Here is a 143194-nt window from a genome sequence, read left to right on the forward strand (position 1 = left end):
TAGCAAACTCAAACCCAACCCAAAAGATAGAACAGGTTGAATTTGAAAACCCGACCCAACCCCACAGTCCTTAAAATAAGTTAGAACGGATTGAATCGTGAATCAACCCGACCCATTTGTAGCCTTAATGGGAAGAGCTTAAAAATCATATAAATATAAGCAACAAAATATATGTGCATTCATAAGTCAGGTAATTATGCGTGTTGGGTCGGGTCTATAAATCTCAAACCCAATCCAACTCACAAGTTTCAGCGAATTTTACTTTAGATCCATACCCAACCCAATTATCATGAATTACTTTAGATCCATACCCAACCCAACTCACTTGTTCCAATCTGGGTCTAGGTCAAGTATCAGGTTTCTGTGTTGGAATAAGACCCTCACTGCCCGAAACCAAATGGTCTTCCATAGCATGATTCCCAACTTAAGCAAGCCGAAAACTCGAGTAAGTCTAAGTGGAGACTTGCAAATAGAATTCAATAAAACTACAACATGAATTAACCAGCTTGGCCCAAATTATGCCTCTTTAATTGAATTGGAGAGGTCAAATCTCCTAATCACAACCATTCAAGTGTTTTACAAATTAAATCGATCCCACACAGTACCCAGTCATGGTTGTTTCCAACCCTAATCGAGATCCTGAATCTTTCTGAGTTAAACCCAAACTCCGGATCGGAACTCAATTATATTTATTCCAGGACATTGGATGACAAATTTCAGAAGCGGGTCGGATTTGCGTTATCGGGTTCATTTTGGGGTTCACGAGCTCATCCTCTCTAGATGGATCTTACTCAACGGCGACCCGGATCCGATAGTATAAAGAATATCGAGAATCAGACAAAACTCCAACCTTGCCTCCGTTCCACACCGAAGACTCTTTGCTGGATCGAAGCTCCGAGGAAGAGGCACGCGAGAGGGCCGATCGACTCCCAGAAAAATGGTTTGTTCCCTTAAATCGATCCCAAAGTCTTGTTTTAATCGAAGTATTTTCTTGTTTTCTTTGTGGATTTCTCGCTCGGATTTAGGATTCAGGGTTTGTGCATTTTTTTTGATGAATTGTACTTTGTATTGAGATCTTTGTAGATCTGAATGGGATGATTTGGTGTGGGAACGGTTTGATTTCTTGTAATCATGTGAACGTTTATGTCTCGTTGATTTACTTGTGTTATGGCTAATTCTTTTGTTTGCTTTCTATCAGTAGAGATGGAGTTATCTGCATCATGATGCGAGTCGTAGATTATTGATTTCATTTCAAAACCTTTTGGTATTTGTATTTTAAAATGACATTTTGGAGTTTTAAGTTTTTCTGACGGGCCTCCCTTTAGATCTCGGAATGCATTTCGATGATTGGCAGAAAGAATCTTGTTGAATAATTTGATTGGTCGTTCTTTAATCCGAGTGCTACGGAGCCTTTCATATATATTTAATTCGTGCGAGCGATTAATGCTCTTTCCCTCATTTGTAGTTCCCTTTATATATTTTTTCATGGTCGTAAATATAGAACCTTTGGAAAGGAATAAGGGAAGAAGAATTTGACCATTAGGGGTGTTGTGGTTCAAATCTGGCCCGAGGTTGACCACGCCGGAGGAGTCGGGGGAGCTGCCGGAGTGAAGAAGAAGACGGAGAGAGCCACCTCCTATGACCGGCGGTGTACCTGCACAAAGCCTCACCGGTATTTCCGGTGAGGACCCTTCGACGATCAAGTTAGAGTGGAGATTTATATATCCAGCTCCAAAGTCCCTTAAGCATTACATGTTGGGATCTTTTATAGCGCTGGTAGGAGCGCTTAGGTGGCGGAGGTATGGCCCGTCCTCATTATGAGAGAGAGTGGCGCGCAGCCTGAGCTAGCTTGTGGCGCGCGGTGGAGTCTGTTCTGGAAAATGGCGAGACGTTGACAGTCGTAGCAGGGCATAGCCTGTTATCATCATGAGTTGGAGTGGCGCGCTGCTTGGGCTTGCTTATGGCGCGCAGTGAAGTCCGTTCTTGGGAACGGTAAGATGTTGCCCCAGGCCGTCCCGGGCTGGTAATCGGAGCATGGTGTAGCGATGTCGCAATGCACAGCCACGTAGGAGGGCGAATGGATGCACATGGGTGCGGTAGTTGGCGAGGCCTAGCTTATCGAGACTGCATCTGGCATTTGGCGAGGTCGGCTGGACGGGCGCCGAGGTCAGCCTAGCGTCCCGAATTTGGAGGCGTGCTCAGTGGAGTGCCCCGAGCTCGAGGGTCGGGGTGTATTGCTGGAGAGGGCGCCCGAGCTTGGTCGGGCGCGTCAGCAAATAAGGCAGGCGCCCCGGACTCGGCCGGGGTGCGTCAGCGAATATAGGAGGGCGCCCCGAGCTTGGCCAGGGCGTGCTGACGAATAAGGAGGGCGCCCCGAGCTTGGCCGGGGCGCGTTGACGAATAAGGAGGGCGCCCTGAGCTTGGCCGGGGCGCGTCGGCGAATGCAGAAAGTTGGAGGTACTTTCGGTAGAGTCCGAGGTCGAGTTGATTCTGGGCCGGACTGAGGATACGTCTGATCGGCGTTGGTGTCTATTGGCCCGAAATTGGGCCCCCTTTTTGTTATGGGCTGGACGATCCATTTTGACCACCATCATTTGTCCTCCGACTTCCGAGGTCGAGTTGCTCTCCAGCTCAGGCGAAAGAAGTAGCTGGACTATTGATCGTCCTGCGCATTAGCCAAGCGCTTATGAAAATGCACGTACCGAGCTGGGGATACTTAGGGCATTTTATAGCCGAGAGCATTGAGTTAGACTTTCGGAGCTGGGCTTAGGTGGCTTGAGCTACCACGCCATCTTGAGCACAAATCGTCGGGGGGACTTTTTTGCGTTCCACGTGTGCATCCTTTTCAAAAAGAGGTTGTTGGATGGAATGAAAAAAAGGGGCGACTATTAATGCCTCGTCTCCCGAAGCGCCCCGCCTAATGGAACGCGAGAGGCCAGTTATTAATGCTCCATTCTCCGAAGCGTCTCGTCCAGTAGAATGCGAGAGGCCGGCTATTAAAGTTTAGATCTCTGGAGCACCCTTCATTATGATCGGCATTTAGTGCTGTGATTCGGAAAGATTTGTTGAGGCCGTTTCGGAGTTTGCCATGTGGCGGAATTTGGCTTGCCTGATCGCTTGGGCTATCCGATCGGAGCCGTTGTAGTGGACTATATAAGACCTGGAGAGGGCCGTAGGATCATTATTTGATCCTTTCCGCCTCTACTTTTTTTCTTCTCAGCCGTCATCACTGTGGTGTTCAAGCCTTTCCTTGGGCGTTTTGGGAGCTCCTCGTCGACCTTCGCATTGAACGCTATTCATAATCTCCGGCGATCGTCCCGCTTCTCCCCGATCATCTTCTTCGGCGAGTTCTTCGAGTTGGCATTTTATCCTTCTCTCGATCGCTCGGAGAGTCTCTTGTCTTTTCTCCTCTTTGTATTCCTGTGAACAAGGCAATGAGTTCGCCTACGAGGGTCTTGATGTTTGGCACAGGTTTGTTCCGAGCTCAGACTTCTTCCGGTGCATGGGAGACTGAGCTTGAGGCGGGCCTGGGTCCACACGGGACCGGCTCGCTTTTGAGTGATGAGGATTTGGGCATGGTTCGTTCCCAATTCTTTCTTCCTCCGGAGTTTGTTCTCAAGCTCCCGGACCTCGGAGGGCGAGTCACCAACCCTCCTAAAGGTTGGATTGGAGTGTACATAGAGATGCTCCGAGCAAGGCTGGGATTCTCTTTGCACGAGTTTGTGGGAGAGCTTCTGACGGTTTACCGTCTTGTGCCTGCACAGCTCGTCCCGAACTCGTGGAGGATGATATTTGGCTTCCTCGCCCTTTGCCTTGCACACGGTCTGCTCCCCTCAGTAAACGTCTTCAGGAGTTGCTTTATATTAAAGGACAACCCCGCAGACAAAGGATGGTGGTACTTCTCCTCCCGAGGAGGCCATAAGCTTTTCAGGGGTATTCCTACCTCCAACCACGGGTGGAAGAACAAGTTTTCCTTATTTCCTCCGAGCGGTCGTGGGGGTTTAATCTGACCTGGAGTTTTCTGCTGGCCTCAGCGAATAATAAGCTCCCACAGTTGTCGCAGTCCGAGCAGGGTATTTTAGATAGTTTGCTCGGGCTGGAGGAAACTCCACAGCTCTCCGACCTGCTCACCGAGGAGGCTTTGGTAAATCTTGGCCTGAGCCCGGCTCGCCCCGAAGGTAAGAGTAACTTAGTTGCTCCTTTTTTCTTTCCATGCTGGGTCTTAATAAGACCTTTGTCATCAGATATTGCAGGGATGATCTTCAACGCCAAGACGTTGATGGCCAAGTATAGAAAGAGGATGGCCACCTCGGAGGGGGCTCAACCCGAAAGAAGGCCAAAGAAGACCAGAGTTAGCTCCGACTCTGAGATTGAGCGGAGTGAGCTTGAAGCGTTTGAGGTTGCCGCCCTTGATGAAGTCGGATTTGATCAGGCTCTCGCGGCGGCGGACGAGGTGCCCTTATTAGCGGCAAGGGGGAGCCCTTCTGGTTCAGTGGCGGCCGTGTCCATCGGCCAAGTCCAAGAGGCCGGAGAAGCTATCCGACTATCTGAATCGGGTCCCGAGTTGGGGAGCGGGTCCGAGCTCCTGACTCCTTTTGTGGGCCCAACCCTTGCTAAGGTCGCGACTTTCCCTGAGGCTCCAACCTTCGCTGGGGTTTTGACTCCTCCTGGGGTTCCGACGTCAACCGGGGTCGACTCCATTCCTTCCAAGTTCGGGACAAGACCATCGCGGCATCAGTGCCGCATATCTAAGGGCGACTCGGCCCTAGCGAGCTCGTGCGCATCATCATGCTCCTGCGCGATCGAGCCTTAATGGAGGAGAACTTCGACGACTTTGTTCGTCGTATTTATTCAAACAGTGTCCGGGTGAGTAGTGCAACCCTTCTGCTTATTCATTTTCTTTGCAAGTGTCCGACCTGCACTGACTTCATCTTTTGTGCCAGTCCCTTCATGTGGTTGACATGCTGATGTCTAGCATGCTCACCTACCGGAAGGAGATAAGGGCGCTTAGGCCGAGGGTGGAGCGTGTTGAGCTCCAGGGACAGGAGGCCGAGGAGCGGGCGACACTGGTTGAGCAGCAGGTGAGGGCTGCGGTTGCTAAGCAACGGCTTCGGAGTGCCAGAAAGAAGGTACGACCCGTTGAGGCCCTACTTAAAGACAAGCTTGCTCAGATCTGGGAAATGGAGGCCGATCACTCCCGGGCTTGTTCATCCGCTGCAGGTCGGATCTCCGAGTTTGAAGCTGCTCTGATCCGCCTTCAGAGCGAGGTTGAGGAGCTGAGGCCAAAGGTCGGGCAACTTGAAGGCCTCTTGGAGGAATCTGCCTGTGAGGCCGTTAGGAAGTTCCGCCAGTCGGGAGAGTATCTTAACGAGCTGGCGGAAGGGGCTGCTACTGCGATGATTCAGGGCTTCGAGAATTGTCGCGATCAAGTCTAGCGACTTTTTTTGATCCAACCTTAGTACCCTTCAGCCAAATCTGGACGAAGCTGCCGAAATGGCCGGGGGTGCCGCAGAAGCCATCGCCGAAGTCAGACCAGAGGTCGTCCCTGAAGTCGCTACTGGAACGGAATCCGCTCCTAACGCCGATGTGGAGGTCATCCAGATTAACTAGTTTTCTGTTCTTATTTTTGTAAGGTCGGCCGCCTCGGGCCTTTTGTATTCTGCCCGACCTCTAGGTCGGGTTCCCTTGTATTGTGCCTTTGGCCCCTTTTTGACGTTAATGAAATATACAGTTTCTTTTAGTACTTCGTACCTTTTGTTGAGTGTTCGAGCTTCTTTTGCTTCGCCCTTATAATCTGGCTAGGCATTCGAGCTCGTCCTGCTTTGTGTCCGGTTGTCAAAAATCCGAACCACGCAGCTCAGGCTTGAGTCTATCTCTCATAGCAGGGGCTGCTTTGGGCATTCGCCAAAGTCCTCATGCTCGGCATTTGCTTTTGTCTTGCGAATAATCCTCTAGTAAATTGAGCTCGTGGCTCTTTGTTTAATATTACAGGCTAGCTTGAGCCTGGCCCAAAGAGGCGATGCTGGCGAAGGAAGAAAACTGACTTGAAAGTAGCTCGAGAAAAATCTGTTCAAGGTTGTCACAAGCTCGAGGCCTACTCGAGAGTATAAATCCGCTCGAGGGTTGATTCCAGCTCGAGAATAGAATTCCGCCCGGGGGTTGATTCCAGCTCGGGAATAGCTCGAGATCTGCTCGAGAATAGAAATCCGCTCGAGGGTTGATACCAGCTCGAGAATAGAATTCTGCCCGAGGGCTGATTCCAGCTCGGGAATAGCTCGAGATCTACTCGAGAATAGAAATCCGCTCGAGGGTTGATACCAGCTCGAGAATAGAATTCCGCTCGAGGATTGATTTCAGCTCGAGAATAGCTTAAGACTTGCTCGAGAATAGAAATCCGCTCGAGGGTTGATACCAGCTCGAGACTAGAATTCCGCCCAAGGGTTGATTCCAGCTCAAGAATAGCTCGAGACCTACTCGAGAATAGAAATCCGCTCGAGGGTTGATACCAGCTCGAGAATAGAATTCCGCCCGAGGGTTGATTCTAGCTCGGGACTAGCTCGAGACCTGCTCGAGAATAGAAATCCGCTCGAGGGTTGATACTAGCTCGAGAATAGAATTCCGCCTGAGGGTTGATTCCAGCTCAGAAATAGCTCGAGACCTGCTCGAGAATAGAAATCCGCTCGGGGGTTGATACCAGCTCGAGAATATTATACTGCGGACGGGGGTGCTCTTCAACGGCTCCTCGTTGACGCCGCAAAGCGCCCTCTACTCAGATCAGGGGCGCACTTTATAGAGTACTGCGGACGGGGGTGCTCTTCAACGGCTCCTCGTTGATGCTGCAGGGCGCCCCCAACTCAGATCGGGGGCGCACTTTATAGAGTACTTCGGACGGGGGTGCTCTTTAACGGCTCCCAGTTGACGCCGCAGGGCGTCCCTCCACTCAGATCAAGGGCGCCCTTTATAAACAGATCCTGCGGTCGCGAGGCCCTTTGGCTTTCAATCGATACTGCAGGGCGTCTCGAGCCGAGCTCGAGGGACGACTTTGTCGATAGATGCTGCAGTCGTGAGGTCCTTTGGCTCTCAATCGATACTACAGGGCGTCCCGAGCCGAGCTCGAGGGACGATTTTGTCGATAGATCTTGCAGTCGTGAGGCCCTTTGGCTCTCAATCGATGCTGCAGGACGTCCCGAGCCGAGCTCGAGGGACGACTTTGTCGATAGATCCTGCAGTCGTGAGGCCCTTTGGCTCTCAATCGATGCTGCAGGGCGTCCCGAGCCGAGCTCGAGGGACGATTTTGTTGATAGATCTTACAGTCGTAAGGCTCTTTGGCTCTTAATCGATGCTACAAGGCGTCCTGAGCCGAGCTCGAGGGATGACTTTGTTGATAGATCTTACAGTCGTGAGGCTCTTTGGCTCTCAATCGATGCTGCAGGGCGAGCCGAGCTCGAGGGACGACTTTGTCGATAGATCCTGCAGTCGTGAGGCCCTTTGACTCTCAATCGATGCTGTAGGGCGTCCCGAGCCGAGCTCGAAGGACGACTTTGTCGATAAATCAACATATGACTCGCGCTGTGGGGGCAGCTGGAGTGTGGCGAGCCCATTAGGGGTTTCGGAGACACTTTAGAGAAATCCCAGGGAGTGACTTTATTAATAGACACATTCTGATTTTTTTTTTTAAAAAAAGGAACCCTGACCTGGCGGGGCTAAAGTCCCATCCGGGAGCTATAGCTTACATCCCGGGTTGTGGGACCCAGACTAACGGGGGCACAGCCTCGCCCCTGCCCCCCGAAGTCGAAAAGGGCCACTAGCATATAGGATGGGGAGGGGCAGTATTGACGGTGCCTGCACTGGGGAAATTGTTGTCGGGCCCATTGAGCGGCTTCGGGCTTTGTCCGTCGAACTCCATTCTGTCGGCTTGGTCATGGAGCTGGTAGCAGTCCTCCGGGTCATAACTATGGTCTTTGTGGAAGCGACACTACCTGTCCTGGTGTTTCGCGATACTGATGGTCGCATTTTAGGTAGAGGTCGGAGGTAGCCGCGATCCTCGATCTCTATAAGGATCTCCGTCCGGGAGGACGTGAGGGGAGTATACTCCGCAAAGCTGAGGGGGGCGTACTTACTAGACCTTCGAGGGGATCTGCTCCTTGACTGACGACGCCCCTTGTAGCGCTCCACAACTTGTCTCCGGAGTATTTGGACTTGCCGCCCCACTTCCTCGATCTTTCTGTCGAGCTCGACGAAAGATGAGGCTCCTACCGGCTGAAGGCTTTGAATGGCGACAGTAAGAGCTTGGACTTGTTGAGCCAGTAGGTAAAACTGCTCTGGCTGGACCTGGAGGATCTGGTCTGCCGGCGAAGGTGCTGCAGGAGGCGGACTTTGAAGGGAGTGGCCAGGCATCGACGCTTGGTCACTCGACGCGTTCGGAGCTCCGTGACTCCTTAATCTCATGGTCACGACTCAGACCCTCCTTCTAGCGCCAGAAATGTTGTGGTTCAAATCTGGCCCGAGGGTGACTGCGCTGGAGGAGTCGAAGGAGCTGTCGGAGTGAAGAAGAAGACGGGGAGAGCGACCTCCTGTGACCGGCGGTGTACCTACACAAAGCCTTACCGGTGTTTTCGGTGAGGGCTCTCCGACGATCAAGTTAGAGTGGAGGTTTGTATATCCAGCCCCGAAGGTCTCTTAGGCGTTACCTGTTGGGATCTTTTATAGCCCTGGTAGGAGCGCTTAGGTGGCGGAGGTATGGCCCCTCCTCATTATGAGAGGGAGTGGCGTGCAGCCTGAGCTAGCTTGTGGCGCGTGGTGGAGTCTGTCCTGGGGAATGGCGAGACGTTGACAGCTGTAGCAGGGCATGGCCCGTTATCATCATGAGTGGGAGTGGCGCGCTGCTTGGGCTTGCTTATGGCGCGCAGTGGAGTCCGTTCTTGGGAACGGTAAGATGTTGCCCCTGGCCGTCCTGCATTGGTAATCGGAGCATGGTGTGGCGACGTCGCAATGCACGGCCACGTAGGAGGGCGAATGGATGCACATGGGTGCGGTGGTTGGCGAGGCGTAGCTTGCCGAGGCTGCATCTGGCATTTGGCGAGGTCAGCTAGATGGGTATTGAGGTCAGCCTAGCATCCCAAATTTGGAGGCGTGCTTGGTGGGGTGCCTCGAGCCTGAGGGTCGGGGTGCATTGCTGGAGAGGGTGCCCGAGCTTGGTCGGGCGCGTCAGCGAATAAGGCAAGCGCCCCAGACTCGGCCGGGGCGCGTCGGGGAATACAGGAGGGCGCCTCGAGCTTGGCCAGAGCGTGCTGGCAAATAAGGAGGGCGCCCCGAGCTTGGCCGGGGCGCGTCGGCGAATACAGGAAGTTGGAGGAACTTTCGGTAGAGTCCGAGGTCTGGTTGATTCTGGGTTGGACTGAGGATACGTCTGCTTGGGGCGCGTTGGCGAATACAGGAAGTTGGAGGAACTTTCGGTAGAGTCCGAGGTCGGGTTGATTCTGGGTTGGATTGAGGATACGTCTAATCGGCGTTGGTGTGTATCGGGCCGAAATTGGGCCTCCTTTTTGTTGTGGGCTGGACGATCCATTTTGACCCCCATCAAGGGGCACCAAAGAAGGTGCTGGGAATGTAAGGTTAGAGTAGTAGTGATGAGAATGCCCGGGCAGATGTGTGGGAAGTCTAAGTTTGTAGTGTTAGAAATGGGGGACGTCAAAGGGATTTTGCTGGTTGCATTTAAGTGGGAGTAGAAGATGAAGTGGTGGACAAATCAGGGTGGTATCATATTGCGGGTCAGTATAATTAGCATCATCCAAACTTTATCCGATCAGATATGCAGTTGGCTATAGAGAAAAACTCCATTCAAGAAGGCTCCATGTAACAGTCATTTGAATTTTATGATCACAAGGTCAACCTATTGTCTATCCTCTAGTTATTGGTTGATGATTGCATCTATGTGCACACGGGTCATGGAAGATGAATGAATGTATAAGAAAACAAGAGAGCCAACTGCATAGTAAATTTCAATAATAATGCCTTTATCCCAAACACTAATTCTGCTCCACTAATACTTGCATTTTTCTCCATTTTTGTTCACTGTGAGAGATGATCGAACTAAGTGAATAAGATATTTGATAATGAGTGTGTGTGTGTGAGAGAGAGAGAGAGAGAGAGAGAGAGAGAGAGAGAGAGAGAGAGAGAGAGATTTCACTTCTTGTTGTTAAACATGCTAGCTAAGAGTTTCTACTTGCTTGAAGGCCTTGGCATCTGTTCTTGTATTGCATGTCTAATAATTTATTTCATTTTCACCTTTTCCAGATCCATTTTGTAGTTTTAATTAGTCGACAAGGAAAGGTTAGATTGACAAAATGGTACTCCCCGTACTCACAAAAAGAAAGAACCAAGGTATGCTGTTCTGTAAAATTTTATAGTCCATCCTTTTTGATATGTTGCTACTTTCTATTGTCCCTGATATATTAACTTATTTTACTGTTTGATTTCTTGGTTTCAAAAGCTTGTCTTATGTAAAGTTTACCATTTAAGTTGTGTCTTCAGAAATGGAACTGTTTTCCTCCTGTAATATCTGTGGTAACCCGATTGTCTTGTGGCTTTCTGAACATTGGTATCCTCTCCTATGTTTCTGTATCTTTTATATCTAATCTAGTTTTACATTTGAATTAACGCTTCTGTTTGTTGCTCACCTGTTTCAAGAAATGCAATTTGTGGCTTGTTGAATATATATATTGAGATTTGTTTTCTGCTCATGTATTTGATACCCAGACATTTATGACTGATGGGAAGATGACGGAAAAGAAACTAGGCCAATTTTTCTTCATAGTGGGTTCATCACTTCTATCATGTTCCACTTTGTCTAGGAAATGCATACCTACCTAGCATGCTGGATCGATAATTTTTGTGTTTGGCTAATGGCTGGCTTTCATCCATTCAAGACCTCAGGTGTCAATGACTTATGTCATGGGGCTTCTTGCTTCTCTCTTGATACCAAGACATAAAATTGACCCTGAATTGATGGGCTAAAGCTTGTTTTATAATCTCAAGTAGATGTTACATTTCCATTTTATTTAAACAGGTAATTTTATGTTAAGCTTACCATTGCATTTGTAACTTCGAAGTTGACATTTGTGGCTGTTCTATTTGGCATGCTAGTTTGTCTGTTATAGAAAGAAGGTCTTACTACCATCCTGAAGAGTCAGTAGCATAAATGAAGTGATGTTTTCTTGATATCCTGTATCACCTCTCCTCCCTGATATGTTTGAATGGAAATAAGCAGAGAAAATTTGAACTTTCATTCAATTTTTGTGCTTCCTAAATTGGTTCCAGTTCCAAAACTGGAGCCATTACAAAGGTTCAATTTATGTGCTTCCTAAATGCTTCATTGTCTTACAAAGGTCATTCGAGAGCTTAGTGGAATGATTCTCGCACGAGGTCCAAAGCTCTGCAATTTTGTTGAGTGGAAAGGATACAAGGTTGTATATAGAAGGTAATGTCATGTTAAAATTAATATCAACATGTTGCTTTCAAGGTCTGCCAATTTTTATGCTGTTTTCTGGGGTTACCAAATAATGTTCTTGTTGCATCTACAGATATGCCAGCCTCTACTTCTGCATGTGCATTGATGCAGATGACAATGAACTGGAAATTCTTGAAATTATTCATCATTTCGTTGAGATATTGGATCGATACTTTGGCAGTGTGAGTTGACTGCTTGATAGTTATATATACTCTTGATACGTAAACAGCATTCCTATATAAAATTACCATTTCTGTACACTTTCTCAGGTCTGTGAGCTTGACTTGATCTTCAATTTTCACAAGGTATTGCCATATATTGCCATTTAATTGGGTCAATTTTCATATTTGTTTTCTGCTCTGACATCCCTGGCACTTGCCTTATGAGCAGGCATACTATATATTGGATGAGATTCTGATTGCCGGGGAACTTCAGGAGCCAAGCAAGAAAACTGTTGCACGGCTCATAGCTGCACAGGTAAATAATTACAACTGTTCTGCTCTGATATCACCTTTATACCAGTTGATGTTTCAACCTACAATCTAGGAACATTTCAACTGTAGTTCATATTGACTGTTTATGATAGATGACATTTCACTTTCATCAGATAGCAGTTCATATAATTGTCAGAGAATAAAAAATAGGTAGAAATAACAAATATTTTTTTTAGAAAACATGCGTGAGGATGATATTTCCTCGGTTGTTTAAGGGAAAAAAATTCTTGTTTTCATTTATCTGCTGCTCTATTATTGTCCTTTCGATCATCGAGCTCTCTCTTAATAACCATCAAGGAGAGGAATAACAAGACTGCTGTCCTTTCAGAGTTCCTTTATTAGAAAAATGTTGTTTTAACAATTTGAATTTGGTCTGCAGGATGCATTGGTGGAAACAGCCAAAGAGCAGGCTAGTTCAATTAGCAACATGATTGCGCAGGCTACCAAGTAGAAAATTCAGTGGTTTTGTATCAAATTAATGATGCGTTTGTTCTTAACTTCATTTTCATGGGGCACATTGGTATTATACTAATTGTATAATTCCTTTAGCTTGTGCTAAGACAATTTTATGGTTTATTTGAAGTGAGAACAATGTACTGTATATATCGTTTACTCTGGCTGGTATTTTAAATATAGGTACAGATGCCTGTATGCAAGGGCTCAACTTTTACAGAGTGAAGCTTTATGTTATCTTGTCAGCAACACTGCGCTGTCTTGTAATGGCTCCCATTTTGGTTTGGTCAGGCAACGCTGCGACTGAACTTCCTACCAAAAAACTCTTGTGATTGAACTCGGGGCCTCAGGATAGGGAAAGAATTATATTAAAAAATGGATGAAATTTTTTTGAGCAAGTCTGCGTCTGGTGATATGTTTTCTGGGGGAAGTTGCTCTGACAGTAGTTGTTCAGCAACCTGATTGATCTCCTCTTTATCGCTATTGTTAGAATTAAATTAGAAGCTCTTGCTGATTGGATGGCAGGATATTGTAAAGCATTAAGTGTTTTCGGGGTAAAGATCAAACTCAGTTGCAGGACACTAGTCTGAGTTCTTTTGCAAGTGCCTATGGCTTTCATTTTTATCAAGGTTCAATAAAGGAAATGCCGGCATAACAAAGTCCATGAGGTGGAGTACTAAAGACTGAGGCGGGGGATTAGCTTGCCAAATGTTCAGAGACAGTCATGGAATAGTCTTAGAATATGTCCAAGAAATAGATTTGTCTGGATATTTATATTCCCTCAGAACAACAAAATAGAATCATTCCATGGCATAGAGAGAACATATCCCACTTCAATTATAATTTTGCCTCTATCCACTCTTTAAACACTCCAAAAAGGAGGGCAATTTTATCCTTGTAATAAAATCGAAATAATTATGAAATGGATGCACTCATTTATTCCTCCGCTTATCTCTCCAACAAAATACTGAAAATAAACTTATTTCATGGAATTGTTTAGCCTATTAATAATAGACAGGATTACCCTCCAAAATTTATCCCCACTACCAAGCGCAGCCTTAAAGAATTGCACCCATTCTAGAAGAAAATTAAACAAATAAAAGCTTATGTTTAAATAAGTGGGGGGAACACATGTTCATTGTCTGTAGTTAATTATCCCAAAAAAACAAAATTAATATCCTAAAAACCATTGGACAAAAACTCACATATCAACCACATTACAGTTTATGTTGCTTTTGTTGATTGATGCCGAACAATGCCTAGGGCTTCTGGGCTTTGCTGCAGTCATCCATGTGTCTTCACTCTTTCGAAATGCTTGCTTTATAGAAAATACAGCACATAAAAGGTTTTCAAAATTCAAGACTACTCAGTTGCTTGCCCTAGAACCAAGATGCACAGTAAAGCTATTAAACTGTGATGTTGTGTCAGCTTTCTTGGGGTCTATACATCACTTTAGACCAATCATTATAAATCATCAATTGTTTTCTTTATTTCTTTTTCATATTAAAATGGTTTCACAACCATTGTCATCTTTTCCAAGTTTGTCAATCAGTAATTCCATCATTTGTTTATACATCGGCATATAGTGATCATTTATCATAGTCCGTGAGAGCCGAATCTTACCATACAAATATCTTGGAGTTTCATAAATACCAACATCTTTGTCACCTATAGCATCCTTGCCCAAGTTAGAATCCAATGCTTGCAACATAACCATATGCATGATTCTGCCAGGAGGATAGAACTGGTGCTTCTCCGATGGTGATGGCAGTTTATTTTCTGCAGCTTTTTTTAGCACCATGCTTTCCTCTTCTTCTATTTCCTTCACAGCAGCTGCTTCTTCTTCCCGAGCCTTATCATCTTCATCATTCCCGTGAAGATCCTTTTCCAATGCAGACCATAGTTCACCTTCAGTCATTTCTTCTACTAATGTGGCACCAGAGCTTTGATCAAGCTGCTTAAGTTTCTCTATCCCAGCTGGTTTCCCATTGAATGAGCCACTTGAGACAAACTCTGGTTCGTCCAGCACTGGCTCTGCGCTGACCTGTTCAATCATAAGAGAGCAGGAGTTACTTCCAGATGTGGGATGAGAGCCGGTTTCTATCATCTTAAGGGCTTGTAACTGTGCCAACAACATGTTCAGGAGCATCCTTTGATGACTGCGAAGACAGAGGAGTGGCTCCTAACTACAGCCTTTACATTAAGGATCGGCAAATGGAAAAAGAATGATCCATAGTTTCATACAGAAGATAACACTTAAGTGGGATAAGATAGGAGATTATCAATATAAGAATTATTCAACTACTCTCCACCCTGAAAACATATATTTAGCCTCTGACACTTGTATGGAATATGCATCCTTACAGATCAACAGGAACAAACAGCAGCATGTAAAGTATCTAAAATTTGATTGTTCATACATGCATATACATAAATCAGTACAAATCCACTGATCATATAATTCTAATAATGCGGAAAAAAATTAGAAAAAAAATCCCCATGGAGAATCATCACTGCCAGCCAATCCAGCTATTCAATTGAAAAGTTCAGATACTTCACCTCAGAACTGTCGGACACAGGCTGTAGACGTGTATCAGTGCCTGCAACCCTAGCTCTTGAATGGGATATCAATGGAAGATGAGAACCTAAAGTGGTCACAGAGCGATATACAACATTTAAAAATCTTGTTCGTTTAATGCGATCCCTCAGATCATTTAGCCATGATGATGCTGTGACCTGCATAAAGAAACAATTTGAGTATAAACAACTGGTAAGAGAAATGAAGATTAAAAAAGAAAAGCAAAATCAGTGCAGGTGCAATGCTTAATATACCTATAATAAGCAACAAGCCATGTAAAATTGAAGACATGCCAACTCGCAACAGATATATACTAAAAGAAGAATGTAGAAAGATTTTAAAGATTATGTATTGCGTAAACATTGAGTTACTACATGACAAGATTTTTGAAATATGTAATATATGCCTTGTTCACATTCAAAGAAAACCATGAGAGGACTTGGTAGGGAAGAGGGATGGCAGTCCACAAAGAAGGAGCACAGAAATGTGGTGGGGAAAATCTTAAGAGTCTTGATTTAACAATAGTATTAACTGTGAATTAAAAAGAGTGACAACAAAGAATCTTGAAACCAAAACCAAAGTAACGAGAGGTTGGGATTCAAGCATGTTGTGTGGATGCAGTTGTACGGATGATGTCATGTGGAGAAGCCCAATATACTTCTACTAGTAGTACAGGAGTGGAGGATAGGCAAACTTGGTGAGTTTAAGTGGCTATCTTGTTTATGGATATGTATTTATGCCATGTTTGTGTATTGATAGTACTCCCCTCTTCTCTGAAACTTGCACAAGCCATGAAAAAATAAATTACATATTGCTAACCAGCCAATAATTCAGCACAACACTTTCCCGAAGCTTTCAGGTTGGGCTCCATAACTGACCCCATTAAGGTGGAAAAACATTTAGTCTTTTATTGTTGTTTCGATGACAATTTTCTTCATAATTACCTTTATTTCTAGTTTCTTTGAAATACATAATTAAAATATTTCACATAGTTTAAAAGTTGGAATTTTAAAGTCTACACACAACATCAAAAACAAAAGGAACGTAACTTGATTGATTAAAAGGTAGATAACCCATGCAGGTTTACATAAGTAAATAAAGTGATATCTACACAAACATAAAGGACGATCCTTATCCCATCTCTATGGGTAGTCATCTTAAAAATATTATCTGCCAATTTCTGCTACAGTTTATTACCTGGATTTGTTTGACAAATTAATATAGTTGAATATAAAATTTCAGATGCTTCTGAAATTTACAAGTCCTAGATATCTGGAAATGTGAATAACTTCATCAAAACATTAGTTAGACTTTACATTATGAGCTTGTTGACTACAAACAGAAAACTAAAAGTAGGTCAAATATACTGAAGCCCCATTTGACAAAGCTTTTGGTAGGCTAGAAAACAATTTCTGGCCCTCCAAAAGCACTTTTGGATGGTATAGTGGTGTTTGGTAAAAAATCGAAAAATTGCTTTGGCTTTGCCATAAAGTTGAAAACGTCTATTTGGAAAAAAACTCTATTTTGGAGTTTCTCTCCAAAAGTGCTTTCTGGCCAATATTGGAAAGTTGTTTTGGTTTTAATAATTTTTTTTTGATGACCAAAATGCCCATCAACAAATCTCATGATTACATCTTATATTATATCATGCCATAATATATTATTATACTATAATATAATATAATATAATATAATAACAAATTAATAAAATGTTATGTTATATTATATTTTATTATTATATTATAATCGTATAATATATTATATTCTTGTAGTAATACATAATTATAATATAATATATTCTTATATTATATTATAAGCATAATATAGCATATTTTTGCAATCATAATATTATATAATAGTAATAATAATAGTTATATTATGATAATATAATATATTATTATTGTAATGATATAATAATATACTATTACTAATATAACAAGACAATATAATATAATACAATATAATATAATATAATAATATTATATCATTATAATATAAATATACCATATATTATTATTATATTACAATAATACAATCTAATATAATAATATTTAATAATAATCTAATATTATTATGTTATATTATATTACATTATTACATTGTAGTAATATTGTACTATTAATAATATATTATTATATCATATCGTATTATGTTATATTATTATGCTATAGTATTCAATATTATATTATACTATATTTTAATAATATTATACAAAATAATAATATTTTAATATGTAATAATATATAATATTATATTGTATACTCTACTATGCAATACTATGCAATATCCTTTATTGTAATTTTATCATACTAAAAGCACTTTTTCATTTTGATTACCAAACATATGTTAAAACTTCACAACACTTTAGAAATATAGTTACGAAATAGTAAATAGTTTTTTTAATAAAAACTCTACTTCCAAAAGCTCTACTTTTCAAAAGCTCTATTGGTAACAACAATCCCAAACAGGGCCTAAATATGGTTTGGCATCACTATTGTTTCTTATTTTTATTTTTAATATAACTACCAAAACTGAGACAAAAAACATGTTTGATGCTATTATTTTTATTTTTTATTTTTAAATATTATTTTTATTATTTTTTAAAAAATATAAGTAAGAATTTCTTAATTTCAATATTTTCAAAAATAAGAAACTCATATTTGTTACTACCACCTTCACGTCAACTCTACCATCATCGCCACTGCCGCCACTATTGCCGCTAATGCCACCACCACCCATGCTGTCTCCGCTACATTGCAACCACCCATGCCGTCTCTGCTACATAGCAACCGTTGACTGCTACATGGCAACCATTGATGCCACCATTGGCACCAACATTCATTGCTCCACCATATAGTTGGTACTCCCGCCACCACTATTATTATCACTACTCCATTGCTGCTTCCTCTGCCACACCAATGCAGTCATCATCTCTGCCTCCCCCGCTACCATCATCACTATCTCCACCACACCACTGCCACCCCCATCATCAACACTACTATTGCCTCCGCCAATACTGTTGGCACTACCACAGCCTCTACCACCATCACAAAGTTTATGTTTTTAAAAATAATTCACCATACTAAATATTTTATATTTTAAAAATTAGAAAAATAGAAATAATTTTTTTATTTTTTTATTTTTGAAAATAGAAAAAATAAAAGTGATACCAAAAGATGCCTAAACATTTTCCATCGAGTAAGAACAGGATATGACAAGGTGATAGGCAGATGGGAAACTAAGTACCTCACAATCGGACCTGTTCGCAAGCCAGGTCGACATAGGTTCAGGTTAAGCTTTGCCCAAATATTAAAACAATTATTTAGGCATGGGCCCCTGGCCTGACCTTGGGCATACTTTTCAGGCCCAAGCCTGGCCCTTACTCAGGCTTCAGGCTTCGGGCCAAGCTTCTAGCTACCTAAACATTTTTTTAATTTATAAAAAATAATAAAAATACTTAAAAATGCTTATATGAATAATTAAATATTTTTAAATAGCAATTTCAAACCTCTTAAATAGGTACTTTGAGATTCTAGATCTTCTCCTATTAAGTCTACATATCAACAAAATCTATGGTTTAATCATAAAAACCTAGTATTAAAAAAATTTCGGGCCAGGCCAGTCTTCGGCCAGGCAAAACCTAATATTTTTTTTAAAAAATCAATGGAGTGGGTGAACCCTTATCGATATTAGGTGTCCACATATATTGAGTTAAAAGATATAGAGTCTGAGGGAAAGAGGTTTTCTTTAGGGCTCAAGAGATTGAATAGACAGGGCTCTACAAGTTATTAATTCATCATTGGTGAATTCACACAAAAAGGAACGAGGAATTCTTAATAAAAAAGTGCTCTCTAAACTAAATGTGAAAGTTGTTTTCCATCAAACAGTTCTTCACATAAATCCACTCTAGGCTTGGGTCATATATCCAAAAGGGTCCACTCTCGGCCATTCCACATGCTGCCAAGCAAATACGTGGTTATCTGAAGTGGATTATCTCTTTTGTAGTAGATGCCGAACCTACTGGACCGGGCTAAGCTCGGGTCAGGTTTGTTTAATAAACGACCTTATTTCTCAAACCTGACTCGGGCCTAAAACCTTAGCCCAAGCCTGCCTTAAAGGCTTCGGGCTTGAGCATGTCGGGCGGTCTATCACAATAATCCACATATTATTCTCAATTTTCAACAAATCCACTAACATTATTATGATATGCAACACAAGGGACAGTACACAAGCTGACTTACAAGTACAAAAAGTATAATAAAGAACTTAGCTTGGGAGACCTGCAGTCTTCTTGTCTGGTAAATATAATGAGATATTTTTTCCCATAATGAAAAGCAATTGCGTAAAGGAAGATTGAAATCATAATGATATTTATATAGATCAAAATTATTATATATTATACCACTCATGCATAACACATCATAACATGTTAGACGCTAGCATTGTCCAGAATACTGACATTAAGCAATACCAAAATGTGCACCCACTTCCAAAAATTTATAGATCTCCTATCCGCTACGACAAATGCAAGGGAAAGAAGAACCTATTGCTTCTACCATAAAATGTTATCAACAATCCACCACAACAGCATAAGAATGCAGCAATACATTCAAGAAAGCCAAAAACAGCTATAAAGAAGAAAAGTAGATGGTCATGATAATGTTGGCATTGATTGTTCACATAAATTCATTTGCTACCATCATCTAAACATCAAAACCATGTCAACTAATAACAATATCTACTTTTCAGAAGGTACAAAGCTAATCCTTCATGTAAATAAATACGCTGACATTTTGTGTGGCTCTAGACCACTATAGTATAATAATCCAATGCTGGCAATTCATAGGTTACTAAAAAGGGCGTCTCTGTGGACGAGGCTCCTGCCATTACGGAGTCTGGGAAGGTTTAGCTGTGCGCAGCCTTGCCCCGGCATGTAGAAAGGTTGTTCTCGTGTTTCAAGCCCGTTGACAACTAGATCATAATGGAGAAAACTTACCATTGCGCCAAAGCCTGCCCTCTATATTTTTATAGGTTATTAATGTTACAAAAAAGGGAAGATGCTATGCATGAATATCAACATCACTTTTCTTCAACTATCTACACCCAACTTTCAACAAGCATGTTAAAAAAACAACATTAATAAATCAAAACATAAAAATCACATCAAAGTTATTATGGAGGTACCTCAAAACGAAGGTTGTCAATAGAAGCAGATGAAAATGCGGGCACCAGGTCAGATCCATTGATAATAGTTGTAATAAAATGTTTACCCGACTCCGCCAAGTCCCATGTCATGCAGGCAGCTAGAGAACATATAGTAACTTTGAAAGTTAAGAAAATCTATCTTAAAACTACATATATAATAAGTTGTTCGCATAATCATATGCAGAAGTTGTGGATTTAGCATACAATAACCCAATTAGTGTAGGTCATGTATATATACAATGTTCCATTATTACTAGAAAATTGCAGCTAAATAATCATTAACCATTCAAAATATCAATAGGGTATCGCATTGACACAAATTCATGTGAAAAATCACTTGCCAAGATACAGTACTCTTATTGAATGGTTCTATGTTTGTGAGAGGGAATGGTGATCAATTATATACAGTAACATTACTATATATATGAACGTCATATCCTCACAATGCCTCATAGATGTTGTCATCTTTTGATCCACCAATGTAGCATGTAATGCCAAACATCCATTGCAACTGCAAAAGATCAATAAGAGAGAGCGAGTGCATGATAAGGATTAAGGAGTATTGTCTAATTGGGGAGTAATAGTATTAGGGATAAGGAGAATTCTTGTGAACTTCTGACAGGGCACTAAAAGGGGTTAGATATACAAAGTGAAAAAGAACAAAATTTTAGATAACCATAACCATCAATCCTTGTCCCAATTCTACAATCCCTTACTTGCAAAGAAATCAAATTAAAATATTTTGATAAAGAGACTTTTATATTTATTCATCAGATCAAGACAAGATAGTAATTCAGTAGATACATGCCTGGAGCAAATGTAACACACGTGCTTGATGAGAATTCTTCATGTTCCCGAAGAATATATGTTAAAAGTGCAGCAGTGCCACCACCCAGTGAATGCCCAATGATCTAAAAATCAAAAGTAAATATTACCCCTAGGTTTAAATATATAAATTTATAATCATGGCATTTTAGATCGTGTATATTATGAAGCACTAGTGCAAAAAGAAATTACTATATGAAATGAAGAAACTAAGAAATAAAACTTGGTTTCTGTTTCACGATTCATACTAGCAAACCTTGAAAAGGATTTTCTTCACAACAATTCTTGCATCTATAATTGCTCTGTTTTGAAATTGTGTGGTACTCCAAGTAAACTCTTAACTCCAAGAGTCATGCTTGGGGAAAAGGTGCAGCAAATTAAATTTTTCATGCTGAGCTTACTTTGTATGTTTACAAAATTAGATAAATCTACCTTGATATTGTAATCTGGATATTGATTGACTGCTTTAAGGAGCGTGAAGGTGGTACATTTTGCAATCCAACGAGCTGCAGCAACCATCCCACAGTGTGCATAACCTAAGACTAAACTGCTGACACTGCCTTCACGTAAAACTAAATGGTGAAAAGGAACCACTGCACCCGTTGCTGCTGTCAGTGTATCCTTAATGCTATGCGTCCCTCGGATTAAGAGAAGAAGACATTTGGAATTTCTATCACGTAAAATTGCGAATGAGGGCTTCAGCAGCTGCATAGAGTTGAGAAGCAATTTAAGCAAACTTTAAGATTGTGGGGTTTAGCGTCATTATATCAAAAGAATTAAGAAACACCAGATACCATGATACTGAAAAAAGAAGAAAGCAAAAGAAAGTAAGCAGGAAAACAGGGGAAAAAACTAACTAATAGAGGGCTATTTGCCTATTCCAATACTTACACACCCCTGCCTTAGGCTCTTGAAGAAGGACATCTTCTTGGGAACACCCAGCATTCTCCAAGAATACTTGAAATGGATTCTTTGAGAACCACATGCAAAGGTTTAGAAACCTTAACAGATAAATCAACTCCACCATAACTTCACGGCCTTTCAATTCTGTGCAATTATTTCCAGCATACACACTATCAACTTGTAGATTACCCTGCAACAGCACATTAGATATTACATTCTGACATCATCAATTTCTCTTATCAAATGTCATGGTAGAATTGCTTTATGATATTTAGTACAGTTACATTATCTACTCAAACAAAGCTAAAACTTCTTGAGCATAGAATGATGCGATAGAGCTATAAGACCAGCACAACTACTATAGGAAATGAATCCTTTCCGTTGAGACCAAAATCTGGTTTGCTTACATTATTTCCTAGTTTCATAGGCCAAATGAACTTGGCACTTCCACAACAAAGACAGTGCACTTAGCAGATGTTCTATGCTTATCTTTTTCTTTGTTTTCTCCTTCCTATCTTCCCCATCCCTCCATCACATAATCTAAACCCTTGAAACAACTCTTAACAACCAAATTAAGGAAAAGCATGAAATGAAGGTCTCCCACATTTTAGACCTTGTATGAGATGCAACATCAAACCCTGAGCCATGAGACCAAAATCCAATGATGCTAATCAAGAAACTGACCCTAGAGCTACACTATAGTCAAAATTGAGTGAGTATGCGCATTACCACTGTCAACTTCCAAATGACTTCATACCAAATAAGACCCAAAAAAGAGAAGCGACTCCAAACTTGTATCCACCACATTATTAGCAATATTTTTTTTGATGTAGCTGATTTGCAATACCACTATTTCCTGTCTACAAGAATAACCAACTGCAAAGGATTATTACAGTATCACCCACATGAAGACACTTTGAGTCGACAACAATTATTCCTTCCTTTTCTCAGCTCTTCACCCTATATTAGTCTATAATGGGTGGAATTTAAGCAGAGGTCACTTCAGGATATCGAAAATCAAGCTCAAACTAAAAATTAACAAATAAAAAAATCCAATTTTTATAAGGTTTCGAGCAGACTTCTTACGTGTTCTGACAGAAGTCATCTAATATAATTGTCTTCCCTTGGACCCAAAGAAGCGCATAAAACAGAACTAAAAAGGGAGGGGAAACCAAAAAAAATCAAGATCTATTAAAAGTTCATAAAATATGTTGCCAAATTTTACCTGTGTTTGCACAAGATAACCAATGGCCAAATAATCTACACTTCCTACATGAAGACAGTATGAAGATCATTCTTGCCTTCTTTCCATAATGAGTAAAAGATAAGCAGAAAAACACTTCAATGCATCAAAAATAAAACCTAAAATGAAAAATATAAAAACGAAAAGATCCAAATTTTATGAGACTAAAGCTACTCTTCTTGAATATTCTGTTAGAAATCATCTAATTGGTTGCAATTTTCTCATTTATACTCAAAGAAAACCCCGAAGCTGTATAAAAATAAATAATCATAAAAAATGTCGCTGCTTGGATAATAATTCGAACAAATTGATCCAAATTGACCAAAACCCAACTGACCTGCTGCCTCATTAGATAGTTGATGCCGAACGCCAGGTCCCCGATGGGCCATTTCCCTAACGTCTCCGAGTATGTGAACCGCACCGTCTCCGCCAGCGTCGCCACTACATCCCGCCACGTCGCCGGGGCCTGTGTCGGCCGCCGGACGAACCTCCTCCTCTTCCCGCTCCCCTTCTCCCCCGCCTTCCCTGGCAGCCTCCGGCTCAGCACCCAGTACACCAGCAGCGCCACTACCGCGGCCGTCGTCGCCGCCGCGGCCCTGCCCATCGGAACCCTAGAACTCTTCGGATCGACTCCAGGGTTTTGGAGCCCCTGTGGTTTGGAATTGGAAACATTCCTTTCCCTTCCACGAGCCGTTGCGTGTCGTGGGAGCGTAAATTTCCTTTTTACTAAACGAACCTTAAGCATTTACAAATTGACGAAGGAACCCTCAAGTGGGCTATTGGTATTTATTTATGAGCGAGGGTTTCTTGGTAAATGAGATACTAGGAGGTGGTACATGGAATTTGAAAGGCAAAGCATCTTTCCTGGAGGGAGAATCTAAGGAGAGGATCCGCATAAAAGAGGTAGTGGTGATAGGCAGCCCCCAATTCAACCCCCAAAAGTTAAAAACCGGCAGAAGACCGGTTCACTAAGGGCCGCTTTTTTTTTTTTTTTTTTTTCGGTACAACGGTGACTCATATCGGTATGAATGCGGCCAACAAAATAAAAAAAAAAAAAATCATACAGTGGCTCTGACTCGGATCTGTGATTGGCCCAAACAAAATCGCTGTGTACTTTGGAGACAAATTTATCTACACTATAAGCGGAGACACGAGGGTGATAACCCAGTATAAGGGCAGCACATAGAGCAACAACAACCAAACCAGTTTTTATGCTACGTGATTGGTGAAGGGTACTATTACCCATTTCCCTTATGATTTCTCTTCCAGCATGCATGACCTTAATCTGAACCAGCAAGCTAACGCACAATAATCTCTATATTACTTTTCTCTAACATATGCAGCAAATTATTAATAGATCACACACACACACACACACAGAGGCATGCATATATATATATATATATATATATATATATAATATTTAAGTTCTCATGTATTTCATAGCCTTTCTATATTATTGTGTATGTTTTGCACCAGGAGAGCTGAGGGGAATCGAGAGGGTCCATTACATAATTTAGTACTAAGGAGAATTTTATCTTTATAATTGATGGGCCATAGTTGATTAGATAGAATTTGTTAGACATTCATAAGACAAAAAAACGTCTGCCAACTTTATGAAGCTTTGCATGTTCATCTCCCCACATGGAAATTGAATGGATCCACCACTTATTAACTTTTATAGGATAAAATTGTCTCGTATTCCTATTGATTCTTATTATTTTCGATAGTAACCTAAAATCATGATAATCTTCATGATTTCTCTCGACCATTTGAATCAGCTTTATGAACTCTCAATCACCAAGTATTGGTGAATTCCCTTCTATAGTAACCAAAAACTGAAAAAATTTAGGTATTTTGCATGACTTACTACCATTAGAGAAAGAAATGGTAAATACAATGATAAGAGGGTGGCCTAAAGTTCAGGTGTTATGTGTTTGGATTATGAGAAACTATGAATTGTATCTTTGTCATCATGAATGCATGAAAGAGGTGCAGAATATCAGTACATCATAGGTCTATAATGCATACCTAAAGGAACAAAATATTGACAAAATGGTGTGGCCTCATCATATCTAAGGAGGATTCAAGACAAATGGACCATCATCATTCTGTTCTGACATCTTTTTTCTTCCTTATCAACCTAGCCTCTTCTTTCTATGATGTAATATCTCAACAGTAAGAAAGAACAGAAGATAACTAAGCAGTAAGTGTTGCTGACTAATAAGAAACAGAGAGAGTTATAGAACAAGGTTCAGAATTTGTAAAAAATACTTTAACACCGCAGAATTTTTCCGCTATGAAGTTGTGTTAACCTTGGCCATCTTTTCCTTCTAATATGAATGTCATACTCTTGCTTTTTATTTTTCAGCGGATTTCTACTTACATTGTCAGAGTAGACTTTGTTAGGGCTTTGAATGTTGGCAATGAATGCAACGAGAAGATGAATCTAAAGTTGAAACTAAATAGGTTAGTTTTGTTTATATTTTTAAGTCTAATATTCTGTAGAAAACTAAAAAAAATGGTTGCAAAACAGGATATACTAAAATGTGTTCCTTACTCCCTAATATTTAACTCTGAGGCGTGATAAGGTATACACTATTATTAGTGATTCAATTCAGTATGCAAATTATTACATTACAGATTCTAAGATGCAGTAGATGCATACGAACTCTTTTTTCTCTTATGAAATAATTATTGAAGATACTTTCTCAAGTTATGAAAAGGACCTCTAATTCAGTCTAATTTAGTAGATGTTTTATAGTGGCATTTTTTATTGATGTTTCATAACAGCTTGTTCGACAAATTTTCTTAATAAATTTAGTCTTCATTAGCTTCCATTTATCTCATTCTCAGATGTTTCTCAGCTCTATACTCACTCAAGGAATTAGGAACCTCAAATGAGAATCTAGATATCCTTTTATAGATTGAGGTTCTAAATTTTGCCCTATTCTCGGTTCTAGCATATCTGTGGACATTTGGAAACATAGTATGAAAGATGAGCACATATATGTTGACAATCTGACAGTACATGTATGGTCTTTGCTCAAATTTCCTACACTTAGAACCTTCTACCAGGTAATTAATTTGACCTAGGGATGCCATTCAGTTGGATCAAGTCCAGGTTTCACTAAAGCTGGACCCACATGTTAAGATTTTGGGTCTAATTTTTCTTCCATTCCATATCCAGAAGGATTGGGTTAGGTATGGATTCGAGTAATAAAAATGACATCGAATTGGGGTCAGGTAGAGATCGAGTCCATGTACCTATCAAGTATCAAATGTTATAACTTGAAGGACCGGAGAAGATAAAACTGTCCAAGCCTTGAGAAGTTTATCAAAGAAACATCCATACATGCACAAGAATCAAATCATGAATAAGCAATTGATGATTAACTTGTAACGATGATTGACTAAAAATAAAAATACGCTTTACTTAAAGTCAAGTATCTATACTTATCAGATCTGGCTAGCTAAAAATATTTAGACTTTTGACGAGAGTTGTCCTTCTCCGGAAATTGTTGTGGAGCAGACCTAGGGTCAGGCGGTGGAGATTAGTCAGGCAGATCTGTTGGATGGACCTTTGATAGCTCGGGGCACCTGGGCCTCTACTTCTGCTCGTGTAGCGTCTCGAATGGTGCTCTTCACCAGGGAGCCCCCACCTCCGAGTTTTCTCAGAGTCAATTTCAATGGATGCATACTGGATAGCGGCAGGAGGAAGGGTGCAGATTTTGTTATCAGAGGCCCGAAGTCATTTCGATGGATGCATACTGGATAGCGGCAGGAGGAAGGGTGCGGATTTTGTTATCAGAGGCCCGAAGTCCAGAGTGATTGTGGCTGGTGGTTTTCAGATCTTCAACACTTCGGTTCCGGAGGCGGAGCTGAGGGCAGCATGGGCCGGTCTAGGTTATGCTCGACGTATGTTGCAGGTTAATGTGGTACTGTTCGAAGGGGATTCGGCTACGGTCATTGGCTGGGTCTAACAGATTGTCGGCGGTAAGGGCAAGTGTCACCCCCTGATTTGTGACATCCAAGCCATGATCTCTGGCAGGGTAACCCTCCAGGCTAAGCATGTCTTCAGAGAAGCCAACGGGGTTGCAGATTGGGTGGCCTCATATGTGGCTAAATATTTAGAGACATCTTTTGGGTTGAAGAGAGGAAGCTGCCTTGTGCATTCCGGAATATGTTATATTTTGACCTTCTTGGATGTATCTGTATTAGAATTGTTTGAATCATCCATTTCAGCAAAAAAAAAAAAAAAGTCCAGTATTTATACTCAAGCATATTCTAACACATTATTTTTTATACTTTTTGCCTTTATAAGTTTATAGAACAAACTTTATATGCCAAGAATTTATAAAGTAAAGCATATATAAATAAAATTTTTGGGTTTAATTTTTCTTCCATTCCATATCCAGAAGGATTGGGTTAGGTATGGATTCGAGTAATAAAAATGACATCGAATTGGGGTCAGGTGGAGGTCGAGTCCATGTACCTATCAAGTATCAAATGTTGTAACTTGAAGGATTGGAGAAGATAAAACAGTCCAAGCTTTGAGAAGTTTATCAAAGAAACATCTGCACAAGAATCAAATCATGAATAAGCAATTGATGATTAACTATATAATGATGATCGACTAAAAATAAAAAAACGCTTTACTTAAAGTCAAGTATTTATACTTATCAGATCTGGCTAGCCAGAAATGTTTGGATTTTTGGCGAGAGCTGTCCTTCTCTAGAGATTGTTGTGGAGTGGGCCCGGGGTCAGGCGGTGGAGATTAGTTAGGTAGATCTATTGAATGGACCTTTGATAGCTCGGGGCACCTGGGGCTCTACTTCTACTTGTGTAGCGTCTTGGATAGTGTTCTTCACCTGTAAATCCTCATCCCCGAGTTTTCTCAAGGTCAATTTTGATGGATGGGTGCTGGATGGTGGTAGGAGGGGATGTGTAGGCTTTGTTATTAGGGGCCCGGACTTCAGAGTGATTGTGGCTGGTGGTTGCCAGATCTTCAACACATCGGTTTCGGAGGCTAAGCTGAAGGCGTGTGTTGCAAGTTAGTGTGGTACTGTTTGAGGGGGACTCGGCTACAGTCATTGGCTTGGTCCAGCGGATTGTCGGCGGTAGGGGCGAGTGCCACCTTCTGATCCATGACGTCTAAGCTATGGTCACTGGCGGGGTGGCCTTTCAGGCTAAGCACGTCTACAGATAGACCAACGGGGCTACAACTAGATGGTCTCATACGTGGCCAATCACTTTGGAGACACTCTTTGGGTTGGGAAGAGGGTGCTGTCTTGTACGCTCTGGAATATGTTGTATTTTGACCTTCTTGGATGTATCCATACTAGAATTGTATAAATCATCCGTTTCTGCATAAAAAAAAAAAGTTAAGTATTTACACTCAAGCATATTCTAACACATTATTTTTTATACTTTTTGCCCTTATCAGTTCATAGAACAAACTTTTAATGCTAAGAATTTATAAAGTAAAGCATATATAAATAAAATTAATATATTATATTGTATTGTATTGTATTGTATTGTATATAAGTGTATATGTATACAAGTAATAAATCAGATAATTTACATGATTATAGGTTGAGTTCGGGTCAAGTCAAATCTAAAAACCTCAAAATCATACCTGACCCAAAAATGTTAATAGGCATGATTTTGGACCCAAATACAACTTATTTATTGCATCGGGTCTGGGTCTGCTTTTGGCCAAGTTGGGCACCAGATTAATGGGGTGGAGTGACAACCCTAATTTTGATCAAAGGGATTGCTTTATTACCACGATTTACATAAATTATGTAATAAAAATTATATATTTTTTAACCGGACAATCGAAATGAGGTAGTAGTTTTATTGAAAATCTTGGCTTGGTTTCAATAATGGAAAATATTACCAGCAGTATGGCTTCTCTAACATTACATAGATTGTCTCAGCCTTTTCCCCTCATTGTTACATGACAAAAAGAGACATAATCTTCAACTCTTTCATAGCTCCCACTGCTACTGCTAATGAAATTCAACTTTGTCCTCTTGGCATGGCATAGCATGAAACTTATCTTAAAGTAAGTTAGTTGTGGTTCCAAACCAAGCAAGAATCCTCATAATTAATCTTATAGCTTGCGACTTAGTTCATGCAACCAGAGCCATTTATCACCTCCACTAATCTAGTAGTTGCACCAACCGAATTCCATTTCATCATGAATGACTTTCCATAAAACCAAGGACAATTTTTCCACACCTCAATTAACATGTTTTAGTTGTCCTCACATCTAACCATGACCTCACCCACAAAGGACTTTGTGCGAAAAAATAATAACACTAACCCTACCAACATTTCTTAGCACTCATTATGGACTGTCCTGCATTTATACTGATGCCAATGACTTGGAAGCAAACACTTGACCAAGAAAAAATAAGAAGCTATTGCATGATTACAAGTAACCGCTTGAAAATTTAGTTCCTTTGCTTGACATGCAATCCAAAAGTACGCAAATTGGAATCTAATCCATGTCTGCAACAGCAACTTACGCTTCCCATAGCTTAGATGTCAAACAAGGATCATATTTCAAATTCCATGCTTTGAAATTGGAGGCTCACCGAGCTGGAGGCACCAAACCAAATGCCTACGAGGGGGACCCACGGTGGTCTCGGACAGCTAGCCGTTGAACAACTGCCCTCAGGTCCCAAGGCATCCCGGTGGTCTTATGGCTACTAGCCTACGGCATCTAGATGTGGGTCTCAAGGTTCAAGGCCCGGCCATTTTTAACAACAGTCTTGCAATTCAAATGAAAGTGGTGGGGACTTGTCCAAATTGCTACGTTGGGAAACGGAAATAGTAGCGGGAAATGCTGGTGGATTGAAGATGACAAATCCAAAAAACTTCTCCGAAATGTTGGACAGCAAAAGAGGCGACTCAATATGCTGTCTTATTCGTCTCTCGGTACATATGCACGATCTAGAAGGTACCACACTTCTTCACCAGCCAACTATTGTCATCTAGCAGCAAGTGTTCAACCTCCCTCGCCGTTGCACGGCCTGAAATCTTTTATCTTTGTTTTGCATCGGTTTCTCTAGATCTTTACTTAGTGGTTTGCTGAGATTGAAGGAAAGATGTTTGCTCCTAATAAAATGGATAAATTTTGCTTGAAATAAAATATGGAAAATGCTAATATAATTTTTTCTACTATAACATGTGTATATATATATATATATAGCAGAGATTTAAAGAGATATTATAATTTAATATCTTTTCTTCTATCATGGTAATTTAGCTATCGGCATAATATGACAATCTTTATATAATAGGAATAGCGGCAATCTTTTGCTTTATTCATAGTTCACTAATGAATTATTAAATCCATATTAAAATTAAATACACAAAGCTATTTTCTATCATATTGGTTAACAAAAAATTGATTTAATAATCTTTTGTTTCATTTTATTTTTGTAAAGAAGAGGCACTAGGTTCAATATGAACTGGGGAGCTCCTTCATATTTGTAACCCTCACAACCTCGATACAATTATCAAGAATTATACTAGTAGAGTAATGAAAGATCTGACCATGTAAACATTATATGCCATTTTTATTATAATAATAGATTACAATAACCTTGAGGCTAGCATCTCTTGTGATTCACAATGTTATTCATCGAAGAGATAGAAATAGATAGATATATAATTTATCATACAAATTTTATATTTAGCTTTACTTCCCCCTGATTGGCTTCCCAAGTTCATTTTGGCTGACCGTTTCCCACCGGTCATCACCGGCTGATGTAGTCAAGTGGGGCAGAGCCGTGCATCATCAGAGAAAACAAAAAAGCGAGAAAAAAAATGAAAAAGAAAGGAAAAAGAGCAAAGGAAGCACCGAAACCGGCTCACAACGTGCCACGTGGCAAGGCTAACGGTAACCTTTCCCGTCTTCCCACCCATCTCCTTCCACTTCCAAAATCTCTCCCGCAAACCCCGCTTTGAAAACTTAAAAACTCAACCGCTCCGTTCATCCACTCCTACCAGTACTGCATGGACTGCTATAAAAATTAGAAGAAACTTAAGCATAGGCTCAGCGAGTTAGAAGAAGAATAACCAACGAATCAATAAAGAATTCAAAGATGAGTTCCTTTCCTTCTTCCTCCTATTGGATCTTTTAATTGGAGTCGGTTTTGGGAGCATGGGAAGGCTAAGATGGCAGGGGAATTGGATTCCAAAGCGCTGCTTGTGAGAGATATTTGCGCCATATCATCTGTATTCACTTCTTGCACTCATCGTCGCCGATCACCCCGGAAGCCGGCCTTCATTGATTGGTACCTCATTCTTGGAGTTGAGTTCTATATTTCGATGCTGGTTTTATTATTTTACATCTATCAGCTGTGATTTGTTCCTAAGTTCAAACATGTTTTTGAGTGCCCATTGCCCAACCATAGGTTGATGAAGATTCAGAGGTGGATGCAATCCGGAGGCGATACCGCCAACTGGGTATGTGCTCAATAAATCTAGAGTTCCAGTTCTATTCCAGTTCTAGTTTTCTTTTCTTTGATTTCATTTCGTTTTGTAGCATTACAGCTTCATCCGGACAAGAACAAGCACCCCAAGGCTGAAATTGCATTCAAACTTGTCTCAGAGGTATTTTGTAGCATCTTCTTCTTCTTCTTCTTCTCTAGTTCCTCCTCTTTTCTTTGGATCGAAACTTGGATGAGGTCAGGATGGTGCTCAGCTAGGTGAATGGTGGTCATTTTTGTTCAAATGAATGTAGGTAGAAGCCTTGAGAATTGCAAAGATAATTCAAACACCAAGCTATGATTGGCTGTAGTTCCCATTTCTGCCATCTTCTACCTTGAATCAAAAAAAGGGGTATTTGATTGTCACAAAGACTTCATGGCAAATTAGCCAGAAATCTTCTACCTGCTCTACTTTATTTTGGGGGGTGGGTAGGTCCGGGCATAGCGACAGAAAACGCTTAGAGGGGTTTTCTCGTCCATCCTCGCCACTACGTCAATGCTCCTGTACTTCATACGTATTTAAAATAACATTTCCCCATGTAAACATATTCTACTTCTTGATTCCTACTAATTTGGAACAAGATCTACCAAACTGGTACCGAAACCCATACCGGTCGACGCTCAGTACGGTTCAGCACTGATGCCAACCAAACCGACCAGCACGCCTTTTTTTTAAGTTTGTAAAAAAATAAAATTAGTAATCACTTTTTTAAAACTTTTTCTATAAAATTAAATCTAATTTGATATTTTTTTAAATATTTTTTAATGTTTATATGATTTCGGTTTAACCTATATGATGCATCTTATTGCTTTAAAATGATAGCGGTTAGTACGGAGCGGAAACCCATATAGAACCAGTCGAAACCGGTCGGTTCGGTGCAAACTGGGTGTGATGGGTCGGAACTAAATGTAACAGACGAACCGACCTAGTTTTGCACCATGTTGGTTCGACACTGCTAGAACCGGACAGTTCAGCCTGGTTCGGTAGTCGAGCAATTGTTTTTGCTGAGCATAATTGTCATTTATGTAACAGCTAGAAAAGCACAACTAATCTCAACATCCAAGTTCTAGATGCATTCATCATACACAGTCTCTCTCTCCACTTCAGCTATCTATGCATTTGATCCAAATCATTGATCATGAGTTTACTTTCTCTTCTTCTTGATCACCTGATCAAAAGAAACATGCTGCAAATACATTTGTTTCTTAGCCACCCACGCCTCATTCTACTCCCAAGTTTAATCCGATATCAATGATGCGGAGCCCCATCCAAGGACTACTCCCAAGAGAAGACCAGAATAACAAACTACATGATGGTTTGAAATTAATCTCAAGTTTCAAGTTCATCTTATTCCATTTTTTTTCAGAAAGAAATCTTTTTTCTTTTTCCATTGTCATTTTCTGAGCACCTGGGTTAAGATGGCTTACATAGAGTTCTCTCAAAATAAGAAAATCCGATCATTTTCAGGCATATGCATGCCTCTCAGACAAAATTAGAAGAAGACACTTCAACTCTGATAGAAGGGACAGCTACTGCAAGGAATGCCACCAGAAGTCAGGCATTAATGGCACGGAGGAACGGAATGGTCACGACGATCGAAGAAGAATGAAGTCAAAGAGGATCCTGCAGGCCCTGAAGGAAGTCCAGAACAGATTCAAACAGGAATGCAGAGTGATTGAGAGCTGCTTACGAGCCAATGCAGCTTTCCAAAGAGATTTTCCCCTCTTCGATCCTTCTGACTACCTGCTATTCCCAGAATATCCACACCACAGGGATCAGGTAATCAAAAATCCACAGGATACTCGGTATAACCACGCCAGCGAAATTCAGAACAACAACAGAAGAGGAGGTAGATGCGAGTCACCTGTCTACCAGGCAAGACCAGAAAATAGACCAAACAGAACGAAGAATTCCAGTTTCAGATATTGAATTGTCACTGTATTTTATTTTTTTTCCATTGCTATTCAATGCAGCACTGCTCCATTTCAACAATGATAAATGACTCCTGTGGCTGTTTTCATACAAATCAAAATTTAGAGCATATTGCAATTATCCCAGACAGCTTTAGTTGAACATCACATATACCAAAAGAACATGGAACTTGTACCTCATTTGGCAGACATTCAGGATAAGTCTCCTATAAAGTTTCCACTTATCTGATATTTGATACACTTAGGAGCAATAAGGAGCAAAGAAATTATGGAGAAAACTTCAGTTATGTACGCTCAAAAACAACATTTTCTTGTACTTCGTTTGGCAGCAACTCAGGATAATTCTCCTGCAAAGTTTTCACTCATCTTACATTTGATATCCTAGTACACTTGCGAGCAAGATAGGAGCAAAGAAGATATGGAATTCTAAAAACTTAGTACACTTGTGTACCACTTGTATTGAGAATGTTGTAGAGCTAGCAACTGTATGCTAACTTTGGAAGACCACCCTCCACTAGTGGCACACATCTCCATATTGAAGGATCCTTCTTTCCTCCCACTGCTAACTGCCTGCTCTTCCCACAAATTTCACTATTATCATCATCAGATACTGATGCTTTCATCTCAACCCTCTGAGTGCGCCTAACAGCTTCTTCCCCTTCACTCTGAAATGAAAATGTAAGGATTAAGCTTATTTTTACATGATGCTAGATTGAATTCACTAAGATGAAAATAAGAATTATCTTTGTACATAGGGAAGGAATAGACAAATTTAGACAAGCCAGTCGTCCAAACTAAGATAGCATGAGCAAATTTAGACAAGAAGTATTAGAAAGGAAGCACGATTCTACATGTTGAACTTGAAAGTGAAAGATACAACAAGTGAACATCATGAACATTAACAAGAAAAACAGGAGATGTTGCAGGCAAGGATGGTAGCAATACATTAATGAAGTGCGCAATGTATAACCAGAAATGCCATGAGGAGAGGAGAACACTCTCATAAATAAATAAACATCTCACGCATGAGTGATAATGTGTCGTTTGCCTATGCTTAACCTTCAAAATTTATAACAAAAACAGCCAGTAGCTCCTTAAAATCTGGATGTAATTATTTAACAGGCTAAATAATTGTTCCATGTTGCACTTTCAACAAACTAACAAAACAATGGGCTCGTTTGGTTCGCGGGAAGCATTTTCCTTCCTAGGAATATGATTCCTGGGAAACAAATTCCTAGGAAGAGGATGCCTAGGAAAGTATTTTTGGCATGTTTGGTTGACCATGGGAAAGTGACAAATTTCTAAGGTGCTTATGTTTGGTTGGCCATCCACTTTCCTAGGAAAGTTATATATAATTCCTATTATGCCCTTAATAAAAATTAGATTTTTAATGCCTCTTTAATGCTTCTTTAATGCTGAAGGGACTTTTTGGGAAAAAGTAAAAATGGAGTGATTCCCGCCTCATGGGAAAGTAACTTTCCCATGTTTCTCATGGGAAAGACTTTCCCATGAAATGTGGGAATCACATTCCCATGGGAATATAACTTTCCCTTCTCTCTCCTTTGAAAACTCCAACCAAACAAGAGGCATCTCATTACTTTCCCGTTGACCACACTTTCCCCCCTTCTTTTCCCGCGAACCAAACGAGCCCAATATGTCAAAGAGGGGAGGAAAGAGCAGAGTACAGAAGCAAACCAATCAAACTTTGCATGACAATTTGGGATAAAGCGTGGAGAGTAACATGCACCTCTGACTGCAAGTAAACCAGAATACCAACATGGTTATATGGATTCCGAAATAAAATTGAGTGCAATCAATCGTACTTTCTCGAGACCGTAATTTGGCTTCCTCTTCTTCTTTCTTTCTTTCTTCTTCTTTTTTTGGTACATCGGCAGCTCACACTAGTCTCGTATAAGCATTGTCATCTGAGTCAAGAGACAAAATACTCCACAGATATGGAGGAACGGATACAAAACGATCCAGAGAATTTTTACAGAATGGTGAGAAGGAGGTCACCTAGTTAGTAGCTTTGTTTGCCTCTCGGAACACATGCACAATCTGAAAGACATCACACTCCCTCAGCAGCCTCTGGATGTCATATCCCTTTGGCACTGCCATTTACTATAACCGAAACATTAAAGCCCAATTAGCATCTAGTTCTCCTGACCACGAGATGTTCGAGTTCCCTTAGTTCGAGCACCGTGTTACCCTAAAAACAGCAAATACATCCAAGACAAAGGAAATGAAACACCCAAAGACCCAACAAATAAGCAAAGTCATATCCCACAGCTAAAATTCTTGCTCCCCATGAAACTTATGACTCCAACATTCCTCAGGAGCAAGGTAAATCTTCTACATTGCTTTTCGGGAAGGAAAAAAAAAAAGGAAAAACAGTTATCAAATAGGGTAAGAGGAAAGAATCAGAATTCCTTGATTAAATACGAAAAATAGTTGATTGATGTGACGAAAAACACCTTTTTTCGGCAATTAGCATCTTTTGATCAGAGATAATTAGGAAGCGAAGATATTCGATAAGAAACATCAATTCCCACGAAATCCACTTGAATCCAATAAAGAAACAAGCGAATATAGACACAGAGTGAGATCAAGGAAGAGACCTTAGCAGCCCAAGCGACGCTCTTTGGGAATCGTCTTGGGCTCCTTTTTCGGCTGAACAGGGGCCGATTTCTCCGGTCGGAAGCCTTAATGGACTTCGCTTCCAGATCCTCCGGAGGCTTTTTGGAGCCGGTTGCCTGGGGCTTCGCGGGCCTGGATGAAGCCTTCTTGGGGTGCTTCGGATCGGACTTCTCCCCTCCCTTCGCCAAAAGAGGAGTCGCACTTCCTCTTCTTCGATCCGCCGAGCTCCTCCATGGCCGCCATGGGAACAGGAGAGCTCCGAGTCTCCTCTCCGTCACGAGGCGAGCCTTATGGGGGAGGGAGCAAAAGGACTATCTCCGTCTCCTGGGTGCCTCCACCCTTTGGCGAACTTCGATGACAGCGTCGCAGAGGATGGACGTGGCGGTGGCGTGGGGTCCGTTTATCCGGGACCATGACACCAGATTGCTTGGGTAGGGAGTCAGCGGATCTTCGACTCAGCAGGCTTCGAGCGATCTAGAAAAGATGGTTTTTTTTGCGAGGCAGATACTGGGTGCGAATCATCTGCCGCTCAAGAAGCCTTGACCATAGTGAATCAAGGCCGAGGCAGCTTAGTTGAGGATCGGCTGTTACTCTGCGATATTCATAGGCTATTGAGGGAGTGCATCTTTTATCAAATTATGCATATCTATCGAAAGACGAATGATGCAACTAACTGGATGGCCTTTTATACAGCTCATCACTCGAGAAACTTTATTTGGGCAGACCACGGGCTGGTGCCAGAGTCTCTATATAGTATTTTGCTTTTTGATTTTGTTAGCCGCATTTATATTCATCATATGTGAGCTGCCGTCGTTAAGGGTACAATGGTTCGGATCGGGTCGAATCCTGAGTGACTCCGATCCGACTTGATTTTTTGTTTGGATCTTAATTTTGGATTCAGATCCGATCCAGTTGAAAATCGGTTCGGGTTAGATTGGATCCGAGTTGGATCTGAATTTGAGTCGAATCGGGTTCGGATCCCTATGGAATCCACTCTCTTTGTGCTTCTCAGGAAGAATTTGAGCAAATCTAATTTGGTCATATCATAATTATGAGGTGCTGGGTGACCCATGACTCGAAAGACTGGCAATTAACTTCCAGTCAGAACGGATGACCCATGACTTACTAAGTCGGTCTACAAGCCAAATTTCATATCACACTATTTTTTATCTACATGACTGATTGGACGGAATTTGGTGTCTCCCAGCTCCCCTCTCACGAGGACAAAAGAAAATGCCACACCTTCTTCCAAAATCCAACTCCATTGCAGAAAACGGGCACGAGCCAGATACACTTCAGTGTTCCCTCACTTTCTCCCTTCAGAAGTTAAAAGAAACAAAAACCAAAAAATAGAAGGAAAAAAAAAAAAGCCAGCTACCGAGACACCAGAGGTATCGACAGTGTAATAGATCGAGAGAGAATCCTGACGGGCCGAGTTTCCTTTGGATTATGCGAACCTATGCTTGCTCCTCGTTGGCTGGCATTTCTATCTCTTAGGGAGCAAGCTAACATGCTCCTAACAAACCATATCTTCTTCCTGTCTGCCATGATAATCCACCATAAATTCACTTAAAAACGACTGATGGTACCACAACCCCTCACGCATGGATCCAATCCAGAAAATAATTCGATTCCAATTTTAGGATCCGATCTGGACACGCGGGTCCTAACATTTGGATCAGATCACGGGCCGATCCGACCCATTTACAGCCTTAGCCAAAAAAAAAAAAAAAAATAATAATAATAATAATAATAATAATAATAATAATAATAATAAGAAGCCTCGCGGAGTACTTTTCACCGTTGCGTGAGGGTTTGAGCGAAGGTCACATCAGGGATCCAGGAGAGATTTGGGCGGTCCATACTTTGGCCCGATAAAATGACAGCGGATCCAGACGCGTGCCACCCCGAACGCTGGAAACATGGCAGTGTGTGGAATAAAGCGTTTATCCTGCCTTATTCCACATAAGATACCATGTTTTTGTTCCACCTACAAATGTGAAATAACTCAAAAGATCATTTATTAAGGGGAAAACAAAGTATAAAGAGGACATTTTTGTCTCTCTAGCCAAAGATGACCTATCTAGTATTGGACGTTCTGTGGAGGAGTGTTACCATGACACGCGGATAAATATGATTTGCCGAGACAAAAGAAAAGAAATAGGTAGTCCACTTTTGTCTTGCTTTATGTTAAGAATTGATATACTTATTGAGGTTAATAATGGCTAATCCTAGATTTCTTATCCCATTTCCGAGTTAGGTTGGATTTACATAGTGTGGTAATTTAAGATCCAATCTATCAATATGACCCACAAACAATCCATTTTAAATAAGTTTAAATTTGATATAAATAAATTTGGATCATAAATATATCAAGCCGTCTAGATCTATTTATTAAATAGATCATATCATATTTAGATCTGTGATCTATTTAATTTATTTTGATCTATTTAAAATAGATCGGATCATAACCCGATATTTTTAAACCATTTAAAATCTATTTAACTTATTTAAATTATTTCGACCTATTTAATCTATTTAACTTGATCTGCTTAACTTATTAATATATTTAAATACATTTAATACGTTAAAATTCTATGTATTCTGTTTAACCTGTTTAAATTTATTTCATTCATTAAAAAAATTACTAAACTTGTTTAACCCATTTAATCTGACTTGATATATTTGATAAATAGTTTATGCGAGTTGGATTGGGTCGAGTTACCTATTTAATAAATAGTTCAGATTCAGATATCAACTTTTTGACTTATTTAATAAATAGGTTGGGTTCAGGTTAATAAATTTTTTATTTGATTTATTTTCAGTTAAAGCAGTAAATCTGGTCAACGGGAAGGGGAGGGGGTTCGGGGGAGGGGAAACCTTCCCTTCTCCAGAAATCTTTAAAGTTTTCCGAACCTAAGTTTGCGAGTTCATCGAGTCTATATCCGACTCAATTGCCATCCCATTCATGACTAAAATTTTTGAATACGTGCTAGCTTAAACTTGGGATTAATGCCAAAGCCATGGTCTAAAGTTCATGAATTCAGCTTGTTCTCCAAATCATAAAATTACGTGTATAAGATTTCCATCAAGCTACTTCAAAATTGGCACACCTCTTGATTGCTAGAAGTTTGCCACTTAATGCAATGAGAAAAGTAGTAGGAAGTTGAGACAGTAGTTGTTGTTGAAATCACCACTTGTCCCAAAAGCTTAAGCTTATAGAATGAGGTAGATTTATTTATATATTTTATATTTTCTTACACTTCTTCTCACATGTGGGCCGCACTTTTCTTTTAATGGGCGAGCCCAACATGTGAAATTTTTTTTTAATATAATAAGGTCAAAGAATACAGAGATAGGGTTCGAACTCAGGGCCTCTGTTCTGATACCATGTTTAAATCACCACTTATTACAAAAGTTTAAGTAGATTTATTTATATATTTTATATTTTTTTAGCTGTACACTTATTCATGGATGAGAAATCAAAATCCCATATTCAATGCAAATAATGTTAAGATTACTATTTACTAATGTAAGCCACATGCAGTGCCCATGGATGCGAGCCCGTACGTTAAAGTGCACTGTTGCTTTCACTCTTCTCAAAAAGGGTACTTGGACGCAACACTTCACAGACAAATAAGACAAAGGGTGGAAAAAGGTAATCCTCGAGCACCTTGTACCGTAACAGTAACAGAGATGCCAAGCTCTTGAAGTAGGTTATGATTTATGAAGCTAGCTTTGAGAAGAGACAGGGAGAGGACCTTACACCTAAGAATAAATTGTATGAGTCTGGAGATGTGGATGAGTTGAAGACTCGCAACTAATTGTACCAAATTGCTTGCAAGCAATCCAACTTCAAAGGATTTCAAATAAGTCTGCAAAGATGTTGATGAACCATTTCTTGATATATGAGGATATATTTTACTCTTGGCTATCTTGAAAAATCTACATCTCTGCAATTCGAATCACAGATGAATCTCCCTCCGTCCTCTCTCCCTCTAATAGGGAGGTGGGAAAAGAAAAAAAAATAGAACAAAAAAAAAAGGATCGGTAAGCTAAGGGCATAGCCAAGATTTTAAAGCCTGTGAGATGAGGTTGTTTTAATTTTCTCGTAGAAGGGATGCGCCACCGTCCCACTCTATCTCAATACATAAGTCAAGAGATGTCTCAAGATGTACTGATCGGAATGCTGAAACAGTAGTAGAAAGGTTCTATTCCTATCCCAATAGTAAGGATGATACCTCAACGTGGTATACCGTAGAATGCTTCGCCACGACTTAAATCCTTAAGATGGTTATAGATGGTATCCCAGAGAATGCTGTGCATCATGGAAATCCATGGACCAATAAGCTCTTTTTTTCCTCATAGATGGACTAAAAATCTTCTATGAAGCAAGTGAATGAATGCTGGTAAGTGAATGATTCAATTATAAGCAAAGCAACAACCTAAGGTACTTATTGTATGGGCAAGATTGAGGGGTTGCAGGAATCAATGTAATTTTAGGATGATTCAACCATAAGGGAATGGGTGGAGGCACAACAATATAAGCAGCACATGTATTTATCATGAATTTTTTCAATGGCATGATGGGGACAATTAAGAATATCCTGGCTCTTGTGTTCATTGTTCATGCTTAACCTACCACTGGCCACAAAAATAACAAACGCATGCTTGTGGTCATTGAGGGACCAAGTAGCCCACACAGGAGAAGAGACAAGAACCTCTCAAGAGAGTTAGGTATGGGGAGGAAATCCCTTGTAGGCCTCCAAGTTCCATGAGGCATCAATGGAGTGGGCACTGTGCTATTGCATGTAGACAAAGGAGTAAATCATGTACCATGGAAGTGGACAGTGCCCCAAAAGTTTGGGCTCATAATTAGGAAAAGATGGCCAATAAATCATGAGAATCATATGCGCATGGGAGTTTAGATCCGAAAGAAACAAGTTTCCTTGATGAGTGAGATGTGCTTGACGTAAGACTTTTATGAAACAAAAGTCACATGTTGTGCAAACTTTAATAGGCTTTACCATGCCAAAAGGGAGGGGAAAGCATTTCGAGTAGTGCATGCAAGATCAAACTGCAGTGAGAAAAAAACAAGGGATGCACATGATTAGTTATGAACTTGTCGCAATAAAATTTAATCTTATTTATCAAGGTAGATGAAAGTGTGAGGATATTAAGCATGAGATTGAAAGCATGCACGATGTGACAATTAGACCAACAATTAGTGCAAGAATTATGAATTGGATGCAGATCACGGGCGAGCCTCGAGTCTAAACTATTCAATTTTAATTAGACATTGAGCCTGGCCTATTTAAAACTTTTACTTTTTTTTTATATCCAAGTTTAGCGAGCATGGCGAGAAAATCAGCCCTTAGCTACCGAAGGATTTTTCATTAATAGTTCACTACATGCAATGCATGAAGCAAATTAAAAGGAGGGAGGGGTGTAAAGAAAAGAAAATCTACAGAAAAAAGATAGACACATCCAAATTATGGAAGAATATCAAAAGGTTTCAAAACATTTACGTAGCATTTGGTAGGACAAGCTAGTTTGAGGAAAATCTAGAAGTTTCTACATTGTATTTGTGAATTTCTAGTATAATAATTGCTAAAATTAGGCATTAATGCTTAAATGACGTATTACTTATTCTCTAAACCATATTTTGAAGAGTTTTATCAAGACTGAAGCATAATATTTGAAATATGCAAATACAAAGAACCTCCTTGTGCAGATATCGGCTAGAAAGCTTTGTAATCATTTGTAAAACGAGAGAGAGTTCTCTCACCTCTCCTTTTTTTTTTCTTTTTCTCTCTGATTATTGGCACCTATTGTAGCATCCTAGGTCTTGATACAAACATGAGAAAATTATTGTAAGTATGTAAGGAAACTCATATAAGCAAAATTAATATTTTTTTAGCAAAATAGCGAAAATCTCTTAATGGCATTAGCCCTAATGGAGTCACCATATCGTCCTAAAGAGTATAAGAAATGGATGACAATGGTCTATAAGCTAAGTTTTATCTAAATATTCTTTGAATTAACTTGGGATCTTGATCAGTCTCTCATAATCTCTCTAGGAATCCAAGTCAAGTAGATGATATATGCAAAATTAATAATCTTATTAGCAATAGCTAAAATCTCTTAATGACATTAGTTCTAATAAAGTCATGGTATGGTCCTAAAGAGCATAAGACAAGGATGGCAATGGTCCATAAGCTAACTTTCAACTAAACGTTCCTTGAATTTACCATGGGATCTTGATCATTCCCTCCTAATCTAGCCTCGAATCAAAGTCAAGTAGATGTTGTGTGCCAAAGATAAATCCATTCCTTAACTTTCCCTCCCTATAGCTACTCTTTCTTTCCCTCTTTGTTTCTAGTTGAATGCAGTCTTCGCTTCGAATAACAATGAGACATCAAGCACCAAAAAGGATCCTTAGCAGCTAGCCAACCCATACCCCTCATGCTAGTTCATAACAAACCAAATCTACCCTCCCAATGAACTATAATTTATGATTAAATTACAAAAATCTTTCTAAAATTAGAAATAAATTACACTTACATTTAATAATTTGAAAAATCTACATTTACACCTTTGAAATTTATTTTTATCTAATACTTTAATCTATAATTAAATATAACATTAGTTCAACTATTAATTTTAAATAGAACACAAATGCTATAATCTTAAGTGATATAACAATTATCCAAAAATAATTTTAATTTTTTATATAAGATAACTAATTTAACTAGAATTAGGTGTAGATTTTATAAATATTGGAGGTAAGTACAATAAATATATAAATTTGGGGGAGATTTTGGTAATGTAATCTAAAACCCCGCGGTAAGGTCAACCTCGCGGCATCTCCGGTCAAAACTATTTGTCTTGTTCCATGTGAAGCCAATCCAAGAGTCAGCAGAGATCGAGGGGTACGTTGGTCCATTCCATGCAACGAAATCGAAAGATGCAGCGAAGAACGGGGACCCACCAGCACACCCATCAACGTCCCCCCCGAAACCAAGCTCTAAGAAAAAGCTCCCACGCTTCTGTGGGCCCCTTCGCCGGAGTCCGATGTGTCAGTTCCCAATTGGAAAGTTATGCTGTCCTGCGGGCCCAGCGAGCTCAAATGTTTCTTTTTGGGTTTTTGGGAGCGTAAGGGATAGAGAGCGTAAGGTAATGAAACAAAATGTTCTGTCAAAAGGCCAGTGAGCGATGCCAGGCTAGCATCGGCGGGTATGATTGACCGTGGGGCCCACTTCCTCCCTGGCAACCCACATGGGACACGCAGTCCTATGCTTCCCCTCCCACCCCACAACCTCTTCTACTCGCCTCTCTCTCTCTCTCTCTCTCTCAGCCAAAAAAAAAAAAAAAAAATCCATCAACCATATTTAATTTTTTTTCATTTATAACTTCCACAATATCTTTTTACCTTCCCATAGATTCACCAAAAATAAAAAAAAAATCTACCATCCATATTTCATTTTTTTTCCATTTATAACTTCCACTGTATCTTTAAACTTTCCAATATATTTTTTATAAAAATATTTATTTATTTATTTATTTTGGTACAATGACTACACATTATATTTTAATATAGGTTCAGCTAATAGAATTAAGAAAGGAAAACGACACAATCGTAAAGAAGAAATCTCTTGATGTGTCCAGAAGACTTCCTTCAAGTGCTGGGCGGTATAGATAGCAACTCAGTCTGTGGTTAATTAATACTTACTTTTATTCACAAAACAAACTATTTATATAGAGTTTTTCAATTATGATCTTGAAAATTTATGATTTATTTTTGGTAAAAGATATAGCAATGGGGAATTCAATGATTAACATAGTATAATTATTTTATATGGGTATTCACAAAAAGAATATTTTGGATGTGATTTATTTTTAATGTTGGCCATAAATGCAATATATAATGGATGAAGATTAGATATCTATAAGTCCTTCATGATATCAATGCATTTATGTGCATGTAATATGCTGCATTAAAACGATAGGCATGACCACAAAGAATTCTTATTGGCCAGCAAAGCTGCTTCCTTTAAAAAAATTTATGAAGTCGATTCCTTTGGTGCTAGCTTTAGATGCCAAGTCCTCCTGCTAAGGAAGGTTATTTCTTTATCTCTTAATTATATTCCTTTCTAAGACAATTAATCTCATACAACCTTATTATCTGGGGCCATGGCAAGGCCCCCTCCAATGTCCTTATTTTTTGTTCTTTCTTTATATATTCTCTCACTTATTTCTATTTTGTGTTTTTCCTAGTAATTCTTCAGGCATCCATGGAAAGAACACCAACGCGAGGGGACCCAAATAAGTACTCTCGCCACACCATGATTGCCTCTCCACCCAGCATGGCACAGCTAAAATCTTGAGTGTTGTGAATATTGGGTCCACTTTTAGGTGTACATAAGGCCAAACTTCCTTCCATTTTCTTACCATTTTTTGTTTCTCAAGTATAAACAGGACAGCTTCTCAGTTTTTGTGCTTCTCCTCCGTTTCTCATTCTTCCTTCCTCCATAATTCCACCCCTTCTCTCTCTAAATCTTCTTCGTATCTTCATTCATCCTTGCCGGCTCTTCTGGTTGGAGCTTCTTCCTTTGCGCCTTGTCCTGCCCCTGGGCTTAAAGGGGCTCATGAAGAGGCTAGTAAGTACGTTTCCTGTTTTTTTTTTGGGGGGGGTATTTTTTGCTTATTATTTGATAAAGGAATCGTCTTTCTCGCCAAACAAAGGATTTTTGAGAGTTTATTTGCCTTCGTTTTATATTACATACTTGAAAAATTTCGATCTTGTTTTCATTTTGCCGGTTTTGACTGTGTTTCTTCCGATGCTTTCTGTTGCCTTTTTCTTCTTGTGCGTTCTGGGATGCGTGGTTTTGCCCAATTCGGTGCTGCTTCCCCAAAAATTTCTCTTTTGGGTGTTCGAGAGCTTTGGCTAAGTTCAATCATCGATGCCTTTTAACTGTGGTTAGGTGATCAGTGATGCCTAGATTTGCCAATTCTTGAACCAAGTAGCCATTTTGATTATGTTGTCTTCCTGTTTCTACTATTTTTAGTTAGTTTTTTTGTTGGTGGGTGCGGCTCCATTAGACCAGTGTTTTTGTCTCAGGGAGTTTAGGTTGGATCCTGGTATTTCTTCGAGGGACATGAATTCTTATGTTATGAATCATGAGAGTTCCAACATGATGGGCATGATTGGCTTGGAAGCACAGGCATTGATTTTTTTTTCTTTTAGGACTTACCTTTGCTTTGGAGAAGAAGGATTATTTGTTTTATGTGCAAGAGTTAATTTAGTAGAATGGATCTTAGTAGCCAATCTGATCTTTGCTGTCTCAGTGCTCAGTTCCAACATAGCTTCTTCAATCACTTGTCACTCATTTCTCATTATATCAATATACTAGGTTTTCATCCCTGAACCCTTTTTTTTTGCTTCATTGGCGATGGAAGAATAGCTGAATGGCGCTTAACTCTTTGAATTGGTTATCCCTGTGATGTTGATTCATTTCATTGCCTTTTTGTAGATTCTTCTAATTGTTAAAAGCTTCATTCTGATTGGCCACTACTTGCAGTGTTAATTAATGTGATGTCTTGGTGCTTGTCTTCTTCAGGTGGTTGTGCTATTAGTTTTAGCAGTTGCTAATGCTGTAGGAGGCAATGGAGCAAGCGATGAGCACTGCAAATATGAGAGGAGTTTGAACCCGAGACCGCACAGTGTTTCCATAACGGATTTTGGCGCTGTCGGGGATGGGGTGACACTAAATACACTTGCCTTTCAGAATGCCATCTTCTATTTGAGGTCATTCGCCGATAAGGGTGGCGCTCAGCTCTATGTTCCTAAAGGGAGGTGGCTGACTGGAAGTTTCAACCTCACCAGCCACCTCACCCTCTTTTTGGACAAGGATGCTGTTATAATTGGCACTCAGGTTTCCTTCTATAATAATTGATAATTGACATTGAATTTTGTTAATCTTGTCATGTTTTTATTTTTTCGTATCATGGCCTATATGCCGGTCTGATTTCTTCATGTCTCACAATGTTGTGTTAATAATTACTTTGGGGCATTCAATTACCAAGGCACTACTGTAGAAGTAAGTACACTATGATCCTGATATCCAAGCATACCCTTATAATAAAATGTTGAAATTGCAGTACAAATCACCTGTAATTCTAAATTGTTAATATAATACTGAAAATTCATAAAATACAGTAGACATGCTTTGTATCTCACCAATATAGTATTTCTTTGTTCATTCTAGCTTCCTGTCCTTCAATGTTGCATGGACACTGACATGAGAATGAGCTCGAGCACAGTCTAAGTATCTGACTCGGTAACAAGAAAAAAAAAAGAGATACAAAAAAACATAGAACAAGTGATTTTGACAAATATCTTTCATAATGTATATAAGAAAAAATTAAAAAGTATTATTGTCAAAATTTTTCATTATGCATATTTTAGATATTTCTCATCCAAACTCCCTAATTTGCTTAAAAAGTTTTAGAAAAATGACAATTTGCAAAATTGTTTTAATATATACGTTATGAACTCATCTCTAAAAAGAAAGAAAAGGTTCACTTTTAACATCATTATGGTGGATTAATCTCATTGGAGTCCAACTCTGCACCTAAAAGAAAGAGGTGATAAGAATGCAATTGTCTGACACGTATCCGATACGGATACATGTCCGACATGAATTTTAGGAGCTAGAGGTGAACTGGAGTTTGGCACATGCTGTGGAGACGGGCAAAGACACAGGCAGAGCCTTATGTACCACATTGGAAATTCCATTGAAGGAGTAGAGTAGATGTAGCTTCATTCTGTTATAATATCAGGACTTCTTCCACACCCTTTGGAGTTTCATTTATTCCTTTCTTTTTTTTTGGCCCGGGGGGTTGGAGGTTAAATCAGGTATTCTTCTTTTTGTGGTTCAACATATCAGATTTTTGCTTTCTGTTACTATATCAACTAAAGCATTCTGAATTGTGTTAGCTAATACAATTTTGTTAGATAAAACAATCCTGTTAGTTGCTGAAAGACTTGAAGGGTGCTTGCCTAAGAATCCAAGTAAATTTAAAAGGGGAAACTGTGTAGCCTTGGAAATTTTCAGCATTCTTTTGCTAGTCTGGAAATTTTACCATGTTGTGAAAATCAGCATGCCGGAGTTTAAATTATAAAAAGGAAAAATATACTTTTATTTTTCACTAAAAATTTTAGACTCAAGCATGTTATATTGCAAAAAAATGATTTTTCCCCTATTGCTTGTAGGATTCATCTCAGTGGCCTATTATTGAGCCCTTACCTTCATATGGCCAAGGCCAAGATCTTCCAGGCGGGAGGCATCGTAGCTTGATAAATGGGCAAAACTTGACAGACGTAGTGATAACAGGCATGGTTTTTATTGCTTTTGTTTTTTACTACACATTTATAGCAGATTGGTGGACATTCCATCCTTTATAGTGAGATCAAATGCTGATGTCCTTACTAATTTGGATGCAACAGGTGATAATGGAACCATCGATGGTCAGGGTTCAGTTTGGTGGGGGTGGTTCCGTTCGCACACATTAAACTTCAGCCGTCCTCACCTTGTGGAACTTGTGAGTTCCAATGATGTTGTGATTTCAAATTTGATATTCTTGGATCCCCCTGCTTGGAGCATTCATCCAGTATACTGTGGGTATGTTTACATCTGACCTTATTTTATTTTCGGTGTTGCATTTTCCTAGCAAACTCAAAACAGGATTCTACTATTCATATTCGTTTATATGTGATGCAGAAATTTGGAGGTCCGAAATATAACGATTCACGCTTCATCCAATTCTTCGTTTACAAGTGGTATAGTTCCAGGTTAGCGTCAAACTTCCTTTCCAATATTCTGTTCGCATTTTTTGTGCTTTCTGTTATACAGCATCAGGGTATAAAAACCACTTGACTTCTCTGTTATCATCCTATTAATATCATTCTCGGTTAGTTCCCTTGAACGCTTACAAGCTGATTATTTTTTCTTATCAAAAACTGCCATACATAAATAGGAATTAGGGACTTAACAAAATAATAAGTTATAGATATTAGAAGCTTGAGGAATTTGCCAATAGATTGACTGAAGATAATTTGTTAGCATCATTACTTTAATGCCATTGTACAGTACACATTGCTCTGATACCTGGATTACAATACTATGCTGTTCCAAGGCATAAAATTACCATCTGACTGATGAAAGCGAGTGGTCTAGTATGATGCTTATGTTACATGTTCTAGATATGTGTGATGCACAGAGCTTGTCCTTGAAATCCTCTACAATGGCAACTTCATATTGTACAAGCTGTAGGATGTGACTCGTGTAAGCTTTAATCCGGTCTCAACATAAGTTGCTCCCCGATCACAATTCATCAAAAAAGAATGGTCATTATATATTGACTGCAAAGATAGGCAACATATTGAAAGCATGGTACAGATCACCATATTCAAGCAACTTTTGTTGATATTCACAGAGAATTGTCTCCGACTCCATTCTTTCTTATGAGAGGGGGATGGAATCTCGTGTCTGCATCATGATGCCTGGTGCGACTCCTCTAGTACCGGCAATAATTCATGCGAATGATAGATGCTATTCTCTAAAGTTAACTGAAAGCGAAATCTGATTTATTTAATGCAAGAATGTTATCGCCAGAAGTTCACAATTATGTTATGCTGCATCACAGCATAAGTATATTTGCTGCTTTAGCCATTGCTAAGGACTGTTCTTGCTTCAAATAATGCTCTCATTTAAATTTTCTTATTAATGCTAACTCTGCCCGCAAAATTTGATTGCACTAATGCGGTAAGGTTCCCTGTTAACATGTCCTCGACTCATGCATGAAAACCCAGAATAGGTGGTTGGTATAAGTCCTCTTAAAGAGTTTAAAAAGCCTGAAACCAGCATAAGCATAATTGGACCATTAGATAATTTTTGCAATATAGACTGACATTCTGAAAATATTATGTGGCTGAGCTTCGATTGGTCATGACAACATAGGCTTCTTGTTTATTACTGACCATTTTTTTGGATTGTTCGGTTGCTTAAACAGATTCAGCAAAGAAAACAATACTATCATATCTAACACATATTACTATCACTTCAGATTCATGCTCGAATGTAAGCATTGAGGATTGCAGCATTAGTGTCTCACATGATGCCATTGCTCTGAAAAGCGGTTGGGACAACTACGGAATCTCTTTTGGAAGACCTTCCACCAACATTCACATCAACAATGTCCATCTGCAGACTTCTCTTGGTTCTGCCCTTGCATTTGGCAGCGAGATGTCTGGTGGAATATCTGACATACATGTTCAGCACCTACATGTCCATGATTCTTTCACCGGTATAAAATTCAAGACTATCCGAGGCCGAGGTGGTTTCATGGAAAACATTGTCATATCAGATGCGGAGATGGAAAATGTTCGGGAGGCTTTTCAATTCACAGGACATTGTGGCAGCCACCCTGATGACCATTATGATCCTGATGCTCTTCCAATCATCGATCGGATTACCCTTAAGAATGTGGTTGGTACAAACATTTCCATTGCTGGAGTCCTCTCTGGAATTGAAGATGATCCCTTCACTGCTATCTGCCTTTCAAACATCAACCTGTCTGTCACCTCAGATCCTTCTGCTTCATGGGTTTGCTCAAATGTCTCTGGGTTCTCCGAATCAGTCTTCCCTCAACCATGCTCTGATCTCCAAATCCCATACTCAAACTCCTCTCTCGTGTGCTTCTCGCTTCCAAGCTACAGCGCTCTTGCAGCAGCCAAATGAGATCTTTTGCTGTGTCTTATCATTTGCTTCAGCCCCTCTGTACAATCGAGAGACTTGAGCTTCCATCTCCATCTTGTCAATTCTTTTGCCAATAAATCCCAACAAAGTCGACCATTCCCTTTCCATCACCATTCAATTCATGCTTCCTTGGACTCAAGCAATCAGTTTTTTTTTTGCACCTTCCAAACAAAAAAAAGCATCCGAGGTGACAATGTGCTTGCCTGTACAGCTACATTTCTTTCATTCAAACTGTAAGAAAAAGTTTTGGTAGTTGTTGGAATCCAGATATTTGATTGATACCGCTGCATTTGCCATTAAGCCACCAGATTATGGTTGATATTTGTTTGTATATTCTATCCTGTGTGGACGTCAAATGGAAATGGGACAGGAGTGGTTTGTGTTCATGTTATTAAAATAAATGGGTGGTTGGCTGTTAAAGTTATAAAATTAGCTTGATCTAATTGCTCCTGCTGTTGTCCTCTCTTTGGGCTTCTTGCTTATGATGTCAGTGCTATGGCCTACTCTGTGGTCGTGTCAAGCTTGTAATTGCAAAGGTCCCACCTCTCGCAGTTTCTTTGGCAATTGATGGACCACTGAAATCGATAGGTTGGCAATTTGCAGCACTTAACAATAGGCCTTTGTGGCGCTACAATTGACTGGTTGTGCTGCCATCAAATAAAGCAGTGTAATGAAGCTGGCATGAAGTTGTTAAAATATAAACTTCCAAATGATCAGTTGCAATTATTGCAAAAGACAAGACAATGAACATAAGCGAGAGAACAGAGTAATCATACTGTGACAGCTCTAAAATTTTGCACTAAGTAATTTGTGGTGCATTCTTACACATGGTGGAAGCCCCCACCTTGTAGCAGAATCATTTCTTATTGTCACTAGGAGCATAATAAGGAAACATTTGAGAGAAAGTTCGAAGAGAATTAATTACTCAAGAAGCATCTTTGGAGAAGCACCATGAGAGAGAGCTTTGGAGGAGGGGAGAATCTCTATGATGAAAGCATTACCTTCTCTTTTTGTAGCTTCCTCTTTTACCTTATTAATTCTTCGGCGATTTCTTTCCTCTTTTTTTTTTTTTTAGTCCAACGGCATCTCACTACATTCAGCCATGAGTATGCCCAGAATAGTCAAAGTATAGAATACGCTCTAGTATGCCAGCGGCACGTGCTCCAAGACCCTCCATGAGACGGCCCCACAGTGGTGTACTGCAAAGAAGGCGACTCAGTCCGTCGCACTGTTTGCCTTCCGAAGTACATGCAAAACACCGAAGAAATCAAATTCCTCCACAAGATGGCAAATATCACAGACTAGGGGGTGCAAATCTGTCATGGCATGCCCGCTTCGAATCCCATCGACTACTGTAATCGAATCACCCTCGTCTATGTCAGAGTGCACCAGGGTGCTCGGCGGGTATTTCTTGAGGGTGATTCGGTTACAGTGATCGACTGGATTCGGAGTGGGTATGCCAGCACAGATTTGCACCCCTTAGTTTGTGATATTTTTCATCTTCTGGAGGAGTTTGATTCCTTCCGAGTTTTGCATATGTTTTGGGAGGCGGACAGTGCGGCAAACTGGGTTGCTCCCTTTGCAATACATCACTCTGGGACTGTCTTATGGGGGTCTTGGAGCACATGCCGCTGGCACTAGAGCGTGTTCTGTATTGTACTATTCTGAGCGTACTCACGGCCAAATGTAGTAAGGCATCGTTGTACCAAAAAAATAGAAATAAAAAAACAAAAAAAGAAAAAAAAAGAGAAAGATATACCTCTCGGTTTAAAAGCCAACTTTTCAGAAGTTTTACTCCATGGACCAGACTGTCTAAAATCTCATAACATGTTGTCTACCAAGTACTTTTTCATGGAAACCACAGGGAAGGTTCAAATTTGCTTGGATTAAACCTGTTGGCCTGCTTTTTAAGTATGTTCATTCTCTTGAGCCAAAACGTTTATATTTTAAACATTTTCAGATGGGATTAAAATATTTTGTTATGTTAAAGATTATGTCATGATAAGATTAAGTGACTGAAGATTCATGATTACTTCGTAATCTAAATGATGTCATGCCATACTAAAGGAACAAAACTTGTTGAAATTTTATTTGGAAATTTTGCATGGAAAATTTACTTTGTTTCCATCTTTATAATAACAGGTCACATTTTTTTCCTTTTTTTTTTTTGCAGATTTAAACTGTTTTTAACTTAGCAGGACCATTTCAACCAAGTCAGAATCTCACCTTCTTGGTGCTACACCAAATTTGGGCAGATCTGGCCTTGCTAAATTGGACGAGGGCTACTCAGAGCTTACTCTATTAAAAGGTGATAATCATGAAAATTCAGAATTTAATGCTGTAAAAAAGAGAATATATCTTTTAATGCAAATTTAGATTATTGATAATTTTATATACTTTTCATGGAAATCATACTGATTTCTGCTGAATTAAGTATTACGTCGGATAACTTTCCAATGAATGTTTTCGCTGTTCTCTTTAATAAATTACCTAAAAGCATGGAAGGACCATGTTTGAAACCTTTACAAAGCATAATTGATGACAATACCTCCTCTGTATCTAGTACTGTAATTTCAACTAATAGTCATTATAATTTTGTTATGGCTGTTCTTGGCCTACATTTCATGTTATATATACATGTAACATGTAACGCCATATGTGGAGACCAAAACATATGGATTACAAACATAATGGCTAACCTTTCTCATTAGCTGCTAGTGTTGATTATTATTTCTAAGAAACAAATATGATAATGAAGTTTTGCAACAAATCACAATAAATGCTACTTGAGAATACTAATTTTTGAATCACAACCATGCATTAATCACACAGGGACTGGATTTTTCTTCTCGTAGAAAACCTCAAGAAGGGATTATTATCTATGATGTGGATCAAAACCACAACGTTTACGGTAGGACCATAGCCATCCAACTTGAAGCCTGAGAGAATATTGATTTAGTCCCACATCGGAAGATAAAACAAGAGATATGTAGCAGATCGGATATAAAAGAAGGCGGATGTCCGTCATTTTGGGTCTTACCTTTCTTGGTTTTTTGGTTGAGGTCAAGTGTGGTGTTGGTTGTTTTGAGTCTTAAATCTAAGAGTTTCATCGATCAGCCATAATGTTAAATTAATTTCTTACAGAGGAGGGGCTCGCCACGGTGGTCCTCGTGCAAATCTTAAAGAAAACTTTTTCTAGGGGAGACCGGGAAAGTTCTATTTTCTTTACTTGTTTTCCTTTTGCTGACATCTATAAATTGTTGTAAGAAAACAAATTGAGATTTTTTATAATTAATAATTATGCTTGATTCAACAATTCGTACATCTCTTTCAAAAAAAAAAACAACAATAATAGTAAATAAATAAACAAAGTATAATAATACATATATGATAATAAAAATTAGGGGTGTAGAGAATTTATTTTTCTTGTCCAAATTGCCAGAGCAGAACGGGACTTGAAACTACATGGGTGTACTGATTTCAGGTAGGAGACTGCGGGTATCTGAGTGCTCCGGGCTGGTTCAATGGATCTAGAGCAGGCTGGAGGGATGGCGGGCCACGTCTCTATCTATGATGGATAAATTGACGCTGATCTGGGCCAGACTGCGTCTGGATCTGGCGCTTGGGACTCCACCCGAGGGTAGCACTGTTCCTCTGGAAGGTGGTCTGGGACCGTCTTCCGACAAGAGCAGTACTTAGTGGACGAGGATTGAGGATTTTTTCGATATGTGGGGACTGTGGTGTGGACGAGATAGTGGACCATGCCTTGTTTCAGTGCACATGGGTTAGGGCGACTTGGCAACTGGCAGAGATCCCGCGGGAGGTTCGGGGTTGGAGAGACCAGTTCTTGCAGGCCATGCGCCGATGTTTGGAGTTCCATTGTTTCGCTAGGAGGCGACTCGAGCGATTTGCACGTCCTACCAGGTTTGGCTGGCTAGGAATGCGCGAACCTTTGGCGAGTGCATTGCGTCACCGAGATTTGTGGTGGAAAGTGTTCGTGTGCAAGCGGCGGAGCTCAGTCACATCATACCTGACGTAGGGACTTTGACAGCTTGGGACATGTGGGGTTTCCATTTTGCTTCAGTAGTAGCTCGTACGGTGTTTTTCACCTGGGAGCCCCCATCCCCGAGTTTCCTCAAGTTCAACTTCGATGGATCTTTATTGGACAGAGGTTCGAGGGGTGGCGCAGATTTTGTTATTCGGGACCCATCTACTAGGGTCGTGGCTGTAGGCAGCAATCAACTTTTCGATATATCGGTTCTGGGTACGGAGCTGAGGGTTGCATGGGCGGGCCTTCGTCACGCTCGGTGTGTGTTACGGGCCAATTCTATTGTTCTGGAAGGGGACTCGGCCACGGTCATCAGTTGGATCTAGAGGAGCCCTACGGGTAATGGTTGTGTCCACCTATTGCTCTGAGATATCTGGGCAATGGTGAGGGATGGAGGAGCCTTCCAGGCTAAGATGTTTTCTGTGAAGCTAACGGGGCTGCGGACTGGATGACTGTTTATGTAGCCAGTCACTCCAATAGTACCCTGTGGGCTGAAGATGGGAAGTTGCCCCTGGCACTCAGAAGTATTTTGTTTTTTGATTTTATTGGGTGCATCCATACTTGTCAGATATGATCCACCCACTTTAGCAAAAAAAAAAAAAAAAAGAAGGCCCAACTGGGTAAAGAATTGAAAAAAGAGATTTTTTACCTTCATGAGTGGTATCTCTATTTAAAACCAACACTGGTGGGTAGCTAGAGAATATTGAATAGATTTGGCATCGATCTTAAAACCTTGATGATCTTTATCTATATGTGTAACAATTTAGGCCTTATCGAGAAAGGTTTGGAAGGTATATTTTTTGAGTCCCTTAGTTCTTATATAAGTACTTAAAATTTTCTCGGCGAATAACCAAAAAGCTGGCTGAAAGATATTTTTTGCGGACATGTGGGACTAAACACATGTCCGCACGGATCCTCACAATACGAATGAGAAATCCGTTTGGAAATTGTCTGCCTTGCACCTATCCCTTACGTATTTGATTTAACATGAATCACCTAAGATAGATTGATAAATACTTCTGCTGAATGCCTTTACCGATGACCTAGCTGATAAAGTACATATTATTTCTGGATTGGTAGCTTATATATTAAAGTCTTGTCCTATTAATGCATAAGTAGATAAAGATCTGAAAAGAAAATAGAGGCCGATCGAACAAATTTCTTTTGATAACATAATATTGAATAAGATGTCTCATTCACATCAATTTGATATTTTTTATGCTTGCATTCTATTGTCTCCCAAGAAAAGCAGCGTTTAATCTGAAACTATTTATCTTATGTTCTACGTTTCAATTAGAAATTGAGGTCCTCCTCTTCTTGGTAAGTTAATTTGAGTTGAAAAGTCTTTAATTATTTGGATTTGCTTATTTACATGTTAGGATCGAATTTGGTCCCAATTGCAACTTCGGGTTGATTCATGTAATGGCCATTGATGTGTCTGCCGTTGCGTTGCCATGCGAGATTGAGCTACGTTTGTTATGGAATTTTTTTTCATGTTCCAAACTTTGTTACATATGATATGATCAAAACTTGTGGATGCTCCTTGCTCAAGCCACAAATTATTTTTTTCTTTGAAGAGTGCTTGCTTTGTAGCCAAAAACAATTACAACAAATGACAAGTTAAGCAATAAACTAGTAGCCTAGTCCTATCCACCAGGCAAAATTACGTTTTCCCCGACCAAGCTCAGTATCTAATTCTCTTCGCTTCATTCTCACAATCCTAGTTCTACTCTCTATCATCACTAGCTTTCCACTTCCTACTACTCTTCAAGGCTAAAGAAAGCATCCTATTGTGTACATTACCTCTATTTTCCTATACTATTGTACATGCAGTTGGATTCTCATCATCAAACATGGAGGTAATCTCGTTGGCATCAACTCCACCTCCTCGCCTGTGATAGTAGTCCCTGCCATAGGCTTCTTGCCCATAATAAGGCAACTGGTAGCTGTTATAGCCATGACCAATGAAGTAAGGGACTGCATGTTGATCACTTAAAGGGTATTGATTCCAGTGTGCTTTATAGACATAGCCATGCGGATAGAGATGGATCATGTGGATCTCCTCGGCATCCTTGGCTTTGGATGGGTCAACTTCCTTGGCTTCAGAGGATGGCTTCTCTTCAGGGCTTGGGCTTTCCTGGGGTGGTGTGTCTTTGGGAGGCTCTGATGGTGGTGGAGCTTCATTTGGAGGTTGGTTGGCGGCAGCTTCTGGTGCTGGTTGTTCTGTTGATGGTGGTGGTTCCGAACCATTTGGCTCACTTGGTTCCTTTTGGGAACATACGGTAGCTTTCCTCCTTGTCCTCCTAATGGCCTTGACTATTTTTTCGATATCAGCCCTTCCAATTACGGTCAATTTCTGCTGATCGAAGTCGACGTAGACATCATAGACACCTGAAGAAATCACGCCCGAACAATCGTCAGAAGTTGTATCCAAGGAACAAGCAACATCAAGAGAAGGGATGTATTTGAATTAGATATGTGATGGAGAGAAGCATACAATTTTTTTTTATAAAAAAAATCAGGTTTTCAACTTCAAATGGCCCCCATATTGACTATATGGTGCCAAAAAGATGACCTTCAAAGTGTGCAGGTTTACAGGATACAAAGCTTTTAGTAGAAACTTCAACTCGAAAAGACACTACTGTTGAAGTTTTAGTACATGATGAGATTTGTTGATTAACTCATAGTTTCATTCTCTACAACTTGGGTTGAAGTGAATTTCTCTTACCGTCGACGCCGCGCGTTGCCTTCCTGATTCTCTTCGCGCAGCCATGGCAGTCCATTCGGACCTGTAACTCAGTTACTCGAGCATTCTGCAGTCAAGAGGAATACAAACAAGAGTAAGGACACCAATATCTTAGTGCATAAGCTTATCCATTTCCCTTACCATTTAGTTGCATCAAAATGGTTTGGACTGGATGAAGCTTACCTCTAGCTCTGGAATCATGTGGTAAGCCAGAGAATGGCAGGAGTCACCAATGGACTACCGAACTGAAGAAGTTTAGTTGTTTATAACTTTGCGACTAGAGACTTAACTGGGAGTCTATATATAGTTGGAGGATTGGAATATTGGAGAGCCAAAGGTGGGAATCTCTTCACAGTGTATAGGATGACGTATATGATAAGAAGGCTCCCTTCTTTTTCGTAAGACACAAGAAGGTTATCTTTAAAGAGTTCTCTTCTTTGCTCTCCTGTCTCTGTCATATCCCCAAAGGGTCTAAATGAGAAGAAAGAGGTCGGTGCGTGCTTGGGATTATGTAAGGCGAAGGGAATTTGCTTTGGAGAGACAATTGATTCAAATACGTTGGCCGGCCAAGAAAAAGCAAGACAATGACTCCGCAAAGTATAAAAGTTTTTCTGATGGAATCTCTATTATTGAAGCATACGAAGAGGAGAAAGAAAGGATGCCTCTTGTTCTCTCTTCAAATGCCTTTAACGAGGACATGGAATACAAATGTTAGTTGGCTTGAACCAAGCCGAACTTTGACACAAATTGGATTGGTTGCTGCTGTTCCTTTCTCAGCATGAAACGTGTCGATGTTTGTGATGCATAACATTAGGTGGTGATGAAAAGTTTTTTCCCTTTCAATGGAAACGAGGAAGAAGACTCTGTTTAGTTTGAGTTGTGCTAAGCTAAGGAGCCATTTGTTTTCGGACTGTCATTTAGAGTGGACCTGTTGGAGACGAAATTCTTTCCAACAACGACATGCACATTGAAAGAATTGAATGCATGCAATGGATGCGTTGTCGGGAATTGGCAAGGTGGGTAGAGATGTTTTTCAGGACAAGACTCGAAAACTTTTAGGCTCGTTTGGTTCCAACAACGACATGCACATTGAAAGAATTGAATGCATGCAATGGATGCATTGTCGGGAATTGGCAAGGTGGGTAGAGATGTTTTTCAGGACAAGACTCAAAAACTTTTAGACTCGTTTGGTTCGCGGAAAAAGAAGAGGAAAAAGTATGGTCAACGGAAAAGTAATGAGATGCCTCTTATTTGGTTGGAGTTTTCAAAGAAGAGAGATGAAAAAGTTGTATTCCCATGGAAATATGATTCCCACATTTCATGGGAAGGTCTTTACCATAAGAAATATGGAAAAGTTACTTTCCCATGAGCCGGAAATCACTCCATTTTTATTTTTTTGCAAAAGGCCCTTCAGCATTAAAGAGGCACTAAAGATCTAATTTTTATTAAGGGTATAATAGGAATTACACATAACTTTTTCAGGAAAGCAGATGGTCAACCAAACATAAGCACTCTGAAAATCTGTCACTTTTCCATGGTCAACCAAACATGCCAAAAATACTTTTCTAGGCATCTTCTTCCTAGGAATCTGCTTCATAAGAATCATATTCCTAGGAGGAAAAATTCTTTCCACGAACCAAACGAGCCTTTAGGGTTGTCACTGTAAAGTTAAGATGCTAGGACTCTGCCCAACGCCTGGTGATAAATTTTAGCAGTATAACTAGCCTAATGCCTTGAGGGATTGAAATGTGCTTATCATTGTGCACAAGTTAATTGGTTTGAACAGAATCAAAATTTTAGCCCACGCTAGAAGAAGATAGTGATTCAGTGTGCTCTGAGACGACTGTATGCCGATTGATCAGTTATGAGAGATAAATGCTTTTATGGATAAGAACGATCAAGAGGGAGATCGATGATAACTTTGTTGCCATTTGTACCCCTTGGAACATCAGGATAAAGAAAATCTATTTGATCTTTAAAAACAGGGGGATCAAATCCAATGAAATGACACCAATAGATAGATTCAGAATACGGGATCTTGCCTATGAGGGAAGCATATGAAGAATAGAGAGTAGGGTTAACCTTCCTCCATCCAAGACTTCTTCATGGTAGTTTTGTTGGTGTGAGGATTCGTGTGTGCGTGTGTTTAGTCCAACATCTGTTATTCGTTAGATAGATTTTACGTACTATAGAGGATTAAGAAACCAAAATAATATCTTTCGGCTGGCCATTTTGGGTGAGGTCCTGGGTTGTAACAAATGGTATCAGAGTGGACCCGGCCTATAACCTATGTGAACTGCAGCACAGATCCATTGAGATTGACCACGGGCCGATCATAGTGCTTGTGATTAGATTTGAATGGATTATAACCCTTAGCTTGACGAGTATGTCAGAACTTAAATATGAGAAATATGTGAGAATCCATGCGGACGTATGTTTAGTCCCATATCGATTATTCACTAAGTAGATCTTGAGTACTTATATAGGATCAAGAAATCTAAATAATATCTTCTGACTAGCCATTTTGGGTGAGGTGTTGAGTTGTTGCTGTTGGTTTTGTTTTAGTTCCGACATGATTGCTTTGGATAAATTAGATCCTTTGCTCATTTATGATTTTCTTAAGAAAATGTTAAATAAAATAAAGTGGAATACTACTCTCTTTTTCTTTCTTTTTTTTTGATAGGTTAAGGAGGAAGTAAGGAACTTCCCAGCCTATTTATTCATTCTAATGAAGTATTTACAAGGAGAGAAAAGAGAAAGGAAATATACAACGTAGTCAACTAACCGGGCACAAAACACGATAGGGAGTTAGGGGCTATGATGAAGAGACAGAGAGACGAAAAATTCCAAAGCATTCGGTGCCCTTCCATGATCTTTTCAGAACCAACGTATTCCCTTACACCTCCAAGAAGTCCAAAGATAGCAGGTTGGTTGGCCATCCACATAAGTGCAAGTATGTCTCTAGAGTTTCCCAAATACTTCCAACGAAGGAGCATCAAAGAAAAAGATGTGATCAAACAGTTTCGATGTTATCTCCACAGAGTGGACAACCCACACTTATCGACCAACCTTTCTTTGCAAGCACCTCCCCTGTGTAAAGCTTGTTCTTTAAGGCAAGCCACATAAATACCTTCATCGTCTCCGGCACCACCGCTTTCCAAGTGACCTTGTAGTAAGGGAAGATCAAACCACCTTTGCTTATGAATTTGCAGTATGAATCTACTAAAAAGAAGCAACTCGGGTTGAGCCTCCCAACATGAGAATTAGCAAGTCTAGATGGTCGAACATAAGGGAGAAGATCCAACAAATTCTCTAATTGCATGGTTTGATGCTGATTGAGGGGGCCTTAGAGCTTAATTTTCCAGCTAAGGGACCTCGGTTCCATTGAGATGTCATGAAGGCATTGGCTTTCACAGCTCTGAAGAGGTCACTAAAAAGGTGAGCTAGTAGGGTGGGACCAATCCAGGTATCCTTCCAAAATCTGATGCTGCTACCATTGCCCAATCCGAGGCATTAGCCTTCATATTTTTCTCACTACTTGAACACACGATCCAAACTTGGTCTAGTCTTCGAGTTGATCAGCTGGGACATGAAGTCGAACCCTTAATTTGCTTGGGGCCTGAAACATGCTAATAATTTACTGGGTCACAACCATGGCAAGGCTTATATCTTGTTGGCCTACAATCCCATCCATCCACACATGGCGTCTGTTTTCCTTCATGATGTTAACATGCAAATGAATAATTACACTCACAACGGTTATCGAGTGGATTCAGGAGGGGTCGAGGGGTGAGAGCATGGACCATCCCTTGATCCGGAACATAGGGATGATGATGAGAGATGGAGGGGCCTTCCAGGCCAAGCATGTATTCAGATAAGCCAATGAAGCGGCCGACTGGGTGGCTGCCAATGCGGCCCACCACTCAGAGTACACCCTTTAATCAGGGGAGGGGGAGCTGCCACTGGCACTCCGCGAGATAGTGTATTTTGATTTTATTGGATGTATTCGTACACGCACTGTATGAAGAACCCGTTTAAGCAAAAAAAAAAAAAAAAAAAAAGAGATGGAGAACAGGGCAACTTAAGAATTTTTTCTTCGGTTGAAACTATGTATTCCTTATCCAAATGGGTTTGCATTTTCCAAGTGTCACAATAATTTGCGAAATTTTCTACGGCATGACAATGATAGACTTCTCATTTCACCTAATATGCCTTGGTAGACTTGTTCAAACCTACAAAAGAATATCAGAGTCATTTAGACTAGTTCACTTGTTCAAACATTAAGAAAGATTCCTTCAAAGTACAGGTTGGACTAATTAATGCAAAGAAGAAAAAAATTTGTGGAAGAAAATAGTTTCTCTGAATAGTAGATATATACGAATGAGAGGAAAAGATCTTGCATCACAGCATGTAGTTGGATATTAGATGCCCTCTTTCATGAATTCCCTAGTACTAGTGCATCTGTCTGTCCCCTACACTGCAGGAATACTGGTGGCTGTGATTCGATGATGAGCCGCTGTACATAAGTTATGAGGCTGATGACCTAAATTTGTACATAAATGGCTTTATCCCTTCATGTTCTTGCCAATCATATGTGCACTGCTCGATCCGATCCACCAACTAGCCAATAAATTATCTATTAGGAAAATGCCAATAAATTGCTGCTCATTAATTTTTTCCCTTTTATTAGCTTCCACTTCAGGCCTGCATTTCTTCTCAGTATATGGTTGAGCTCAAAAATAGTTGAAAAGTTTTGAGAATAATTTCAGCGATCTCTGAGGCACAAATAACAAACAAGCAAATGATCTATTTACCGAAAAGCAGGCCACAAATCTAAACTGAAATGCATTATCACAAGCCGGAATATATGTGTGAGGACCCACATTTTTGGGGGGAGGCCTGGGCCGGCCCGACATGTGAAACGGGAGGGAGACTCCCGAACAGAGTCTTTCCTCCCCTGTTTCAATTGCTTCCCAAATCCACCGGAAGAGAAAGAAGAAAAAAAAATAGAGGAAAAAGGGGGATTAAATTTTACCTAAATTGAACCAAACTCCATCTATAAAAGATCCCTTTCTCCTTATCCTAGGGCATTAACCGAGTGCCGTTCAAAAGAAAAAGGAAAGGAAAAAAAAAAAGGGATCCGTGAGATTGGGTTGTTCGCTGCCGATCTCACCGGAGGAACTCGTCGGAGTCAAGGTAAGCACCGTCTCCTCCTTCTCCTTTATCTTTGGGCCACCGTCGCCTTGGAATCCGGCCGGCAAGCCGTCGGACTGATGGAAAAAGCTGAGCCTCTGTTCGGCCTTCTCCTCTTCCATTCCGGCCGGCCGTCGCCGGGCGTGGCACCGCCACAGGCCGATGACCAGGGGGCGTCGCCGGCCATGGGCCACCTGCTGCCGAACTCCCTTCTCCCCTTTCCGTCGGGAAGAAGAAAGAAGAGAGAAAGAGAGAGGGTCTTTCCACTCCCTTTCTCTTATTATATTTTCCTCTTATTATATTATTTGTTGTTGGGTTCTCTCCTTACACTTGGATCCGGGGAGGTCATGGCTTTGAGGACTCTAGATAGTCTTGGGATGCTAGATTTTAGAGGACCCTTTAGAGGATTAAACAGGGGTCCTAGATCATCATATATCTTTGATAAATTTTAATGATTACTTGATTCTGTAGGGGAACAATCTATTGGACGAGAGGACGCTGAGCAGAGTTCTGCGCATTCTGGTTCATAGATCGCCGTGAGGGCGGGTGATTAGTTGTCTGAGTTTTCAACAAAGTGTAAGAATCCTTGTACGCCAATCCTACATGATATAAATATTTTTGCACTATATATGTTTGATATGCTATGATCCAGACAAAGCAAAATAGTTTTATATTAAATTATATTTTGATCGTGTTAGCTTGTAATTGGTATTATGATGGATGCATGTATGTGTATAACCTATATCTGCATAATTGGATTTATGGATGTGGTGGTATGGACTAATCATGTTATATTGATTGCCCTGTCATGGGCTGGAAACGTGACCATAGTTAGTCTCAGTCGGAAATAAAGTGGAAAAGGGAATGGATGTGTGTTTGTGAATTGATTAAATGAATAGGAACTTTGGGCTTATCTCGTTATTATTGATTGCCCCATCACAGGCTGGAAATGTGATATTATCGATTGCCCCGTCATAGGCTGGAAATGTGATACTATCGATTGCCCCGTCACAGGCTGAAAATGTGATACTATCGATTGCCCCGTCACGGGCCGAAAACGTGACCGGGATGTAGCCCAAAATCGAAAAGATAATTGATCCGGATCAAGTTAATATAGAATGGAAAGAAAAAGCATTGAAAATATTAATGAAGATTTATGAGCTATCGTATGCTATATCATTCTTGCGTGGTTGGACTTTCATTGATATTTGACGTACATACTTATATTGATTATTTGAGTCTTTTGATAGCCGGTTTATGATTTCATGAAATGTGCATCGATTTGTCGTGGCTTTCAAATTCATATTATTATTGTGTTGGTATGGATGTGTAGGGATTCTTACTGGGCTGTAAAGCTCACCCCCCCTTCTTTTTTCTTTTTTCAGAGTTGCAGGATTCATAGACATGGATGGGATGAGCGCAGAGTACGAGTATGAGAGTCATTAGTTACTTAGTCTATCTTGATATCAATGAATATTGAAAGCTTTTGTAAATGAACTAATTTGATTATCTGGTCATGTTGGATTTATCTATTTGATTTAAGTGATTAACTGTGGAATTATCGAATTTTTGTTCATCTTAGGCCTTGCATGATCTTTAGGGCACTGCTTTAGGGCTCATGCGGCCGGTCGCGTACCGAACCCAGGTGCTGGGTTCGGGGCGTGACAGAGTGGTAAATAGAAAGGATCAAGTTTTGAGATGCTGTGATTTTTGTATGTCAAAATCTTGTGAGTAGGTACTCGGAGAGGGAGACTATTTGAGATCTCGGGGATGATATAATGGATGCATATTTTTAAAGTTTGAGGCTTCAGGTAAGTTAATTTCGAGGATGAAACTTTTTTTTAAAGGGGAGAGTATGTAATACCCCGGAAAAAAAAAATCAGGTGCTTCGGTATTGAACCATTCCTTTTGCGAAGATACAATAGAACAATCATACGGAAAGAGAGGCTACTTGAGAGCTTGAAGAAGAAATGAAGGTCAAGTATCCGTAGTTATTCGAAACCTTAGTAAATTTCGAGGACGGAATTTTTTTAGAGGGGGAGAATGTGAGGACCCACATTTTTGGGGGGAGGCCTGGGCCGGCCCGACACATGAAATGGGAGGGAGACTCTCGAACAGAATCTTCCCTCCCCTGTTTCAATTGCTTCCCAAATCCACCGGAAGAGAAAGAAAAAAAAATAGAGGGAAAAGGGGGATTAAATCTTACCTAAATTTAACCAAACTCCATCTATAAAAGATCCTTTTCTCCTCATCCTAGGGCATCAACCGAGTGCCGTTCAAAAGAAAAAGGAAAGCAAAAAAAAAGAGGATCCGTGATTGGGTTGTTCGCTGCCGATCTCGCCGGAGGAACTCGCTGGAGTCAAGGTAAGCACCGTCTCCTCCTTCTCCTTTGTCTTTGGGCCACCGTCGCCTTGGAATCCGGCCGGCAAGCCGTCGGACTGATGGGAAAAGCCGAGCCTCTGTTCGGCCTTCTCCTCTTCCATTCCGGCCGGCCGTCGCCGGGCGTGGCACCGCCATAGGCCGACGACCAGGGGGCATCGCCGGCCGTGGGCCACCTGCTGCCGAACCCCCTTCTCCCCTTTTCGTCGGGAAGAAGGAAGAAGAGAGAAAGAGAGAGGGTCTTTCCACTCCCTTTCTCTTATTATATTTTCCTCTTATTATATTATTTGTTGTTGGGTTCTCTCCTTACACTTGGATCCGAGGAGGTCATGGCTTTGAGGACTCTAGATAGTCTTGGGATGCTAGATTTTAGAGGACCCTTTAGAGGATTAAACAGGGGTCCTAGATCATCATATATCTTTGATAAATTCTAATGATGACTTGGTTCTGTAGGGGAACAATCTATTGGACGAGAGGATGCTGAGCATAGTCCTGCGCATTCCGATTCATAGATCGCCGTGAGGGCGGGTGATTAGTTATCTGAGTTTTCAACAAAGTATAAGAATTCTTGTACGCCAATCCTACATGATATAAATATTTTTGCACTATATATGTTTGATATGCTATGATCCAGACAAAGCAAAATAGTTTTATATTAAATTATATTTTGATCGTGTTGGCTTGTAATTGGTATTATGATGGATGCATGTATGTGTATAACCTATACCTGCATAAGTGGATTTATGGATGTGGTGGTATGGACGAACCATGTTATATTGATTGCCCTGTCACGGGCTGGAAACGTGACCATGGTTAGTCTCGGTCGAAAAAAAAGTGAAAAAGGGAATGGATGTATGTTTGTGAATTGATTAAATGAATAGGGACTTTGGGCTTATCTCGTTATTATTGATTGCCCCATCACAGGCTGGAAATGTGATACTATCGATTGCCCTGTCACAGACTGGAAATGTGATACTATCGATTGCCCCATCACAGGCTGGAAATGTGATACTATCGATTGCCCTGTCACAGACTGAAAATGTGATACTATCGATTGCCCCATCACAGGCTGAAAATGTGATACTATCGATTGCCCCGTCACGGGCCGGAAACGTGACCGAGATGTAGCCCAAAGTCGGAAAGATAATTGATCCGGATCAAGTTAATATAGAATGGAAAGAAAAAGCATCGAAAACATTAATGAAGATTTATGAGCTATCGTATGCTATATCATTCTTGCGTGGTTGGACTTTCATTGATATTTGACGTACATACTTATATTGATTATTTGAGCCTTTTGATAGCCGGTTTATGATTTTATGAATTGTGCATCGATTTGTCGTGGCGTTTAAATTCATTTTATTATTGTGTTGGTATGGATGTGTAGGGATTCTTACTAGGCTGTAAAGCTCACCCCTCCTTCTTCTTTCTTTTTTCAGAGTTGCAGGATTCATAGACATGGATGGGATGAGCGCAGAGTGCGAGTATGAGAGTCATTAGTTACTTAGTCTATCTTGATATCAATGAATATTAAAAGCTTTTGTAAATGAACCAATTTGATTATCTGGTCATGTTGGATTTATCTATTTGATTTAAGTGATTAACTGTGGAATTATCGAATTTTTTGTTCATCTTAGGCCTTGCATGATCTTTAGGGCATTGCTTTAGGGCTCATGCGGCCGGTCGCGTACCGAACCCAGGTGCTAGATTCGGGGCGTGACAATATGAGCAGAAGATAGATTATTGGAGATCCGATCTTTTTCTTCTTTCTAACATGCACACCATTGTTGTGTTTGCCAAGGGTTTATTTTCTATGATGAAATATGGGATAAGGATCACTGAATAATGAGGAGAGTTGGTCGACAAGGACCCTATAAACTTTTTTCAAGCAAAATGGCAGTTACTTTGAATACTAACCTCCTCTGTGAGAGACCTCAAGGGTGGGGTGGCAACCAGCTGAGCCATGGAACCTAGAAGGTCAATGGTTAGAATGCCATGCATAGACAAGTCTAAGTAGCGATTTCTTTAGTCTATCCCATGCGATCACCGGTCAAGTCTTCAGCGCCCAATCTTCCAATCTTCTAGATGAGGTTAAACTCATACTGTCCCACTTTTTCTCCAATTTGCATTCAATGGTCAATTAATCTTGAAGCCCACAACGGACCGGCACTTCATCACTCCAATCACTCCACATCTATAAAAAGCCTTCCCCACTCTTTTAAGTCAGGCAAAGCAAAGCAGCTTGTAAACCCTCCTTCATATCAAACCTTCAACACTTCCTCCCTTCTCCTCTGCTACTCCTTGTATCAAGATGGTTGCTGGCTGTGTCACCCTTAAGCAGGAAGTCGCAGTCGGTATTGAGAGGCTATGGAAGGCGACTGCCTGTGACGACCACAACTTGCTACCCAAGGTCTTGCCTGACTTTTTTGTTAGTGCAGAGATTGTCGAGGGGAATGGCGGAGCCGGCACGATAAGGAAATTTAACTTCCGCCCAGGTTTAAAATCTATTTGAAAGCAATATATGTTAAATTTTCACACCTTTTGTCATAGGATTGTAAGTATTCTAGTTGCACCATTCATAATGACCCATCTTCAATATCAGTGCATGACATATGGCTCGAACACTGCTAGATTATACACTTGTAGTAAACCAATGACGAGTGAAATCTGCTAACAAAAGATCAAGAATTTGAAAGTGCCAAAATTGTATCTGGATTCATCAACCCTGCTAATTATATTCCTTTGAACAAAGCAGCTGTCAAGGTAGCCAGCTTCATCAAGGATCATCTGGAAGTGGTGGACCATGAGAGCCACCTGGTGAAGTATGCTGTCATCGAAGGAGGCCTCATCGGGCAGCGGCTCAAGTCGCAGATGTTTGAGGTCAGATACGAGGTGTCGGGCAATGGTGGTTGCGTGGTGAAGACCAAGGTAGAGTATGACACCCTCGACGACAAGCCTCTGAGTGAGCAGGAGCTGGAAGAGTTGAAGGGATGGCTGGTGCAGGTGCTGAAGGCTATGGAAGGCTACCTGCTTGCCAACCCCAGTGCATATGCCTGAAGTCTCTTGAGGCTCAAATGGCGGCAAATACTGTGATTGCTGCTATATGAAGCTGTACGCTCCTTGTATTTCTGAGTGCTTCCTTTAGGAGGTACCCTAGGTGGCTTGAATAATTTGATGATAAGGAGGTGAAGTAATGGTGTGCGTCACCTTCTGTTGCTTTCCCTTTTTTTCCCCTTTATTTTCAAGTAACATATCATGTAACGTGTTACTTACGTATAAATGGATGTTGTGAGCCTAGCGTTCTATGCATAAGTTTTCGTCGGTTCTTTTTTCTTTCTTCTCTTCTTGTTTTTCCAAGTAAACGGGACATCAGTTAAATAAACGTTCGAGTGACTACTCTGTGAACTTAAGCCTAGTTGCAATCTTTTTGTTTATTATTATTTGTATGTTTTCTTTTGGAGAACGGCGACTAAGTCAGGATCAAGAAATGAATTCCACAAAAGCAAGGGGAGTTGCACCTCAATAGAGTAGATCTTGGTGCTTTTTAGAATTGCACCAACTTTAAGCTGAAAAATGGTCATAGCATTCGCTTTTGGCATGGTTCATAGATTCACTCTATTCTATTAGCATCTCTCTTTGACAATTTGTATGTCAAAGTTATCAAAAGATGCGCTACTATATAGGAACCGGCGTACTTTAAAGCAGAACGTCAAACTACGAGGTCCTCTCTCTCTCTCTCTCTAAATGAATCAAACCAAACTAAAGCATCTTTTGGATCTCCTATCTCTAATTTGACCTTCAAGAGCAGTAGATGTGCCCACTACAAAAGAAGGAATAACTCCCGGCGCTTTGTTTGGTCTCTACCGACGCTTATAAGCGTCGGCGAATAGCCCACGCGACCCAAAGCGTGGGTCAGACGTCGGGCAGGTGGGCGTGGGTCCGGTTTTTGCCGACGCTAAGAGGAAGCATCGGCAAAAACAGGGATTTGCCGACGCTAATGAAAGCGTCGGCAAAACGGCTTTCCCGACGCTTTAAAGCGTCGATAAAGGCCAATCCATTTTTCGTTTTCGCCGACGCTTTAAAGCGTCGGCAAAAACAGCTTTCCCGACGCTTTAACGCGTCGATAAACCCCAATCCATTTTTCGTTTTCGCCGACGCTTTAAAGCGTCGGGGATTGCTATTTTTTTTAAAAAAAAATAAAAATATGAATGTAAATTATAAAGGTCAAAAAATATGTGCTGCCTAATCATAATAAAAATAATAATTATAATAAAACATAAGACATTCTATGGATACATAAAATTAAGAAAGGGAAGCTATAAGATGACTGCTTTCCAAATCACTGCCAACTAATTTCAGATACCAATTTATATGAACAAGTTATAAGCTTGCAAGAGTGCAAGCTAAAACTTACCATCTCTAATGGCTGTTGGACCATCCGCAAATAGCGCAACAACAGCAAGGGTCATGGCAACATCGGGCATTTTATTCATGTTTACATCAACGGCACGCAAGTTTTTTCCCTTGGAAGGATCTCGTGGTGGACCAGTAACAGTGACACTGTTCTCAGTCCATGTAACCTTGGCTCCCATTTTCTCAAGAACTTCTGCGAATTTCACATCACCCTACATCATAAGGGCAAAACAGAGACACAGCAGGAACACTCCTGCATGAGTCTAGGTGCCACACAACTAATTAAAAAAATGATACTTAAATCATTGCAGAAAACAGTAAGGGCATTGTTATATCTACCGAGCAAGTCCTCGTATGTATCCTGGAAGCATGATTCCAGTAGCAATGGAGGTGAGAACACTTGATCCAGAATATCATCAATGTCGGTAAATGTGCTCCATGCATTACCAAGGGCTGGCTGAAGTAGCTCTGCCTGTTTTTTATAATCGTCAAGTCCATTCAATTTATATGACTTAACTTGCACTGAATTTAACTGGCTCCTGGTGTTAGAAGGGAGATCTTTTGTATTCCTGGAGACATGGATTTCTGGTGGAGAGAAAACCAGTTGCTGTTTTCTTCGATTTGGAACGGCATCTACCTCTTTTCGGGAAAGACCTGTTGAGAGAGGCATGAAGAAGTGCTCAGGACCATCATCACTGCTCTTCTCTTGGGACCATTCTGTATTGTTTGATAGCCTTGGCAATGCAGCTTCACGAACAGAACACCTAAGTTTCTGAGCATGATAACCATCACTATCTGTGAAAACAGGAAAAGAAAGGAATTAACTGAGTAGAAAAACAATAATATACAGAAGATTGGTCATGCCCTTATCACCAGAAAACTAGAGAAGTACGAAAACAAGCAAAGAAGCTTAAAATTCAGCAGATATTTATGGGAAAATACTCAAGTAGGCAGACAACCAGAGGTGCCAACCTTGTGTTGCACTATCAGTTTGAGCTTTTGTAAAGGGTGGCAGACTTTGTTGGTTTGATTGGGTAGCTGACGCATGTCGCTTTGGTGTGTGCATGCCTTTCCCTAATGAATTTGGAGCTAAACTAAATAACTGGGGAAGTTTCAAAGCAGGACTAGTTGAAACCTTTTCAAGCTGGACAGAGGAGAGTTTAGCAGTCATCCCCGAAACTTCATCACTGGTATTTTCCTGTTTCAAATTGAAAAATGATCAGTTGGAGGATAAATAAACATATAAACGAACAAAATATAAGTCTTGCAAAACCTAAAACAACTCCATTGGACTACTATCATTCAAAGCCGGAGTGTTATGACACATCCAGTAAGAGAATTGATAAGTTCTTACGAGTTGGAAGTTGACATTTTTCCTTGATATCCTCTCATCTTCATATTCTGATGTTTCCCGCGGACGCCGCGCGGCGGGAGACGGCGAGCTCGGCGGCGCTGGGGGACTCGATCACGGGGAACATGAGTCCCTGGGGGCCGAGATCGAGGGCCTTCTTGGCGCAGGCGGCAGAGAGCTCCGGAAGGCGGAGGATGGCCGGGGTGCGGGCGGCGGCGAGGGCGTGGAGGCAAGGGAGGGCCTCGACGATGCTGCCAGAGCCATGCTCCATGTTGACGACCATGTAGTCGTAGTCGGCGAGGCCGGCGATCTCGGCGAGGGTCGGGGAGGAGCGCAGGAGGAAGAGGCCGTAGAGGGTCTCGCCGGCGACGAGGCGGGACTTGAGGATCCGCGGTTCGGGGGAGAGGGGGGCGGAGTCGGGATCCAGAATAGAGCTTCTTCTGGAGCTTGGGAGGGCGGTAGTCGGCCGAGGGCTTGAACACTAGGTTCCGGCGGATGAGCTGGGAGATGAATTCCTGCCGCTCCTTCGTCAGCCGCTCCCTTGCTCGATACCCCCGAGTATTGATCCTGATACCGATGGTGTCGTAGATTGGCTCCGGAGAGGGGGAGCGGGCGCCCTCTGGCCGGTCGTCGAGGGGCATGCCGGATTGAAGAAGCCGGTTGATTTCAAGAAGTTTTAAGTTGAGCGCCTGGACTTCGGGGTCGAGGTCGGCGACGAACTCCTTCATGAAGTCAGGGAGCTGGACGACCGGCTTGGGCTCCTCATCGGCCCATCGGGTCTTTCGCTTTCGGCCACCAGAAGACCCATCGCCAGCGCTGTCGCCGGACACCGGAGGGTCCCAGCGACTGCGGCGGCGGCGGCGGCGGCGGCTATTGATCTCCTCCTCCCCGCCGGACACATCCTTGTCGGTGCCACTGTGGGTCACGGCAACCAGGCCGTTCTCGGAGACCGGCGTCCTCTTGCCCGCAGCGGCGAGAGTCTGGCCGTCGGCTTGGTCGGGCGGGGGGTAAGGAGGTGGGTTTTCAGGGGTAGGGGGAGGGGGGAAGTGGTCGCAGTAGTCGAGGGTTTCGGAAGGAGGAGGAGGGTTTGAGGCGACGGATTGGAGGGTTAAATAGATGCTTGCATTCCGTTCTCTTCGATCTCTAGGTTGAGGGAGGAGGGATGAGAGAGAGAGCGCGGTGGCTTCTGACACAAGCTCGTTGGCTTCCGACGCCTTTGGAGTTTGGAGAGGTCGTGGGCTTCCGACGACGCTTTTTAGCGTCGTCTTAGGCCCGCAACTATCCCGACCCTTATAAGCGTCGTCTGTTGCCGACGCTTGTTAAAAGCGTCGGCAAATGTTGACGCTAGGCTAAAAATTGCCGACGCTTTAAAAAAGCGTCGTTAAAATCCACTTTTTCTGTAGTGGCCGCTGTGAAAGCTAACCAAGAACGGTATGTTCTTAGTTCAATCTTCTTACCATTCCTTTAATAATAGTGGTGTTCTCTCTCTCCTTTCTACAAATTAATTTGGAACATTGCAGTACCTGAAAAGTAAAAGTTCTTTTTTTTGGTTGGCTTTGAAGAACAGACCACGTACAGTCGAGGTCATATTGCTGGGCGGTGAGCTCGGGATGCCCTTTGTGGAGCTAATATAGAAATTGCATCTCATTTATTCATCAAGTGTCCCTTCACTATAAGAATCATGTTCACTCTAAAGTTGTGCCTAAAGTTACAAGGTTGGAAAGCTTTTTGGACAACCTCAAGATGCAAAAGGATACGCACACCGTTTGGAAGGACCAAGGATCAACTCATCACCACATTTTGCTGGCAAATTTGGCTCGAGAAAAATCCAAGACCAAGGAAAAAAAATCTCCAGTCAGAGCTATCCTGTGCAAGACTATTCAGACATCCAAGCTTGGAGCAATCTTTGTTCAAACAAAGACGTTGTTGACGGTCACAAAAAAATATGGATCCTCTTTGTCTCGTCATTGACGCACTCTAGCTAAATAAAAATATCTCATCCTTGCAAGCGTCTCGCTTGCAACAAGAAAAGGGCATCACCTAAAAAGTTTCAGATTGGTTACAACGGGCGTACACTTGTTCTATTTTTGGGCGGAGATGAGGGCTGCTTGGGCTAGACTCAGACATGCGCGTAACTTCTTGAGAGCTGATACCATTATATTGGAAGACAACTCAGCGACAGTAATCAGCTGGATCTAGAGGCAAACAGGAGATGTGGGCTCAAACTCCCTGATTCAAAATATTTGCCCAATGGATACAATCCGCTCATGGTAAGACTTTATATGGGTTCGATGTACTCTTATCTTCAACGAATGGTCCAGCATTCAATGATGGTCGTAGTTGTTCTGCCTTTGTGGTGAGGCATGTTTACAGGGGGCAATAGTGCAGTGGACTAGATGGCCTTTTTTGTGGCGGATCATTCGGAAGGACTCCCATGGACTCCGCAGGCTCATATATTCAGTATATTTAGAGATGGCCTCAATACTTTTCTAATTAAAGTTGAATCTCTGCCACAATCATCTCTAGCTGATTCTATAGATCCTCCAGCTGATTCTATAGATCCTCTAGCTAATTCAGCCAATACTTTCCTAATTGAAGCTGAATCTTTGCCACAATCATCTCCAACTGATTCTTTGGATCCTCCAGCTAATTTAGCCAATACTTTTCTAATTTAAGCTGAATCTCTGCCACAATCATCACCAGCTAATTCTCCAGATCCTCCAGCCAGTTCAACCAATACTTTCCTAATCGAAGCTGGATCTTTGCCAGAATCATCTCTAGCTGATTCTTCGAATCTTCCTGCTAAATCAGCCAATACTTTTCTAATTTAAGCTGAATCTCTGCCACAATCATCTCTAGCTGATTCTTCGGATCCTCCAGCTAATTCAGCCAATACATTTCTAATTTAAGCTGATCTCACACGATTACAAATAACAGTTTTGTACAGCCTAGGATACTTATTATTTTTCCTTGAAAGCTTGTTTTCTATACTTAACACATGTACAATACGTCTATATTAATGCAATACATCGAAGGTCTTGCCCAGGGTGACAACCCGAGAGGGGGGGGGAGGTGAATTGGATTTTCTAAAAATTATGTTTCCTAATTAACTTGGAATTGAATGCAGCGGAATGATAAGATGTTATCTTACTTAAGCTCTAGGCAATTATAAGTACAGCAGTGGAAAATTAAACTAGAGCAACTACACTATGGCTTTAAGGTGCAATTGATCTAAAATTAACTTATAGTTGTATGATCAATTTTAATCTATGTGAATGGTATGAATGGAGTGGAAGCTAAACAAGAGATAAGGCATCATAAACACAAAGATGTATAGTGGTTCGGTGCACCCCAGCACCTACACCCACTTTCCAAGACCTCTTGAAAATTTCACTATAATCCCTCAGATTACAGCTGGTTGTTTTACAAGCTCACAATCTAACTTATTGTTTACACGAGATTACAACGAACTCGGTCGGTTTACGCAGGCTCACTGATTAGAACCAATCCGACTGTTTTCACGGGCTCACAATCCAACCCAGTTAGTTTTCTCCGGATTACCAACTACAACCTACAACGTTTAGTTTTCACTGGCTCACCAACAACCCTTAACCCCTTGATTCAATCTCTTGATTGAATCAAGTTACAAGATGTCAAAATAGGAGTCTAAAACAAATACAAACTTTTCAAACAAGTAGATATAACAATATAAACAAATAGAGTAAAGAGAAGAAGCCCTCAAACAAGTTTTGCAGATGAAAGAACTCGGTTTCTTCTTTACTTGACCCTCTTCTGATTTCACACGAGGTAGAGGATCACCGAGGCAGCACACAGTTGGAGAGGAAGCTTTGGGATTCACTCAGATGATCTTCTTTTCTCTCTTTTGCTTTGAACGACCCTTTTGTGCTTTTGGGAGGTTTCTTTTAAAATCTCTTTGAAATCTCTTCCCTAAGTGTTCTCTCCCACTTTTCTTACTTCTTCCCTTGCTCTCCCCTTGATTTTATAGCTTTGGATGGAGTAGGAACAAATATCTAGCCATTAGAGACAAAAATAGAGCCGTTGGAGTCGAGAAAAAAACAAGCCGTTATGTCTCTTAGCGTGCTCGAGTCGACTCGCGCAGATCTTGAGTCGACTCGGCTGAAGCAGGAGTCGACTTGTGAATAGGAGTCTGCTCGACACTGTAGCTGGAGTCGGCTTGCACTGTAGCTGGATTTAGTTCGAGAACTGTACACTACACAAAAAAATAAAATTTCCGACTCAGCGTCGGCAAAAATTTTTTCCCGCCAACATTTGCCGACGCTTTTTAAAAGCGTCATCGAAGTTAATATGTAATTGACGACACTTTTAACGACACTTTTTAGCGTTGTTAAATAACGACGCTTAAAAGCATCGTTGAAAGCATCGTCGGAAGCTAAAAAACTACCTCATTTTGGTCCCACATCAGCGGATCTGAAAAAGAAAGAAGTGTTTATATAGCCAAACCCAACCTCTTAGCACGGATAGAATGAAGGTACCGATCGGGGAGGTTTTCTGTATTTCTCTTTGTGCTCCATCAGCACTATGGTTTCGATGGTTTGTACTCCATCAACATTAGTGATGGAGGAGAACATGCAGACCGCAAATGATAATTTTTTTTGGCTAAAAAAGTAGTAGTGACACGCTTTAAAGCGTCAGTAGATCCCCTCTTCCAGCGACGCTTTGGAAAAGCGTCGGCATATCCCCCTCTAGCGACGCTTTGGAAAAGCGTCGGCAAAATTTTTTCCCACTCTTGAATAGAAGACGCTTTTACGACGCTTTTAGAAGCGTCAGAAGATATTTGAGCAACGCTTTTTAGCGTTGGGATAGGCTCCAAAAAGCATCGAGAATACTATATTATTCTGTAGTGGTAGCGCTGAAAACTACTTTCTATCCTGACTGAGAGAGACGACTCGAATGAAGTAGGAGTCGACTCGGCATTGTAGCTGGAGTCGGCTCATGAATACTAGGAGTCGGCTCGAGCACTGTTCATTAAAAATCAGTTATCTATCTTTTCCTGCGGGAGTCGGCTCGTGAACAGTAGGAGTCGACTCGAGCACTGTTCCTTGAAACTCCAGAGTGCCAGAGTCGACTCTGATCTTTCAAGAGTCGACTCGAGGACTATTCTTTTGAATTTTTCTTGAAATTTGCTCCTCCAACTTGAATCCTTTGAACTTGAATCTTGGGCCAATGAAGTGTGGCTTTCTTCCAACTTTTCTTGAGAGCTTTTGAGGCCTTCTTGCATTCTTTCAACTTGCTATATTCCTTGTAAAATAATTTATCTTTCTTCTTGCAACACAACCATTAGTAATTATACCAAGATTTTGTAATCATCAAAATTAATTTTTGGGTCAGCAGAAGGCCTGATATGTTTATGTACCGCCTGTTATCTTTTATGGTATTAGAGCCTTGCGAACATTAAGTTTTGCTATTAACGTTCCTATGGCGCACTTTGATGCTACTTCCTCTCAACAACCTAATTTGCCTACTTTGAATGTGAAATTGTCTGGCCCTAATGACTACCTTGGTTGTGTGGCTTCGTTCCTACCACTACTTCGAAGCCATGATCTCATTGGCTTCGTTGATGGATCAAAACCAACACCTGTGCAATTTGTTAATGATGCTGCAAAGATTGCTGGTACTATCAATCTAGAAAATGCCAAATGGTATAAACTGGATCAAACTCTACTTACCTTCATACTGTCTACTCTACCACCATCACTACTCTCTTCTACGTATGGATTGAATACTGTTGGGAATTGTATCCTAAATGTCAATCATCAGCATATTGATGATTGAATTTTGTAAATAAATTGACAAATTAATAAAGTATTATTTGGCATTATTCATCATTTCATCTTCAAATGAACTCTTATATGATGAAGTCCTTAGGACTTATGTTATGATAAAGGAGGATTTATCTTTGAGTCCTTAAACTTGTTCGCGACCAAATAATATGTTGTTACTAGGACGACAACATTATCGAGATTAGGTCGTTGTGTGACATATACATTGGTTGTCCTCTTAACCAAGGAGTGTGGAGACACTGGTATGCCATACAGGTGAAGTGTAGGAGTACATTTCACTGAACGTGACCAATTCCAGAACGCTCTACTGTCGAGAGATGTTCCGAGTGGATATGGGTATAAGTTTGGCCCTCTGACCTGAGACCACAACCTGTGACTAGCAAGCAACTCACTGTACTTTGGTACCGGACTACCTGAATTTCTAATTCAGTGACGGAAGGTCACTGGGTGCAGTCAAGTACTTGCGTAGTCAGTTGTGAGTCAAGATGGAATTGACCCCTCCTGGAAACAGGAATAATGTCTTGTGATTAATTTAGCAAAACCTTGGCCAGGGTAATTCCAGTGAGGAGTCACGGGATATCTAAAGTTAATCACATAATGGATGTACTAATTATAGGGTTGACAGTGAGCTCTAAGTCATCCTGGCATTAAGAGTCAAAGGGATTGAATTATACAGTAACTATAGTTCAGGGTTCTAGAATATTTGCTTCGCATATATTCGGCCTATTCGGACGTCGGGTACCATTGCTAGATGGTCACATAGATTAGTGTAGGAAGTCGTTCCTATACTACCGGCTTAAGTTCGAACCTATGAGGTCACATGCATAGAAGATTCCTGATTGATCAAGAAGGCTGATGAATGATTAAGAATCATTCAGGGGTAATTTGGTCAATTCGATTGGCAAATTATCTTATAAAATAATTAAAGTAATTATCGGAGGATTAATTAGTAATTTGATTGCTAATGAACTCAATTGGATTGAGTAATTAGACTAAGGATGAGCCAAATTGAATTAGATTCAATTCTGGGCTCAATCAGGATTTTTGACCTGATTGGATTAGGTCTGAATCAAGAGGACTTAGGTTGACCAAATTAAATTAGATTAAATTTGTGCTTAATTAGGGATTGACCTAATTGGATTAGGTTCAACCCATGGTAATTGGATCATTCTAATTGTTAGGATTTAATTAAATTAAATGGGTTTGATCTGAAACTGTTCGGATCTTGAAATCCACTTGTCACATATCCATGCATGGCGCCATAAATTGATTTTTAATATAATTAAAAATTAATTTAATTTATTTAATGGTGCCATGGGACACTTGGCAACATCAGGGACCTCTTTCATCATTAGATGGGTCGAAATGGAGAGATAAATTCATGAAAAGAATTGGATAAGATCAAATTCTCTCTCTTCATGATATATGTCATCCTTATCTTTATCTCACTTCTAATTAAGGTTGAATTTCGAATTTAATCATCACAAAATCACCACGTGACCCTCTAATCTGTTTGGGAGCATGGGAATTTCGAAATTGAAAGAGGAAAGTGGCAACATGATGAATGGTTTAGATTAGATCAAGCTTCATCATGTAATGGCACATGAACTTGAATTTTGAATTCAAAATTCAAAACCCCATAAAATCCTCCACAAATATGGGATGGTTGGCATGAAGTTAGGTAGGAGAGCAACATTAAAAGGACCTCCATCATCTGGTGGTCGAATTCAAGGAAAAAAGAGAGAAAAAGAAGAAGAAAAAAGGGAAAAGAAAAGAGAGGAACCCTAGTTCATGCATGGAAAAATTCTGCATTCAATCTAGCTGACTTCTTCCTCCTCTAAGTCCATCGCGCCATTAGTGTTAGGGGTCCCTGATAAGAGTCTTTAGATCAGATCTAAGTCCTCTTCAATCCCTTTAAACCTTTTCTCCAAGTTCTTCCAAGAAGGCGGATCAAAAGTTGATAGCGTTTGGAAGATCAAATTTCAGCCTCAAGAAATTCTGCGCAAGCTAGCACTTCCGCAGGATTGGATCTCTTCAGGAACTTCGCGTGGACTTCTTGTAGAGGCCATTCGTGTGCGTGGCTGCGAAGTCGAGGATCAGATCCACAAGTTTCATCCATCATAAAAGGTATTAATCCTACATTAATCTTTTATTATGGTGTCAAGATCTAGGTCTGATTCTCCGAGGTTTTACCCTCTTTTGGGGCTCCTCACGGAGATATCTCCAGAATCCATTCAATGGATATTCAGAGATTAATCGGAATAGAGTTCTTAAGTTTCAGATCTGATAGTTAATCATGCATGAAAGTTTTAGCATAATTGTTTAAACGATTCCGGCATAATCCTATGTGTTCTTAAGGTGCTGATTTCTAGATTTGATCTTGTAAGCATGCATGAATTAAATTGTTTGATTCAATTTTTTCGCTGCGTTTTAAAACTTAAAAAGAACTACGTATGGCTTGATCCCCCTTATGAAGGGGTACGTAGGCAACCCGATCAGGTTCAGCCATGGTTTTTTTTTTTAAAAAAAAATCAGCATGCTTAACACCGAAGAATCTAGGATTCACTTTCAGTGGTATCAGAGCCAGGTTCATGTTTAAACTTTTATGTTTTAATTCTTGTAATTAAATCTAAAATCATTAACATATTTAGATTAGATCTAAAGTATTTTTTATGATTGATTTAATTGCTGATTATGCATGATTAAGTAGATCTGAAATTTTGGATGCATATGATGCATGTTTCTGTTAGGATTAGTAACATGAATAAATCTGAAATTATAATATTATTTAGATTAGATCTAAATAAAGTTTATGATTTATATGATCTCTGATTTTAATGAACAAATCAGATCTGAAAATAAAAGTGAAAAAATAAATACATAAGATGTATGTTGTTGTGTATATGTGATGCATGAACATAAAACATAATGACTTAAATATGAATTAAATCTGATTACATGTGATTAATTACAAAAACTCAGATATGAAAATATATTTTAAGAACTGAAAGATTGTAATTAATATGTAATTAAAAAAAAATATGCAATGATCAAAACTTTCATAAGTCTAAACTTAATTGAGAATTAAGTGTTATGAAATAGAATTGTAACTCAATTAATTGACATTGCATAATTATTTGGGCATATGGGTTAGCTTGAATCAAGTTTCTAGGATTGGGTTAGACCTAAGGTTAGAATCATATATGGACAAATAGAATTAATTGATCAAATCTAATTAAGTAGTAACTAGATTAGGTCAAGAAAATTCTAGGTCAATTTACAATAGTTGTAGATGGATCAAGTCCGTGTCTTTGATTAGACCAAGATGGAACTTGATTTAGGCTCAGAGGTGTAGCTCGAGTCATTTGAGTAATCAAATCGAAATTGATTAACCAGTCGGTGTCTAAGGTAAGTTTGACAGTCTTGACCGGTGGTTTTTAATTGGGAGCTACTCGCACTGATTCGTCTTTGCCGAGTTAATGGCATATCCCTTCCACCGATCTCACTTACCTGGCCGACATGGTCAATCACATTTTGATTGGATCACTTAATGATTCGAGTTAGCCCATGCCTATAAGAAAAATCAGTTTGACTGATTTAGGTGCCTCCTTAACCGGTTTGAGTCTAATCTGATTTGGTAAAGTCAGTGGAAGAAATTAGACTAACCAGATCTTCTTATCTATCCTAATTAAGAAATCCTCTAAAATTATTAGGTCCTCAAAATGAAATGGTTATGGGGATAACTAGGTCATAGCCTCCCATTAAGTTGGGTGATAATGGGTCCAATGCTTTGATAATTATTGGAGGCGCGACACGCCTGGTACTTATCAAGCATTGGAATTGTCATTCAATATATGATGAGTTAAGTGTACCTTCAATAGGCGGTCAGGTGAGCCGAGCCACACTCGGGCTTGGTCGTCTATTAGTTGATTAGACTTAACCCTATCATTTAATGGTTGGACCTGACTAGGGTATTCGGTGGAGGCGCCACACGCCTGTCGAAGAACCTAGGGCAAAATTATCACTAGAAGTTGCTTGGTGAAGCAACTGGTTTAGAACCTACCAATAGGTGCATATGGGTTAGCCGAGCCACACTCGGGCCTATATGCGATCTATTGGGTTCTAGTGCCCACTAAAGAATTAGGAGTAATTTTTCGAATTGGAGGTAAAGGCTACCAATTTGTATAAAATAGTGGGAGTACCTTTAGACTAAAGTCCAAGTCTAATGTGTTTAGTCAATTCATATACTAATAGCCAAATTTTTTTTAATGCAGAAATGGCCACTAATTTGTCACTTCGCTCATTGTTGGACAATGACAAGTTGACTGGTCCAAATTTTAATAATTGGCATAGGAAACTGAAAATAGTGCTAGAGCATGAAAGGATCCTTTATGTGATAACGGATCCAGCACCTGAGCAGCCCGCTGCTAATGCATCAAGATCGGCCAGAGACACTTATCAGAAGTGGCTTAGTGACCGGATCACTGTTCGATGCATCATGTTGGCAGCAATGAGTGATGAGTTTAGTAGGCGTTTTGAGAATACGCAGCCGGAAGATATTATTCAAGTGTTGAATGAATCATTCGGTGTTCCTGACGACGTTGAGAGGCACAAAACTAGTTGTGCCATCTTCAGCGCCCGAATGAAAGATGGAACCTCGGTAACTGATCTTGTATTGTACATGATTGAGTTGATCGAGCGTCTAAGCTCTCTTGGTTTTTCCCTTCATGATCAATTGGGGAAGGATGCCATACTAAACTCATTGCCTGGATCATACCGTCCTTTTCTCACTCATTTTCGTATGACGAAACCTGTAGTAAATTATCACCAATTGTTGGGGTTACTACAGACGTTTGAGAATGATCACCAACTTCTTAAGAAGACGGTGAACTTTGTGGGAGGTTCATCCAAGGGTCGCCCCTTTAAGAAAGGAAAAAAGAAAAATAAAATCCAAAAGAAACAAGTGCACCATGCTCAGCCTAGTCAGAAAAAGAATAAAAAGGCTGATCAGAGCAAGGCGGAGTGCTTCTTCTGCAAGAAGCAAGGACATTGGAAGAGGAACTGTCCTCTTTACATTGCATCTCTTGATCCGAACCGGCTTAAGAAAAGTGGGCAATCAGTTGCCAATCAAGGTACTTATATGATAACACCTTGTAATTTTTCTATTTGTGATAATTCGACCTGGGTATTGGATACCGGTAGTCCTTTTAATATTTGCAATTCGTTGCAGGGGCTACAAGTCAGTGAGAGGTTTGAAGAAGGAGAAAGGTTCCTGAATGTTGGAGATGGAAGATCAGTTCCAGTTCTAGCTTTAGAAATTCTTAAACTTGAATTTAGCTCTCATGTAAATGTCCTTAGTGATTGTCACTATTGTCCAAGTTTTTTATTGAATGTCATTTCTGTAGGCCTTTTGGCCAAAAATGGTTATGAAATATCAATAAAAAAGGATTATTGCAATATCATTTGGAATGGTGCTGCTGTAATGAATGGAACTCTGAGTAATGGCATTTACATTTTGTCACAGCCTGTTCATGTAATGTACAAGTCCAATAAGCGCCCTAAAATAGATAATGTCACGGATGTCTACCTTTGGCATCATAGGCTAGGACATATTAACAAGAACAGGATGAACAGGTTAAGTAAAGAGGGAATCCTCGATGTTAATGATAATGAATCATTGACAACCTGTGAATCATGCCTTCTTGGTAAAATGACCAAATCACCTTTTACCGGAAAAGGTAAACGAGCCAGTGACTTATTGACCCTTGTACATTCTGATGTATGTGGGCCAATGAGCACAAATGCTAGAGGTGGGTATTCATATTTCATTACGTTTACAGACGACCTTTCTAGGTATGGTTATGTCTATTTAATGAGACATAAATCTGAATCATTTGAAATGTTCAAATTATATCGTAATGAAGTAGAAAAACAAACTGGAAAGAGTATTAAAACTCTTCGATCAGATCGAGGAGGTGAATACCTCACCAGTGAGTTTTTGACATATCTAGGAGAAAATGGGATTCTCTCTCAATGGACTCCTCCTGGTACACCACAGTATAACGGTGTATCAGAAAGGAGAAATCGAACTCTGTTAGACATGGTTCGATCCATGATGGGGTTTGCTGATCTGCCCATATCCTTTTGGGGATATGCTCTTGAGTCAGCCTGCTACATTCTAAATAAGGTTCCAAGTAAGTCTGTAAATAAAATACCACATGAGATGTGGACTGGACGTAAGCCGATACTCTCTCACCTTAGGGTTTGGGGGTGTCCAGCGTACGTCAAACGTTTGAAGACAGACAAACTTGAACCCAAGTCTGACAAATGTTTCTTTGTTGGTTATCCTAAAGAAACTAAAGGATATTACTTCTACTTTGCTAAAGAACAAAAGTTATTCGTAAGCAATAGAGCTGTTTTCTTAGAGAAAGAATTCCTTAGTGAAGAAACTAAAAGCTCTAATATTGAGCTTAGGAAAGTTCAACATGTAGAAGATCTGACACCATCTACTGAATTAGTTGAGTCGGATTTGATTAGATCAGATCCAGAACCCATCTTAGATGCACCATTAAGGCGATCAGGTAGAGTACCACGTCAGCCGGATAGATACTACGGTTTTTTGGTCCAGGACGGGGATCCTGTCGAACTTGATGAAAACGATGAGGATCCGATCACCTATATGGATGCGATGCAGAGGCATGACTCTGATGCATGGCTTGGAGCCATGCAATCCGAAATGGAATCCATGAAGGTCAATGATGTATGGACATTAGTTGACCCACCCGAAGGGATTAAACCCATAGGGTGTAAGTGGATTTTCAAAAGAAAACGGGGCGCAGACGGAAAAGTAGAGACCTATAGAGCCCGTCTGGTTGCCAAGGGATATCGTCAACGTTATGGTATTGACTATGACGAGACGTTTTCTCCTGTGGCAATGCTCAAATCCATTCGGATTATGCTTGCGATAGCAGCACACTTAGATTATGAGATCTGGCAGATGGATGTTAAAACCGCTTTTCTAAATGGAGATTTAGAAGAGGAGGTGTATATGATGCAACCTGAAGGTTTTATATCTGCAGATGAGTCTAAGGTGTGCAAGCTTCAAAAATTCATTTATGGATTAAAGCAAGCTTCACGGAGTTGGAACATACGATTTGATAAGGTGATCAAATCATATGGCTTCATTAAGAATGAAGAGGAACCTTGCATTTATAAATGGGCAAATGGTTCAGTTATTATATTTCTTGTTTTGTATGTGGATGACATTCTTTTAATCGGAAATGACATTCCTGCATTACAAGGAATAAAGGTTTGGCTATCATCTCAATTTGCCATAAAGGATTTGGGAGAAGCATCTTACATCCTAGGGATGAAGATCTATAGAGATAGATTTAGAAGATTGCTTGGATGATCCCAATCCACATACATTGATACTATACTGAAAAGGTTCAGTATGATTAATTCCAAGAAAGGCTATCTTCCAATGGGCCATGGAATTAACCTCTCTAAAAGGGATTGTCCGACAACCTCTCAAGAAAGAGAGAGTATGGATAGAATTTCATATGCTTCGGCAGTGGGATCTATAATATATGCCATGACATGTACTAGACCAGACGTGGCATACTCACTAGGAGTAGTGAGTAGATACCAGTCTGATCCAGGTAGCAACTACTGGAAGGTTGTAAAAACCATCCTTAAGTATTTGAGAAATACTAAAGATCAGTGGCTTGTCTACGGTGATTTTGACTTAAAACTTGAGGGATATACCGATTCAAGTTTTCAGTCAGATCAAGATGATAGCAAGAGCATGTCGGGATATCTCTTCACTCTTAAGGGTGGGGCCATCTGCTGGAAGAGTTCCAAGCAGCATACAGTGGCAGATTCTACATGTGAAGCAGAATACATTGCAGCATCTGATGCAGCCAAGGAAGCCGTATGGTTGCGCAAGTTCATCACCGAGCTGGGAGTGGCACCTTCCATTGATGGTCCAGTTCCTATATTTTGTGATAACACTGGAGCCATAACTCAGGCAAAGGAACCTAAAGCACATCAGCAGACCAAGCATATTCTGCGACGCTATCACCTGGTTCGAGAGATTATAGAATGAGGTGATATTGATCTTCAGAAGATTGACACAAAAGAAAATCTGGCCGACCCATTTACCAAAGTCCTCGGCATCAAAGAGTTCAACGAACACAAGTCGAAGATGGGTATTAGATACTGTGCCGATTGGCTTTAGGCTAAGTGGGAATTGTTGAAAATTGTATCCTAAATGTCAATCGTCAGCATATTGATGATTGAATTTTGTAAATAAATTGACAAATTAATAAAGTATTATTTGGCATTATTCATCATTTCATCTTCAAATGAACTCTTATATGATGAAGTCCTTAGGACTTATGTTATGATAAAGGAGGATTTATCTTTGAGTCCTTAAACTTGTTCGCGACCAAATAATATGTTGTTACTAGGACGACAACATTATCGAGATTAGGTCATTGTGTGACATATACGTTGGTTGTCCTCTTAACCAAGGAGTGTGGAGACACTGGTATGCCATACAGGTGAAGTGTAGGAGTACATTTCACTGAACGTGACCAATTCCGGAACGCTCTACTGTCGAGAGATGTTCCGAGTGGATATGGGTATAAGTTTGGCCCTCTGACCTGAGACCGCAACCTGTGACTAGCAAGCAACTCACTGTACTTTGGTACCGGACTACCTGAATTTCTAATTCAGTGACGGAAGGTCACTGGGTGCAGTCAAGTACTTGCGTAGTCAGTTGTGAGTCAAGATGGAATTGACCCCTCCTGGAAACAGGAATAATGTCTTGTGATTAATTTGGCAAAACCTTGGCCAGGGTAATCCCAGTGAGGAGTCACGGGATATCTAAAGTTAATCACATAATGGATGTACTAATTATAGGGTTGACAGTGAGCTCTAAGTCATCCTGGCATTAAGAGTCAAAGGGATTGAATTATACAGTAACCATAGTTCAGGGTTCCAGAATATTTGCTTCGCATATATTCGGCCTATTCGGACGTCGGGTACCATTGCTAGATGGTCACATCGATTAGTGTAGGAAGTCGTTCCTATACTACCGGCTTAGGTTCGAACCTATGAGGTCACATGCATAGAAGATTCCTGATTGATCAAGAAGGCTGATGAATGATTAAGAATCATTCAGGGGTAATTTGGTCAATTCGATTGGCAAATTATCTTATAAAATAATTAAAGTAATTATCGGAGGATTAATTAGTAATTAGATTGCTAATGAACTCAATTGGATTGAGTAATTAGACTAAGGATGAGCCAAATTGAATTAGATTCAATTCTGGGCTCAATCAGGGTTTTTGACCTGATTGGATTAGGTCTGAATCAAGAGGACTTAGGTTGACCAAATTAAATTAGATTAAATTTGTGCTTAATTAGGGATTGACCTAATTGGATTAGGTTCAACCCATGGTAATTGGATCATTCTAATTGTTAGGATTTAATTAAATTAAATGGGTTTGATCTGAAACTGTTCGGATCTTGAAATCCACTTGTTACATATCCATGCATGGCGCCATAAATTGATTTTTAATATGATTAAAAATTAATTTAATTTATTTAATGGTGCCATGGGACACTTGGCAACATCAGGGACCTCTTTCATCATTAGATGGGTCGAAATGGAGAGATAAATTCATGAAAAGAATTGGATAAGATCAAATTCTCTCTCTTCATGACATATGTCATCCTTATCTTTATCTTACTTCTAATTAAGGTTGAATTTCGAATTTAATCATCACAAAATCACCACGTGACCCTCTAATCTGTTTGGGGGCATGGGAATTTCGAAATTGAAAGAGGAAAGTGGCAACATGATGAATGGTTTAGATTAGATCAAGCTTCATCATGTAATGACACATGAACTTGAATTTTGAATTCAAAATTCAAAACCCCACAAAATCCTCCACAAATATGGGATGGTTGGCATGAAGTTAGGTAGGAGAGCAACATTAAAAGGACCTCCATCATCTGGTGGTCGAATTCAAGGAAAAAAGAGAGAAAAAGAAGAAGAAAAAAGGGAAAAGAAAAGAGAGGAACCCTAGTTCATGCATGGAAAAATTCTGCATTCAATCTAGTTGACTTCTTCCTCCTCTAAGTCCATCGCGCCATTAGTGTTAGGGGTCCCTGATAAGAGTCTTTAGATCAGATCTAAGTCCTCTTCAATCCCTTTAAACCTTTCCTCCAAGTTCTTCCAAGAAGGCGGATCAAAAGTTGATAGCGTTTGGAAGATCAAATTTCAGCCTCAAGAAATTCTGCGCAAGCTAGCACTTCCGCAGGATTGGATCTCTTCAGGAACTTCGCGTGGACTTCTCGTAGAGGCCATTTGTGTGCGTGGCTGCGAAGTCGAGGATCAGATCCACAAGTTTCATCCATCATAAAAGGTATTAATCCTACATTAATCTTTTATTATGGTGTCAAGATCTAGGTCTGATTCCCCGAGGTTTTACCCTCTTTTGGGGCTCCTCACGGAGATATCTCCAGAATCCATTCAATGGATATTCAGAGATTAATCGGAATAGAGTTCTTAAGTTTCAGATCTGATAGTTAATCATGCATGAAAGTTTTAGCATAATTGTTTAAACGATTCCGGCATAATCCTATGTGTTCTTAAGGTGCTGATTTCTAGATTTGATCTTGTAAGCATGCATGAATTAAATTGTTTGATTCGATTTTTCCGCTGCGTTTTAAAACTTAAAAAGAACTACGTATGGCTTGATCCCCCTTATGAAGGGGTACGTAGGCAACCTGATCAGGTTCAGCCATGGTTTTTTTTTTTAAAAAAAAATCAGCATGCTTAACACTGAAAAACCTAGGATTCACTTTCAAATACTTCCCAAGTAGCCTGAGAATCAATCACTACAAGATTTGTTTCCCAATCTCGATCCAGAATCACTCACCTCAGGAAGCAATTGCAGACTCTACAACAAGGTAACCTCCGCTGTTGTTGTGAGTATCTAACTCAGGCTAAGCTCTTTGCAGATCAACTCTCGATTGTGGGATAGCCAATCTTAGATGGTGATATTATCTCCTATGTCACAAATGGCCTGAATCCACACTTTGTTGAATTTATTAGTCCTTTGACATTCTCTCTGCACACCAGGCTATGAGTTTCACTGATTTCCATTCAGAATTACTCAATGATGAGATGATGCTTGATTAGCTAAATAGACAGACAATTACTCCTAAAGTTGGATCGGGTAACATACCCCTCTCTGCACCAACAACTCCTTGCTGCCAGTGTAAACAGTGTGCTTGTCAACTCTGTGGAAAATTTGATCACAAGGCATTGGACTACTACAAGCGATTTGACTATGCCTTCCAAGAAAGACATCCACCATAGGAACTTGCCTCCCTTTCTACATAGAACAATGCTCCCAGAGCCCATTTTGCTCATCAAAATGATCAATGGTATATGGACACAGGTGCTAACACCCATGTTACATCCAATATTGCAAATCTTGAACATCTTTAGGCTCCAAAAGGTAACACATCAATCGATGGTGTAAGTAATACCTCCGTCTTACCTATTAAACACATTGGCTTAACATCCATTCACGCACCACATAAAACCTTCATCCTCAAAGACATTGCTCACTGTTCAGATGTCTCCACAAATTTGATTTCAATCTATAAATTCTGTGCTGATAATAATGTCTTGATTGAGTTTTCTAATTGTGGCGATAAAATTAAGGACAAACATACAGGGGTTGTGCTGCTGGTGGGACACAGTAAACTTGGACTCTACCCTCTTCATCAACAACAAATCTCTTAGAAGAAAGCTAAATGTCTCACTGCTCTTTTTGGAGTTAATACTTCACGAGCAACGTGGCACAAGCAACTTGGTCATCCCTCCTCTTCCAATCTCAATAGAATCTTTCAATTCCAACATCTTCCAGTTCAAAATGTCTCTGTCTTAAATCATATCTGCGATTCATGCTAATTGGTTAAACATCATCAACTCCTCTTTCCGGATTCAACAAGAAAGTCTACTGCTCCTTTGGAATTAATTCACTCTGATGTGTGGACATCTCCAACCTATCTCTTAGTGGATGCAAACACTATGTAATATTCATAGATGATTACAATAGATTTTGTTGGTTGTATCCTTTATTCAATAAAGCTAATGTATTTTTCTATTTTGTCAACTTCAAGATCCTTGTTGAAAATCAATTCTCGAGTACCATTAAACAATTCCAAAAAAGTGACAACGATGGTGAATACTTGTCCAATCAATTTAATGATTTTCTTGCAAAACATGGAATTCACCATCATCTAACTTGTCCCTATACGTCTCAGCAAAATGGCATAGTTGAGCATAAACATAGACATATCGTTGATACTGGCTTAACACTTCTTGTTAGATCAGGTTTATCAAAATCTTTTTGCATTGATTCATTCCTTACTGCAGTCTATCTTATAAGTAGACTTCCTTCTGTCACTTTTAATCATGAAACACCTTATTTCAAACTGTTCAAATGTCATTTAGATTATCGTCCTCAAAGAGTATTTGGACGTAAGTGTTTCCCTCTTCTCAGACCATGCATGCCAAATAAACTTTCTTACCGTAGAACCCCCTGTATCTTTGTTAGTTACTGCTCTTGACAAAAGGAATACAGGTGCTATGATCTTCAATCTCGCAAAGTGTACATCTCTTGCAGTGTCATATTTGATGACAATTGCTTCCCTGCTCACGAGTCCAACACACGTGTGTCTCCTGCATCAACCCAACCTCCTGAAGATACTCATGCCATACAGTTAACTCATTCAGGTACATTTCCTATACCTCCTCTACCAGATATTGTACCACCTCTACCTGCCAACACCAATCCACCAACTGAGCCTACAACCTGCACCAATCAACCCAACTCACCAACTTCCTCACAAATTGAGCTTATACCTGAACTTGATAACACTAATTCTCCATCACATGCACCAACCTCACCCATTATCGATTTACCTAGGCCTATTACACTCACAGAACCACAAAATCCTCCCCCACATCAAATTGTCACTCGATCTCAAACTGGCAATTTCAAACCAAAATCCTTCACTAATTATCATACCTACTACTCCACATGATACCCTCTGAGAGCCCTACTCGCCGTCCAGCTTTCACTTGAACCTCAAACCTATAACCAAGCTGCTACCAACCCTGATTGGTGTTGGGCCATGGAGTCTGAATATAATGCTTTGGTTGAAAATGGTACATGGTCCCTGTGTCCTCGTCCCACTAGTCACAATGTTGTTCGAAATAAACTCAAGATCAAACAGAAGCCTGATGGAAGCATAGAAAGATTTAAGGCCAGATTAGTTGCAAAAGGCTTTGATCAACAAGATGGCATAGATTATGATGAGACCTTTAGTCCCGTGGTCAAGCCTGCTACAATTTGTACTGTTCTAGCTCTTGCTATTTCTCAACACTAGCATGTATGGCAATTGTACTAGTTCACTTGTTCAAACCCAAGGAAGGATTCCTTCAAACAGGTTGGACTAAATGCAAAGAAGAAAAAAGTTTGTGGAAGAAAATAGTTTCTCTGAATAGTAGATATATACGAATGAGAGGAGAAGATCTTGCATCGCATCATGTAGTTGGATATTAGATACCCTCTTTCATGAATTCCCTAGTACTAGTGCATCTGTCTGTCCCCTACACTGCAGGAATACTGGTGGCTGTGATCCGATGATGAGCCTCTGTACATAAGTTATGAGGCTGATGACCTAAATTTGTACATAAATGGCTTATCCCTTCATGTTCTTGCCAATCATATGTGCACTGCTCGATCCGATCCACAAACTAGCCAGTAAATTATCAATTAGGAAAATGCCAAATAAATTGCTGCTCATTAATTTTTTCCCTTTTATTAGCTTCCACTTCAGGCCTGCATTTCTTCTCAGTATATGGTTGAGCTCAAAAATAGTTGAAAAGTTTTGAGAATAATTTCAGCGATCTCTGAGGCACAAATAACAAACAAGCAAATGATCTATTTACCAAAAAGCAAGCCACCGATCTAAACCCGGAATATATGAGCAGAAGATAGATTATTGGAGATCCGATATTTTTTCTTCTTTCTAACATGCACACCATTGTTGTGTTTGCCAAGGGTTTATTTTCTATGATGAAATATGGGATAAAGATCACTGAGCAATGAGGAGAGTTGGTCGACAAGGACCCTATAAGCTTTTTTCAAGCAACATGGCATCTACTTTGAATACCAACCTCCTCTAAGAGAGAGACCTCAAGGGTGGGGTGGCAACCAGCTGAGCCATGGAACCTGTAAGGTCAATGGTTAGAATGCCATGCATAGACAAGTCTAAGTAGCGATTTCTTTAGTCTATCCCATGTGCGATCTCCGGTCAAGTCTTCAGCGCCCAATCTTTCCAATCTTCTAGATGAGGTTAAACTCACACTGTCCCACTTGTTCTCCAATTTGCATTCAATGGTCAATTAATCTAGAAGCCCACAACGGACCGGCACTTTATCACTCCAATCACTCCACATCTATAAAAAGCCTTCCCCACTCTTTTTAAGTCAGGCAAAGCAAAGCAGCTTGTAAACCCTCCTTCATATCAAACCTTCAACACTTCCTCCCTTCTCCTCTGCTACTCCTTGTATCAAGATGGTTGCTGGCTGTGTCACCCTTAAGCAGGAAGTCACAGTCGGTATTGAGAGGCTATGGAAGGCGTTTGCCTGTGACAACCACAACTTGCTACCCAAGGTCTTGCCTGGCTTTTTTGTTAGCGGAGAGATTGTTGAGGGGAATGGCGGAGCCGGCACGATAAAGAAATTTAACTTCACCCCAGGTTTAAAATCTATTTGAAAGCAATATATGTCAAATTTTCCCACCTTTTGTCATAGGATTGTAACTATTCTAGTTGCACCATTCATAATGACCCATCTTCAATATCAGTGCATGACATATGGCTCGAACACTGCTAGATTATACACTTGTCGTAAACCAATGACGAGTGAAATCTACTAACAAAAGATCAAGAATTTGAAAGTGCCAAATTTGTATCTGGATTCATCAACCCTGCTAATTATATTCCTTTGAACAAAGCAGCTGTCAAGGTAGCCAGCTTTGCCAAGGATCATCTGGAAGTGGTGGACCATGAGAGCCACCTGCTGAAGTATGGTGTCATCGAAGGAGGCCTCATCGGGCAGCGGCTCAAGTCGCTGAAGTTTGAGGTCAGATACGAGGTGTCGGGCAATGGTGGTTGCGTGGTGAAGACCAAGATAGAGTATGACACCCTCGACGACAAGCCTCTGAGTGAGCAGGAGCAGGAAGAGTTGAAGGGATGGCTGGTGCTGCCGCTGAAGGCTACGGAAGCCTACCTGCTTGCCAACCCCAGTGCATATGCCTGAAGTCTCTTGAGGCACAAATGGCTACAAATACTGTGATTGCTGCTATATGAAGCTGTACGCGCGCTCCTTGTTTTTCTGAGTGCTTCCCTTAGGAGGTACCCTAGGTGGCTTGAATAATTTGATGATAACGAGGTGAAGTAATGGTGTGCGTCACCTTCTGTTGCTTCCCCTTTTTTCCCCTTTATTTTCCTATAACATATCATGTAACGTGTTACTTACGTATAAATGGATGCTGTGAGCCGAGCGTTCTATTCATAAGGTTTCGTCGGTTCTTTTTCCTTTCTTCTCTTATTGTTTTTCCAAGTAAACGGGACATCAGTTAAATAAACGTTCGAGTGACTACTCTGTGAACTTAAGCCTAGTTGCAATCTTTTTGTTTATCATTATTAGTATGTTTTCTTTTGGAGAACGGCGACTAAGTCAGGATCAAGAAATGAATTCCACAAAAGCAAGGGGAGTTGCACCTCAATAGAGATCTTGTAGCTTTTTAGAATTGCACCAACTTTAAGCTGAAAAATGGTCATAGCATTCGCTTTTGGCATGACTCATAGATTCACTCTATTCTATTAGCATCTCTCTTTGACAATTTGTATGTCAAAGTTATCAAAAGATGCGCTACTATGGTATCATATAGGAACCAGGCGTGCTTTAAAGCAGAACATCAAACGATGAGGTCCTCTCTCTCTCTCTCTCTATATATATATATGAATCAAACCAAACTGAAGCATCTTTTGGATCTCCTATCTCTAAATTGACCTTCAAGAGCAGTATGTGCCGCTGTGAAAGCTAACCAAGAACGGTATCTTCTTAGTTCAATCTTTTTACAATTTCTTTAATAATAGTGGTGTTCTCTCTGTCCATTCTACAAATTCATTTGGAAAATTGCAGTACCTGAAAAGTAAAAGTTCTTTTTTTTGGTTGGCTTAACAGACCACGTACAGTCGAGGTCATATTGCTGGACGGTGAGCTCGGGATGCCCTTTGTGGAGTTAATATAGAAATTGCATCTCATTTATTCATCAAGTGTCCGTTCACTATAAGAATCATGTTCACTCTAAAGTTGTGCCTAAAGTTACAAGGTTGGAAAGCTTTTTGGACAACCTCAAGATGCAAAAGGATACGCACACCGTTTAGAAGGACCAAGGATCAACTCATCACCACATTTTGCTGGCAAATTTGGCTCGAGAAAAATCCAAGACCAAGGAAAAAAAATCTTCAGTCAGAGCTATCCTGTGCAAGACTATTCAGACATCCAAGCTCTGGAGCAATCTTTGTTCAAACAAAGACGTTGTTGACGGTCACAAAAAAATATGGATCCTCTTTGTCTCGTCATTGACGCACTCTAGCTAAATAAAAAATATCTCATCCTTGTAAGCGTCTCGCTTGCAACAAGAAAAGGGCATCACCTAAAAAGTTTCAGATTGGTTACGGCAGGCGGGTACACTTGTTCTGTTTTTGGATGGAGGTGAGGGCTGCTTGGGCTAGACTCAGCCATGCGCGGAACTTCTTGAGAGCTGATACCATTATATTGGAAGACGACTTAGCGACAGTAATCAGCCGGATCTAGAGGCAAACAGGAGATGTGGGCTCAAACTCCCTTGATGACCCAAAGATTGATTTAAAGATTGATTTTGATGATCGCAAAACCTTGAAGTATAATTACTAATGTTTGTGTTGCAAGAAGAAAGATATTTATTTTGCTAGAAACATAACAAGTTGGAAGAACACAAGAAGGCCTCCAAAGCTCTCAAGAAAAGTTGGAAGAAAGCTACAATTTATTGGCCCAAGTCTCAAGTTCAAAGGATTCAATTTAGAAGAGCAAGTTTTAAGAAAAATTCAAAGGAAAGGCACTCGAGTCGACTCCTACAGTTCCGAGTCGACTCCAAGGAGCAACAGACAGCCGGACAGAAAGATTCATCTCAGAACCTGTCAACGAGTCGACTCCTGAAGAGCGCGAGTCGACTCCGATGCTTGCCGAGTCGACTCCAGGGTAGTACGAGTCGCCTCCAGGGAGTCACAGACAGAAAGACAGAGAAGTTATTTTGGACCCTGAGAGCCGAGTCGACTCCAGTGGAACGCGAGTCGACTCCGATGGTTGGCAAGTCGACTCCAAAGAAAGTGAGAGTCGACTCTCAGAGGAACACAAGGAAAAAGTCAGAGAACGTTTTTCGGACTCTGAGATTCGAGTCGACTCCCGCAATACGCGAGTCGACTCCTAGACACCGCGACCCCAAAGAAGACAGAAGACCAATCTGCTGTGTCTGAGAGCCGAGTCGACTCCCGCAAAATCCGAGTCGACTCCGAGGCAGCGCAACCCCAAAGACAGAAGACGGTATTTTCGTCTCTGAGAGGCGAGTCGACTCCAAGACAGTTCGAGTCGACTCCAAGGCAGCGCGACCCCAAAATACAGAGGATCAGTTTTCGGGCTCTGAGAGCCGAGTCGACTCCAAGAGAATCCGAGTCGACTCGAGGAAGAAAATCAGAAAGTATGTCCTCTGAATTCATGGGATGAGCCGACTCCGAAGATGCCAAGTCAGCTCCAGATGTTGGCGAGTCGACTCCGGGTTAAGACGAGTCGACTCCCAGTCGAGGATGCACAATAATTCAAATTTGGAACAGTGGCCGAGTCATCTCCAGTAAAGCACGAGTCGACTCCTGCAACAGACGAGTCGACTCCTGATCGCGCGAGTCGACTCCGATCCCAACGGTAACATTGTCAGGAAGTGCAGACTATGTCCAACGGCTCTATTTTTGTCTCTAACGGATATATTCTTGTTTCCACGCCATCTAAAGCTATAAAAACAAGAAGAGAGCTAGGGGAGAATTGATGGAAGTGGGAAAGAACATTTAGAGAAGAGATCTCAAAGAAATTACAAGGGAAATCTCCCATAAGCACAAAAGGGCCATTCAAAGTAAAATAGAGAGAAGAAGAGCATCCAAGTGAATCCCAAAGCTTCCTCTTCATCCGTGTGCTGCCTCAGTGATCCTCTACTTCGTGCCAAATCAGAAGAGGGTCAAGTAAAGAAGAAGCCGAGCTCCTTCATCTTCAAAACTCGGTTGAGGGCTTCTTGATGACCCAAAGATTGATTCAAAGATTGATTTTGATGATCACAAAATCTTGAAGTATAGATACTAATGTTTATGTTGCGAGGAGAAAGATATTTATTTTGCAAGGAACATAGCAAGTTGGAAGAACACAAGAAGGCCTCCAAAGCTCTCAAGAAAAGTTGGAAGAAAGCTACAATTTATTGGCCCAAGTTTAAAGTTCAAAGGATTCAAATTGGAGGAGCAAATTCAAAGGAAAATTCAAAAGAATAGTCTTCGAGTCGACTCCAGAGTAGAACGAGTCGACTCCAGGGAGTAACAAGACAGAAAGACAGAAAAGATATTTTGGACCCTGAGAGGCGAGTCGACTCCTGAAGAATTCGAGTCGACTCCAATAGCTGGCAAGTCAATTCCTAAGGAAAACAAGGCAAAAGTCAGAGAGCGATTTTCGACCCTGAGATTCGAGTCGACTCCTGTGGAACGCGAGTCGACTCCGATGGTTGGCTGGTCGACTCCAAAGAAAGTGAGAGTCGACTCTCAGTGTTACACAAGGGAAAAGTCAGAGAGCAGTTTTTCGGACACTGAGATTCGAGTCGACTCCCACAAAGTACGAGTCGACTCCAAGATAGCGCAACCCCAAAGACAGAAGACGGTATTTTCGTCTCTGATAGGTGAGTCGACTCCAATACAGTTCGAGTCGACTCCAAGGCAGCGCGACCCCAAAATACAGAGGATCAGTTTTCGGGCTCTGAGAGCCGAGTCGACTCAAAGAGAATCCGAGTCGACTCGTGGAAGAAAATCAGAAAGTATGTCCTCTGAATTCATGGGATGAGCCGACTCCGAAAATGCCAAGTCAGCTCCAGATGTTGGCGAGTCGACTCCGGGTTAAGTCGAGTCGACTCCCAGTCAAGGCAAGCACATTAATTCAAATTTGGAACAGTGGCCGAGTCGTCTCCAGTAAAGCACGAGTCGACTCCTGCAACAGACGAGTCGACTCCTGATCGCGCGAGTCGATTCCGATCCCAACGGTAATATTGTCAGGAAGTGCAGACTGTGTCCAACGGCTCTATTTTTGTCTCTAACGGCTATAATCTTGTTTCCACGCCATCAAAAGCTATAAAAACAAGAGGAGAGCTAGGGGAGAAGTTATGAAAGTGGGAGAAAACATTTAGGAAAGAGATTATAAGGGAAATCTCCCATAAGCACAAAAAGGGCCATTCAAAGTAAAATAGAGAGAAGAAGAGCATCCAAGTGAATCCCAAAGCTTCCTCTTCATCCGTGTGCTGCCTCGGAAATTCTCTACTTCGTGCCAAATCAGAAGAGGGTCAAGTAAAGAAGAAGCCGAGCTCCTTCATCTTCAAAACTCGGTTGAGGGCTTCTCTTTACACTATTTTGTTTATATTGTTATATTTGCTTGTTTAAGAAGCTTTGATTTGTTTTAAACTTTGTTTTTAATATCTTGTAACTTGATTCAATCAAGGGATTGAATCAAGGGGTTAAGGTTTGTTGGTGAGCCAAAGGGAAAACCAACGGTGAGAGGTTTGTTGGTGAGCCTAGGTTGAAACCAACGGTGTAAGGGTTTGATTGTGATCCCGGAAAAACAATCGGGGTGGTTCTAGTCGGTGAGCCTGGGAAAACCGACCGAGTTCGTTGTGCGCTCGTAAAACAACAAGTTGGGTTGTGAGCTTGTAAAACAACCGGCTGTAATCTGTAGGATTATAGTGAAATTCCCAAGAGGTCTTGGGGAGTGGATGTAGGTGCTGGGATGCACCGAACCACTATATGTTTGCTGTGTTTGTAATGCCTCTTGTCATTGTCTAACTAACACACTTACTTACTTAGATAGATTGCTTGCTTAACTGTTATCCGCGCATCTTTTAGTTGCAAGCATATTCAATCAAGTCACATTCTATACATCAAACTGTTGCAAAGTTTGACTTTCACTGTGCATCCATACAACTTAGCATAATTAATCAAAAACTTTCAGAAGTAGGTTAAAAGTTTTAAAAGACCCAATTCACCCCCCCTCTTGGGTTGTATCTACTGGGCAACAAGTGGTATCAGAGCAGGTGCTCAAATATTATTTGTAGTCTTAACCGACTAGAGCCAAAGATCATGACAACTCAAATTGATAGTTTTCTAGGAGAAGGACAATCAATTGATACACCTCCACTATTTAATGGCATAAACTATACACATTGGAAAATACGCATGCGCATTTTTATTCAATCACAAAACTATTATTTATGGAAAATTATAATAAATGACCTTCACACACTCTCTCAAACTATTAATGAAAAGGACTTAGCACAATTGAATGCTAATGCTATGAACATATTATATTGTGCTATTCAAGAAACGAAGTTTAATGAAATTTCTGCATGCTTATCTGCTAAGGAGATCTGGGATACTTTAGAAAATATTTATGATAAATCTCAGATTAGCTCACATGTGCTTCAATTGCCTACTAACAATAAGACTGCAGAAAAAGGTGTTGAATCTCCCACCTCAGTCGAGTCGACTCCAAGTTTTCCAGAGTCGACCCTCAAGTTAACCGAGTCGACTCCAATAAGGACCGAGTCGACTCCGAGGCAAATCAGCTTCCTAAAGACCAAGAAGAAGAGGAAGCAAGAAGAAAGGAAGAAAGAGATAAAAAGAAAGAAAGCCTTGACCAAGAAAGGGTCAAGCAAGAAAATAAAAGTTAGGAGCAACAATGATGATATTAGCTCCAAGGAACTACAAGAGGTAACTAACTTGTGCTTTATGGCACAAGAAGACAAGGTAAAAACTGAATCTACTCTTACATCAAATAATTTTCAAGAAGAATTCTCTAATGATGAATTATTAAATGCTTTTCATGATTTGTATGGTGAATGTAGAAAATTAGCTGTGAAGAATAAAAATCTTAAGAAACTAAATTTGAAAATTTCAAAAGAAAGAAATTCTAATGATGAAATACAAGATAAACTAAATTCTGAAAATGAAATCTTAAGGTCAAATTCAGAACAATTGATTCAGAAAAATCAGAATTTAATTAAAGAAAATCAAAACTTAAGTAAAGAAATCAATCAATTAAGATCTTTTATTAACAAATTCACTGTAAGTTCAGAAAGATTAAAAATGATGTTTGAAAGCCAACATGCTGATTTTGATAAATCAAAATTTAGCTTGACTCCTTCACTTAGTCATAAATCTTTAGAAAAAAAGGTTATCAATTCACCAAGCAAACCATTAAATAAGATAACTTATTTCAAAAATGAAAAGAATGGGCATAACAACTTTACCTATCGTTCTAACACAATTAAATCAAATGGTAAAGTTATTACTATCAAACAGATTTGGATTCCAAAAGGAACCATATGTCCTAACCCTCAAGAATCCAAGCAAGCTTGGGTACCCAAAATGAAAATATGAGGATGTAGACATAGATGTGCCAAGATACCCATGAAACAAATAGATTCATACAAATGGGTGTTCTAGACACATTGAAACTTAAAATATACTTATGAAAAGTAATTTTAAATAATAATAATAATGAAATCAGTAATCCTTGCATCTCATCATTATTTTTGTTTTAGTATTTGATTAAAGTATGAATTGCATGTGTTGATCAATTTTGTGATATAGAAAATACTTTTGGAAATATAATCAAATCACTTCATTTTATAGGATACTTTACTCACCATTGGATAAAGTTGCTAAATGATTAATCATTATTAAGATTAATTCTATGAATTCTCTATATGCTTGATTGAGAGTTTTTATCCATGGCATTATTGTTTATTGATCATAGATATGATAATGTGTACTTGGTATGCTTTTGAATATATGCACTATGAATACCAAGATTAAAGAAACCATCCTTGGCACATAGAATCAACTCATGCTAGTATGTACTTAATCTCAAAAGACCTTGCCATAGGCTTACTTAGATTATCTACTTAAAGGTCAAAGTTTTGCTATGCATGCTAACTAAGGAAACAAACAAAAATCATTTCTAAATCTAAAGATGTTGTTTCCATCTCTAAGTTTTCAAAAGCTTACATTGGATTTGTTCTTGGAAAATAAAACTGAAGTATTTTTCTGTATTTACTAAATCTTGTAAAAGCGTTTCAAATGAAAAAGGTTTCCAAACTGTGAAGATCATGGCACAGTGTTGAAAACCAAAATCCTGATTAAGGTTATACAGAAAATAATATTAAATTCAATTATTTCAGCTCCAAGGACATCATAAGTAAAATAGGGTTAATAGAATTCTTGAAGAAATGAAAAAGACAATTATGTATGATAGTCATCTACTTAAATAATTTTTAAAAGACTATCATCACTGCTTGTCATACATATGATTTCTATTAGATCTATTTTTGATGAAAATTTTGATCTTCTGAAAACTGGAAAATGAACCATTGCATATCTTTCATATTTTTCAGTCGTATATGTTATGCTTGATATGCTCTTATGAAAATAATGCCAAATCTGATAGAGATATGTCTATCCTTGGATATCATTCATCAAGCAATGCATATAGAATATTCAATGAAAAGTTTTTAGTTGCAAAAATATCAAGTCATTTTATTCTTTATGAGACTAATGATTTATTATCAAGATACTAAAATTAAATTATGTATGTATATGGTTAATATTTTACATATAACAATCTGAAAACTTGTTAATAATTAGAACCAAATTGGATTTTTCAGATATGCTCTTAATGAAGAAAAATTGATGACTATTAAAAGACTAAATCAAGAAAAGATGAAATAGATCTTGATAAGATTCTTGCATGATTAGAAGTAAAGATCACCATTATCATTTGTTTGCTTCATGAGCTTTATAATCTATCAAATGAATATGTAGAATTCACTCCTATGTGGTTATTTCATTAAAAAGGAGATCTATGTAAAATAACCACCAATATTTTAAAAAAAATTACACATTACATATATGATAAAGCAATATGTGATTTGGAACAAGCATCAAAAGCATGATATATAAAAGCTTAAGTAACCTTTTTGATAGAAAGTATTAGTGATAAATCTATACATCAAAAAGAAGGACTTGTGGCATCTTATTTGCTCAAAGTATGCATTGATGACATCATTTTTAGTTCTACTAATGAAGAGTTATATGAAGATTTTACTTAGCTCATGTAAGGTGAGTTTGAAATATATATGATGAATGAATTAACATCTTCTCTCAAACTCCAAATTAAGACAAACAAGAAAAGGGGGATCTTCATTGACCAAAGTTAGTCCACAAGAAAAACTCTTATAGAAGATTGGCATGAAGAAGGTATATCTATGACCCCATCTTGTAGAATTTGAAAAGAATGAGCAAAGTAGATCTATTGTTTAAAGCTGTATTGAAGCATGATAGAATAATTATTTTATCATACAGCTAGTAAACCAGAATGTATGCTTATTATGTGCCCTTATGCAAGACTTCAATCCAACTTTAATGAATCATATTTCATTGATAACAAATAAATCATAATCTGAATTTTGATAGAAATAACCGTTTAAGATAAGTTGATTAAAACTTAGCTAACATATCTTATTGATAATTATCCTAAGCAAATAGAATCTAAACTAAATTGATTTTGGGAATAAGAAATTGATTTGACATTGATAAATCTCTCTATTGCCTCACATGCTTGCTCTTGAACTATCTTGGTTAATGAAACTATCTCTTTAGTTCAAGTGATATATGCTTGCTTATATTTAGGCAATCTCTTGAGCAAAGTTACTCAATATTCAACTATTGTCTTATCTTATATTGAGTCATCTAGTTAGAAATATGTTAGATGAATGGTTTGTATCTTAAAGAAACTAAAGACTTTCCTTCAAGAAAGAAAAAGAGTTTGTTAATAATGCAGAATCCTTGAGCAAGAAAATGAGGGAATTCAACTTGAAGGACACCTCCACATAAGATACAATAAACATTCACATGCAAACAAGAGAGAGGATCTTCTTCAGCCAAAAGTACACACATAAGAAATCTAGTTTGGCTTGAAGAATATATATAATGAATAGGTAATTTTAGATACCTTTCTCACAAATTAATTGAGCAAAGTCAATAACTTAAATCTTATGATGGCATGATTAAATTCTTTAATTATTAATTTTTGATATCATGTCTATATGTGTATTGACTGACTTATACTTTTAGAAACTGTTTCATGGTTTGTCCAAACTAAATGATTTCTTAGCCTATATCATAACCATGAAATACACAAGTATATGCTTAAAATTTTGGATGTAAAATAACTTGTGAGAAGTTATGAATCCATGAGCATAATGAAGATGTTGTTTGCATGATATACATATATATGATACATAAGATTAATTCTTTATTCTGCTCTTTCATGTAAATTACTTGAGAGTAACAAAAAGAGAGAGAGATAAAGAAAAGAAAATGGATATTATTCAAGAGAAGTAAAATCTAAGTAAAGGCAAATACTTCAATCTTAAGGAAAAGCAAAACAAGCATAATATATTTGGCACATTTGGAAGGAATAAAATCCATAATTAATTACACTTAAACAGGGAGAATTTGAAGTAAACATTTTAACCTTTCTATATTGCTCATCATAGGGATGGTGCCAATGGGGAGGCTAGTGGTAGTACCCGGCACTATTTGACCCAACTATTCGGTGTAGGGCATATTAGGGATGGCACAAGAGGGAGGCTAGTGGTAGTACCTCGTGCCCCTTCCCAACTCCACCGGATAGGGAGCAAATAGAGTATAGAGCATAAGAAAGTAAAAATGAAAGACAAAGTTAATGAAATTATATAAGAAGAATCAAGTCAAATTTATTAATCACTTGAAAACACACTTTAAGGATGAAATCATTGCAAGATAATACTTAAACAGGGGGAGTTTATTTGAAAAGAATTGATTTTGATCCTTGATATGCTTGTTCTTATTATTTTAATGCATGACTTAACACATAATATATCTTGCATGTGGCATGATGTCTTGAATTATGAGTTCTCAATATTTTGTAATGCTTCATACTTGGACAATTTGATTGAATGTTTGAAATGCTACATAACATCTTTTGTTTGGTATTACTGAAAAGAAATTTTCAGATTTGTCGTTAACAATCATCGTTAAAACCTGAAAGTTGAATAAATTTGTAAAAAGGAGAAGAGAAGGATATCTCTATTTAGGCAAAATGAATTGAGTTGTTTTTATCCTTCAACTTGATTAACTTTGGTATATAATGTTCTAACTCATACCAAAACTCAACATAAATACAAATACTCTGAATATGCTCTTACATGTTTGAAATATGTGTTTTCAAACGTAATGATTTAAGATGAGCTACAATCTGGAAGATACATATCTCAAATTATGATTTTGAAAGCCTCAATTGAAAATCCTATGTAATTCAGAATCTGATTTTGTATAAAAGCTTGAACTCCATATGATTTCTAAATAAAATCTTAATGAAAGAAAAACAGAATTAATTTTGATGCCTTTAGTTGATTGCTCCGATACGCATCCGAAACATATCATTTCTTATCTTCAAAGTATACTAATATTGGCCTAAATGATGTGGCTTTCAATGATCTTGATTGCAAGTAAATATTTTCAAATATATGATTTTATTTTGATATTAAAAAAAAAATCTATTGGGCTTCATGTATACATTGCTGAAAAACTGTGATTAAGAAATTGAGTTCTATAAATATATATATTTCAATGATCATCTATATGTTTTTCTCTCCTACATTATTAAAGACAGAATAGAGTGAATGATCTTAAAGCAAGAAATATTTCAGCTCACTCGAATGATTCTAAAAGAAAGAAAATGTAAATGCCTTTGAAAGAAACTGAGCTTCAAATGAATCATTTTCTGATTAATATTTCTATACATTTTTCTCTAAGATTAGGAGAAAGCATAACTTGTTCTTAAAGGATTAGAAAGAGTGATTACTATAAATTTTGAATAATTCTAGATCACTCTACATTCTTGATATCATAAAGTTTCAGGTTTATTCACGTTTAACATTAAAATCTGAAATTCAACAAAAGAAAAGAATGATTAAAGAAGTATGCATCTTTTGAGGGGGAGCTTTAGATATCTTATCCTAAAGTTACTTCAATTTGAAGCATACCTTGATTTTTATGGATTGATTTTGATGAACCTCCTTATAATGCAATACTTGCTTTAATTATAAGTTTATGCCTTGAGAAGAGTTCTATAAAGGTTGTCTTATCTCATACCTTGAGTCTTATGAAAATAAGCTGAAACTTATGGAAAACATATTTTTGAGATTAACAATTTTATTGAACATTATCTTCAAACTCTAAACTGTTAAATGGAATAATCAATTAAGGGGGAGAAAGAAAATTTCAGAAGGAGAGGTATTATGGAACTTAATCGCATAAATCTATAACTAAAGGAGAGAGACAGAATACTAAATGAAAAGTGATCTTAATGCTCTCTAATATTTATCATCTGAAATTTAAATCTGAAAATTTTTATGATACACCTTGAGGCTTGTTATTTGGTTAGTATATCCTATGCATCAATCATGAACCAAATTACAATTCAAATAGTTGATCTTAAGAGCCTCTAACTTAATGAAAAAGGGGGAGAATAATGTGTTGAATTTTCTTGAGTATCTCATAGAAAATCTATTTTGGAATTCACTAATGAGTCCTAATTGGCTTGCTCTTTAGAACTTCAATTTTGTGCCAATTCATATCTCTCTATATATATCAAATTGTGCTTATTTCCTAAAAGAATAAAAGAAAGTTTGTAAAAGAGCTCTAAGATGTATCAAAAACTGCATATTTTGGTACTTGTGCCCCAATGCTCTTATTATCATAAAAGAACTTTGAAGTCATTAAAAATTAATGATCCAACATGATGATATATCTCTCAAGTATATAAGTTTTGATCTTTTACTCTGAAAATCAATTAAATTGCTCTCATGTTGATAAAATACTTAATAGATTGGGCAAAAGGTCTTAAATGAACAAGCTTTCATACTTATTAAAGAGAGGTTAGATTTCCACTCATGTGTTTTCTTGAATATCATTTGTGGTACTTCTTGTATTAACCTAAGGAAGATTCCACCTACACTTGATTAGAAAACTATCTGTGGTATCAAATTAGAAAACTTCTTGAAATCACATTCGATGTGTTCTGCTCTGAAATTATCTTAATTGGCTCTGATCTATGCTCATTAATCTGATTCTAATATTATTGCCTTGAGTTTTATGATTCATATCCTTGCAATAATTTGACATGCAAATCAGAGTACAATAAGGAAAAGAAATATTTGAGTATTCTTATCTTTGTGCTTTATGTTTCACTATCTTTTTGATGTTGTCAAAAAGGGGGAGAAATATCTAAGTATATGCTCATAATGCTTTGTGTTTTGTATTGAACACCAACTCAGCTTAAATTGAAATAGGTTGATTGTGTTAAGCTGATTAAATCTAAAGCATTATCATGAAGTATGTTTTAAATATTAAATATATATGTTTTCTACTTCATGCAACTTAGCTATGTATTACTCCTAGAAAACAATATCTTTTATATTGCATATACTCCAAGTTTTGTCATCATCAAAAAGGGGGAGACTGATGACCCAAAGATTGATTCAAAGATTGATTTTGATGATCACAAAATCTTGAAGTATAGATACTAATGTTTATGTTGCGAGGAGAAAGATATTTATTTTGCAAGGAACATAGCAAGTCGGAAGAACACAAGAAGGCCTCCAAAGCTCTCAAGAAAAGTTGGAAGAAAGCTACAATTTATTGGCCCAAGTTTAAAGTTCAAAGGATTCAAATTGGAGGAGCAAATTCAAAGGAAAATTCAAAAGAATAGTCTTCGAGTCGACTCCAGAGTAGAACGAGTCGACTCCAGGGAGTAACAAGACAGAAAGACAGAAAAGATATTTTGGACCCTGAGAGGCGAGTCGACTCCTGAAGAATTCGAGTCGACTCCAATAGCTGGCAAGTCAATTCCTAAGGAAAACAAGGCAAAAGTCAGAGAGCGATTTTCGACCCTGAGATTCGAGTCGACTCCTGTGGAACGCGAGTCGACTCCGATGGTTGGCTGGTCGACTCCAAAGAAAGTGAGAGTCGACTCTCAGTGTTACACAAGGGAAAAGTCAGAGAGCAGTTTTTCGGACACTGAGATTCGAGTCGACTCCCACAAAGCGCAACCCCAAAGACAGAAGACGGTATTTTCGTCTCTGATAGGTGAGTCGACTCCAATACAGTTCGAGTCGACTCCAAGGCAGCGCGACCCCAAAATACAGAGGATCAGTTTTCGGGCTCTGAGAGCCGAGTCGACTCAAAGAGAATTCGAGTCGACTCGTGGAAGAAAATCAGAAAGTATGTCCTCTGAATTCATGGGATGAGCCGACTCCGAAAATGCCAAGTCAGCTCCAGATGTTGGCGAGTCGACTCCGGGTTAAGTCGAGTCGACTCCCAGTCAAGGCAAGCACATTAATTCAAATTTGGAACAGTGGCCGAGTCGTCTCCAGTAAAGCACGAGTCGACTCCTGCAACAGATGAGTCGACTCCTGATCGCGCGAGTCGACTCCGATCCCAACGGTAATATTGTCAGGAAGTGCAGACTGTGTCCAACGGCTCTATTTTTGTCTCTAACGGCTATAATCTTGTTTCCACGCCATCAAAAGCTATAAAAACAAGAGGAGAGCTAGGGGAGAAGTTATGGAAGTGGGAGAAAACATTTAGGAAAGAGATTACAAGGAAAATCTCCCATAAGCACAAAAAGGGCCATTCAAAGTGAAATAGAGAGAAGAAGAGCATCCAAGTGAATCCCAAAGCTTCCTCTTCATCCGTGTGCTGCCTCGGAAATCCTCTACTTCGTGCCAAATCAGAAGAGGGTCAAGTAAAGAAGAAGCCGAGCTCCTTCATCTTCAAAACTCGGTTGAGGGCTTCTCTTTACACTATTTTGTTTATATTGTTATATTTGCTTGTTTAAGAAGCTTTGATTTGTTTTAAACTTTGTTTTTAATATCTTGTAACTTGATTCAATCAAGGGATTGAATCAAGGGGTTAAGGTTTGTTGGTGAGCCAAAGGAAAAACCAACGGTGAGAGGTTTGTTGGTGAGCCTAGGTTGAAACCAACGGTGTAAGGGTTTGATTGTGATCCCGGAAAAACAATCGGGGTGGTTCTAGTCGGTGAGCCTGGGAAAACCGACCGAGTTCGTTGTGCGCTCGTAAAACAACAAGTTGGGTTGTGAGCTTGTAAAACAACCGGCTGTAATCTGTAGGATTATAGTGAAATTTCCAAGAGGTCTTGGGGAGTGGATGTAGGTGCTGGGATGCACCGAACCACTATATGTTTGTTGTGTTTGTAATGCCTCTTGTCATTGTCTAACTAACACACTTACTTACTTAGATAGATTGCTTGCTTAACTGTTATCCGCGCATCCTTTAGTTGCAAACATATTCAATCAAGTCACATTCTATACATCAAACTGTTGCAAAGTTTGACTTTCACTGTGCATCCATACAACTTAGCATAATTAATCAAAAACTTTCAGAAGTAGGTTAAAAGTTTTAAAAGACCCAATTCACCCCCCCTCTTGGGTTGTATCTACTGGGCAACACTTCTCTTTACACTATTTTGTTTATATTGTTATATTTGCTTGTTTAAGAAGCTTTGATTTGTTTAAAACTTTGTTTTTAATATCTTGTAACTTGATTCAATCAAGGGATTGAATCAAGGGGTTAAGGTTTGTTGGTGAGCCAAAGGGAAAACCAACGGTGAGAGGTTTGTTGGTGAGCCTAGGTTGAAACCAACGGTGTAAGGGTTTGATTGTGATCCCGGAAAAACAATCGGGGTGGTTCTAGTCGGTGAGCCTGGAAAAACCGACCGAGTTCGTTGTGCGCTCGTAAAACAACAAGTTGGGTTGTGAGCTTGTAAAACAACCGGCTGTAATCTGTAGGATTATAGTGAAATTCCCAAGAGGTCTTGGGGAGTGGATGTAGGTGCTGGGATGCACCGAACCACTATATGTTTGTTGTATTTGTAATGCCTCTTGTCATTGTCTAACTAACACACTTACTTACTTAGATAGATTGCTTGCTTAACTGTTATCCGCGCATCCTTTAGTTGCAAGCATATTCAATCAAGTCACATTCTATACATCAAACTGTTGCTAAGTTTGACTTTCACTGTGCATCCATACAACTTAGCATAATTAATCAAAAACTTTCAGAAGTAGGTTAAAAGTTTTAAAAGACCCAATTCACCCCCCCCCGCCTCTTGGGTTGTATCTACTGGGCAACAAGTGGTATCAGAGCAGGTGCTCTAAGTTTAATTATAGATCTCACGATCAAGAGCCAAAGATCATGACAACTCAAATAGATAGTTTTCTAGGAGAAGGACAATCAATTGATACACCTCCACTATTTAATGGCATAAACTATACACATTGGAAAATACGCATGCGCATTTTTATTCAATCACAAAACTATTATTTATGGAAAATTATAATAAATGACCTTCACACACTCTCTCAAACTATTAATGAAAAGGACTTAGCACAATTGAATGCTAATGCTATGAACATATTATATTGTGCTATTCAAGAAACGAAGTTTAATGAAATTTCTGCATGCTTATCTGCTAAGGAGATCTGGGATACTTTAGAAAATATTTATGATAAATCTCAGATTAGCTCACATGTGCTTCAATTGCCTACTAACAATGAGATTGCAGAAAAAAGTGTTGAATCTCCCACCTCAGTCGAGTCGACTCCAAGTATTCCAGAGTCGACCCTCAAGTTAACCGAGTCGACTCCAATAAGGACCGAGTCGACTACGAGGCAAATCAGCTTCCTAAAGACAAAGAAGAAGAGGAAGCAAGAAAGAAAGAAAGAGATAAAAAGGAAGAAAGTCTTGACCAAGGAAGAGTCAAGCAAGAAAATAAAAGCTAGGAGCAACAATAATGATATTAGCTCCAAGGAACTACAAGAGGTAACTAACTTTTGCTTTATGGCACAAGAAGATAAGGTAAAATCTGAATCTAATTTTACACCAAATGAATTTCATGAAGAATTTTCTTATGATGAACTTTTAAATGCTTTTCATGAGTTGTATGGTGAATGTAGTAAATTAGCTATGAAAAATAAAAATCTTAAAAAGCTAAATTTAGAAATTTCAAAAGAAAGAAATTCTATTGCTGAAATACACGACAAACTAAATTCTGAAAATAAAAGCTTAAGGTCATTTTCAGAAGAATTGATTCAGAAAATCATAGCTTAATTAATGAAAATCAAAACTTAAGTAAAGAAATCAATCAATTAAGATCTTTTATTAACAAATTCACTGTAAGTTCAGAAAGATTAAAAATGATGTTTGAAAGCCAACATGCTGATTTTGATAAATCAAAATTTAGCTTGATTCCTTCACTTAGTCATAAATCTCTAGGAAAAAAGGTTATCAATTCACCAAGCAAACCATTAAATAAGATAACTTATTTCAAAAATGAAAAGAATGGGCATAACAACTTTACCTATCGTTCTAACACAATTAAATCAAATGGTAAAGTTATTACAATTAAACAAATTTGGGTTCCAAAAGGAACTATATGTCCTAACTCTCAAGAACCCAAGCAAGCTTGGGTACCCAAAATAAAAATATGAGGATGTAGATTAAGGTGTGCCAAGATACCCATGAAACAAATAGAACTTTCATACAAATGGGTGCTCTAGACACACATTAAAGAGTGAAACTTAAAATACACTTATGAAAAGTAATTAAAAAAATTAATAATAATGAAATCAGTAACCCTTGCATCTCATCATTACTTTTGCTTTAGTATTTGATTAAAATATGAATTGCAAGTATTGATCAATTTTGTGATATAGAAAATACTTTTGAAAATATTATCAAATCACTTCATTTTATAGTATGATTTATTCACTATTGGATAAGTTGCTAAGAATAACTCTATGAATTCTCTATATGCTTGATTGAGAGTTTTTATCCATGGCATTATTGTTTATCGATCATAGATATGAAAATGTGCACTTGGTATACCTTTGAATATATGCACTATGAATACCAAGATTAAAGAAACCATTTTGGATATAAAATCAACTCATGCTAGTATGTACTTAATCTCAAAAGACCTTGCCATAGGCTTACTTAGATTATCTACTTAAAGGTCAAAGTTTTGCTATGCATGCTAACTAAGGAAACAAACAAAAATTATTTCTAAATCTAAAGATGTTGTTTCCATCTCTAAGTTTTCAAAAGCTTACATTGGATTTGTTCTTGGAAAATAAAACTGAAGTATTTTTCTGTATTTACTGAATCTTGTAAAAGCGTTTCAAATGAAAAAGGTTTCCAAACTGTGAAGATCATGGCACAGTGTTGAAAACCAAAATCCTGATTAAGGTTATACAGAAAATAATATTAAATTCAATTATTTCAGCTCCAAGGACATCATAAGTAAAATAGGGTTAATAGAATTCTTGAAAAAATGAAAAAGACAATTATGTATGATAGTCATCTACTTAAATAATTTTTAAAAGACTATCATCACTTCTTGTCATACATATGATTTCTATTAGATCCAGTTTTGATGAAAACTCCTTATGATCTTCTGAAAAATGGAAAATGAACCATTGCATATCTTTCATATTTTTCAGTCGTACATACTATACTTGATATACTCTTATGAAAATAATGCCAAATCTGATAGAGATATTTCTATCCTTGGATATCATTCATCAAGCAATGCATATAGAACATTCATGAAAAATTCTAGTTGTAGAGGTATCAATTCATTTTATTCTTTATGAGACTAATGATTTATTATCAAAATACTAAAAACAAATTATATATGTATATGGTTAATCTTTTATATATAACAATCTGAAAACTTGTTAATAATTAGAACCAAATTGAGTTTTTCAGAAATGCACTCAATAAAGAAAAATTGATAACTACTAAAAGACTAAATCAAGAAAAGATGAAATAGATCTTGATGAAATTCTTGCATGATTAGAAGTAAAGATCACCATTATCATCTGCTTGCTTTATGAGCTTTATATTCTGTCAAATGAATGTGTAGAATACACTCCTATGTGGTTATTTCATTAAAAAGGGATCTATGTAAAATAACCACCTTATTTGAAAACACTCATTACAAATATGATAAAGCAATTTGTGATTTGGAACAAGCATCAAAAGCATGATAGAATAATTATTTAATAGACCAGACTGTGTGATCATTATGTGCCCTTGTGCAAGACTTCAATCTAACTCTAATGAATCATAATTTATTGATAACAAATGAATCATAATCTGAATTTTGATAGAAACAATTGTTTAAGGCAATTTGATCAAAACTTAGCTAGCATGCCTTATTGATAATTATCTTAAGCAAATAGAATCTAAGCTAAATTGATGTTGAAAATAAGAAATTAATTTGACCTTGATGAATCTTCCTATTGCTTCACATGCTTGTCCTTGAACAGTCTTGGTTAATGAAACTATCTCTTTAGTTCAAGTGACATATGTTTGCTTATATTTAGGGAATCTCTTGAGTAAAGTGACTCAACATTCAATGATTATCATATCTTAGGTTGAGTTACCTAGTTAAGAAATATGCTATATGAATGTTTTGTATCTTGAAGAAACTAATAACTTTCTTTCAAGAAAGAAAAGAATTTTGTTAATAATGCAGGATCCTTGAGCAAGAAAATGAGAGATTTCAACTTGAAGGACACCTCCACATAAGATACAACAAACATTCACATGCAAACAAGAGAGAGGATCTTCTTCAGCCAAAAGTTCACACGTAAGAAATCTAGTTTGACTTGAAGAATATATATATAATGAATAGATAATTTTAGATACCTTTCTCACAAATTAATTGAGCAAAGTCAATAACTTAAATCTTATGATGGCATGATTAAATTCTTTAATTATTAATTTTTGATATCATGTCTATATGTGTATTGACTGACTTATACTTTTAGAAACTGTTTCATGGTTTGCCCAAACTAAATGATTTCTTAGCCTATATCATAACCATGAAATACACAAGTATATGCTTAAAATTTTGGATGTAAAATAACTTGTGAGAAGTTATGAATCCATGAGCATAATGAAAATGTTGTTTGCATGATATACATATATATGATACATAAGATTAATTCTTTATTCTGCTCTTTCATGTAAATTACTTGAGAATAACAAAAAGAGAGAGAGATAAAGAAAAGAAAATAGATATTATTCAAGAGAAGTAAAATCTAAGTAAAGGCAAATACTTCATCTTAAGGAAAAGCAAAACAAGCATAATATATTTGACTTGTGAAAGGGATAAAATCCATAATTAATTACACTTAAACAGGGAGAGTTTGAAGTAAATATTTTAACCTTTCTATATTGCTCATCATAGGGATGGTGCCAATGGGGAGGCTAGTGGTAGTACCCGGCACTATTTGATCTAACTATTCGGTGTAGGGCATATTAGGGACGGCACAAGAGGGAGGCTAGTGGTAGTACCTCGTGCCCCTTCCCAACTCCACCGGATAGAGAGCAAATAGAGTATAGAGCATAAGAAAGTAAAAATGAATGACAAAGTAAATAAAAGTATATAAGAAGAATCAAGTCAAGCTTTAATCACTTGGAAACACACCTTAAGGATGAAATCAGTGCAAGATTATATTTAAATAGGGGGAGTTTATTTGAAAAGAATTGATTTTGATCCTTGACATGCTTATTCTTAATATTTTAATGCATGACTTAACACATGATATATTTTGCATGTGGCATGATGGATTCTCAATATTTTGTAATGCTTCATACTTGGATAATTTGATTGATTGTTTGAAATACTACATAAAATTTTTGTTTTGGTAAGAAAATTCAGATGTGTCATTCACAATCATCGTTAAAATGTGAAAGTTGAAATGAGAAAAGAAAGATATCTCTATTTAGGCAAAATGAATTGATCTTGATCTATCTTTCTACTTGCCTAACTTTGATACATAATATCCTAATACTTGTTAAAATATCCTTTATTTTGTATCGAAACTCAATATTAAATACAAAGATTCTGAAAGTGCTCGAATGTTATTGAAATATGTGTTTTCAATCTTAGTGATTTAAGATGAGCTACAATGTAGAAGATACATATCTAAAATTATAATTGTGAAAGCCTTCTTGGAAATTCTTATGAAAATTCAGAATCTAATTTTGTATAAAAACTTAAACTTAACTTAAAAATGCTTATATCGTTACATCTTTGTAACCTTAGTTATATGCTTCAATGATCACTTCATTCAGGAGAATTACTGAATATAATTTCTAAATGAAAATTTTAATATAAGAAAAACAGAATTAATTTTGACGCCTTGGTTGATTGTCTCGATACACATCTGAAACATATCTTTTCTTATCCTTAAAATCTACTAATATTGGTCTAAATGATCAATGATCTTGATTGCAAGCAAATATTTTTAAATATATGATTTTATTTTGATATTAAAAATATTTATTGTGCTTCATGTATACATTGCTGAAAAACTATGATTAAGAAATTGAGTTCTATAAATATATATATTTCAATGATCATCTATATGTTTTTCTCTCCTACATTATTAAAGACAGAATAGAGTGAATGATCTTAAAGCAAGAAATATTTCAGCTCACTCGAATGATTCTAAAAGAAAGAAAATGTAAATGCCTTTGAAAGAAACTGAGCTTCAAATGAATCATTTTCTGATTAATATTTCTATACATTTTGGTACTTGTGCCCCAATGCTCTTATTATCATAAAAGAACTTTGAAGTCATTAAAAATTAATGATCCAACATGATGATATGTCTTTCAAGTATATAAGTTTTGATCTTTTACTCTGAAAATTAATTAAATTGCTCTCATGTTGATAAAATACTTAATAGATTGGGCAAAAGATCTTAAATGAACAAGCTTTCATACTTATTATTGAAGAGAGGTTAGATTTCCACTCATGTGTTTCCTTGAATATCATTTGTGGTACTTCTTGTATTAACCTAAGGAAGATTCCACCTATACTTGATTAGAAAACTATCTGTGGTATCAAATTAGAAAACTTCTTGAAATCACATTCGATGTGTTCTGCTCTGAAATTATCTTAATTGGCTCTGATCTATGCTCATTAATCTGATTCTAATATTATTGCCTTGAGTTTTATGATTCATATCCTTGCAATAATTTGACATGCAAATCAGAGTACAATAAGAAAATGAAATATTTGAGTATTCTTATCTTTGTGCTTAATGTTTCACTATCTTTTTGATGTTGTCAAAAAGGGGGAGAAATATCTAAGTATATGCTCATAATGCTTTGTGTTTTGCATTGAACACCAACTCAGCTTAAATTGAAATATGTTGATTGTGTTAAGCTGATTAAATCTAAAGCATTATCATGAAGTATGTTTTTATCATTGAAATATGTTTTCTACTTCATGCAACTTAGCTATGTATTACTTCTAGAACACAATATATTTTATATTGCATATACTCCAAGTTTTGTCATCATCAAAAAGGGGGAGACTGATGACCCAAAGATTGATTTAAAGATTGATTTTGATGATCACAAAATCTTGAAGTATAATTACTAATGTTTGTGTTGCAAGAAGAAAGATATTTATTTTGCTAGAAACATAACAAGTTGGAAGAACACAAGAAGGCCTCCAAAGCTCTCAAGAAAAGTTGGAAGAAAGCTACAATTTATTGGCCCAAGTCTCAAGTTCAAAGGATTCAATTTAGAAGAGCAAGTTTTAAGAAAAATTCAAAGGAAAGGCACTCGAGTCGACTCCTACAGTTCCGAGTCGACTCCAAGGAGCAACAGACAGCCGGACAGAAAGATTCATCTCAGAACCTGTCAACGAGTCGACTCCTGAAGAGCGCGAGTCGACTCCGATGCTTGCCGAGTCGACTCCAGGGTAGTACGAGTCGCCTCCAGGGAGTCACAGACAGAAAGACAGAGAAGTTATTTTGGACCCTGAGAGCCGAGTCGACTCCAGTGGAACGCGAGTCGACTCCGATGGTTGGCAAGTCGACTCCAAAGAAAGTGAGAGTCGACTCTCAGAGGAACACAAGGAAAAAGTCAGAGAACGTTTTTCGGACTCTGAGATTCGAGTCGACTCACGCAATACGCGAGTCGACTCCTAGACACCGCGACCCCAAAGAAGACAGAAGACCAATCTGCTGTGTCTGAGAGCCGAGTCGACTCCCGCAAAATCCGAGTCGACTCCGAGGCAGCGCAACCCCAAAGACAGAAGACGGTATTTTCGTCTCTGAGAGGCGAGTCGACTCCAAGACAGTTCGAGTCGACTCCAAGGCAGCGCGACCCCAAAATACAGAGGATCAGTTTTCGGGCTCTGAGAGCCGAGTCGACTCCAAGAGAATCCGAATCGACTCGAGGAAGAAAATCAGAAAGTATGTCCTCTGAATTCATGGGATGAGCCGACTCCGAAGATGCCAAGTCAGCTCCAGATGTTGGCGAGTCGACTCCGGGTTAAGACGAGTCGACTCCCAGTCGAGGATGCACAATAATTCAAATTTGGAACAGTGGCCGAGTCGTCTCCAGTAAAGCACGAGTCGACTCCTGCAACAGACGAGTCGACTCCTGATCGCGCGAGTCGACTCCGATCCCAACGGTAACATTGTCAGGAAGTGCAGACTATGTCCAACGGCTCTATTTTTGTCTCTAACGGATATATTCTTGTTTCCACGCCATCTAAAGCTATAAAAACAAGAAGAGAGCTAGGGGAGAATTGATGGAAGTGGGAAAGAACATTTAGAGAAGAGATCTCAAAGAGATTACAAGGAAAATCTCCCATAAGCACAAAAGGGCCATTCAAAGTAAAATAGAGAGAAGAAGAGCATCCAAGTGAATCCCAAAGCTTCCTCTTCATCCGTGTGCTGCCTCAGTGATCCTCTACTTCGTGCCAAATCAGAAGAGGGTCAAGTAAAGAAGAAGCCGAGCTCCTTCATCTTCAAAACTCGGTTGAGGGCTTCTCTTTACACTATTTTGTTTATATTGTTATATTTGCTTGTTTAAGAAGCTTTGATTTGTTTTAAACTTTGTTTTTAATATCTTGTAACTTGATTCAATCAAGGGATTGAATCAAGGGGTTAAGGTTTGTTGGTGAGCCAAAGAAAAAACCAACGGTGAGAGGTTTGTTGGTGAGCCTAGGTTAAAACCAACGGTGTAAGGGTTTGATTGTGATCCCGGAAAAACAATCGGGGTGGTTCTAGTCGGTGAGCCTGGGAAAACCGACCGAGTTCGTTGTGCGCTCGTAAAACAACAAGTTGGGTTGTGAGCTTGTAAAACAACCGGCTGTAATCTGTAGGATTATAGTGAAATTCCCAAGAGGTCTTGGGGAGTGGATGTAGGTGCTGGGATGCACCGAACCACTATATGTTTGTTGTGTTTGTAATGCCTCTTGTCATTGTCTAACTAACACACTTACTTACTTAGATAGATTGCTTGCTTAACTGTTATCCGCGCATCCTTTAGTTGCAAGCATATTCAATCAAGTCACATTCTATACATCAAACTGTTGCTAAGTTTGACTTTCACTGTGCATCCATACAACTTAGCATAATTAATCAAAAACTTTCAGAAGTAGGTTAAAAGTTTTAAAAGACCCAATTCACCCCCCCCCTCTTGGGTTGTATCTACTGGGCAACATCCCTGATTCAAAATATTTGCCCAATGGATACAATCCGCTCATGGTAAGACTTCATATGGGTTCGATGTACTCTTATCTTCAACGAATGGTCCAGCATTCAATGATGGTCGTAGTTGTTCTGCTTTTGTGGTGAGGCATGTTTATAGGGGGCAATAGTGTAGTGGACTAGATGGCCTTTTTTGTGGCGGATCATTCGGAAGGACTCCCATGGACTCCGCAGGCTCATATATTTAGTATATTTAGAGATGGCCTCAATACTTTTCTAATTAAAGTTGAATCTCTGCCACAATCATCTCCAGCTGATTCTATAGATCCTCTAGCTAATTCAGCCAATACTTTTCTAATTGAAGCTGAATCTTTGCCACAATCATCTCCAACTGATTCTTTGGATCCTCCAGCTAATTTAGCCAATAATTTTCTAATTTAAGCTGAATCCACTACAAGAAAAAGGAGCTTTGGCGACGCTTTTTGAGGCTTTTACCGACGCTTATAAGCGTCGGTAATTTTCTTCCCGACGCTTTTCAAAGCGTCACCAAAGCGTCGGCTATGTCGGAGTGGAAAAAAATTGCTGACGCGTTTGAAAAGCGTCGCTAAAGGTTATTTTTAGCGACGCTTTTAAGCGTCGCTAAAATTCCTCAACCAGTTCAATTAGCGACGCTTTAAAGCGTCGTCATAAATTTTTTTTACAGAAAAAAAAATATAAAAATACCCAAGAAAACCGCCGCCGAAGCCATTGCCGTTGCCGCCGTCGCCTCCTCATGATCCCCGCCATCTCCGCCTCTGCCGCTTCTGGATTGTCCGCCGCTTTTGGTTCCATTCGAATCTGGGGTGTTCCCAGTTGGGCTTCAAGATTTCCAGGGCAGGGCCGGTGTATCATTAGGCTATCCGCAGAGAAGCCTCAGCGGCCGCAAGGGGCCGGGTCCCAGCCAGTCCTCCATGGTTCTCAATGTCGAGCCTCTCATGGCTTTCGGGCCTCCTGACGAGCTCTCGTGCGTGACAGGCGATAACAGATCGTGCAGGGGAAGAGTCGAGATGAACAGCAAGTGCCCGCCTGTGAAGAAAAGCAGCGGCTGCAAAACTCACAAGAAGCCGAATGTAGTGATCCGATGTCATTCTAGATCATCATGTACCAAAAGATTATATCAACCTCATGAAACCATTAATTAATTAACCAATTGATTTTCATCGATCGTGGGAATTAATAAACATTCGTCGATTGATTCCACCCTTTTTTTTTCTCTGAGAGAGAGAAGAATTAATTCTACAGAATTTGACCTACTGATGGATATGTGTGGGATCTTCATGTAGATTGTTAGTGAAATTGGTGGAGCAGTATGGACTGAGGAAGTGGTCGCACATTGCTCAGATGTTGCGTGGGAGGATAGGAAAGCAGTGCAGAGAACGATGGCACAACCATTTGAGGCCTAACATCAAGGTTCAACTTCTTCCTCTGAAAAATTTGAGACTTTTCTTCCCATCTCTTCCCCGCCCTGTTGTTGCTGCTGCTGCTTCTCCCACTTCAACTTCGACTTCGACTTCCTACAGAGAGAGAGAGAGAGAGAGAGAGAGAGGCGATGGGTACCTTGGCGGGGGAGAAGGAGGAGGGATCGGGTGGGTGGCCTGAGAAGGCATGAAGCCGACGCCGAACAAGAGGGAGGAAGCTCCATCGAACTCCATCGACGCCGGAGAAGAGGGATCGGGGGCCTGGGTGGCCGCTCTCTCTCTCTCTCTCTTGCTTCTTGGAAGGAATCTAATCAAGAATCGGGAGGGGGTTAGAGATTTGTAAGGGAGGGGGTTTGAGGGATTGGGAGAGGGGAGGGGATTTGTAGAGAGGAGGGGGGAGGGGGCGAGCGGCGGAGAGAGAAGGGGAGGGGAGGGGGGGATAATGGCCTCCGATGACGCTTTCTAAAGCGTCGTTGGGGGGAAAAAAATAAAAAAAAAGGGATTGTTGCTTCCGCCGACGCTTAAAAGCGTCGGCCCAAGCTATGGGTTGCGACGACGCTTATAAGCGTCGGCGGAAGCCAGACTTCCTAAAAAATTACCGACGCTTCTACTTAGCGTCGGCAGACAAAAGTCGGGAAAGATAGTTTTTCTTGTAGTGATCTCCGCCACAATCATCTCTAGCTAATTCTCCAGATCCTCCAGCCAATTCAGCCAATACTTTTCTAATCGAAGCTGGATCTCTGCCAGAATCATCTCTAGCTGATTCTTTGAATCTTCCTGCTAAATCAGCCAATACTTTTCTAATTTAACCTGAATCTCTGCCACAATCATCTCTAGCTGATTCTTTGGAGTGAGGCATGTTTACAGGGGGCAATAGTGCTGTGGACTGGATGACCACTTTTGTGGCGGATTATTCGAAAGGGCTCCCATAGACTCCAGAGGCTCATATATTCAGTATATCTAGGGATATTTTATTTTTTGACTTTTAGAGCTGTATTCATACCAACCCTGTATAATAGGCTGGCAAAAAAAAAATCTAAAATAGAGAAGCAATACCATCAAAAGTAATTATATTCTGCACCCGATCTACCAGCTTGGCTATAGATCAGATCAATATTAACCCACCACGTGTCCATGGAATAAAAAATAAACCCTATCGAAGGATTGGAATGGTTAGGTTGTATGTTCTGCACGAAAGAATGCTCGTTCTTCTTTCACAATATCGAGTGTTGGATCTGAAAGCACTCCGAACTCCTTTATTTCATTCATCAGCCTATACAGATCTCAAAGCGATCATTGCATGATTCAATGGTGGATTCGACACCGGAGCCCTAGCTTCTTCCTCGGCCCCGGGCACCATTCCAAGCTCATTGCATTCCTCAAAGAAAGACCACTCTTTCGCCCGCCGCCGCCGCCTGCACCATGGACGAAGGCGCAGTCATTCGCTTTATTCCATCTTGCTTTCGGTCATCCCCTCTGGAGGGGCGAGAGGAGCATGCAATGTCTCCACCCATGCCCCATAGCCTCTCTCGAAGGAAGAATACAGTAACCCCCTCTCCTCCGCCCTCCCCAACCTTCTTATAAATGCCCTCACCCTCCCCCAGGCTTCCCTTTGTAGCAGCAGATTTGCTTCTTGGTCCTCCCCATCGTCATGGCCATCTCCCTCCTTGCTTTCACCGCATTCCTCCTCCTCGTCCTCGATCTCGAGGAGGGCTACGTCTTCCCCACCGCCGCGGCCCCCGAGGGCATCCGTCGGTCGTCGAGTTTCCCAATGTCAATGATTCCAACAGTTATTGGGTGCATGAGTGCTATGTTAAACTCGATCATTGACTTTTTCCCCTTTTTTCTTAATTTCTTTGAGAATATGCTATTTAGCATCGGTTTGTGTGCTTGTAAACTTCAATCTTTTATTTTTTTTTGTCAATTGTGTTAGAGATAATATTGAATCTCTGCCACAATCATCTCCAGCTTCGGATCCTCTAGCTAATTCAGCCAGTACTTTTCTAATTTAAGCTGAATCTCTGCCACAATCATCTCCAGCTGATTCTCCATATCATCCAGCCAATTTAGCCGATACCTTCCTAATTAAAGCTAGATCTCTGCCATAATCATCTCTAGCTGATTCTTTGAATCCTCCAGTTAATTCAGCCAATACTTTCTTAATTAAGCTGAATCTCTACCGCAATCATCTCCAGCTGATTCTTCGGATCCTCCAGCTAATTCAGCCAATACTTTCCTAATTTAAGCTGATCTCACACGATTACAGATGATAGTTTTGTACAGCCTAGGACACTTGTTATTTTTTCTTGAAACCTTGTTTTCTATACTTAACACATGTACAGTACATCTATATTAATGCAAAACATCAAAGGCCTAGTATGTTTTTGTACCACCTGTTATCTTTCATAGTATTAGAGTCTTGCAAATATTAGGTTTTGCCATTAATGTTCCTATGGCGCACTCTGATGCTATTTCCTCTCAACAACTTAATCTGCCTACTTTGAATGTGAAATTGTCTAGCCCTAATGAGTACCTTGGTTGGGTGGCTACGTTCCTGCCACTACTTCGAAGCTATGATCTCATTGGCTTCGTTGATGGATCGAAACCAGCACTTGTGCAATTTGTTAATGATGCTGCAAAGATTGCTGGTATTATTAATACAGAATATGCCAAATGGTATAAATTGGATCAAACTCTACTTACCTTCATACTGTCTACTCTAGAACCATCACTTCTCTCTTCTATGTATGGATTGAATACTTTCCAAGTAACCTGAGAATCAATCACAACAAGATTTGCTTCCCAATCTTGATCCAGAATCACTCACCTCAAGAAGCAATTGCAGACTCTACAACAAGGTAACCTCCGTTGCTGTTATGAGTATCTAACTCAGGCTAAGCTCTCTGCAGATCAACTCTCGACTGTGGGATAGCCAATCTTAGATGCTGATCTTATCTCCTATGTCACAAATGGCCTCAATCCTCACTTTGTTGAATTTATTACTGCTCTGACAATCTCTGTGTGACACCAGGCTATGAGTTTCACTGATTTCCATTAAGAATTATTCAATTATGAGATGATGCTTGTGTTAGCACATCTCCTAATTCTAGGAGACTTGATGTGGCCCACTTGATCAAGCTTATCCCACATCAAGATAAACCTCGTTTAAATGGTGATTAAATCCAATAAAGAAAGATGTTATATGGAGTTTATCTTAACTGGTAGTTTCTGTGATGGATGAAAACTAATTAGAGATAAACCTTAAAAATAAAGATCTATGTTCCTAACCTAGCACTATAAATGTGTATCCATCGCTTAAGGTACTTAAGTCCTGCGGTTGGAAGCTCCAAATCTTCTATTTCTCCTGCAGATCTCTTCTTCTTCTTATGGGCGAAGGTTAGTAAAAATTTGTTTACTTTATGAAATCTTCTGCTGCGCATAGTTTTTCTTATATTGTGGCATCAAAGCCTATCTTTGGCTCATGTTGTTTAGCATCAATGGAGAATTTATATTATTTAAGCATGTGGAAATAGTTTTGTTTGGGCGACGCGGGACTAAACCCATCTTACTCCATCTTCCTCCTCGTTTTCTACTCCTAAAATTCCCCTTACCAACAGATCTGGCCATGAATCATTCTTTGATTTCTTGGCTAGATCTGATTCATGATGGATGAGAGAACGAAGGGGAAGAAGAGGAAGAACAGCAAGGGAGGCTTCCCGCCGCTGGACGGCCGCCCTATGCCGTGCGACGGAAGTGAGTCCAGGCGGCTCGCACGCCTCCGCCGCGGGCGGACGTCGCTGCCCAAAGGGCTTCCTCATTGCGATGCCGCCTCCATCACGGGTCGAAGCGGCTGAATCAGGCCTCCCTCGCCAGCCATGGCCGCCGCCGCCCACGGCTGCCATGGCCGACGGCGGAAGGGGAAATGGGAGAGAAAGCCACGGCCGCCGCCGAGGCGCCGTGGCCTCCTCTCCCGGTGGCCGGAAAGGCCACTGGCCGGGCGCGGCAATGAATCTCCGCCGGGCCGCGCCACCATAAAAAAAAAAAAAAAAACAAAAAAGGAGATGAAGGGGGTCTTCTTCCCACCGTGTCTTCTTCCCGTCGGACGGAGCAGCGCGGCGCCGCGCGCTCACGCCGGCGGCCACTCGTGGGAGGCCTCTCCGGCCGCATGGGAGGAGGAGGGAGGAGGCGGCCGCCGCCGCCGGTTTGGCTCCCTCTTCTTCTCCCTCTTTGGATCGGTTGGGGAAGAAGATGAAGGAGAAGAGGTTTCGGGTTCGGGCTTGAAACCCGAAACCCGAAACCCAAATCCGTTTGGCTGAAAAAAAGGGAAGTTTTACAGTTAACCCCCTTCAATATGTTAATTCAGAAAACGGTGCTTCCAAAATTTATACGTAATCCCCAGGGGAAATCAAAATTACATAAAGGTTCTTGAATATGTTTAAGAGACCCCTGACATACGTTATTTCACAAAAGGGTCTTCAGAAACTTACATATGGTCCACAGAAGAAAGTTTTACTATATATAGGTCCTCTAATATATTTATTTGGTCCCTATACTCAAGTTTCATTACAGAATAGTACACTGATAATTATGTATTGCTCCATGTAATGAATTGTATTGCATAAATAATCAATTTAGATGCTTTTTTATGATGAATCATAATTATTTAAATTGTTCATATTTTTATGGTCAAGGGTGATACATGCATAAGACAAAGATGATTAAATTTTTGCATATTTGTGGTGACGAGCCAAAGCATCTTATAAATTTTTGAATGCTTTAATTTAGTCAATGGTGAACAAAGTCACACAGCACGTTTTAAAGTGTCCAAGAGGCTCTTCAAGGCAAAGATGCACGAAGGGCAGTCTGTCCATGATCACTGTTTGACTATGATCAAGGATCTAGAGGAGCTTGAGAAGCTCGGCATGACCATGCACAAAGAATTGCAAGTGGATTTGATCCTGCAATCCCTTCCAGATTCATTTGGGCAGTTTATAGTAAACTACCATATGAATAAAATTGATTGCACCAAGATCGAATTGTTAAATATGTTGGTAACTGCTGAAGGGGCCTTGAAAGGTTCAAGGGGCACTGTTCTCGCTGCAGAGTTGGCTTCTACTTCCAAGAGAAAGTCTACTTGGAAGAAGAAAAGGTCCGTGAAGAAACAGAAGAACGAGAAAAAGCCAAAGAAAGAACTTGAAGAGAAAAAGGCTGATGACAAAGAAAAATGTTTCCACTGCAACGTCGACGGTCATTGGAAGAGAAACTGTCCTTTATATCTCGAGAGCCTGAAGAACAAAAAGGGAGACACACCTTCAGAAGGTATATTAGACCTGCTCGTTATTAAAACTAATGTCACAGTTTCTTCTACTTCCAATTGGGTTATTGATTCTGGTTCTAGTACTCACTTGTGCACTACTATGCAGGATCTAAAGAAAAGTAAAAGGCTAGTGGAAGGTGCAGTAACCCTTTGGGTTGGCAACGGCGCAAAAGTTACTATTGTAGCTGTGGGCACCTATCCTCTACGACTATCGTCTGGATTTAGTTTGATACTTAAAGACTGTTATTATGTACCTGCTGCTAGCAGAAATTTGATTTCTGTTTCATGTTTAGCACAGGATGATCATATTTTTACTTTGATAAAGACTACTGTTCCATTTATTTTAGAAATAAATTGGTTGTACGTGGTTTCATGATTGACAATCTTTATCACTTACATATGGATATATCTGTGAATATATCTGAGCAAGTAGTGAGTGCCATAGGATCCAAAAGATCCAGAGATGAGATCAACCGAAAGTATTTGTGGTATCTCAGACTTGTCCATATTGGAGAAGATAGAATAAACAAATTGGAGAAAGATGGGCATCTTGGCTCATTGACTTCCGAGTCATATCCAGTTTGTGAATCCTGACTTCAAGAAAAAATGGTCAGATTACCTTTGTAGGACATGGAGAGAGGACCACTGAGATACTTTTTCTGGTTCATACTGATGTGTGTGGCCCATTCAATGTGCAAGCCAGAGATCGTTATTTATACTTCATTACCTTTACTAATGAATTTTCACGATATGGGTATGTGTATCTTATGAGACACAAATTTGAAGCTTTTGAAAAGTTCAAAGAGTTCAGAAATGAAGTAGAAAAATAAACTGGAAAACCTCTTAAGGCTCTTCGATCAGATCGAGGAGGGAAATACTTTAGTGAAAAATTTTGTGACTATCTCAACGAAAATGGCATAGTCTCACAATGGACCCCTCCTGGTACACTACAACTCAACGGGGTGTCGGAGAGGGGAATCAGACTGTTGAGTGATTGTTGTTTCCCTATTTGATTTTGATGAGCCCAAAATACTTGAGTATATTTCATATTATGCTAACAAATTCAAGTAACTGTTTCAGGGAATATATTGTTAAATGTGTTAGAATGCCATAGAAAATGGTTCAAGAATTTTAAGTCTAGTTTTTACAATGTTTAGAACCATTTTAGTCTTTGCTCTGCACTTGAGTGGACTCCAAGGATTTTCGAGTTGACTCTGACACAAAGGCTGCTATCTAGCATGCCCTCAAGGTGACTCCCAGCTTGGGCAAGTCGACTCTTAATAGATGTTGGCACAAGTGTGGCGCATCCAAAGTAAGAAAATGCAAGAAACTGCAGTGAAAATAATAGAGGGGTCGACTCATGCTGATCTGGGGTCGACCCCTGAAGAGCTGGGGCTGACCCCTAAAAAGCTGGGGCCGACCATTTAAGAGCTAGGGTTGACCCCTGAAGAGCTGGGGTCAACCCCTGAAATCAGACAGAAAAACAGCTCTCTGAAATGCCTGAGAGAGTCGACTCCAAGTGAGTAGGGGTCGACTCGTGCTGTTAAGGGGTCGACTCATGGATTGCAGGAGTCGACCACAGGTCGGGGCCGGTGATATAGAGAGAGCGGAGTCGACTCGAGTTGTGCCAGAGTCGACTCCATGCGTGCAACAGATTTAAGTAGGGACGAGAATTGGTCTCCTACTTGCTTAAGGCTTAGGTATTTTGAGTTTTAAGGTGGCTAAATATTATTTGGGCTAGGTTTAGGCTCAAGGGAGAGAGAGCATGCAAGTCATGGATGTACATGGGCTTGGGTTAAGTGCTTTCTCATGTGGTTTAGCTTAGGGGAGTTTTGGGGTTTGGGTAATGTTTGACCAGATATATATACACTCTTGTAATTTATGTTTAGGTGGAATGAAATCATTGGAAACTCTTTCTCCCTGAAACCCGAATCTCGTTTCTCTCTTCCTCTCACGCCATCATCCCTAAGAATTCTAGGGCACGCCGCCATTGTTGAAGAAGAGCCAAATTCCGCTTAGCTCTTCTTCTCCTTCACCATTCAATCAAGGTCCAACGCCTCTTGCAGTATAGGGGATGCCCTAGGTGCTGTGGTTTGAGGCGCACGTATCCCACAATTGGTATCAGAGCCATTGGTTGCTGATTCGGTGGAGAAAAATCAAAATCTGTGGTAAACCTTCAAAATAGAATTTTCTGCGTTCATTAAATTTCTATTTGGTGTTATGGCTTCGAGAAATCTCAAAGCAGATTTTGAGAAGTTCGATAGCAAGGAAAACTTCACCCTATGACAGCAAAGGGTGAAGGATTTGCTGGTACAACAAAAGATATATAAGGTCTTGGTTAGAGAAAGACCGAAAATGATCAGTTTGGAAGATTGGAAGGAGTTAGAGGAGATAGCGTTTAGCACCATTAGAATATGCCTGACTGATCATGTACCACCTGAGATTTGCTCAGAGACCACGGCCAAAGGGCTATGGGAGAGGTTAGAAAACACTTACATGGGCAAGAGCATGACAAATAAATTGTGGTTGAAGAAACAATTGTATAGTTTGCGGATGCCAGAGGGAGGATATCTGATTTCTCATATTCAGAAGTTCAATCAAGTTTGCTCGAAAGTCATGAGCCTTGATGTGAAGATTGAGGAAGAAGATGGGACCCTTCTGCTACTGTGTTCTCTCCCAGGATCATATGATGGGCTGATCACGACTCTAGTGTATGGGAAGGAAACTCTGAATTATGAAGAGGTGATTAGTATTCTTCGGTCTAATGAGTAAAGAGAGAAGATTTGCAAGGGAAGTTCTAACTCAGAGGTTCTTGCTGTTAATGAGAGGCAAGGGAGGCCTCAGAAAAGGGTTAGAGAGAAGTCCAAGGGTAGTTCTAAGTCTCGGGGTAAGCAAAAGGCTTGGAAGTGCTACAAGTGTCATCAGATTGGACACATAAGGAGAAATTGTCCTTTGCTGAAATCTGAGAAGGAAAAGAATTCTTTTAAGGAAGGTTTGGCCAGTTAAGGTGGTGCTCTTACATCTGAAGATAGTGGAGATGATATCCTAGTTATTTCAGATGGTCACATGAAGGAAAATAGTCGGTGGACATTGGATTCAGCATATTCGCATCACTACACTTCACATCGGGAGTGGTTCGATACCTATGAGAAAACCAATGGAGAAAGTGTGAGTTTAGGTGATGATCATCCTTGCAAGGTTGCTGGGGTAGGCACCATTAAGGTGAGGATGTATGATAGGGTCATCAGAATATTGACCAATGTGAAATATGTCCCGAAGTTGAAGAAAAACCTGATTTCATTGGGCTACTTGGAGAAACACGGGTATGCTTTTGGTAGCCAACCGGATAGTGGCTGTTTGAGGATCACCAAAGGGGCCTTGGTAGTGATGAAGGGCAGAAGGATAGCCAATAATCTCTATGAGATGGAAGGCTCAGTGGTGACGGATAGTGCAGAGGTGTTGGCGGCAGCACAGGAGAAGCAATTGGTATACAAATTGTGGCACTATCGGATGGGTCACAAGAGCGACAGGGGGCTCACGGAACTTGGTAAGAGAGGTTGATTCCAGTAGTTGAAAAGGAAGAGAATGACATATGTGAGTCTTGCATTTATGGCAAATAGCATAGGGTAAAGTTTGCCAACAATTTCAAGCGGGGTGAAGGCATTCTGCAGCTAGTTCACTCGGATGTTTGGGGACCGGCGCCTGTTTCAGCTAGAGGTGGAGCAATATATTTTTTTGACAATTATTGATGACTTCTCTAGGAAGGTATGGGTCTATATGATTAGAAAAAAATTAGAGGTGTTTGCCCGGTTTAAATTTTGGAGGGCTGAAGTTGAAAAGAAAAATAGGGCAGCCAGGTCTAACAATGGCGGAAAGTACACAAGCTCTGAGTTCAAAAGGTACTGTGAGGAGAATGGGATCAAACGCCATTTCACAGTGAGGATGACTCCCCAACGGAACGGTATATCCGAGAAGATGAACCGTACATTGACAGAGAAGGCCTGGAGTTTGAGGCTGCAGACATCACTTTCCAAAACTTTTTGGGGTGATGCAAAAACTTTCTCTTATTTTCTTGTTAACAGGTCCCCCAATAGAAAGCTTGATGGAGGCATTCCAGAGGAGATCTGGAGTGGAAAGAAGGTGGAGCTTGGCCACCTAAAGGTATTCGGTTGCCTGGCCTATGCATTAGTGGAGGCAACCGAAAGAAACAAACTTGATCCGAAATTGCAGAAGATGGTCTTCATTGGATATCCACAAGGGGTCAAGGGTTATTTGCTGTGGGATCCTCATTCATAGAAGTGTACCATCAGTAGAAATGTGATCTTTGATGAGGAGAGCATTCTAAAGAAGTCAGGATTTACAGATGAGGCTGAAAAGGCTGTACAGGGTAGCAGTGGACAACACTCACTAGCAGGTGATATTCCTTCAAATTTTACCTCGAAACGTGTTTCTTTTGAGATGGAATTTGGTAGGCATGTTCCCACACGTGTGAAGGACCAGCTAGGAGAGCCATCAGTCTAGGAAGAGGTGCAAGTAGAGCCATAGAGTTCCTGTTTGAGGGACCTTGTCAGGAGAATTTCACCACATAAGCTGAAGCACATCATATACAAACCTGTTCGGTATGGCATTGATGAGACTATATCCTATGCCCTCATCACTTCTAATGGAGATCCAGAGATATTTGAAGAGGCCATGGAGAGCTCAGAAAGGGAATCATGGATTCAAGCCATGATGGAAGAGATGCAGTCTCTTAAGAAGAACATGACATGGCAGCTTGTGGATCAACCGGGAGGTGCTTGGGCCATTGGTTCTAAATAGGTCTTCACAAAGATAGAGGTGCCTTCAGAGCAAGATGGAGTTAGGTACAAGGCAAGGCTTGTTGCAAAGAGGTACTCATAGAGAGAGGGAGTGGACTATACAGAGGTATTCTCTCCAGTAGTGCGGATGCTTCAATTCGGATATTGCTGTCTTTGGTAGCAAAGTATGATATGGAATTGGAGTAGATGGATGTGAAGACGTCATTCTTACATGGGAGCCTCGAGGAGAGAATATACATGCAGCAACCAGCTAGTTTCAGGCAGCCAGGGTTGGAAGAAAAGGTGTGTCTACTGAAGAGATCTATCTATGGTTTGAAGCAGTCACCCTGATAGTGGTACAAGAGGTTTGATACCTTTGTTCTTAGCCTTGGATTTTCCAGATGTGAGCATTATAATTGTGTCTATGTGAAGGATGTGGATGAGGAGAATGCTCTATATTTGCTTCTATATGCGGATGATATGCTCATTGCCAGCAAGAGTATCAAGCAGTGAATGAGCTGAAATCAGCATTGTCTGCTGAATTTGAGATGAAGGATTTGGGTCCTTCCAAAAAAATTCTTAAAATGGAGATTAGCAGAGATAGAAGCAACGGTGTCCTTCATTTGTCATTCTGAGGATAATTCAGAAGGTCTTGATGAGGTTTGGGATGGATAAAGCCAAATCGGTTGGAACACCGTTTGCAAGCCACATGTCTCTTTCGAAGTTGCAGTGCCCACAGACAGATGAAGAGAAAGAGTACATGGATAGAGTTTCATATGCTAGTGTCATGGGCAGTGTGATGTAAACTATGGTGTGTTGTAGGCTAGACATAGCACATGCGGTGAGTCAGATGAGCAGGTACATCGCAAACCCGGGGAAGGAGCACTGACAGGCACTGAAGTGGATATTTCGATATCTACAAGGCACTTAGAGCCTTGGTCTGACTTTTGAGCAGCAAGATAGACATGGGAGGAACTCCAATGCCTCAAAGAAGTTCTTAGGTCCATTGGAAGGGTATGTGAATGCAAATTTTGCAGGTGATCTGGATACGAGAAGGTCTACTACATGTTATAGGTTCAGCATGTTTAGTGGATCGATTTTGTGGAGATCGACCCTTCAACCTATCACGGCCGTGTCCACCACAGAGGCCGAGTACATAGGGATTACAGAGGCTGCCAAGGAGGCTCTTTGGTTGAAGAGACTCATTTAGGAGATGGGGGTGAAGAAGAGTACAGTGGTGCTGCACAACGACAGTCAAAGTACTCTGCAATTGGTTCAGAATCCAGTCTATCATGCTCGCACAAAGCATATAAACATGAGGTACCATGGGATCAGAGAGTTAGTGGAGGATGGTGAAGTGATGCTGGTGAAATTTCATACAAAGAAGAATCAGTTGGATGCACTAACGAAGACTCTTCCACGGGAAAATTTTCTCTCTTGTGTGGAGCTGATGGGATTGTCGGACCAGGTGGAGCTTGCAGAGGCTTTGGAGCACCAAGGTGGAGATTGTTGGCACAAGTGTGGCACATCCAAAGCAAAAAAAATGTAAGAAACTGCAGTAAAAATAACAGATAGGTCGACTCATGCTGATCTGGGGTCGACCCCTGGAGAGCTGGGGTCGACCCCTGAAATCAGACAGAAAAATAGTTCTCTGAAAAGCCTGAGAGAGTTGACTCCAGTTGAGCAGGGGTCGACTCGTGCTGTTAAGGGGTCGACTCATGGATTGCAGGAGTTGACCAATCCATGAGTCGACCCCAAGTCAGGGCCAGTGATACAGAGAGAGCAGGAGTTGATTGGAGCTGTGCAAGAGTCGACTCCAGGCCTACGACAGATTTAAGTAGGAACGAGAATTGGTCTCCTACTTGCTTAAGGCTTAGGTATTTTGAGTCTTAAGGTGGCTAAACTTTATTTGGGCTAGGTTTAGGCTCAAGGAAGAGAAAGCATGCAAGTCATGGGTGTACATGGGCTTGGGTTGAGTGCTTGCTCATGTGGTTTAGCCTAGGAGAGTTTTTGGGTTTGGGTCATGTTTGACCACATATATATACACTGTTGTAATTTGTGTATGTATGAAATGAAATCATTGGAAACTCTTTCTCCCTGAAACCCTAATCTCGTTCCTCTCTTCCTCTCACGCCATCATCCCTAAGAATTCTAGGGCACGCTGCCATCGTTGAAGAAGAGCCAAATTCCACTTGGCTCTTGTTCTCCTTCACCATTCAATAAAGGTCCAATGCCTCTTGCAGTATAGGGGACGCCCTAGGTGCTGTGGTTTGAGGCGCATGTATCCCACAATGATAGGATCTTTACAATTCTTTATTATAGAATTACATTAATCACGTTTAAATTTTAATCTTTCCTTTTGAATTCATAATTTTCTGAGTTTGTGAAATTAGAATTTTTTGAATTCTACGTTCCTTGGGACGTTCATGTAATGAACGACCCCGCGCGTGTGTCTTCACTATGATCGTCGCAACACGTGCGGAGGTAACCCGACAGTGGTATCAGAGTCACGGTTTTAGGATTTAGATTAACATTAATAGGTTTGATTAGGATTATATTAGATCTAAATTTTAATATTTATGCTTGCTGAATTTTTTGCGTGTTGAAATTTCAAATTTATTTTAATTACAATGAGATTGCAATAAAATTATGTCTTGCATGATCAGAGTTTTAGTTGGTAGCATCTTTAAATTAAAATTTTTGGATTTGAATTATATGCATGAGATGCATGTGATATGACCCAATCATAGATTTATGATTATCAAAGTTTATTTTTGAGCATAAGCATAAACAAAAATAACCTCAAAGCTGGGGTCAACTCGAGTATCCTTGGAGTCGACTCGAGATCTGGGGAGTCAACTCTTTCAGCAAATCCAGAAGACTTGGAGTGGGAATTCTAAAGGAAACAGTGAGGAGTTGGCTGGAACCTAAATAAAAATCTAAAGAGATAGGTCATTTATATAAGATGTAAACCTAAATAAATATATCATTTACATAAGATGTAAACACATAACATATGAAAAGAGTTTCATATTCGCATAAGATGGGAACAAGGGCTAAATGATTTGTCATTTACATAAGATGTAAACCATAATTGAGACCTAAATAAAATTAAATCTCCTCTTTCAGTCATAGTGAAAGATACTTTGAGCTAACCCATTATTGATTAATTGATCAGTTGGTGTCTAAAAAAGTATTAAAGGTGGTTACTTAATTAGGATCGTGCTCGCACGGGGAGCCTTCCACCTACTTACGTGGCCAATTGGGTTAATTATCTTTTATGGATGGCTTAATGTTGAAATCATTAGTCCAAAAACTTAATATTAAGTCTAGCGGTCTTCCACCATAGTAGAGCTGCTAAAGTCTTTTCGGCGTAATTTGTCTTGGCTGGATACAGTGGGCAAGTTGCATCGGGGGACCAGACCTCTCTATTGGCATGAGATGCTGTGGGGGTAAAGGTGGGGTTGGGCGCCAATAACTGTTAGGTGAGGACCCAATGATGACTTTACTTCTGCAGGAAATATGGTGGGTCCGACTTAACTAAGAAATGAGACTAATAACTATTAGATGAGGTCCTTTTGACTTGGAGACCAAGTTGGCTACAACTTGCTTGAGAAGCATTGTACAAAGAGTTTACACTCATCGTTTATGTGTCGCCAATAATTGTTAGGTGAGTGGCATGTAGATTGGTAGGACCGTAGCACCCCACTTGAAACCTAGAGTCGCAAGTTTCTATTTCTCTACTAGAGGAGTGTAAGAGATTCGAGGAAATAGTGGGAGGTATTTATTTTAAAAATTTCTAAAATAAATAAAAATTCAAGTACAAAATTCTAATTAGAATCTTTACTCTCTGCAGATAAAATGTCAGCCTCTAATCTCTTGACCCGTATCCTTGAGAACAACCGATTGATCGGACCTAATTATAAAGATTGGCACCGCAACTTAAAATTATTTTAAGTTGTGAGAAATTAGAGTATGTGCTGGACTATGACACCCCGTGTTACCAGCCCGTCTGATTGCTAAACAATGTGAGATGCATGCTAAGTGGATAGACGATGATAATAAAGTTAGGTGCTACATAATAACATCCATGTCTAATGAACTATAATGCCAGAATGAGAATATGAAGACTGTCAGGGACATATTGAATCACCTGCAAGAGTTGTATGGTGAATAGAGTCGTACAGCTCGATTTGAAGTGTCCAAGAGGCTCTTCAAGGCCAAGATGCGCGAAGGGCAGTCTGTCCATGATCATGCTATGACCATGATAAAAGACTTGGAGGAGCTTGAGAAGCTCGGTATGACCATACACAAGGAATTGTAAACAGATTTGATCCTACAGTCCCTTCTTGCTTCATATGTGTTGCCCAAGGAGACAACCCAAGAGGGAGAGTGAATTAGATTTTAATTAGTTATTGATCAATCAAAAATAAAGTGAGTGATTAACTAAATCTATTGCAAGTGGATTAGTTATATCACTAGATGCAATGAACGAAGAGAGAGAAAGAGACAAAGAACAATACAAACATAGAGAGGTTTATAGTGGTTCGGAGCCAACACTTGCTCCTACGTCCACTCCCCAAGCCGCACTTGGGAATTTACTATAATCCCTAGGATTACAGCCGGTTGTTTTGCAAACTCACAACCAAACTTGTTATTTTCACGAGATCACAACGAACTCGGTTGGTTTTCACAGGCTCACCGACTAGAACCAAACGATTGTTTTTCCGGAGTGACGATCAAATCCAATTGGTTTTCTCCGGTTCACCAACTACAATCTTACACCGTTGGTTTTATCTTTGGCTCACTAACAAACCTTACAACCCTTGATTCAATCTCCTGATTAAATCAAGTGCAAAAAGGAAGAGTTTAAAGTTCACAAGTAAAGCTTCTGAAAAGCAAATATTAAACTTTATAAACAAGATTGAGTTAGAAGCCCTCAAACAGATTTGATATAAGAAAGTGGGGCTTCTCGATTTCTGAGTCTTCTCTTGAATGAGTCGGAGGTTGGAGAACAGTCAGTAGAGCTTTGAATGCGAAGGAACCCTTTTTGGTTTGAGTTGAATGCCCTTTTTTCCTTCTCTTGCTTGGATTCACTCTTAAGATGCTCTTGGTGGTTGAAAAACTTTAATGCTCAAATAGAATAACTCTCTTATTGTCTGCTACTGTTCACTCTAGCTATTTAAGTGATTTTCTTCGAAAAATAGCCATTAGAGAGGAGATTAGAGCTGTTCTGACCCGTATGCACATTCTGACAGTGTATCCGCTGGGATCGGAGTCGGCTCGTACGATCTGGAGTCGACTCGCACTTTATTGGAGACGACTCGCCCACTGTTTCAGATTTGAATTAAAGTGCATGCCTCGTCCTGGGGTCGACTCGGACCAAACTGGAGTCGACTCGCCAACAGCTGGAGACGACTTGGGCACTTAGGGGTCGGTTCGTTCTCAGGGTTCCAGAAACCCAACTTTCTATTTTTCTTCCTCGAGTCGACTCGGGTTTACTTGGAGTCGACTCGGCTATCTTGAGAAACGACTCGAGATCTTCGGAAGACATCTCGCTCTCAGAGACCGAAAAATTGATTCTCTGTCTTTTGAACTGATTTGCCTCGGAGTCGACTCGGGCCTTGATGGAGTCGACTCGGGCCTTGATAGAGTCGACTCGGCTAACTTGGGGGTCAACTCTGGAACACTTGGAGTCGACTCGTTCACAGGGTCTCCGAAACTGATTCTCTGTCTTTTTGTCCGTTTCCCTTTGGAGTCGATTCGGAACTATCTGGAGTCGACTCGTCAAGCATCGGAGTCGACTCGCAACCTTTTGAAGTCGACTCACTAACATGGTCTAAAATCCATCGTTCTGTCTTTCTGTCTGTTCTCGGTCGGAGTCGACTCGGAGAGTCCAGGAGTCGACACGAGCTTGTGCCAGAAACTTCAAGTGTCCCAAAGTCGACTCGTAAAGTTCAGGAGTCGACTTGTGATGCAGACTTTGGTTCAAATAGAGTTTAATACTTAACCAAAATACTCTGAACCAAAGCTCAAGACACTTAGATAGAAATTCATAAAGATTTACCTGAAACACTAGATTGAATTCATTAGAGCAACATAAGGCATACTCAAATGCTTTGAGCTCATCAAAATCAGTTAGGGAATACCCAATCACTCCACAATTTCCTCCTTTTTGATGATGACAAAATATTGAGTATTTGTAAAGTGAATTACTCATTCAAGAAATTATTCAAGGTAAAGTTTTGAAATAAATTCAAATGTCTAATCATTTAGTATATCCAAAATTGAAAGGTATGAGTTAGTAAACTCTGAAATTAAAGCTCCCCCTTTCATTTGGAATTATATAAGCCTTCAAATCATACAATCAATTGTTTGGCTTATATGTCTTTAATGAATTTGCTTTCTTAGAATTTCAGATTCTCCCTCTCAACATGTGCATTCAATTTTGTTTGAATTTTGCTCAAGTTTTTTGAATTTTCTTTTAATGTTTTAAACTTGAACTTAAGTTCTTAATTATAGAAGGAAAAATCTTTGTTCTTGAATATGATCCAACTAATCTCCGAATATCCCTTGAATAAACTCTGAAGATTACTCCTTGAGGAGCCCCAATGGAGGAATAATGAATCTCGAGGTATCGAATCCACTAAGAGCAAATCACATTTTGCTTAAATATTTTCTTGTTTAGTGATTCCCTTTACATACAATATATCATATTTCCTTCCCCTTTTTGTCATCGTATCAAAAAGGTGAAGTATCAAGGAGTCAAAACATACAAGAGCATAGGAAATGAGACAAAAGGATATGCTTTTCATTCACTAAAAATTTGAATACATAAGTGATGTTCAGAAAGTACATCTACAATAAAGAGATACATAGTGTTGAAAAAAGATAAAATACATATAATCAACACAAAATACACTATGCAGCAAATACAAAGTTATCCTCTAGGGGAGGAAGGATGAGGGCGAGCACTCCTCTGCGCAGTACGTCGTCCACGCTGATCCGGCTGAGTAGAAGATGACGGTCGAGAAGATGATGGTCGTGCCTGAGTGGCAAATGAAGTCGAGCTCGACCTCGAAGATGAAGGCTGGGACGGATCAGGTGAGGAGGCTCTGGCCAGAGGAGCAGAAGGCTTGGGAGGAGATGGCTGAGGTGCTGGCGCGCCCACACCAAAACGGATCTCCAATCTAAGTAGGAGATTCTCCATTGCATCGGTCAACGTATCGAACTTTGACCGCTGCGGCTCATAAAAAGTCGCCAGCTGAGAGCAAATTTTAGCTGTGGAAGCTCCATCCTCCCCTTTAGAATTGCGGCCTCCTTTGCAAACTCGGAGATGTCGAGTTGCTCAGGTTGCCCCAGTCCTGACACACGGGCAAGGATTCTCTTGAAACGCTCAGTGATGCTCTCCTGATGTCTGAGTTGGCTCCTCTCAAGTGACTTGACACTCTCCTCAAGAGCGTCAATTCTGTGATGCATCCTCTCAAAAGCAGGCTCACACTAGGCGGTCATCTCACTAGCAATCCTCCCTACCAAAGAATCGATCAGCTCAGTACTCAGCTGTGGTATGGAAGGACCCGAGGTGGAGGAGGGATGATCAGAGGGAGCAGATGGTGGCACAGTGGATGAAGGGCCAGCAGTGGATGGGAAGGTGGAAGGATCTGCGGAGGTATCCGGATCATGATCAAAAGTGGGAGAGTGAGGAGCAACGGGGTCAGATGGTATGGCAGAAGAATTTTTCCTAACCCATGTACCCTCAACTTTATGGAATCCCATTCGGTGGAGAGTCCTCTCGTTCATATAGTCAGTGTAACGAAGTGAACGAGAGGGTTCCCCCTCAGGGATAGGGACCTCAAACTCCCTAAATATCAGAGTGAAGAGCATGCCATATGGAAGACTCAATCTTGGTTTTTCTAGGGGATCACAAATATGATTGTAAATGAGTTTAGGAAAGTTAAGAGGGACGTCATGTAGGATGTGGAACATGATAGCAAGATTTCTCTCAGAAATAAAATCAAACCTACCCGTTTTAGGGAGGAAGGTGCGAGAAATGATGCTAAGTAGGAGGCGTATCTCAGCAGAGAGCTGATTTGCGAAGACCTTCTCAATAGGGGATGGGGGTACTCTCCCTAGAATGGCCGTAAGGGCCTCGAATCTATCAGAGAGGTGAGTGGGAGCTATACCCTCACGAGAGAGGTGGAGGACTCGGGCAATGAGGTCCTCCGAGATGGAAATAGAGATATTGGCTACCCTCCCTTGAAGACCGCCGCCACCCCGTGTGATGGTGCCATAAAATTTTCGGACTAACCCAGGGTATGTGGGAAGATCAATAGAACAAAAGAAATCTAGACCTTGAGCCCTAAGATGATGCCCTACCGTAAATCCTTCTCGGGAAAGGAAGTCAAAATCGACTTTCCTCCTGGTAGAGACGACTCTCCCAGCACACGAGCGCGAGGAAACCAACCGAGGCAGAGAGGAAACCGGAGGAGGTGGTCTCACGGTTTCATTCCTCGCTTTGGATCGTCTCTTGGCACCGCTCGTAACGAGAGGTCTCTTTCGGCGAGATACAATGGCTTTCCTAGGCATCCCGACCTACCCATGAAGGGAGAGATGTGAAATGGGAGGAAAATAGGAGAAAAAACAAAAGGAGGAAGCGGAGACGATCGTAGGAGACGACTCGAGGGTTTTGGCACAATGACGGCCGAAAAGAAAGGTTTGAGAAAAAATCGATTCGTTTAGGGTTAAAAGTCGGATTTCCAACCTCGAGTCAACTTCTAAAAATTCGCGAGTCGACTCGCGCACGAGTCGACTCTCAGAATCATCCGAGTCGACTCGAGCTCTGGCACACACCAAAGTCTCAATCAGAACCGTGCCAGAGGAGAGAGAGAGAGAGAGAGAAGGTAACCTTTAGAGCTTAAGGAATGATTTGATGATTATTGGCGTGGGATACTATATAAAATATAAATTAGTGATCAAAATCAATGAATGAGTGATAAGAATCAAATAAATGTATCAATCACTCCTAACCCTCTTCTAAGAATACAAAATCGATCTTCACTCAATGGTTTTGTGAAGATATCAGCAAGTTGATCATCAGTACAAACAAACTCAAATATCACATCACCATTTAACACATGATCTCTTATGAAGTGATGTCTTATCTCAATGTGTTTAGTTCTTGAGTACTGAATTGGATTTTTAGTTAGATTTATGGCACTTGTATTATCACAGTTTATGGAAATCTTATCTTGTTTAATGCCATAATCTTTCAATTATTGTTTGATCCATAGAATTTGTGCACAACAATCCCCGACAGCAATATATTCGGCTTCCGCCGTAGATAGTGCAACTGAGTTTTGTTTCTTGCTAAACCATGAGATTAAGTTCTCTCCTAAGAATTGACATGACCCGCTGGTGCTTTTTCCATCAAGTTTACAACCAGCAAAGTCGGAATAAGTGTACCCTATTTAAGTTTATGCTTGATTCTTTAGAGTACCATAAACCTATATTTTTTGTTCCTATTAGATACTTAAAAATTCTTTTAACTGCAATTAGGTGTGATTCCTTAGGATTGGATTGATACCTAGCACACATGCATACACTAAACATGATATCAGGTCTACTTGCTGTAAGATATAATAATGAACCGATCATTCCTCTATACAGCTTTTGATCTACTGACTTACCTGATTCATCTTTGTCTAGTTTGCATGATGAGCTCATGGAAGTGCCGATTGACTTGTTTCCATCCATATCAAATTTCTTTAGCATCTCCTTGATGTACTTAGCTTGATTGATGAAAATCTCTTCCTTAGATTGTTTAATTTGAAGTCTGAGGAAGTAGTTCAGCTCTTCCATCATGCTCATTTCAAATTCACTTTGCATTAATTCAGCAAACTCTTTGTAAAGACAATTGTTAGTAGTACCGAAAATAATATCATCTACATAAATCTGCACTATTAACATATCTTTGTTTTCCTTTTTCAAAAATAAGGTTGTATCAACATTTTCTCTTGAAAATTCATGATCTAATAGAAATTTGTAAAGTCTTTTATACCATGCTCTAGGGGCTTGCTTTAGACCATAAAGTGCTTTATTTAATTTATAAACATGGTTGGGGTATTGATGATCTTCAAAACCAGGAGGTTGTTCTACATAAACCTCCTCATTAATATACCCATTTAAGAAGGCACTCTTTACATCCATTTGAAATAATTTAAAATTTTTATAACATGCAAATGCTAGTAACAATCTAATTGCTTCAAGTCTAGCTACAGGAGCAAAGGTCTCATCAAAGTCTATACCTTTTTTTTGATTATAGCCCTTTGTTACTAGTCTAACCTTGTTCCTAATCACAACTCCATTTTCATCAAGCTCATTTTTGTACACCCATTTAGTTCCAATTGTTGAGAATTCAGAGGATCTTTCAACTAAATTTCATAAATTGTTTCTTGTAAATTGGTTAAGTTCCTCTTGCATAGCGTTTATTCAATTTACATCATTTTCAGCTTCTTCAATATTTTTAGGTTCTAAATGTGATACAAATGCAAGATGATTATTTAAGTTCCTAAGAGAAGCTCTAGTTCTAACAGGTTGAGATAGATCATCTAAGATTAACTCTTTAGGATGACCGTAAGCATACCTCCAAGCCTTTGTAAGCCCATGATCAGCAATTACCTTTTGGCTTGTTGAAGTCTCTTCAATTTGCTTCGGTTCATCCTCTTGCAAGGTCATGTCATTCATTTTTTTTTCAAGTATCCCTGCATCATCATCAAAAGCTACTTCCTTTCTAGAAGAAGCATCATTAGTCTCATCAAAAATAACACGAATAGATTCTTCAATAACAAGAGTTCTTTTGTTGAAAATTCTATATGTCCTACTTGATGTAGAGTATCCCAAAAAGATACCTTCATCAGATTTTGAATCAAATTTGCCTAAGTTATCTTTACCATTATTATGAATGAAATACCTACAACCAAAAACATGAAAGTAGTTTACTTTGGATTTTCTATCTCTCCAAAGTTCGTAAGGTATTTTCTTTATAATTGGTCTCAACAAAACTCTATTTAGAATATAACATGATGTATTGATAACTTCAGCCCAAAAGTACTTTGGGAGATCACTTTCACACAACATGGTCCTAGCCATTTCTTCTAGGGTTCTATTCTTTCTTTCTACTACTCCATTTTGTTGTGGAGTCCTAGGTATAGAAAAATTATGGGTTATCTCCTTTTTACTACAAAATTTTTTAAGGAGATGAGTTTCAAATTCTGTTCCATGATCACTCCTAATAGCTATAACTGAAGTATCTTTTACATTAGTTACTTCTTTATAGAATTTCTTAAATACTGAAAATGCTTCATCTTTATGAGCTAAAAATATGACCCATGTGTATCTAGAAAAATCATCTACTATGACGAGACCATACTTCTTTCCACCAAGGCTTGTGGTCCTAGTTGGTCCAAAGAGGTCCATGTGAAGTAGCTCAAGAGGTCTAGTAGTAGAAACACAGTTTATAAACTTAAAAGAACTTCTATATTGTTTGTCAAATTAACATGTTCTACAAATTTTATTTTTTTCAAATTTCAGCTTTGGCAAATCAATCATAGAATCTCTTTTAATTAATTTAGACAGTGTATCCATGCTTGCATGACCTAATTTACGATGCCATAACCAACTTGCCTCATTGAGCTTAGTATCATTAGCTACTAAGCAGCGGTTGTTTTTAGCAAGATCATCAAGATCTACTACATAAACATTGCTATGTCTTAGTCCTTTGAAAACTAAGCTATTGTCATTTGAATTGGTTATGATGCATAAAGATGACTTAAACAAAACATCAAAACCTCTATCACATAATTGACTAACGCTAAGTAAATTATGCTTGAGACCATCTACGAACCGAACATTATCAACAGAGGTTGAAAGTGTGATTTGTATTTTACTGATACCAATGATGTGACCTTGGTTATTGTCTCCAAAAGTCACCGCACCTCCTTTCTTAGATTCTAGGGTGAAGAATTGCTCCTTGTCATCCGTTATGTGTCTTGAGCAGCTACTATCCAAGTACCAATAGTATTTATTGAGCTTGGCTACAAGACACTCCTCATCCTCGTTGGCCATAAGGCAGAAATTGGCCTTCTCCTCTTGTTCCTCTTCCAATAATGATGATGACTTATCGGAGTTAGTCCAGGTGGTGACAAGAGCTTTCTTCTTCTTGTGCTTGTTGACCTTCTTCAGCAAGGGACAGTTGGCTCTGAAATGACCGGGCTTCTTATATTCATAGCATCCAATTCTCTCACTTTTCTTTTTCTTATCTTTATCCTTATTGAAGGAACTCGAAGGAAACCTCTTCTTATGGAAGGGCTTCTTCCTATTGATGAATCTTCTGAATTTTCGCACAAGGAGAGCCTCTTCTTCATCTTCCTCATTGTCTTCTTCTTCACTACTGCTACTACAAGAGGGATCTTTGTTAGAAGAAGTAGACTTGAGGGCAATTATATTTTTCTTATGAGAGGATTCTTCTTTGCTGCGTTGTTTCATCGTAAGCTCATGCGTCATTAGAGATCCAAAAAGCTCCTTGAGTGGCAGCGTGTTCAAGTCTTTTGCTTCTTGGATTGCCGTGACCTTGGCTTCCCATGACCTTGGCAAAGAGCGAAGAATCTTCCTGACCTTGGTAGAACTTTTGCCAAGGCTTTTTAAACCGTTGACAATATCAGTAAATCTGGTGAACATGCAAATGATAGTTTCATTAGATTCCACTCTAAATAACTCATATTTATGAGCTAGCATGTTAATTTTAGATTCTTTAACTTGATTTGTACCCTCGTGGATAACCTCAAGCCTATCCCATATTTCTTTGGTAGAATTACATGTGGAAATCCTATTAAATTCATTAGGATCCAAGGTACACTAAAGAACATTCATTGCTTTGGCATTTAGTTGTGCCTTCCTTCTATCATTATTATTCCAATCTTTTTCAAGCTTGGGTATAGCAATGTTATCAACATAGATAGAAGGAATATATGGTCCATTAACTATGATGCTCCAAACATCATAATCTTAGGCTGGAATAAATATCCTCATTCTAGTCTTCCAATAGGTATAATTAGCTCCATTGAACAATGGAGGCCTGATGGGGACATCAGCTAGGTCCCCATTTTATTTGCATATTTGCTTATTGTTATTTCAGGGTTTATTTGTGTTTTAGGATTTATTTGGGGTTTATTTTATTCTGGACTTATTTGCATTTTAGGGCTTATTTGTGGGGAATTATTTTATGTAAGGGGTTTATTTTAATTATTCTTATGGGGCCCTATTTAAAGGAAACTTTATGTTGATTAGGGTTTTAATGAAGAATTAAAGATTTCTTTCCCCCACGTTTCCTCTTCTTCTCTTCTCCTCCCTTCTCCTTCTTCTCTTCTCCTCCCTTCTCCTTCTTCTCTTCTTCTTCCTCCTTCTCTTCCCCTCTTCTCCTTCTTCCATTTAAAATTTGGTCCGGCATCAACTTGGTATCAGAGCAAGGCTGGTTTTGCCCCTGCTGCCAAAGCCCCGATCCAACAACAGCCTTCATTTCCCTCGGTTCTCACGGTGCTTCAAGAAGAACAGGGCCATTCCCTCTTTCTCGGTTTTCACCAGGCTCTCTCAGTTTTCACCCCCCCCTACCCTTCTGTCGGTTTTCACCAGAGAAAAAAAAAAAAAAGGGTTCTGCAGCCGAGGGAGAAGAAAGAGCCACAGCCCCTGCACCAGACTCTCCTTCGCGTCTCTCTGACTTGATCCAATAGTCGCCGCCGCTTTCCCCACCGCCGGCAAACACTGTCAGCCGGTGTATGGCCGAGCGCCGATGGATCCCCGGTTTCCTGTGGCCGCACGAATACTACGCCGTACGTCAACCACGGATGCCGGAGCGTGTCGAAGGGCCACAAGTGGTTCCCGCCGCCGGAAAGAAGAAGAACGTCACCGCCCTCCTTGCAGCTTTGTCCCTCGAAACCGGAGTCACCACTGCGTCGGCCGCCCCGCCTGCAACCGCCGATTCGCCCTCCGTTCCGGCTGCAACCGCCACTGTGTCTTCCTTCCCGACTGCAGCCGCCGCCGATCAGAGCCCCGTGGCTATTGGCTGCGCCGCCGGTCCCCTCAGTCGCTCCGCAACGACCGCCGAGCAGCCCGGGTCATCCTCCCGTTTCGGTCGGGAGGTTCGGGAGGTTGAAGACGGGTGGTAACGGGTAAGTTCTAAACCCGTTACCCCAAAACCCGATAGCCCGGGTCCACATCCAGTAAGTTAAAAAAAAAAAAAAAAAATTGGCACGTGACCCGCACGTGCTGAGTTTCACAGTTATCGGAGCGGGTTTCATTCGAAACCCGAAACCGATAACCCGAACCCGTTAAGGTTCAAAAAAAAAAAAAAAAAACCTTCAGATCACGTGACCTGCACGTGTTCCTAAAAAAAAAAAAAAAAAAAAAAAAAACTAACCTCTGTTCTGCCGAAGAGGAAACCCTAGGGTTTCCACCGCCTCCTTCGCCGCCGCGCCGAGCTTAGCCTGCAGCGCCACCACCGGCCACTCCGCCTTTTCCTCCTCGCCGCCTCTGCCGTGCCGTCTCTGCCGCCGACGCCATCTCCTCCGTCACCCGAGCCCGCGCCGCCCCTGTGCCCGTGCCGCCCGTGTCGCTCCGCCGTCGCCGCCTCCGGCCGTGCTGCTTCCTGCCGCCGCCGAGATCCGTTCCATCCTCCTTCTCCTCCTTCGTCCACCGCCCGAGCCGCTGGGGCCCGAGCTGACGCCGACGGCCTCATCGTACATCCCCTCCCATTTTCCTCACCACCGGCCGACTCCACAGGCCGCCCGCCGCCCTCCTTCCGCCGTCCTCTCCTCCTCACGGTCCGACTGCCCCGCCGCTACGCCCACCTCCGCTTGCCGCTGCACCAGACCACCGCCTCCACCTTTCCCTTTTCTCTCCACTCCCCTTTCGGTCCCCAGTTTCTTCCTTCACTCGAGCTCCATCGCGCCCCCCCCCCCCCCCCTTTTTTCCTTCCCTCTCTCTGAACCGCGCCCCATTCCTGCGCCCGATCCACCGTAGCACCTGCGGCCCAACTGACTGCAGGGCCCGCCACTGATTCAAGGGTCAGCTCACAAGCCTCCCTCATTTACAGGCCCGCTAGCCACACCATACAGTATACCCCAAAGTTGACAGGTTCAGCAGGTCCCCAGTTGCTGTAACTCGACCAGATTCATGCCATCCGACGAGCCGACTCACCGCGCCCCCGATCGTCGCCCTAGCCCATGAGTACATGATTCTGATTGGCTGTATCCGCCACAGGTAATAGGTTCTTCCTCCTTTGGGCTTGCTTATCTAAATATGTTCTAGTTCTCTTGCATGACAGCCCTATTTTGAAACTTATTTTCTTGTCAAACTACAAAACCTAGAACATTTTCCACCACACCCGTCCTACCTACCAATTAAATCTAAATATTAAATTAGTACACTTTAGTGTCAGGACATCATCAACATCCATAGATCAGATTACTTTCAGACTTTGAATGACTGTAAAACGTGTTTGCAACCTAACTTCTTATAGTGACTAATTTTCTAGTTTAATTCTGAAATAACCAACGTACAAATTAGTAACATTTAATTTTAAGTTATTTTTGTGAAAAGTTGTTGATTTCCGAATTCATAGTAGGTTGCATTAGTGGATTGCATCAGTAGGTTGTCCTGCATTACATTTGGACAATTAGGGTTCATTAGTAGCATTGCATATCATATCACCAACTAGAGTAGTTCCTGTATGCCCACCCGTAGTGGTAGAGAGTACCTCCTCACTGACTCTCAGACCCCTTTATCCACCATGGACCCCAGAGTTATACAAGATATTCTGGAACAATTAGCTGCAATACGAGCTGACCATGACGAATTCAAACGTGAGATCCGTGCTCTAGTACAACACCCTAGGACTCCGGAACCATCATCCCCAATCGCAGCTTATCCCGAGTTTGGTTTGACCACACCGCCTGTAGCTTTTCCCCATCCCCCTAGGAACCAACATCATCCTGATCACCAGCGCGATCTTGACGAGCGACTACTTCGTACCGTGCGAGTAGAAGCCCCCATATTTGCTGGTCAATTAGAGCCGAGCGTGTACCTTGATTGGAGAGCAGCCATGGATAATTATTTTGAGTGGTACGATATGACCGATGATAGAAGAGTACGGTTTGCCAAAATGAAGCTTATTGGGCAAGCTCACTGGTACTGGCATAACGTTGAACATCGGCGTGAGACCCAAAGGCTTCCACGTATCACCACTTGGGAGGATATGAAAGAAAAACTGAATGAGAAGTATCTGCCATTCTCTTACCGACAACGTCTTATGAATAGGTGGCAGAAACTAACTCAAGGAACCTCAACTGTTGCCGATTACATT

The 143194-nt window shown here is 40.1% G+C and overlaps 9 protein-coding genes and 2 long non-coding RNA genes across 20 annotated transcripts; 7 read left to right on the forward strand and 4 right to left on the reverse strand.

The window, feature by feature from the left end:
- The first annotated feature begins 828 nt into the window (after window positions 1-828).
- Window positions 829-12675, forward strand: LOC103719765 (AP-1 complex subunit sigma-1). The gene is made up of 7 exons (XM_008809153.4): window positions 829-940; window positions 10297-10383; window positions 11388-11479; window positions 11583-11691; window positions 11779-11814; window positions 11900-11986; window positions 12383-12675. Exons 1-7 carry the CDS (start codon window positions 938-940, stop codon window positions 12452-12454), a joined length of 486 nt encoding a protein of 161 aa, XP_008807375.1. The 5' UTR covers window positions 829-937; the 3' UTR covers window positions 12455-12675.
- Window positions 12676-13917: 1242 nt separating this feature from the next.
- On the reverse strand, window positions 13918-23881 carry LOC103719764 (uncharacterized). Its single transcript, XM_008809152.6, has 7 exons — window positions 23548-23881; window positions 21960-22157; window positions 21497-21769; window positions 21048-21150; window positions 20219-20337; window positions 15016-15192; window positions 13918-14500 (listed from the first exon to the last, which is right to left on the reverse strand). The coding sequence occupies exons 1-7, from the start codon at window positions 23812-23814 to the stop codon at window positions 13955-13957; spliced, it is 1683 nt and encodes a 560-aa protein (XP_008807374.3). The 5' UTR covers window positions 23815-23881; the 3' UTR covers window positions 13918-13954.
- A 7346-nt stretch (window positions 23882-31227) lies between these two features.
- LOC120108821 (Chaperone DnaJ-domain superfamily protein) lies at window positions 31228-34474 on the forward strand. The gene is made up of 4 exons (XM_039122548.3): window positions 31228-31538; window positions 31643-31694; window positions 31774-31841; window positions 33186-34474. Exons 1-4 carry the CDS (start codon window positions 31404-31406, stop codon window positions 33645-33647), a joined length of 717 nt encoding a protein of 238 aa, XP_038978476.1. The 5' UTR covers window positions 31228-31403; the 3' UTR covers window positions 33648-34474.
- LOC149768400 (uncharacterized) lies at window positions 33602-36871 on the reverse strand. Of its 6 annotated transcripts, none has more exons than XR_016399568.1 (3): window positions 35397-36257; window positions 33826-34314; window positions 33602-33729 (listed from the first exon to the last, which is right to left on the reverse strand). It is a non-coding gene; the product is annotated as an uncharacterized LOC149768400 (long non-coding RNA). The 6 variants fall into 6 exon arrangements; XR_016399567.1 differs by lacking the exon at window positions 33602-33729 and adding an exon at window positions 36268-36871 and having other exon boundaries at window positions 33803-34314; window positions 35397-35858; XR_016399570.1 differs by lacking the exon at window positions 33602-33729 and adding an exon at window positions 36268-36870 and having other exon boundaries at window positions 33803-34314; window positions 35397-35770.
- A 7864-nt stretch (window positions 36872-44735) lies between these two features.
- On the forward strand, window positions 44736-50549 carry LOC103719760 (putative polygalacturonase). Its single transcript, XM_008809150.5, has 6 exons — window positions 44736-44946; window positions 45907-46221; window positions 47562-47682; window positions 47796-47970; window positions 48070-48140; window positions 49415-50549. Exons 1-6 carry the CDS (start codon window positions 44935-44937, stop codon window positions 50086-50088), a joined length of 1368 nt encoding a protein of 455 aa, XP_008807372.2. The 5' UTR covers window positions 44736-44934; the 3' UTR covers window positions 50089-50549.
- A 5125-nt stretch (window positions 50550-55674) lies between these two features.
- On the reverse strand, window positions 55675-57194 carry LOC120108823 (uncharacterized). The gene is made up of 3 exons (XM_039122550.3): window positions 57084-57194; window positions 56883-56967; window positions 55675-56545 (listed from the first exon to the last, which is right to left on the reverse strand). Exons 1-3 carry the CDS (start codon window positions 57099-57101, stop codon window positions 55968-55970), a joined length of 681 nt encoding a protein of 226 aa, XP_038978478.1. The 5' UTR covers window positions 57102-57194; the 3' UTR covers window positions 55675-55967.
- A 4005-nt stretch (window positions 57195-61199) lies between these two features.
- On the forward strand, window positions 61200-64033 carry LOC148714917 (uncharacterized). Its single transcript, XR_016399571.1, has 3 exons — window positions 61200-62096; window positions 62565-62669; window positions 63479-64033. It is a non-coding gene; the product is annotated as an uncharacterized LOC148714917 (long non-coding RNA).
- Window positions 64034-66687: 2654 nt separating this feature from the next.
- Window positions 66688-67882, forward strand: LOC103699452 (pathogenesis-related protein 1-like). Its single transcript, XM_039122551.3, has 2 exons — window positions 66688-66967; window positions 67228-67882. The coding sequence occupies exons 1-2, from the start codon at window positions 66784-66786 to the stop codon at window positions 67527-67529; spliced, it is 486 nt and encodes a 161-aa protein (XP_038978479.2). The 5' UTR covers window positions 66688-66783; the 3' UTR covers window positions 67530-67882.
- Window positions 67883-68757: 875 nt separating this feature from the next.
- LOC149768401 (AUGMIN subunit 6-like) lies at window positions 68758-70217 on the reverse strand. Of its 4 annotated transcripts, none has more exons than XR_016399572.1 (3): window positions 70021-70209; window positions 69225-69680; window positions 68758-69097 (listed from the first exon to the last, which is right to left on the reverse strand). XR_016399572.1 is itself a non-coding variant. In XM_089929180.1 (3 exons), the coding sequence occupies exons 1-3, from the start codon at window positions 70054-70056 to the stop codon at window positions 68876-68878; spliced, it is 858 nt and encodes a 285-aa protein (XP_089785306.1). In that variant the 5' UTR covers window positions 70057-70217; the 3' UTR covers window positions 68758-68875. The 4 variants fall into 4 exon arrangements, 3 of the variants coding, with proteins under 3 accessions (XP_089785306.1, XP_089785307.1, XP_089785308.1); XM_089929180.1 differs by having other exon boundaries at window positions 68758-69078; window positions 69858-70217; XM_089929181.1 differs by having other exon boundaries at window positions 68758-69148; window positions 69858-70215.
- A 20415-nt stretch (window positions 70218-90632) lies between these two features.
- On the forward strand, window positions 90633-91832 carry LOC120105594 (pathogenesis-related protein 1-like). The gene is made up of 2 exons (XM_039118182.3): window positions 90633-90914; window positions 91175-91832. Exons 1-2 carry the CDS (start codon window positions 90731-90733, stop codon window positions 91474-91476), a joined length of 486 nt encoding a protein of 161 aa, XP_038974110.2. The 5' UTR covers window positions 90633-90730; the 3' UTR covers window positions 91477-91832.
- Window positions 91833-119986: 28154 nt separating this feature from the next.
- LOC148714920 (uncharacterized) lies at window positions 119987-123627 on the forward strand. Of its 2 annotated transcripts, none has more exons than XM_088716974.2 (3): window positions 119987-120063; window positions 121453-121986; window positions 122091-123627. In XM_088716974.2, exons 1-3 carry the CDS (start codon window positions 120054-120056, stop codon window positions 122105-122107), a joined length of 561 nt encoding a protein of 186 aa, XP_088573100.2. In that variant the 5' UTR covers window positions 119987-120053; the 3' UTR covers window positions 122108-123627. The 2 variants fall into 2 exon arrangements, with proteins under 2 accessions (XP_088573100.2, XP_088573101.2); XM_088716975.2 differs by having other exon boundaries at window positions 120000-120063; window positions 121732-121986.
- The last annotated feature ends 19567 nt before the right edge of the window (window positions 123628-143194 follow it).

Source organism: Phoenix dactylifera, chromosome 2 (genome assembly GCF_051530095.1).
Source record: "Phoenix dactylifera cultivar Ajwa chromosome 2, Ajwa_hap1_PhDact_Kaust_v1.1, whole genome shotgun sequence".
Taxonomy (NCBI): Eukaryota; Viridiplantae; Streptophyta; class Magnoliopsida; order Arecales; family Arecaceae; genus Phoenix; species Phoenix dactylifera.

What these genes read in the sequence shown, in the direction of transcription:
- LOC103719760 (XM_008809150.5), top strand. An exon ending in CTGTTATAATTGGCACTCAG is followed by an intron (nt 46,222 to 47,561) that starts GTTTCCTTCTAT and finishes TATTGCTTGTAG; the next exon opens with GATTCATCTCAGTGGCCTAT. An exon ending in ATTCATCCAGTATACTGTGG is followed by an intron (nt 47,971 to 48,069) that starts GTATGTTTACAT and finishes TATGTGATGCAG; the next exon opens with AAATTTGGAGGTCCGAAATA.
- LOC120108823 (XM_039122550.3), bottom strand. An exon ending in GGCAACGCGCGGCGTCGACG is followed by an intron (nt 56,546 to 56,882) that starts GTAAGAGAAATT and finishes TGATTTCTTCAG; the next exon opens with GTGTCTATGATGTCTACGTC.
- LOC149768401 (XM_089929180.1), bottom strand. Translation starts at nt 70,056, where the DNA reads ATGACTGCTAAACTCTCCTCTGTCCAGCTTGAAAAGGTTTCAACTAGT. An exon ending in AACTGATAGTGCAACACAAG is followed by an intron (nt 69,681 to 69,857) that starts GTTGGCACCTCT and finishes CTGTTTTCACAG; the next exon opens with ATAGTGATGGTTATCATGCT. An exon ending in TACATACGAGGACTTGCTCG is followed by an intron (nt 69,079 to 69,224) that starts GTAGATATAACA and finishes TGAAATTCGCAG; the next exon opens with AAGTTCTTGAGAAAATGGGA.
- LOC120105594 (XM_039118182.3), top strand. Translation starts at nt 90,731, where the DNA reads ATGGTTGCTGGCTGTGTCACCCTTAAGCAGGAAGTCACAGTCGGTATT. An exon ending in GAAATTTAACTTCACCCCAG is followed by an intron (nt 90,915 to 91,174) that starts GTTTAAAATCTA and finishes TGAACAAAGCAG; the next exon opens with CTGTCAAGGTAGCCAGCTTT.
- LOC103719765 (XM_008809153.4), top strand. An exon ending in CACAAAAAGAAAGAACCAAG is followed by an intron (nt 10,384 to 11,387) that starts GTATGCTGTTCT and finishes TGTCTTACAAAG; the next exon opens with GTCATTCGAGAGCTTAGTGG. An exon ending in TGATCTTCAATTTTCACAAG is followed by an intron (nt 11,815 to 11,899) that starts GTATTGCCATAT and finishes CCTTATGAGCAG; the next exon opens with GCATACTATATATTGGATGA.
- LOC120108821 (XM_039122548.3), top strand. Translation starts at nt 31,404, where the DNA reads ATGGCAGGGGAATTGGATTCCAAAGCGCTGCTTGTGAGAGATATTTGC. An exon ending in GAGGCGATACCGCCAACTGG is followed by an intron (nt 31,695 to 31,773) that starts GTATGTGCTCAA and finishes TTCGTTTTGTAG; the next exon opens with CATTACAGCTTCATCCGGAC. An exon ending in CATTCAAACTTGTCTCAGAG is followed by an intron (nt 31,842 to 33,185) that starts GTATTTTGTAGC and finishes GATCATTTTCAG; the next exon opens with GCATATGCATGCCTCTCAGA.
- LOC103719764 (XM_008809152.6), bottom strand. Translation starts at nt 23,814, where the DNA reads ATGGGCAGGGCCGCGGCGGCGACGACGGCCGCGGTAGTGGCGCTGCTG. An exon ending in ACTATCTAATGAGGCAGCAG is followed by an intron (nt 22,158 to 23,547) that starts GTCAGTTGGGTT and finishes GTGCTGTTGCAG; the next exon opens with GGTAATCTACAAGTTGATAG. An exon ending in ATCCAGATTACAATATCAAG is followed by an intron (nt 21,151 to 21,496) that starts GTAGATTTATCT and finishes TTTGATTTTTAG; the next exon opens with ATCATTGGGCATTCACTGGG.
- LOC103699452 (XM_039122551.3), top strand. Translation starts at nt 66,784, where the DNA reads ATGGTTGCTGGCTGTGTCACCCTTAAGCAGGAAGTCGCAGTCGGTATT. An exon ending in GAAATTTAACTTCCGCCCAG is followed by an intron (nt 66,968 to 67,227) that starts GTTTAAAATCTA and finishes TGAACAAAGCAG; the next exon opens with CTGTCAAGGTAGCCAGCTTC.